Below are 137,746 nucleotides of genomic sequence, written 5' to 3'. Positions count from 1 at the left end.
TTAAGATGTATGCAACCGCACCTGTTTCCGGACAAACTGTTTCTACTACTCGAAACTGCAACTGTTTGATCGCGTTTCACAAGTCATTACGTTACGTTAAGGTGCTGCTCAAAACCTCACCACCTGATGAATAGTCTACATTATCGTCATCTACTGGCCATGTCACTGAAGTAAGCAGTTATCCCCTTCAACTTGCCATTTAAGAAGTTTTTCTCGACCTGAGATCAAATAATACCCCAACAGTCGGAGATAAGAGTACAATACTCCGTTTGGTGATACATAAAAGTTGATGCAATGTACTTTCAGAAAAGAGTTAACAATGTTCTAAACAGTAAGACTAGTGGCATTCTAGGTGGATGATTCCCTCAAGGCAGTGCTATCCTTTGGTGGGAAGTGGGGAGGACAAGAAACTTGAAGGCGTTATAGACTGAAAAGGGAAATGATAACACACCGTTTCTCCCCTCCTACACACCCCTATTTAATTATGTCCGTTATCTCCATTTGATTTGTTTAATCCAAAGGCCAGGAATAAAGAGGCACGTGTGAGAGGCTAAAATGAGTGCGAATATCAACTCCCCATTGAAAAAAACAAATAAAGAAAGTACCTCTAGTGACCATGGCTGAGACCCCGATAGAGCGATCTCTGCTAATTGGTTGATATCAACATTTCTTGGGAGAAACATGACAATCCTAGAAGCAACTTCCTTTGCAATGTTAAAGAGAAAATATCTGCACGAATAATCGACCTAGTTACATTGAGCCAGAGAGAATGAGATAAACTAATATGATTACCAACTCCAAAAGTTAAAAGAAAAAACATAGGAAAAGAAGAGGAAAACACACCCATCATGTGGCTTAAGCATTGTCTTCATGTCGTATGTCTCTACTTTTGCATAATCAGGTCCTCCCCACGGGGGTGACAAAAAGACCGTGTCTGCCTGAAGTAAAGGAAAATTTGAGAACTGAAGAAATTTGGAAAAGCATGGGAAATAAACCATAGGTCCAAAGCACAAGGTTTAGTAAAGCATAACTGAAAGCATTTTGCAGTCCCAAACCATACAAACTACGAAATTGAAAACTGTGAACACATAGGAAGTCAGTTTTAGTACCTTCAGCTTTGGTGCCAGGCGGAAAAAGTCCCCCTTTATGAAATCTATCCTGTCATCAACCCCATAGATGGCAGCATTATGCTGTGCATAATCAATCTTCCTTGGATCAATATCAATTGCAATTACATGTTTGCTTCTGCAACATCGCATGTATAAGAAAATGATGGAATTAGGATTTCATCCCTAGCTAGCCTATAACTTTGATTGAAACCTTATGAATCTGAAAATCTTGATTGAAGGACATTAAATGTTGTCCATATCACCATGCACTTAGAAATGAAATTACATGTCATATTTTCAGTTTTTTTTAATAGTTTCTGTTTTCCTATTTTATCTTTGTTGTTGTTTTAAAGGAAAAATAGTAAAAATTGTATGAGATATGACCCACATCTGTGCAAATTGGATGGAATTCCCACCAACTCCAGTAAAACAGTCAATGATGACGTCACTACCACATCTTTCTGCATGATGCCTAGCTAGAAGCTCTGGAGTGACAGAGAACCATCCTTCCTCATCCATTTTTATACCATCATCGTATCTGGAGAATAATAGGTACCGTTGACACCAATATTTTCCCATATCAGCAGAAAACTCTTTGAACAGCTCTTGAAATAGAAGCTCTGCTATATGAGGATTGGTCATCAGAAAGGATGTAACTATATAAAGAAATTATAAATGCACTAATAGCAGCAATAAAATTAAGTCTTTGACCTTCGTTCTCATTAGATAATTTTCTCTGAATTTTCTTTCTTCTCACTTTCTTCTTCCGTTTTTGTACAGCAGGGTCAAGCTGCATTTCCAACTGGTTTGTTGCCAAAACTTCATTTCCTGAATGCATATTACTATCCTCAGACACTTCATCAGTGTATTTATGGGACAAGCTGCGAACAAAAAATTAGTAGACAAAAGCTCATATCAGTTTTAGAAAAACAAAGCTGAAACAGACCAATCAAGACCGTTATTCTAAATTTTACCTGCTTGTATTTAATATTTGAAACGCATCAAAATCTTCACAATCTTTGAGAGTTTCCTGACAAAAATTAGGTTCATTACGCTCTTTATTGAGTTCAATAGTATTTTGTTCATCAGTCTGTTCAGCAAGAATTGGTTGCAAACCACTGTTGCAGACATCATCAGAAATCAACTGCTTGGTTTTGTTTCTGATACTGTGAGCACCATGCAATGAAAACAAAGTCTCAGGATCATCACAAAGTAATATCATACACACAAATTAGATTCGTAATCTCAACAGCAAAACAAAAAAAAAAAAAAATAGAAAGATGATAAATATACCTAGCGATATGATCCTGGACATCTGATGAGAAGCATGATGCATTCCCATCATTGCAGGTGTTATTGTTCTCGTCGATTTCATCTGAATGTACCGGACATCTGCTTACAGTGACAGTTGACAAAGTGGTTTCAGACATAGAAGTGTCAACAGTGAGTTCAATCCCCCCGGAGATCTCATGATATGGCTGACCCTGTGAAACATCTTGAGTAATTGATTCTTGGAATGAATCAGTTTTACTCACACCACATAAATCTGTTGCCTTTGAGTCAGTGCTAACATCAATCTCCATTACTTCAGAAATCACATCATTTGGCTTACATATGGCATCAATAGATGCTAAATATTCCATGCCTGGGGGTGGATACCATGTGGAAGTATGCGTTTTGATATTATAGAAGTAATTTCTCATGTAGTAAGAATCCCAATATACCATCCAGTCTCCGCAATCAACGTTGTCTTGGCAGTCAGTTCCATCAGGGTCAAGCACTTCTGAACACATGGAATATGAAATTGACTCAGAAACCTGTTGCGGTTCAGGGATATAGTCCTCGCATGTTTTGGTAAGTTCTGCTTCGTGGGAAGCCACTAATGAACACTCTAAGTGATCATGCTCCATTAATATTTCACCTGATTCTGTCTCATCATTGCCAACAGCAGCATCTGCTGAGCAGCTTTCAGGGCAACGTCCAGCATCTAAATCAGTTGAGCTCACCGCAATTCTCATTATGTCGTTGAGCACATGGCCCCTGTGTAAAGGGTCACAACCCTGGGCATCATTACAAACGACGGCCAATATTCCATCACGATCTTGTTCTTTGACAGCATCACCAGTAATCTCAGTTGAATTTTCTGGATTATCTCCTTCAACACAAGGGCACTGAAATTCAACAGCACCCGCTGCAACATCAGAGGAAGATGATTCACTTTGGCCCATCATTGGCAAACAACACAAAGAACTGCTTGTGTTACCATCGAATATCATAGGAGAAACAATCTCCCCCTCACTCACTTTGGAAGGCTCCATTGCTCCACCTACAACGTCCAGAGAACTGTCTGGTTGCTTCGGGCGCATTCCCTTTCTTCTACCCTCCGTCTTTCTGTTCCTCTTCTGCAAATTCGTACCAGCATCAAGTTATCAACACACCACAAAAAAAAAAAAAGCAACTATATGCTTCTAAATTGTGATGGTAAATGTGAACGTCAAAGAATGAAAGAAGCAGTATTCTATCTCCAACTGAAATGCCATCATTCTACATATACCGACACACACGGAAATGTATCAAAGACGGATGTTAACTCACCTCCTTATTAGTGTTGAATGAGACGGGAAGCCCCAGCGCATTCATCTGGTTAGTAAGCTCCATATCCTCCGCCAAAGTCCCACATTCTAAAACCCCGAAATTCGCCACTAAAATCGTTAATACCACCAAATACAAATAACTTAACTATAGCTATAAACACATAACAAAGAAATCATGAAATCGAATTACTAACCATCGCCGCCGTCGCCAGCTGGTTTCTGAAATTACACGGCGAAATCCAAAGCGTTCAGTATAAAGTCTCAAATTTTCGAAAGAAAAGTGTGATTGAGCTAAAAGAATCAAAAGACTTACAGGCCGGCTCATGGAAAAGGACCTGTCTTTCGTCTCCTTTGAGCCGTCGTCCCTGTCCAAGCACACACAGAGAGTAAAGTCAGTGCCCTAATATTTGATAGGAGAGAGAGAGAGAGGGAGAGACGAACCAGAGAAAGACTTCGGTGAGCTTGAAGAGAGAGCCTAGAGCTCTCATGGCGGGAACTTGCTCTTCCAGTTCGGCCATGGTGACCATGGCCGCCAACTGCTTCAAATTATTCGCCACCTCGTTTTGTAGCACCGCCCAAATACCGACGCGACGCCGTTTCCGTCAGGAGGGAAAAAGGTAAAAGCAATTAAGAAAATATGGGTTAATTACATACTTGCCTCCTAATCTTCTGAGATTGTTTCATTGTAGTCCAACAACTCTGTTCGTCACTTTTGGTCCTGGAACTTTTGAGATTGTGTTTAATGAGGAAACATTCGACTTAAAAATAAAAAATAAAAAATAAAAAAGAGAGATAGAAAGTTAGTTGGAGGAGCAACTTGGGATATTAGAGAAATTTAGGACCAGATAAAAATATTCAGTAAAGTTAAAGGGGCGCATTTGCAATAAACTCATAAATTAGTGATAAAGCAATCCTGTTTTTCCTAGGTTTTTCTTTTCCCTTTCAATAAACCATAACGAAGACAGTCACACAGGAAAATCAACTTGAGAGGAAACATGGAAGACGACGAGATAGAGGAGGGGATGCTGGTGGAGGAAGACGCCGCTCCGCCGCCGCCGAAGAAGCCGGGAAAATCCCCGTACGAAATGCTTCAGGAGAGCAAGTTCTCAGTGGAGGACATAGTGACGAAGATGCTCACCATCAAAAAAGAAGCGAAACCTAAATCGGAGCTCCGCGAGCTTGTCACTCAGATGTTCCTCAACTTCGTCACCCTCCGCCAGGTTCTCAAATCTTTCTAGGGTTTCACATTTTTCAAAAATTAGGGCTTTAGGGTTGTTGAATTTCGTGTTTTGTATGATTGAATATTGAATTTGCAGGCGAATCGTTCGATCTTGCTCGAGGAGGACCGCGTGAAAGCGGAGACGGAGAGTGCGAAGGCGCCGGTGGACTTGACGACGCTGCAGCTCCACAATCTGATGTACGAGAAGAGCCACTACGTGAAGGCCATTAAAGCTTGCAAGGACTTCAAGTCTAAGTACCCGGACATTGAGCTGGTCCCGGAAGAAGAGTTCTTTCGCGACGCCCCGGCCGATATCAAGGAGCCGACGCTGTCGAATGATGCAGGGCACGACATTATGCTCAAGAGGCTCAATTTCGAGCTCCACCAGCGCAAGGAGCTCTGCAAGCATCATGAGAAGCTTGAGATTCATAAGAAGGGTCTGTTGGAGACGATTGCCAATCGGAAGAAGTTCTTGTCCAGTCTTCCTTCGCACTTAAAGTCCCTAAAGAAGGCTTCTTTGCCGGTGCAGAACCAATTGGGGCTTCAGCATACCAAGAAGCTCAAGCAGCATCACGCTGCAGAGTTGCTTCCGCCGCCTCTGTATGTAGTTTACTCGCAGTTCATGGCGCAGAAGGAGGCATTTGATGAACAGATTGAGTTGGATATAGTGGGGAGTGTGAAGGACGCTCAAGCTTTTGCCCATAAGCAAGCAAATAAGGAGACTGGTAAGTACTGCTTGACTCTTACTGTGTAGAATCGTAGATACGGATATAAATTTGGATGCCTTATGGTGGTTTGCAGTTGCCCGGTTGAAAACTAATCGATTTTCGACGATTTGGTTTTCGTTTTGGATTTGGTTTTGGCCTGCTTAGCATTAATGTTGTGTAATGGAACAGGCATTTCTACCAATGTAGAGACTAGTAGGGAGGATGATGCACTGGATGAGGAAGATGATGGGCAGAGAAGGAGAAAGCGGCCAAAGAGGGCTCCAGTCAAGCAAAACCTTGAACAGTCTGGACTGTATCAAGTTCATCCGCTGAAAATCATCCTTCATATTTATGATGATGAGGTTTCTGATCCCAAGTCTGCAAAACTTATCACCCTCAAGTTTGAGTTTTTGTTGAAGTTGAATGTGGTATGTGTTGGAATTGAAGGATCCAATGATGCAGCGGAAAATAACACCTTATGCAACCTATTCCCAGATGACACTGGCCTTGAGCTTCCCCATCAGGTTATTTCTCCTCTGTTCGTTTTTTTTGGTGGTCTTCGGTTATCTTTATGCCTCTTCTATTGATGTCTATTATATTAAGTATTCATAATCCTCGGTAATTTTTTTTGTTTTTGTTGATACAGTCAGCCAAGCTCGTTGTGGGTGATACTCTTGCATTTGATGAAAAGAGAACTTCCCGTCCGTATAAGTGGGCCCAGCATTTATCGGGAATTGATTTCTTGCCTGAGGTGGCACCTTTGCTTGCTGCCCCTGAAACTCCAAGTGGTGATACAGCTAAAAGTGATGCTGTTATATCTGGTCTGTCACTTTACCGCCAGCAGAACCGAATACAGACAGTTGTGCGAAGAATTCGCTCTCGGAGAAAAGCTCAGATGGCTCTTGTGTGAGTCACCAGTATATTTAGAGTCTTGAATCGTCAAGAACATTCTGGAAACTCTATAGGATAAGAATAAATGTGGTCAAATCCTAATGCTAGCAATTGTGTTTTGTTTTACCTGGTTGCTACTGCTTTGGTATTTTTCCTGATATAAAGTAGTATGTGTTATGCTTGTTTCTTTGGTGCTTGCTCCTTTCTTTGGATCTTAGCTCCGCTCTATCTGTCTACAACTTGTATGCCTATTAGAGAAATTTTATTTCTTTTGCAAATCCCTTAGTGTTTTGTTTGCAAGTGTGGTTAGGTATGCCTATGTTGAGAAGTTTGGCATTCTTTGATTGGCTTACAGGGAACAGATTGAATCACTTATGAAGCTTAAATGGCCGTCTGTGTCTTGTGAAAGTGTTCCATGGGCTTTGCATACCCCTTTGTGCAAATTGCATGGTTTTTCACCTGTTGGGCCTCCACCTAATGTGGCATCATCTTTGTCTGTCCTAGATAAGGAGCAGGGTCAGGAGCCTATGGATGTCGATTTGGTTGGACGATCTGGTTCTTCGAAGGAAGAGCTGGAGAGTGTCAGAGAAGATGGGGAACTTCCATCTTTAGTTCCAGCTGCATCCATTGCCAATGTTAGTAAACTTGCTCACCATAAAGGAGCTAGTCTTGACCACTCCAGACGGCCGTCCTTACTTTCAAAAACACCTCCAATCAGCAAGGCCAAATCGCTAAGTTATAAGAAACTGGATGAAGATTTAGATCTTCTTCTGGATACAGAGAGTGATCAGGACGAACCTGCACGTGTGCTAGAGGAAGAAAATTTAGCGTCTGTTGAATGCTTTGAGATGGCTGGAACGTCATGGGTGGATTTTGGGGTCAGAGAATATTGTCTTGTTTTAACCAGGAGAGTTGACAGGGATAAGAGGAATATGAAGTTAGAAGCCAAGGTAGCTAGTAATTCATAGAGTCACACTTGGTCATGCTTTTGCTTCAAATATAACTTTTTCACATAGCTTATCATTTCTATTCTGGCAGATTAAGATCAGCATGGAGTATCCATTAAGGCCTCCCTATTTTGCACTCAGTCTTAGCACTATATCTGGAGAAAACTCTAAAGAGAGCGATGACTCTGAGTGCTTCAATGAACTTCGTGCAATGGAAGCAGAGGTAAGCAGCTGATAACATAGGAATTACTATCATGATTAAATCAGTAAGGGGCGGCTTTTGCTCTGCACTTTCACAAGCAAACCATCTAGACTGCATTTATTATCCGATTACCTTACCTTATTTTTTGTGGTGACTACATTGTTGTTCCTCTGCGGAACTGGAATTCACAATTTCCTTTTCGTTCTTCTAGGTCAATCTGCACATGGTGAAGATGTTACCTCAAAGTGAAGAAAATAATATCTTAGCTCATCAGGTTTGTTGTGTAGCAATGTTATTCGACTATTACATGGACGAAGCATCCCCATCTTCTGAAAAGAGACGGAGCACTTCTGTTGTTGATGTTGGCTTGTGCAAGCCCGTCAGTGGTCAGATTGTTGCCAGATCATTCAGAGGAAGGGATCGCAGGAAGATGATATCCTGGAAGGACATGGAATGCACTTCAGGCTATCCTTACTAGACCTGTAGTTTTGGAATCTGAAATGCGAGTCTGGAGTTGGTGAAGGGAGCATCAATGACCTTTGTCACCATTGGCACAGTATCTTAACGGAAACAGAGTGAGCAACATTCTGGTGGTATCGAGGTCAGCTGGTAACTTCTCGTTTGATGAGTCTTACATTCAGTTTGCAGTAGAAGATCAATCGAGAGGAAAAGAACAACCCTCCCTGTGAAACACTCAGTAGTTGACAGTAGGGTTTGTGTCGATCCCAAAGCTAAGGCATATTTGTTTAAACTTGTAAAACGCTCGTGATTACTGTACGAAAGAGATTTTATCGATTGAGGATTCATTCATTCATGGTTTCCTTATTGTTTTAATTATTTCACTTCTTTCGTGTACATAAAATTCTTGAAACATTAACATAGGAAAAAGGTAACAGAAACCAAAGATCCCACAAGTGGTCTGATGCTCAGATGACAAGAATATGAACTAGATACGTAAAGCTCAAATCTACAGCACACACTAAACTCTCAAAAAATCTACACCACTAGACATCATGTCCCCTTTGAATATTTACAGCACCCCTTCCAATCACATTCCTCTTCCCTCCCGGCACTTCACCACGGACCCGTCATCGTTCTTCTCAAGCATCGCTTCTTCCCGCGTTGAAGGTTTAAAATCTCCACGTTCTGCAAAGTGATCAAATTCCAAACGATTCATCAAACTATAAAACGTCGATGTATCCAGAGTCGTAAAAGATTGTTAAGCAGCAATTTTAATGCAGTTTTGAGCCCTTTTCGGTGCGATGGCCTGTATATAAACATTCTTCAACCCCAAGTAATAATATTAGGGCAACTGGTTACACCACATTGCAGAAATGTATTAAATTTATTCAGATTAGGAACGGTACAGCAACTGATATAGTCTTAATTTTGACAAAAAAATAAAATAAAATAGTTCATGTACTGATTTGAAAAAGAAGTAAGAACAATCGAAGTACCTGATTCTTCTGCACTTCCGCCATTTGAGCCTGTTTTTTCTGCAGCTCTTGGTTCTCCTCCTTCAGTTTTGCAACTTCTGCTTCCAATTCCATTGTGTAAGCCTGGCAGAAGCACAAAGACAATGTATTAGAAACACAGAGAAATTATGAGATGCTATAAAATGCAATTATATTAGTCTTCCTCTTTTCGTCCCATGCAGTTCAATCTTAAAGCAGAACTAATGAAGGCTAACCCTTACTAATCAATCTTTTAACGATTCGACTTTATACACACCGACTACTTAACGTTACTTTTCCTTAAAACAAGTGTTTCCATTACCTTGTAATAAACTGGATCCTTAAAACTTGTCATGACTGTAACTTCTCAAAATCTTTCATCTCTTTGACACGTTGAATCGCTATCACATTTACCATTCTCCCGCATGAATCTTTCATGAAGTTTTGGGATACAAAAAGTCATTAGATGATAAATGCAGAAAGGTAAATGTCTAGCAAAATTGATATAATTTGACAACAAGATGAAACTAGTTTAATCTTGATGTCATTGTATTTCTTTTTATTTTTTTAACCTTCTCCAGAACTACTTTTAAATACTAAACACACAGAAAAAACTTAACTGCATCTGCATCCACCATAAGTATTGCTATATAACTTAAACCTATTAAGATGTTCAACTAAAACCTGATCTTAGCCGAAAGGACGAGAGATGTATAACTGTGGTGTTAAGAATCAGCTATGACCTTCGATTTAAGTTCAGCATCTCCTAATCGTATCGAAGATAGCGGCTTAACGCAGATCTATAAGCTTAAACTTTTAAGATGGCATCCACAATCTCTTTAGTTCAAATACTAACTCATACAAACGTACCATCTTTCAAACACAATCAGTGAGCTAATAAAATTTCATACTTCCATTCAATGTTTCTTTATTTACTTTTTACATTTCGGAGCTTGAACTTCTGTATTCTGGTAATTAATATCTCAAATTTACTATAAACTGAAACTACAATATATGTAAGCATGACGAAGCAGCAAAGAATGGAAGACATATTCACCTGCTTGCGAGCTCTGGACCTGGCAGCTGATTCTCTGTTCTTAATCATTCTTCTCTGCCTTCTCTCAACAACCTTCTCCACAGGCCCGCCGCCTTTCCTCCCCCTAAAGCCGCCATTAAACACATAAGGCACCGGTGACACGGATGACGTATCAGTACCATTACTCTTCCCAACCCCATCAGATGACAACTGGTTCGCAGGTGAAGGCGTCGCCACACGAATAGCTCCTGCAACTCCTAATCCAACCATTCCCATCCCTGAACTCGGAGCCAAAGCGCCATTCATACCCTGATCACCGATTCCCATCATCCCACCCCTCATTCCAGGACTACCCAACTGAGTATTTGGCCCAATAGGCAGCTGAGAAGTGTTGTAAGTCACAGGTTGCTGCTTGGGAAATATTTGCTGCTGCTGCTGCGGCAACTGTTGCTGTTGCTGATGCTGATTTGATCTAACCCCATTAGCATTCAATGGCAAATTTGACCCCTGATTCGGAACCTGATGATTATTGTTCTCGGAAACTCGATTCCCCATCACGCCAACCCCGCGATTCAGTTGCTGAAACTCGAATCCCAAACTACCAGAATTACCAAAACGAGACAAATCACCATAAAAAGCAGCACCATTAGGCTTTGGAGCCATTTGTGCATCTTCTCTCACAACCCCAGCTCTTACCAAAAACTCCTCCAAAGTCATCTCCCCCAAAGTCTGCTGCCTCTGAGGCATATTAGACCCGCCGGCACCCGTTCCTTCTTTTGAAAGGTTCTTCCACACTTCATCCACAGTTTTCTGGCTTAGGGTCCGGGGCAGGGTCAGAGAGCCCTGCCTCTGCAGTGACCCACCACCGCCGTGGCCAAGCCCGTCTTGGCCACCAGCGGCTCCACCAGCCGGCGCCATAATCTGAGTCTCTTCAGCCGTCCATATGCTTTTCAGAAGCTCATCCATGTTCATAGACCCAAAATCCTTCCCTGGGCCTCCAATGGTGTTCTGCAACTCCTCAAACGTCAGCGAATAGATCGACGACTGCCTCGCTAACGGCGGCTCGTTCCCAAATCCCTTGAAGTTCATGTTGGTCCCCATTTTTCTGTGAAATCTGATCCAACAAACAGAGCCCCAAAAAAAAAAAAAAAATCAGATTTTTACTTGTCTTTTCCTATGACTCAGAGCTTCCCTTCAGCTCACGGAACTCAACATTGTCAACTTTCACCCATAAAAAACCAGAGTTTGAAAAACACAGACCAAAATCTCAGCTACCCCTCATCAATTCACACTCCAAAGCTCAGATTTTTTTTAATTAAATAACAAAAATCCTGAAAAACCCACCTAAAAAAACGTCACAAAATCCAAGTTCTGTAAAAAATAAAAAAATACCCAGATCAAAAAGCACAACACTTAACACATATCAGCAAGAACTAAGAAGTAAAGACTGAAACTTTGAAGAACCATACTGTCCAAAAACACTAAAAACTATTATAAATTAAGATGAACAACAAAAAGGAGAGAGAGAGAGAGAGAGAGAGAGAGAGAGAATCGGGGTTTTATTTATTTATTTATTTTTATAATTTACCTTTGTTACTACTTTGGGAATTTTTGGGAAAATGTTGGTGTTTCCTGGTGGCTGCGGCTCCTCCTGCTTCTTTAGGACTCTGGTGGAAGCGCCAAGTGTCTGCTGCCCCTTTGCCCCTTCGCCTTTGCCTTTTAAGACACCCGGCACTGCGGAAGGTGCAGGATTATCATTATTTAATTTCTTAAATTATTGAAGTAATGGGCGGCGTGGACCAATCGGATGAGACTGGGGAGGATATGATGCGACTGCTGGCCAATCAGGTTGCGCGATGTGGGCATATCTGGGCCGTCCACGTTTTCTTGAATGGAGGGTCGGATTTGGTGGTTTGAATTTTAATGGTGGTGGCGACGGGATAAGAATAAGAACTAGTGGATTGTAACACGCTCACAGAAAAAGCGTTTGGTCCACTGACGTTAGGTCCGGGGTATTTTCGTCCATCAAAAATGTTTATTTATTTATTTTTTGTTTGGTGCATGTGAAAGCAGTGAGCCGACAACGGTCGGCCCTGAGGACAAAGTTCCAGATATTTCATTTTTTGAACTAGGGTAAAATTAGGGGTTCCATTCGAGTGGGTTGAGCAGGTTATGGTCAATTCAATCCTAATCAGACATTTTTAATTTGAGTTTGTGTTGAGTTCATATTTATGCGAGGTTTTTAGATTTAGATTTGAATTGGGTTCAGATTTATTCGAGTTGGGTATGAGTTTGTCCAACTTTAATAAGTTCAATCTTGTTGCGTATCATTTTATACGATAAATCTCAAGTTTGTAGCCATATAACGTCAAAATCATTTAAAAATCAATTTTACACATCACCATTTGTAGAAAAAATAAAATAGTGTGGGACGCATTTCTAAAGTTTCAACCATGCAAGTTGAAATTATATTACAAGACAATACAAAAGAAACGTAAAAGCATCACTATCATTTATTGTTCAAATGAAATTCAAACAATAAATTTAAGTAAAGCGCATCCAAACTTGTACTTATAGCTTATATGAAATGAACTTGTACTTATAGCTTATATGAAATGAAGTGGACAGATAATGTGCATGAGCAATTCGGGCTAAAAATCAAATTGAGTTTCGGTTAACATGAGTGGCCAAATCATCAACCCAACTCAATTCAATAGATAAACAGATTGAGGTCAGGTTGAATTGGAGCAAGTTTTTACTTTATTTTAACTTGCCCGATTGGATTTAAAATCAAAATAGACATGGACCTATTCAAAATAACTCAATCCAAATTACACCCCTAAGTGAAACACCCCAAAAAAAGAACCAACAAACACTCAACCATTAAGACAAATCAAACGGGTCCTCGCAGCCCCTGCGATACCATCCATCACCAGCGACCCAATCCAAGCAGGCCGGTCCAAGATTTCAGATATTTTCTATCAGGTAAAACCTGTAATTTTAGTTTAACTGGTTGTACGATAATACCCTTGTAATTGTTCGTAATTTTCGTTAATGGACCATGGGCTTCGACCAAATGGAGGAGCGGGATGCGAACGGCTCGCGGCGGGCCTTGTGCTGTGGGGTAAACGCCGTCAGTCAAGCTAGTTGTGCACTATTATTTTTTGGTAAAAAAGAAATAAGTAGATCAAAAGAGAATAAATGAACATAAATAACCAAGTATTGAAAGAAAACTGAGGAACTAAGGACTCGTCTGAAAATATCTTTAAAATGTTAGAAAATACTTTTGATAAAATTAATTTTAAGTTCCAAAAATACTTTAAATATTTTTTTTAAAGAAAAATCAGATATGTACTTCCCGCATAAAACACTTAAAGTACTTTTTCGGAATTCACTTGGATTTTTACTAAGTATCGGTTTCAAAAATATTTTCACGAAAAACGTTTTCGGTTATTTTAAAATCACTTTCAAATGAGCACTAAAACAAAAATGAGGGGAATAAATTTTATAAACTCTTTTTTTTCCGCACATTAACATTTTTGTTAATTCTTCCAGTGTTAATAATTTTTTTAATTTGTTAAATGGCCAAAAAAAGAAGTCAATTGAAAGAAAATTAAGAAACTGAAATAAAAAGAGTACAAAAAGAGAAAATAAGCACGTCGAATCAGTAAAAATAAACGACTTGAAATATTTTTGGTCCAATAAATAGAAACTTGAACTGAAAGTTCATTTTGAACTAAGAAAAGTAGATTTAGATGTAGTTTAGTTTTTGGCTAGAGTATTGTGCTATTATTTGTACGCCAAATCAACATTCTAAAGTAATTTAGTTTATATTAGTATACTACGACAAGTATTTTGATCTCGAAGCATCCATTTTTATTTGTATCCATGGAGATTCTTAGATTTTATTTTACGTCATTAATCATACTTTAATCAAAACTTACATTTTATGAAATCGTGAATTAAGTACGAGAGTCTCGTAATTAGTAAGTGATGTTAATACGAGGATTGATACTGAAAGTCAACTAAAGTTTTTCATGTAATTATATTTTGTAATGTGATTAGAAAAATAAATTTTCATATAGTTTAATTGATCGTTACACTATAGCACACGCAATTATAGAAAGTTGTATGGCTGTAATTGGTAGCCGAATCTCTTTATCTATTTTAATTTGAGCAAATGAAGAAAGTTAGAAGGTCATGGAAGCTCTTGATTTTGACAATCTGGTCCCATTGTCTCACCCTGTAAAATAATCAATGGACGGTGCGGGTTCTTTAGACCTAGATTGTGTAATCATACCACCTTACTCACTTTTTTTTTTAATTTCAGAAAGTTTTGGTTGGTAAACTTAATGTTCTGGCAGTTATTTGATAAATTTCTAAATGCAAAAACTAAGCTGGATAAATCGAATAAGTTCAACAAATTTTGTCTTACAATTATAGTCCATAAGGGATGAGACTCTATAAGAATTGTTTTTACTCGATTCTAACTTTATGTTATCATACAACATCAATTTTTTTACCTAAGAAAGTGTTGGTTACCAAGGTTCAAAATAAAGTACTATTTCGAGTGTCTGGTGAACTTTTGAATGTATGCAACTAGTTTATTAAATTGAACAATAGTTTGACATAATATGTCAGTCACATGTAGAGATGCGAGACTTTATAAGATTGATTCCGACTCAATTCCGATCTTATCCAGTTCTGAACAGCTGACCAAAAGAAATCCATCGAGAGGTATGGTCTTTGTCATACGTAGTGGACTTTTCAAGTGAAGACGTGGATGTTGGAAGTGAAGTTTTTGCTTGTGGACTAAGGTCATTTATGTAAAGGACAATTAGTACTTTGCTATCTCCACATCCAAGGCATGCACTTTGATTCTTTTAGGGTAAGAAAGGGAGGCAGATGAATTGACGATAGAAAAGAGAGGCACATGGTGCTGGCACTATGCAAATTCACACAAAAATTCAATCGATAAACATCATAAGTTGCTGCTGGCAGTCTAAGATTGGAAGCAAAGAAAATGGACAAAAGTTGTCGAGCATGTGCCCCTCCTCCTAAAATATTGCCTTAATAGAACACTTTGTTGCAATGCTTTGTTTTTAAGTTTTCCTCGTTTGGGTTGTAGTCTTTATCCTTTGCGAAAGATTAGTTTTAAAACATGATGAACTAAGTGCATGTGAATTCTCGGAACACAGCTCAACAAGTTATGATTAAGATAAATGATTTCTGCCACGACGCAGAAATTACTTATGACGATAATGCAGAAATCACTTCTGATGATAATATATATCTTATTATAAAACAAATGTTACGGATGATATAATGATTCATTACTTCATTTTACATATAAGCTTTTCTTGTTAATATCGAAGATTAAACTCGTCTATCAAACAATTATAAACGCGTTTCCAAGCAGTATGACTATGAATTACATAGCAGAAAATACTAAAATGGAAAACTAAAGACTTGGAAACTCAGAAGTCATTCATCTGTCACATATGCGTCTATCGCAGTCAAAGACTCAAAAGGAATTCTCCAGGTGCTACTTATTTTAATTAACATCCTCTAATTGGTAGTAGTAGTTGTACTTTAAATTTACTTACTTTTTAGTAGTGGTCGGAGTCTTTGCCCAAAAAAGGTTCGGTTTTTAATAGCAAGTTATCTCTGTACATGGTATGGTGCCACGTTCCCTACAAAAAACCACCAATTCTGGAGGATAAAAAACAAATGAAACATTCTAGAGAAGTATTGCTAATGCTTTCGCAGATGTGAGTGCATAACTGCACAATGCGTACGTGTGTGTTCAATGGATGCCTGCGCGGCACTTGTAGTTCTTACTATAGTGACTGGTAAGAGCTCTTCAAAGTTGAAAACCTCATCCCATCCAATTATTTCTTGGCCGAAAATGGCATTGGATATAGTTGTGGGAACACAAAGCAGCAGTTGGTTTTTTTGGTGTGATAAGATTCAGAATTTGATTGATGCGCCACAACTCGAAAGGAATAGAGAGAAGATGACATTTGCATTTGGGAATGCTATGTAATGCTTATCTTACGATGTTATATAATGAATCAATGATCGCAAAGAAGAGGTTTCCAATTTACCCTCTAAGTATATCTAATATGTATGGATGTTAAGAGGAAAAATTATACAGTAGTGCGGTAGCACCGTTGGCGTTGAGTGGTGTTCCACTAGAATTTTGCCATTTATACAACTTAATACATGTCAACAATAACTTAAACTCTGACGTTAATTAATACCAAAAATGTTGCTAGATTCAATTTTGAGCCAAAGATATCAATTTGCCTAGACCATAAGGCTCTGATTAGATTATTGTTTAGTTATCTAAGATTATCAAATAAAAAGACATATTGTTGGATGATTAAACATAGTGAGTAAGAAAACATATTGTTGTAATCATCATGCAACATTACAAGATATGAATCGACTCCTTTAAGATAGAACAAAAAGGGTCAAATAAGTAGATTGTAAACATTCATGTTTGCTCGGAGAAAATCAATCTTGTAATCGTTTTCGTATTTTCTCATGTCGTAACAAGAGAGTTAGACCCAATCCAATCGGAAATAGCTGAAGTTGACACATTTAGCTACAACCGAGAGGTGATGTGATGGTTGTTATAGCACTCGTCGACGCGACGTCTCGTTTGCTTGGCACTTGGCAGATATCAGTTGGGGATCACCCCGGCAGTGACACGAAACTGAAAGTGTAGGTTAAAGATTGAATGGCTTTTGAGTGCTCTCTAATTAATCGCATAATGCTTGATATCCTTGTCGCTGAATTTGGAGCACTAGATAACGATAATGATACGGGACAGCTGTTGGTTATTGACGGCGATACGACCAATCTGTTTTCTTCTGCTACATAATCTCGTTAAAATGCCGTTATATATGCTTTTCATTCACATTTCTTTTCCTTTTTCTTGTAAAAATAATAATAATAATAATCTCAATGTTTCCAATTTTGAGCAAGATTAGTTTTGATACTGCCTCCCATTTATTGTCTTTTGTGTAAAAAGCAACAGCATTTCAGAGTACGGGTGGATACAATTCGGTTTGCTTTACCTTTAAAATTAAGAACCAAAATGAATAATATAATTGACTTAATTCGGTATTAGTTTGGTATGATCGGTTCTGTTCGGTTCGGAAAAGAGAGGAGGGGAAGAGAATGGGGAGAGAGAGAGAGAGGTGGGAACTGGGAAGGACGTGGTGAAAGCAAAGTGGGAAGAGAGTGAAGAGAGGGGAAAATGGACCAAGTGCAATGGAACTATGATTTGTGTGACAAAACCAGGGCCAAAACTGACTCCATTTTTACAGTTCGATTCAACCTAGTTCATCATGTGAGTCACTCCCATTGTAACTCCAAATCACTGTGGAAACTATGAAACATAGTTTGAAGTGACGAAATGTGTTAGGATAGTCGCGCATGTGCGTGAGTGATCATTGATGCAAGTGTTAGTCATGTTGCATCACAGCATCAGTGACTAGAAGCCACTCACGTGTGTAAACGACTTTCCTAGGCAACTCCTCTTTAAGTTACTAACCGGAGGAACAAAATCATAACCACAAGCTTTTTAAGATTTCTTGGTCCATTTTAACCAAGATTATTTCATAGCCTATGCACACCGTGGGAATTCGCACAGAAACAAGAGATTAGAAAGTGAGTTGGGACTGGATGATTTTATGAATAATTTTGTAAATTCAAATTATTGGAGTGAATAATAAGAATTTACCATATCTACTTATACTTTCCAACATCTTGCTCTTAATAATTTAAAATTGACATATAACAAGCAATATTTCCTTGACGTACAAGTTATACAAAGTCGGATGATTCGACAAATCTAGCTTCATAAACTGCGTCCGAGCTTTCGGAAATGTCTGAGAACGAATCTAACTTATGCTTAAGAAAGATAATTTCGAATTATTTCATAGCTGAATGGGAGTGCGTCTTCAGTGTGAATCCTCATTTGATTGGAATACATGAAAACAAATACAAACCAAGCGAACTTAACAGGAGATAACATTGAAACAAATACAAACAGAGATTTCTCATCAACACTGCATGAGCATGACATTAACTGGGAAAAAGCAACATTGCGAACTGGAAGCCGGTCTACTGCTGCTGCTTGTTGTATGACAGAATGGAATAAACTGTTTGTATCAATGTCAAAACTGTAACAACCCCGACAGTAATGTAAAGATTAATCAATTCCAGGGGATTTCTGAAATAAACTTCTAACTGAGCACGCCACTTGTTCCAGGGTGTCCCACAAAATTTATTCAGATCCTTGTAGAGTCTTGCGTAAGAAAAATTGTAAACGATGATACCATTGGAAAGATTATTCAAGAGCCAGGCCATGTCATCGCCCACAAAATTTTCTATAACTCCTCTCTTGATAAGAAGCTCTACATCTTCCTTGGACTTAATAAGGTGATCCAACAACACAGCATAAGAGGCATATTTACTCACACCGGTTATTGTTTCACACTGTTCATAAGCGACGAGATTTCTAAACAGCGATTCTCCGTTCTTATGAACCCTTATTGGTGGAATTCGCAACACTCCATCTTCGAAGGTTATGTTGAGCATGTCATCATTTTTTCGACCCCTAGCAAGCATGACTCCTGATCCTGCAAGCTCTGTCACAGAGGGAATCGGGGACCACCATAAGGGCTCATGCGCGTCATCTGATCCATACGATCCGATCAGAGAGTTTCTTATGAAGTCGAGTAAATGTTTGCTTCCCGATGGTCCATTGGCCCGTGGATGCTGTATATCCAACTGAAGAGTTTGAACTTGAGGTGGATGCTTGATAAGTCTGTCTTGGTCTAACAGATGCATCCCCAAGCTATGCTCCCGAAAATATTGTAGAGTAATCTCAGGAAGTGAACGAGAACGAGTATGGTTATCGTTACCTGTACTGGTTTCCCGCGTGAGATCAAATAAACGGTCAATAACTCTCCAAGGAAGCTGGTTTTCAAGAAGAAGCAAGTCATTTATAAGCGCCGTGCGCATCCATGACTTGTGGAACACAGGATCTTCGTCCTCGGTTTGCACCTCTCCTGAAGACTTCCTGAAGAGTTCGATAATGAAGCATCCATCAACCACCAGCATTTCCACAAAACCATCACTGCTCATATCAACTTTTTCTTCATAGCTTTTCCGGCAATCTTCTTCTATACCTCTAATAGCTTCGACAAAGTGCTTTAAACCAGTTTTTCGAGTCTGATCTCGCTGAAGCAGGCCATGCAAATACCACAATTTAATTCCTTCCATGGTTTGCAAATTCGATCCACGGTGCAATGGTCCAATTGAGATCAAACGTGGAACATAAACTCTTTCGTAATCATTACGCAGCACATTAGGGACTCTAAATATGGAATGATGACCGCGTAACGGGGACTGCGGCTTAAGTTTTCCTTGAATCGAGAATGCTAACTCTTCATTTTCATTTCTCAAACTATATGCTTCCATTTCATTCGCGTTCCAACTCCGTGTCGATTAATTGAAAATCTGCTTTAAACAGGGGGAAAATAGAATTATAACTCCTACTACTCCCTGCAGCTCTAATATACTTTATGTAAGACTTTTTCCCTCAAATTTACAGTGAATTTTCAAAGTGCTATAGCTTAACACATTTCTGATTTGCCAATATATATGTGTGTGTGTGTGTATATATATATATATATAATTATTATTGGCACTCCAAAAATGTCATTTTGCATTCCAAACTTTTTATAATTAGAAAGAAAAATATACAAGAGTGTAGAATGAACTTTTTGGAGTACTAATAAAAATTCTCTATATTTATATTATACAGGTAATTGACAGAATAAGAGATAAGAACATGTTTGACACATAATTATATAAGTTTTTGTGGAAGAAACTTACAAAGATGATCGGTTTTGATGTAATTAATTCTCGTCGGCCTGCAGGTTCTTGCTCGGATATATGTTCTGAAAATATCTCAGTATTTTATACAAAATGAGATTTTTATATATTTAGTATATAAAAAGATTTGGAATTAGGCAAGTAAAGGGGCACGTGATTCTTGACTTGGAAGTAGCCAAGTAATCGGGCAACGTGATTCTTGCAAAAACCCATTTGGTGATTCGTTTCTTCATTTGATTGGGTTCCTTCAAACTTTTAATGCCTTTTATGTCTCTCAAGCATCGGATATTAAAGTAATACTTCATATGTCATAATACAAGTGGAAGAAATTTTACCAATTGAACACGTTTGGAATCCCAAAGGACCCACTGCATCAATGGATGGAACCCAATATTGTATGTGGCGTGAATTGACTCCCAACCATTGGTGCAAGTGTTTGCCCCCTCTGCATCAAGCATCAATAGCGGGAAGCCACTCGCCCACAAGCACAATAATGTTTTGTACTTGAAGGATTCATGGTTCCTGAGATTGGCATAACTCTTCATTTTGGTTAAAATCAATAAAACTAGTCCTTAAATTTGTCTACCGTCAATCATTTTGGTACTTCTGTAAAATATCTATTAAATAAGAATAAAATAATAAAAATACTCTCAAAATTTGTCAACTCATTTTGGTTCAACCATTTATCGAATTGAGGGTATTTCTATCATTTTGGTCCTTATTTAAAAGAGATTCACAAAAGGAACAAAACGATTGACTGTGGAAAATTTAGGGACCACTTTTATTAGTTTCAAATCTCCGGATTACAGTGAGGAGTTATGCCAATGTCAGGAGCTATTTTAGCTAAAATGCCGAGAGAATAATAGCAAGCCAACACAATTTTATTCATCACAGCATTTACTCCCGCATTTTTACTAAAGTCGCATCATGTACCTTGAAAGAATCTACCATATCTATTACTACTACTTTCCAACATCTTACTCTGTAACAATTTAAAATTGACACATAGCAAGCAATGCGGAACGAACAAAAAATTTTCTTTGACATACAGTTATACGAAGTCAGACGATTCGACAAATCTAGCTTCATAAACCGCGTCTGCGCTTTCGGAAATGTCTGAGAATGAAGCTGTCTGCGTATAAAGGATAATTCTTCCTTATCAGCCCCTTTATGCATTTCCAATATGAAAAGTCGACTAGTGTTCCGTCCTTTTGAACAATGAACAAACATCTTGAGCTTTCAAAATCCGGGTGATAACCAACCTGTCAACCCAAAACGAGAAAAACGCATCACTTAAGAAGCAGATTTACTTTTAATACAAATATAGCATGCTTGAGAAAAACCCCAAATCACTCATCTTTGATAAAGCGTTGGATGCAGAAAAAGTTTTTCGTATTTGGTTTTAAATTTCAAAAACGACTATCTGAAGCCAAGTTCCATCATTTTGGAAGCATATATGCTTCTACATGCACTGCGATCCTTTCGGGATACTAGGGGTGGATTAGCATTTCTTTGGTCAGTTCATTATATTCCTTCTAAACACCATATATCAACAAGTAAGAATTGTTACTTATCGTTCTCAGGTAAAAGCCATATCTGAAACAATACAGATAACTAGATATCTAAGGGGAACTAGAGAGATTGAGCTCCAACCCCCTTCCACAATAAGTGGAGTGTAAAACACTCCCACATTGGAGTGCGGGTGTTTGGAGGGGAAGCGATACTAAAATATGACGAAGGAAGAAGATCACAATCGTGGCCGCCATACCCAAGTTCTCGTAGCTGAGTTTGGAGGATAAAAGATGGATGATGCTTTATGAGTCAGACTTGAATCAAAATTAAATTTAAAAAGTAGTCAAAACCCGAAAGCAATCAAGTCTGATCAATGCCAAAACAGAAATGACAATCAGCTAGCAGAAGCTATCCAGCAACAGGCATATCCAAAAAGATACTATTCATGTTTCTCTAGATGCTCAGTTGCCAAAATCCTCTCACTCAAAAGCACTTCTACAAACGAAAGTCATAGAGATCATACAAAAAATGGGCAATCGGGTAATCGATCCACGGAATTGTAAAGCAGCTTAATTCAAAAGCACCAAAACACTAAAACACTAAAATGGGCAATCAAGATTCAAGACCAACATCCAATAACCAAAATTGGCACCAAAACACTAAACCCCAGAATTGAAAACCAGCTTAATCCAAAAGCAGCTTAATCTGCGACAATTGAACAAAGAAACAGAATTTACCGTGATATAATCGATCCCAGAACCGATCTTCTTCTTAGCTTCAGGATGAAACGGAAGCAGCCTTTGGAGAACAGTCTTCTGATGCTCAGGACTCAATCTATCTCCACTCTCATACTTCCCCGAATGAAGAATCATCCTCACAAACCCTACCAGCGGAACCGTCTCCTCCAAAATCTTATCCTCCCAATCGACCCACTTCCCGTCTTCTCCCTCATCTTCCTCCGAATTCCCATCCATGTCCTTTCCAGACGACACCACCGGCTTCCGGAGCAGTTCCGGGTCGGGCCCCGGCGTCTCGGGCCTCCCAATTCTGCTTCCCCCGTCGGCTCCCGTCTTCAGGGAGCAGAGGCGGGGGTGGGGCGACTTCGCTTTGAGGAAAGGGAAGGATAGAGTTAGGGGGCAGAGCTGGAGGGTGAGGGAGTTTATGTGGTGGTGGAGGAGCGGCGGTGATCTGGAGAGAGATGCCATGGCTGCGCGCCCAGAGGTACTAGTTGCTAGTTGCTGTGACTAAAAGGTGCTTTTTTGGTAATCACTTTTTCTCATAGTTCTTCAAAGTTGAAGGCTTGCAGACCCATCATCAGTTACAGTCAGCCCCTGTAGAGCTTTAGCAGATAAACAAGGAAATGCTTGCGAGGTTCTCTACTCTCCACCTCGCTTCAGGTTTTGGGCCAAGAGCCCAAGCCCAATATAAAAACACTATTTGAGCTTGGATTGTGCTTCGGTCAAGGTGCATGTGTTGGCGCCTGTTGAGTTCTAACCGTTGATGTATTGTGCGCTCCCACAAATTGACGGTCATAGTCACCTAGCCATAACAATTCTCTTGGAAATATGTTACCACGCATATATATATCTACTTATCTTATATTTCTATTTCTCTTAAGGTAATCGCATTGACTAAAAAGAATGTGCTCTTTCTATGCGAGTTCAAATTAACCTATGCTCAATCTAGATTGGTTTAGATTAAAGATACTACTCGTATCGAGATTAAAAAGTAAAGTAGGAAGGCCTAGAGTTGAAATTTGGAGACCTCAACCATGTGTGGAGCTCTTTGCATTATATATATAAGTAGCATATTTGGCATTATCTATCAGTCTATGCAAAGCAACAATTTCAGCTGTCCAATACCACCGGCTTTCGATTCTGCTGCCACCGTCCAGCCCAGTCTTCAGCCCAAAAAGACGAGCACGGTTCGTAGTACAAGGAAGGAGAGCGAGGGAGGAGAGAGGCCATTGCACTGCCGTAGCTACTAAGCTACTGCTGTAATTAAAGTATGATTTTTAACTTCTCAGCTCTAGCACCATAGCTAGATTAAGTTAAATTTTAAGGACTTTTGCGTGGTCAGTTGTCAATTTCTTTGGTAGCATGGACCTTGGTGGTATGAATTTCTCAGAATCTGCAGATACACATATACATAATTACATATGCAGTATATATATATATATATGTATATATTATTCTGAGAGGTTAGCAAGTAGCAGTCCGGTACAAACGCAGCCAGAATTGGGTAGTTAAGGCAACTATACTCACGGATTTTTAGTTCAAGGACGAAAGCTCTAATCGGGACAAAGTCCAAGGACCCACGCTGTAGTTTCTTAGTTGGGGAACTCAGCTCGAGCAACAGCTGCAGGTAAATTTACGTTTGCAGTACTAATTTTGCAACCTTATATTTGCATCACAATATCAGCAATTCGTTTTTGTTTTGCAGCGATCAATCTCCTCATCAGCAAAGAAGTTGTGGCCATTGTCAGAAGACTGACCATGCAGGAAGCAGATCTTATCTCTGAGATTGATAATACCACCGAGAATATTTTTCCCATCATATCCCTTACTTCCACTGCAGCGAGCCCACGATCAGTGTCATTTCAAAGCCCAATTTTCATCCAAATAGCTAACAATATCGTCTTCCACACGCAATGCGTTGCAGCCTTAGTTGGTCATTTCCAATGGCGAAAGGTGACTGCAGTTTACGAGAACAACAATGAGTTTTTCTCCACTTCAGGGATCAAAACTCTCCTCTCTGATTCACTTAGATTGGTCAAGTCAACGATTAAACACCACCGAGACTTCCCATCCTTGTCTTCACTCTCTAACTCGGATGCCTTTGTTGAACAAGAGCTAAAGAAGTTGAGACGCAAGAGAAATAGGGTCTTCATAGTCATGAAATTCTCTTTGCAGTCAGCAGTCATTTTCTTCGAAAAAGTGAAGGAGATGGGCATGATGGACAAAGGCTATGCGTAGTCACAGATGAGATTGCAAGCCTTCTCGATTCTGTTAACACCTCTGTCAAGTATAATGTGCAAGGTGTTATTGGTGTTAAAGCCAATTTTGTCGAAACAACGAGTCATTCAGACAATTCAAAACCAGATTTCGCAGGATATACGGACTACAGTACCCTGACGAAGAAGAAACATCTAGTCCTAGTATCTTCACTCTCTGAGCTTATGATGCAGTTGCGGCCATTACTCGAGCAGTGACAATATTGCAAGAGTGAAATGCTACCTCAAAAGAATTGTCTCAAAATATTTTGTCTACTGCTTCACGAGGTCTCAGTAGCATGCTAGAATTCAAGAATGGTATGCTATCACAACCACTGACATTTAAAATCATTAACGTGGCTGGAAAAAACTACAGAGAGATGGCATTCTGGTCGCCAAGATACGGTTTCTCAAAGAACTTGATGAAAAAGGGGATGGCTACTGGTTTTTCTGAAGTTTTGGGGCCAATCTATTGGCCTGGTGGCTTACAAACAACCCCAAAATGCTGTGCTCCGGTTAATGTGGTTCGGCCCTTAAAAATAGGGGTTCCTGCCAGGGGTGCATTCAAGCAGTTTGTGAACGTAAGATATTACCCTGACAAGAATGAGACACGCATCTCAGGATTTTCAATCGATGTGTTTAAAGCAGCTGTCCAACATCTTCCTTATCAGTTGCCTTACGTGTCCATTCCCTTCAATGGCTCGTAGGATGAAATGGTGATACTGGTGTAAAAAAAGGTAGAGAATCTCTTTCTTCTGGTTTCTCGTATTAACACTACACTGATGACCATTTTAATCTATCTAAAGCAGAGCTTTGATGCAGCTGTGGGTGATTTCAAAGTCATATCTGATCGGTATCATTATGTTGAACATAAGCTCGGGGCTTGAGATGGTTGTTACCGTGAAGCCAGAGAAGCTCAAGGAAAAATCGATGTTCATGCATGCCTTCACCAAAGAAATGTGGTTCCTACTGTTTGTTACACACCTTTCTGTATGTTTGACCGTCTGGTAAATTGAAAATAATGGAGACAACCCCAAATTAAAGGGCACTGGGGCAATGCTTTGGTTCTCTGTCACCGTCCTCTTCTTTGCACACAGTAAGTACTGTCATAGAAAACGAAAACATTCATACTGCTTGTCGCAGTCCCTCGATCGCATACAGCCTAACATGTTTTAATACATATACAGGAGAGCGAGTTCATAACAATTGGGCTCGGTTGGTTCTGGCTCCATAGTTGGTTGTGATTCTAGTTGTAACGGCCACTTTCACACCTCCACGATGACACTCTCTCTCAAGTCCAACCATCTGTGCTTGATATTGAAACTCTTCAAAAAATGAATGCAACCGTTGGTTGTAATGGCAACTCTTTTATTGTTAGATATTTGACCGATGTTTTAGATTTTAGGCCCGAAAACATCAAGGGCATAGCCTTCTTAGGTGACTACCCAAATGCCTTTGAGAAGCAAGATATTGCAGTAGCTTTCTTTGTCGTGCCTCATGCTAAAGCCTTCCTCGCAAAATACTGCACGGGCTACACAAAAACCAGACGTGTTTACAAGCCTAGCGGTTTTGGATTTCTGTGTTTCTTTCTCCCCTCCCTTCCTTAAACATCATGTAGTCATTTTAATTTGTTTCTGTGTATCGTTACATGTACCATACGGATCATTGTCTACATATAATCCTTTTGAAAGGATGGTAATGCTGGAGGTAATCTCGTTGTCTGCTGCAGGTTTTTCCGAAGGGTTCTCATCTGGAGATTGACATCTCGGAGGCAATACTAGAGGTAACTGAGAATGGACAAGTTGAAAAATTGGAAGAAGAAATGCTGACCGGGCTGTCCTCTCCAAACTGTACAAACAAATTGAATGGTGGTCCAATGGGAATAGGTCCTGGTCCTTTCTCTGGCCTATTTCTAATTTCTAGTCTTGCTTGTTCATTGGCAATTTTGGTTGTAGTTGCACGTACCGCGGGTAAGCATCTGCGAGACTTGAGCTACACGCGACTATGAGCAATGTTAATCGACAAAAAAATGTGGAGACACTTAGCCTAGAGCTACCGATTTGTAGCTCAGTCAATGGCATGCTCTTAATCGACTAATCAAGTCTCTTGTAAATTTATATCATTATTCAGTTCAATGCATCGGCATACAAAAGTGTGTCTAAAAGTTGAGTGGCAAAAACATGAAATGCATTTACTTTAACTACATGCAACCTTTTCAAAACTTATCTTTTTATTATCCAAAAAAAAAAAAAAAACAATTGGGACCCTCCACATGCAGCACGATGCGGATTTTCTTTAGAAGAACCATCTGTATTAAGTGCAATCTAAGAAAATTAAGGAGACCAAAGCTTGTGTGTTCAATTTAGATTGGAAGACCTCAAACAGTCAAACATGTGCGGAGCTCTTTGGATTATGTGTAAGTGCCATATTGGGCAGTATCTATCAGTCTACGCATATTGGGCGGTTTTCGATTCTACTGCCACCGTCCGGCCCAGTCTGCAGCCCATAAAGACGGGCGCGGTTCGTAGTAAGGGGAAGGAGAGAGAGGGAGAGAGGCCATTGCAGTGCCGTAGCTACTAAGCTACTGCTGTAATTAAAGCATGATTTTTAACTTCTAAGCTCTACCACAATAGCTAAATTAAGTTAAATTTTAATAAATTTTGCCTGGTAAGTTGTCAATTTATTTTGAGCATAGACCTTGGTGGTATGAATTTCTCAGAATCTGCATATAGACATATACACGAATATATATATATATATATATATATATATATATATATATTTGTGAGACATTAACATTATGCAGGAAGCTGCCATGGCATTCCGAGATGATACAATTTATTTGGCTTCGATATCACACCGATTTTTACCTGAGAATTAATACTTCGTCTCCCATTTAACAATTCATCATGTCGCTATCATATACGACATCAAGTTTATCTTCAAATCTGTTTCCGAGAATCTACATATATTATTCTGAGTCAAATGCTATTCGTGTGATGTAAATGTAGGTAGTTAAGACACTTATTCTCACGGATTTTTAGTTCAAGGATCAAAGCTTCAATCGGGTCAAAGTCTAAAGAAAGTTGAGGTTATACCATAAAATCAAGGGGAAACTTGATATAAGTCCAATTTTTTGAGCCAATAGTATGAATAGTCCAATTTATTAAAATAAGTCCAATTTGTTATATTTAATTATCTAATTATCAATAGTTATTTGTTCAATGATAAGATTTATTATAAAAATCAAATTTCTTCCCAATTATCTCTTTGCTTATTTCTTTTTATTTATCTTTTTGTTATTTCTCGTTCTTCCTCCTACTTTAAACCCCATTTATAGATTTTATTTTTAATTTTAATAATCAACCTATATCACAGGTTAATTATATTTATCTACCTATATGACAGATTCTTTTTTTATAATCAACCTGTCACAGATTAATGTGTCTTGCTTGTAGGTATGTTATGTTTTTTTACCTTTTAATTAGGTTTCATATCTCACGTATAGGTATTATATACATTCATATATTTGTTACTTGAGTTAGGGTATAATGTTTTGCAGATAAATTTATGTTAGTATATTAGTTTTTTTGTTATAAGATATTAAATATATTCTTTTGGAGTTGGAAAATGCATAATATTAGAAGATTTTAATTGATTTTTAATATTTTTAGAAAACGTAAAATGAGTATAAAAGAAATAAAAACATATAATTAGATAACTAGACTCACTCCTAAAAACACTCTACATTTTTGGACCTGGATCTAAAAGCTCCTAAAATCAATTGGCAGTATAAGGAGTAGCCCAACTTCTTATAAGCCCTTATATGGTTTGGTCTCTCAGTGACGTGAGACTTTATCTTCGCATTCTCACAAAGTCCAAGACCTATGGTGTACTTTTTTAGTTGAGGACTTGAAACAAGTGGGGAATTCTTTGCATTGTATAATACATGTTATTCTCATTTGTCCGGTAATATTCTTTGTATCTTGCTATGACTTTAGGGTATGTGCCTCCTACTTGGGGAGGCTTATTAGTCCCATTGATCTGTTGAGTGTTGACTTTCATAAAATATTGCACCCCAGAAAACCATAAAAACAAGTTAGGAGAAAATCGTCGTTGAAATGTTATGTAAAACAAATACGATAAAATATAAATTTCAGAAAAATCCCCCAACTTTGAATTTTTCATGATTCCTGCTGTGCCTAAAGTCAAGTCATCAAGCTCTAAATACCATGAATGCTGTATATTTCGGAAGGACTAACAACGAAAAGCAAGAATGCTTCGTGGTCTTTCCTTCTTTCTGGTATTGCTATTGTTTGTGAGTTCAGCCAAGGCTAATGGAAGAGAGGAAAAATGTCAACTAACTCAACAGATAACTGCAAGAATCGGTTGTGTCATCGATCTCAGCTCTCGCGTGGGTAAGGAACAAAAAATCGCCATGGAAATGGCTGTCCAAGATCTTTTTAAGTCGACCTGCGCTAAAGTGGATTTGCACCTGAAAGATTCTCTAGGGAACTCAGCTCGAGCAACGGCTGCAGGTAAATTTATATTCGCAGTACCAATTTGTAACCTTATATTTGAATGCCGATATCAGCGGTTTGTTTTTGTTTTGCAGCAATCAATCTCCTCAGCAGCAAACAGGTTGTGGCCATTGTCGGAGGACTGACCGTGCAGGAAGCAGCTCTTATCTCTGAGATTGATAATATCACCGAGAGTATTGTTCCCATCATATCCCTTACTTCCACTGCAACGATGCCGCGATCAGCGTCACCTCAAAGGCCAATTTTCATCCAAATAGCTAACGATATCGTCTTTCACATGCAATGCGTTGCAGCCTTAGTTGGTCATTTCCAATGGCGAAAGGTGACTGCAGTTTACGAGCACAACAATGAATTTTCTTCCACTTCAGGGATCATAGCTCTCCTCTCTCATTCACTTAGCTCGGTCAACTCAGAGATTGAACACCACCGAGATTTCCCATCCTTGTCTTCTCTCTCTAACTCGGATGCCTTCGTTGAAGAAGAGCTAAAGAAGTTGAGAAGCAAGAACAATAGGGTCTTCATAGTCATGCAATTCTCTTTGCAGTCAGCTGTCTTTTTCTTCGAAAAAGTGAAGCAGATGGGCATGATGGACAAGGGCTATGCGTGGATTGTCACAGATGAGATTGCAAGCCTTCTCGATTCTGTTAACATTTCTGTCAAGTATAATATGCAAGGTATTATTGGTATTAAAACCAATTTTTTCGAAACAACCGCATCATTCAGACAGTTCAAAACCAGATTTCGCAGGATATACGGACTACAGTACCCTGACGAAGAAGAAACTTCTAGTCCTAGTATCTTCGCTCTCCGAGCTTATGATGCAATTGGGGCCATTACTCGAGCGGTGACAATATTGCAACATGGAAATGCTACCTCAGAAGAATTGTCTCAAAAAATTTTGTCTACTGCTTCCCTAGGTCTTAGTGGCATGCTAGAATTCAAGAACGGTATGCTATCACAACCACCGACGTTTCAAATCATTAATGTGGTTGGGAGAAGCTACAGAGAGATGGCATTCTGGTCGCCAAGATACGGTTTCTCAAAGAGCTTGATGGAAAAGGGGATGGATAATGGTTTTTCTGAAGTTTTGGGTTCAACCTATTGGCCTGGTGGCTTACAAACAACCCCAAATTGGTGGACTCCGGTCAATGTGGATCGACCCTTAAAGATAGGGGTTCCTGCAAGGGGTGCATTCAAGCAGTTTGTGGACGTAAGACATGGTCCTGGCACGAATGAAACACGCATCTCGGGATTTTCAATCGATGTGTTTAAAGCAGCTGTCGAATATCTCCCTTATCAGTTGCCTTACGAGCTAGTTCCCTTCAATGGCTCGTATGATGAAATGGTGAAACTGGTCTACAATAAGGTAGAGATTATTTTCTTCTGGTTTTTCGTATTAACGCTGTTTTCCTAGGGCTCTATTCTATAGACACTGATGACCATTTTAATCTATTTAAAGCAGAGCTTTGATGCAGCTGTTGGTGATTTCGAAGTCATATCTGATCGGTATCATTATGTTGAATTCACACAGCCATACATAAGCTCGGGGCTTGAGATGGTTGTTCCAGTGAAACCAGATAAGCTGAAGGAAAAATGGATGTTCATGCGTGCCTTCACCACAGAAATGTGGTTCATGTTGTTTGTTACACACCTTTCTGTATGTTTCGTTGTCTGGTTAATTGAAAATGAACATGGAGACAACCCCGAAATAAAGGGAATTGGGGCAATGCTTTGGTTCTCTGTCACCGTCCTCTTCTTTGCACACAGTAAGTACTCTCATAAAAAACGAAAACATTCATACTGCTTTGTCGGAGTCCCTCCATTGCGTACAGCCTAACATGCTTTCGTATATATGCAGGGGAACAAGTTCATAACAATTGGGCTCGGTTGGTTCTGGCTCCATGGTTGGTTGTGATTCTTGCTGTAACGGCCACTTTCACTGCAAGCCTCACCTCCATGATGACTCTCTCTCAAGTCCACCCGTCCATGCTTGATATTGGCACACTTCATAAAATGAATGCAACCGTTGGTTGTAATGGCAACTCTTTTATTGTTAGATATTTGACCGATGTTTTAGATTTTAGACCCGAAAACATCAAAAGTATTACCTCCATAGGTGACTACCCAAATGCCTTTGAGAAGCAAGATATTGCAGCGGCTTTCTTTGTTGTGCCTCATGCTAAAGTCTTCCTCGCAAAATACTGCAAGGGCTACGTGACAACAGGGCCTGTTTACAAGCCTAGCGGTTTTGGATTTGTGTGTTTCTCCTCTCCCTTCTTTAAACATTGTATAGTCGTGTTTAATTTGTTTCTGCATAGCTGACATGAACCATATTTACGGATCATGCTGTGCACATAAAATCCTTTTGAAGGGATAGTAATGCTAGAGGTAACTGAGTAAGTCATTTTTTTCTCGTTGTCTGCCGCAGGTTTTTCCAAAGGGTTCTCCTCTGGCTATTGACATCTCGGAGGCAATGCTAGAGGCAACTGAGAATGGACAAATCGAAAAATTGGAAAAGCAAATGCTGGCCGGGCTGTCATCTCCTAACTGTAATTCTTCAAACAACTTGAATGGTGGTCCAGTAGGAATAGGTCCTGGTCCTTTCTCTGGCCTATTTCAAATTTCTGGTCTTGCTTGTTCGTTGGCATATTTGGTTATAGTTGCACGTATAGTGCGTAAGCATCTGCAGGACTTGAGCTACACGCGACTACGAGCAATGTTAACCGACACAAAAATGTGGAGACACTTAGCCTAGAGCTACCGGAATTCTAAGCATCATTGTTCCAGAAACACGTACCTTACTTTAGCTGATTAAACAAAATTGTAAGCTCAGTCAGTGGCACACGACTTGTTGCCGGCGAATGTGAATTTACATGTTTCCGCATTCTTCCCTTTCAATGATTTTCATATCCGGCCAAAGTCAGTTCCGTTGTTTGGTTTCAGTTTATTTCAGGCAGGATTGTTTGTAAACCCTGTAACTGCTAGCTGCTAAATAAGAGCACCGGGCGATCTTAATGAATCCAGCCACTTGAATTTTGAGGTCTGCCAGCCTCCTCCCAAAAGCATGCTCGCGAAACTTGGTTACATCCTCGGTCTTTTTTGATATTTCGCTCGCACTTTGGACGCGGCTGTGTGTTTTCAGTAATCCAATCTATATTATCAACGCATTCTATATTTTCCAACTCATCTTTGTTCTTCAACATCATCCACTTTGCCACAATATCGCAGTTCACGGGACTCAGACCTTCCTCGTTATAATTTGAACAAAATCTGTAAGAGCAGAGGCATGAAACATCACAAGTTCCGTAGCCACCAATAAAGTCTACAGCACAGTTGCAACCGGGAGCAGGGCACCACTTTCTCTTCCCGTTACTATCTTCCACATAAGACCTCAGAAGGTACCGCGAATACTTAGCCTTATCGGCATCACCATTGCCTTTGGTTGCCAACACAGAGAGGACCAAATCTTCGCCAACAGCAGCGCCACAGCACAGATGAGGACATTTTAGAGACAAACATCCAACACCATCTTTGCCAATCGATTCACTTACATAAGCTGCCCAACATGCTCTACAAAAAAAAATGGCCACAGAAACCGGAGCTCATTCTATGATCTCCACCACCAGCACCATATGTGTCGAAGCAAATTTCGCAAGTAAACGAACCAACACTTCGATCAACAAGTGGAACGTTCCTAAGCAATCCCATATGTTTCCAAGTGCACTTGTCATGTTATGCCACTCAAATTTTAGTTAATTTTAACGTACAATAGTGGGCAAATGTAGGTTAAGTTTGTTGACCAATTAATAAGTATGGTGTCTTTGCGTTTAAATTTCTTTCAAAGTAGATTTGAATCATTTTTATCGCATTGTCATTGGTTTGTTTTGTCATTAACTATAAAGAAAATATACGATTGAGTGTAATTAGAGCAACTTACAAAATACAAGTTCACTGTTCACCGTAGCATCATGTGCTAGCAATACAACCTCATATGCAAAAAAACTCATCGTTGTATTACTAATGCAAAGCAAGTATGAAAGTTTTGTACCCGTACCAAGCAAGTCATTTTTACATAATTGGCGCACCACCGTCACATCATTCCAAGTACAAAATGGTTTTCCACTCCAAGTCCAGCCCAAAACCCGATCAAAACCAGTACAGTCCAGCTATTTTCAGATTCAGCCTTTGCTTTTCAACGTACAGATCTCCGCCGACACACCCAGTCGTCTGTACACTCACCTTTTCCTCTCTCTCTCTCTCTCTCTCCTCTTTCTCTCTCTCTCTAAAAAGTCAGAAACGAAATTTAATAAAATAAAAATTAAAAATCCTGCCGCTAAGATTCCAGTTCATGCGAGGAATACGGTGGAGTCGATTGCACTCCATTCCCTATTAAATCCATCGAAATAAAACAAAACCAGATTATTTATTAAGTAATTAATTAATTTATCCAGCCAAGCATGTATAAATAGTGAATATTATTTATAAATTTTGTACTCTCACCGTCTCACGCATGTGCCAGTGCAGACTCCCTAGTATCCCTTCTGAACTCTTACTCTGTCATTTTCGCAAGCACTTGGTGCGCTAGATCTCTCCTCGAATTCCTGCCACCGGAAGCTTCTCTTCTCCGCCGCTGAAATGTTGAGCTTTTGAACCGTTTTGATCGGGTTCGTCGGTGGAGATGGACGGCGGCGATGGGACGATGAGGCTCGGTGCTCTTAACTTGAAGCCGGATCGGGTCGGCGGCTTCGAGTCGGGTCCCGACGTGTCGGTTTCGTCGCCGGTCACGAGGCAGAAGGCTGTGGCGGCAAAGCAGTTCATTGAGAATCACTACAAGAACTACCTTCAAGGTCTGCAGGATCGCAAAGAGAGGTACTTTGCGCATTTTTTTATTTTTTAATTCGTCAAAAGTTTCAAAATTTGTATTGATTGTGATTCCAATTAGAAATCTCGAACTTCGTCTTCGATTCGTGCACACAGTTCTGCTAATACTGCATTTGTGTGTTTAAGCTCGATTTTTGAAATGCTTAATTTTTCCCTTTTGTTTCAATCAATCTTTTCCATATTAATGATAGTTTCAGTTTTTCTTTTGCTATTTATGTTATCTGTATGGCATTTTCGAAAACTCGAGCAACTGGAAGAACTAATTCTGATACGATTACTCGATTTAGCTGTGAACTTTAGTTTACTTGTTGTTCGCATTTATGGAGCGGTTTGAGTTAGTGCTGAACATGAAGGAATTGAAAATGTGTTGTTACTGAGATTAGACAATTTTTTTGTTATAGACGTCGAGCGCTTCAAAGGAAAGTACAAGAAGATCAGATACCGAGTGAGGAAGAAGAGGAGATGATGAGGAATTTGGAACGCCGAGAAACAGAATATATGAGGATGCAAAGACGTAAAATTGGCATTGATGATTTTGAGCAATTAACTGTGATTGGCAAAGGTGCATTTGGTGAGGTATGTGAATTATCATATTTCACAGAACTACTTCGGTTTTCCCTTATTGGCAAAGGAGAATCTCTCCAGTTCAAATAGCTCTTGTATAAGCTTTATGGGTACTTGCATAGCTTTGATAATTATGGGTATATGCTGAAGAAAAAATTATTGGTTACTTATATGTTTTGACCTACCTATATAGAATGAAATATACTGCCTGTCGTTAAAATATGGTACCATTCTTTTGTGTTTAATAATTGCAGGTAAGGTTATGTCGTGCTAAAGGTACAGGAGAGATTTATGCCATGAAGAAACTGAAGAAATCAGAGATGCTTAGTCGCGGACAGGTGACTGTTTAAAATTTTAAGAACTGTATCTCTAAAATCTTATTCCTTGCGGTATAGGAGAAGACTATCTTTGCTGCTGTACCCATTAGCTCCTTGTATACGAAGCAGTTCTATAAAGTATTGGTTCTAATTAGAAAACTGAGTACCCTAAGAATTGATCTATATTTATTTTAATACAATCATGTTACGCTAACATGATACTTGTCTTGATATTGTATGATATTACCATATCATTGTCCGTCATGATATATTGTCTTTCGATACAATATTACCATATCATTGTGCGTCATGATATATTGTCTTTTTGCATTTTAGGTTGAGCATGTGCGTTCTGAGAGGAACTTGCTTGCGGAGGTTGATAGTCGGTGCATTGTAAAACTTCATTATTCGTTTCAAGATTCTGATTTCTTGTACCTTATCATGGAGTACTTACCTGGTGGTGATATTATGACATTACTGATGAGAGAAGATACTCTTTCTGAAGATGTTGCTCGTTTCTACATGGCAGAGAGTATTCTGGCTATTCACTCAATCCATCAACACAACTACATTCATAGGTGTGACAGTTGTGTACCGTTTCAAATTTTAGTCAATAGCAACAAGTTTTTTCTCCTTTCCACTTGGTTTTTGGTTCGATAGTATTTTAGTTCAATATAAAGGTGATTTGGATGTGGACACATTTGGGTTCTCTAGCAGGTTCTTACCGTTAACGTACACAGACACAAAAGGAACACATAAAAACACACGAAACTCCATGTTATTTGAAAAAGTACTTGTTTCGGAGTCAAAACAGTTAAACTTACATCTACGTGACCTTGTTCTTCATATAGGGACATAAAACCAGATAACCTGATACTGGATAAAAATGGCCATTTGAAGCTTTCAGATTTTGGCTTGTGTAAACCTCTGGATGACAAGTATTCAACATTGTTGCTGGAAAATGATGATTTGACCTCCCAGGAATCTATATCTGAAACTGAAGGACAGTCTGGTTGTGATAAGGTTCCTTGGTTGATGCCAAAAGAACAGTTACAACAATGGAAACGAAATCGCCGTGCCTTGGTAATTTAATCCGATTTTCTTTTCAATTCTTCTTGAAATACTCATCCAAAATATTGAATTAAGTATGCTGACATATCAAGCAGTGATGCACTTTTTTATGCAGACTATTTGAAATTTGTAACTTCTTCACTTCGTAGTTATTGAGTGACTAATTGTAATTGTTCTGAGTTACTAAAAACATCCATCTTGTTTAGGCTTATTCAACCGTTGGAACTCTTGACTATATGGCACCTGAGGTGTTGCTCAAGAAAGGCTATGGAATAGAGTGTGATTGGTGGTCCTTAGGGGCAATTATGTATGAGATGCTTGTAGGCTATCCTCCCTTCTACTCTGATGACCCAAGGATCACATGCCGCAAGGTAATATCGTGATTGTATTTCTTAGATATTTGAAACAATCCTTTATAATTGCAGCAGAGTTAGACAACATTACTGTTTTCTGTAGATAATCAATTGGAGGACATACCTGAAATTCCCTGACGAACCCAAAATCTCGGAAGAAGCAAAGGATCTGATCTGTCACTTGTTATGTGATGTTGAGTCAAGGCTTGGGACTCATGGAGCAGAAGAAATTAAGGTAAGTTACCAGGTTTCAAAGAACTAATGATGTTCTGTATGAGTATCACATGAAATTTCAAGGAACTACTGTTTTTGAAATAACTGCTATAATGTAGAAATTAAACCTGAAAGTAATCACATGGTGGGGTGTGCTGAAATAGTTATTGTACTATACATAAGTAAACAAATGCAATGGATTGTTCTTAAATTATTTTACTCATGAATGTTAATGTTGTAATATATTCTTGTTTGATATTTGTTCACTTATAAAGCTAATGTTTCTCAGGCCCATCCATGGTTCAGATCTACTCAGTGGGACAGGCTGTATGAAGGCGAAGCTGCATATAAACCCAGAGTCATCGGAGACTTGGACACTCAGAATTTCGAGAAGTTTCCTGAAGTGAGTTCACTGATATTGATTTGGAATCTTATCCTTTAGTGGGACAAAATTTAAACTTTTTTAAGATGAACCGATGAAGATATAGATATGCCTGATATTCTTTGCACATTTGTATTTCCTTAGGAGGCCTGGCACTATCTTTTGGGTCCATGTCTTTAAGCATATTTTTGTTGAATCAGAACCAAATATTGTTGTTAACTTCCTTCCCTCTTTTTTGCCCCATTATATAGGTAGAGGGACCGCCATCTACAATGCCAACAGTGGGACCTTGGCGGAAGGTAAACTTCATATTCCCTATTCATATTCTCGTGTTGGGACCAAGATGCTGAAATCTCTGTTATGCTCTTTAAATTTTGTTTTCCCTTTAAGTAAAGCATTTTCTTCACATGTCCAATAGCGTCCCCCGTTACCCCTGCCAGCACGCTACAAAGCATTTTATGAGAGGGGATTGTTTTAGTTCTCTATTCTAATCAGTGCTGTATCAGTATGAAGCCTTACCTGATTTAGCTTGTTTGGCATTGCAGATGTTAACATCAAAAGATACCAATTTCATTGGATACACCTTTAAGAAATCCGATGTCCTTAAATCGCTTGAAAGTTCAGGTCTGCTTCTGACATGAGAAAATGAATCATATTTCATGGAGATGTCACATTATTCTTTGTGCCTCTTTCAAAATTTATGCCTAGCCTTATACTTGGGCCATACGTTGTAGGTACAGATATGAGATCAAATGGATCTTCAAAGTCCCCTTCTCTGATTTCCTTGTTAGGTACGGTTTTCTTGCAGTTACATCTTTTATCTCAACTCTCAGTGTATTGGCATAGAGTTATAGCATCATTATCTATAGGCAGTTTCATCTGTTATCCAATAATTCAAGACTCCGGCATCCGATAATTATAATTTTTTTAGTTCCTGGAACACAACAGCTGGCTAAATTTTACCTTACTCTTTCTGCTTCCTGCAATTGCAGGTAGAATTGACCTGCAAGACACTGTGATACCGGAGGGTGATCCGAAGCAGGAAATCTAAATTTTGTACTGCACCGCGTATTCTTATTTTCTTCATGCACGTGATCTGCAACGGAAGACGTCGTTACTATTCAAGATTAGATTCGGCAACACGTGCTTATTACACGAAGACATGAATAAAAAGGTCAGCTCAAAGTTGATATGATCTTGGGTGCTATTTCTTTTATGACACCACCCCAAATACGCCTTTGATGTATAACTATTGTAAAATCCATCATTCTTAAGCTAAACATTTATCCCCGCTCCCCCTATTTTTCGGAGATTTGTTGTTTTAACATATAGAGAGATCCCCCTTTGGTACAAACTTTCGTTGTACATTAACAGGTTAATTCAGTTTTGTCTATCAGAATGGATACATGTTTGAAATTTGTATCACATTAACTAGTTGTATGGATGCTGTGTCAAATTGAATTTGATACCAACGACACATTATTTTGACCGGTGCGATGTTCTAACCGAGGGGAGGAGGATTTGAACTTAGAATGTAAGGTGGGCAGGCACATTGTTCTGACCAATTGGCCTCGCTCACGTTACGCCTCCATTTGTTGTTGACAAACTGGATAAGAGGACAAAAAATGAAGTTATTTTGGGGTAACAAGGATTCCGGAGATTCTCAAATTATGCTTATTCATCGTACATCGTACGGTCAAAAATTATTTAAAATAAAATATAAATAGTATTTAACGAAAATTGATCGCATGATGTACAATAAACGGATACGATTTGAAGATCCGGAGGGGATTCTCATTCATTTTGGGGGGCTTCACTTGTCCATTTGTTCTAGCAGAGAAAATCACTTATCCATTTGTGCACTCATTATTTTTGTGACAAGTGGCACCGCCAAACTTTGATGAATGCATATCTGTTGGCTTGCAATTATCAATGCTATCAACTCATTTAATTAACTATGTGGTAACATAATTAACTATGTGGTAACATAATATTTAGCCAAAACAATGTTTATAACTTTATGTGGTTAAGAATAATTAGATGATCACATGATTTTCGATAGATCCATTTTTATAAAGATATTTTACAAGATATGATCAATTTTTATAAAGAATTTAAAAAGATAGATGGTTTAAAGTTACATTGCATTATGTGAAAAAATGAGAAAAAAATAAAAGAAATGCGTGCAAAGGTAATGTGGCTAGCTTTCTCAGCCAATACAAAGGATCTTGTAGTTCTGAGCTTTAACCAAGTTGATTATTGCAGTGTGCTACATTATTTGCATTCAAGTTTGAATCTCCTCTTTATAGATTAGATGAATTTAGTATAATAACCTTATCCTTTGTTAAAAAAAAAAATATTGAAGTGATGAGTTCAAATTTTCTACACTCAATTTGTGTATGTTGCTTCTCTGTTGTCTCTATCATTGATTAACACGGGTTATAAACTTAGCCCTCCTTACTTTTATTATTATAAACTTAACACATGTCAATTAATAATCAATGTCACAAATAAGCCGCATGCAAAATGCGTGCATAGATTTGATCTTTGAATGATTTTTTAGCCAAAATGGTCAATAAGATTTGCATAACTCCTCATTTTGATCATGAGATTTGAAATCAATAGAATTGGTTCATGAGTTTGTCCACCATCAATCATTTTGGTCATTCCTTGAAAAAAATTCATTAAATAAGAATAGAATAACTAAAATACCCTTAATTTTTGTCAAATTATTTTGACCCATTATTTATTAAGTTGATGGTATATTTGTTGTTTTGATCATTATTTAATATAATTTTGCACAGAATAACCAAAATGATTGATGGTGGACAATCTCAGAGACCACTTTTATTGATTTTAAATCTCAAATATCAAAATAACGTGTTATACAAATCTCAAAAATTATTTTGACTAAAAAGCCTCTCCGGTTTTACAACTACCCATTTTCCTGTTGATGAGATGAAGTTGCTTTTAGTTGTAATGATGCAATGCATGAATTCTCATCGAGTTAGTCCTAGAAAGAGCTATATTCAATGGACCTCATCCAAGTGATCCGATTCTGACTTGCCCAATTATACCCTTGGAATTTTCTATGATCCAGATACCACCTCATTTTTGGGGCCCTACTCACAGATATTTTCTGATCCCGGATCTACACTTTTTATTTTTGTCTATTTTGAACTCATATTTTAAATTGTAATATATAATACAATCAAATTATAATTGAAATAAATTTTTTTAGAATAAATCAATGTTTTAACCAATAAAAAAATTAATAAAAATTATTGGAAGATATTGTCAAGTTTGAACGAGGATCTTTTGAAGGATCTCGGGAATTCTCAAATTATGTCTGTTTATCATCTATCGTGTGACTACTTTTTATCAGGTATTATTCATGTTTAATTTTAAATAAAATAATTTAAAATAATTTCTGACCGCACGATGTATCATGAAAGAACACGATGATCTCGAAAAGATCCTCATTCGTCAAGTTTGACAACAATTCTATTGCTGCAAATTCATATCATGTCAAAAATTTACATTTGTATTAGAAACTGTTATTATTAGAGAAATTATATTCACATACCTCAAATTACTTCTCCCACATCCTTTTAATTTTAATATTTTTTACACACCACTCACACTTCATAGAAAAATATTAAAAAATTAAGAAGGTGTGGGAGAAATAATTTGGGATGTGTGAATATAATCTTCCTATTATTAATGTGGACTTTTTTATATTTCTTTTAAAAATACTCTAAAATATCCCTAAAGAAGGGTCTAGGAAAAAAGAATCAAATTGCAAACTTTGAATTATTTAGTGAGGCAGAACTTTCATAAAAGTGATGGCATTTCTTTATCCCAACACGTCGTTTTCTTCCATAATTTTAAATTTCAGTGATTCCATTGGACCTCACCAAATTCAGATATTTATGTTTAAGGAAACTAATCACCAATGTTACCCCAACATTCTTCTCACTGTTATTTTCAAACTTTCAACTTGGCTTTTAATCTGTTAATATTTTTTTTATAATGTATTAACTTACTATCAACCGTCAAACGAAATAAATTAATAAAGAGTTACTTTTGGATGTTCAAGTGAAGATAGCTAACAGATGTAAGGCCGTATTCAATGGAAAATGTCAAATTATTAGAATTAAATTAAAATTGATGGCTGATATGTTATCTAAATTCTTATGTTAAATTTTGTGTTTGTCTAACCAAATTGTTAAATGTTATTTTTCTATTAATTTTGAGCTTTAAATGGTTATATTTGGTGTGACATACGTTCTTATCAACATTGTGATTGTGTAAATCCTAAGTAGAGATAAAATAGGAATCATTTGGGATCTAGAAGATATATCCTAATAAACTTTGTATTACTTGGAGAATAAGTTTATTTCCACCTTATTACTATAAATAAAGGCACAAAGATTGATGAATAAACACACAATTCCTCAAGTCTATTCTCGAATATCCTTCTCTTCCTTTTGCCGCACCCCTTTGTAGAATACAGGCCACAACAATATTTGTTAAAAAAATTGTTGAAACAATATTGGTTGAAATGTTAGTGGAATAAGGAATCCACCATTGAGCTAATAAAAAATAAATTTGACATTGATGGCAAATTTGACTTCTAAATACACAAACTTTAAATCCAGTTAGCAAATAACAGTTCGGCTTGAAAGATTTTTTATGTCAAATTTGTACAATCATATCTCCACCTAGGATGTAAAATCTCCTTTATAGATGCTCTATTAATTCGAAAAGGGCCGAAAAAATGGCACTTTTTTACCCATTGAGAAGGCTCGTAACCAAACTAAATGATGACCAAAAAATGGAACATCAGTTAAGATGTAAAAAATTGGCACTTTTTTACCCATTATTAGACCGATCAAAATTAGATATTTTACGGTATTACATCAATCAGATATTAAAGATATAGAAATGAGATAAGGATAATACAGTGAAAACTAATTATTTCGAGATTTGAAAATAATCTTTTCCCTTGAAAAAAGTGGAGAGAAGTCTATGAGTTTGATTGGTCAATTAAACGATTGAATTAATGTTTGAGAAATACTAAAATATCTTTTGACATCAGAAGCTCAAACGAAGAAACCAAACAAATATCAAGAAGAAAACGATTGGACCACCGACCGGACCCAAAAGGGAAAGAGCGCGCGCGCAGAAGCGTTGCGGGTTGACGGTAAAAAGTGGGGATGCCACGTAATCCAGAAAGATCGAAAACCAAATCGGCAAAAGATATTTTGGAGGCCTCCAATAAATATCTGGGCTGCCTCAATCGAACCCTGGAGTGACGTGGCGACGCCATGGCCCAATGACACGTGTAAAAGGGCGACAACTGTTCGGTTTCGTTCCCATCACCGCCTCCAAAAGGACCAAAACCCCCCTTCACATTTCTTCACATTTTAATTCCTCCAACTCTTTCCCCTTTCGTCTCCTTCTGGAATCATCTGAAAATTTTCAGAACTCCAAAAAAAAAAAACAAAAAAAAAAATCTTAGATTCTGAGAGGTGGGTGTTTTTTTGGTAGTTATGGATAATTTCATGGGGGGAGAGTTGAAGGTTTCTATGCAGACCGGTGAGCGGCTGGGCGGGGATGTTGCGCCGGCGGAGGACCCTCCTTCCGACGGCTTGGTACAGCCCTTTTTTTATTTATTATTTGCTGAAAAATCATTACTTGGATCTTTTTCGGTGTTTCCCATTTCTTAGTTTTGAGAATTACAAATTTTTGCAGGAATAATAAAACCCAATTAAACTTAAATTTGTATTGGAAATTCTTCATCTTTGAGCTGGGATCTAATGGAAATTGCACCCAGATGGGGTTGACTTATTTTATAGATTTTTATAAATAATTAGAATATAAAATCATTCTTATATATATATTTTTCCCCAATCCTTCTTAGGTTCTTATATTAATTAGAAATATGGGTTTTTATTCTATGAATATAATGTGTGATATTTGTCATGCCTCTGCTCATCTGGGTAAATATTAATTGAATGTCAAATTTTCCTTATTGATATTTATGCAAGTAATATATTGTCAGTGTGTATGAAATTGTTTGTGTTAGTTTGAATGTTTTCTGAAGATTTTGTGATGATTTTGTGCAACTTGTATTAGGGTATAGCGGCTCCGACTGAAACTATGTCTACAGAATGGACGGATGAGAAACACAGCATGTACCTGAAATCCATGGAAGCATCATTTGTTAACCGGTTGTATAATTCCATGGATTCGCGTGGTCGGAACTCGCAGAAGGGGAATTCATCGCATCCGAAATTGTCAAGGCAAAAGCAACCCCAGTTTAATTCTCGTGCCCCTTCCGGCCGGGTCTGAACTCAGTCTATTACTTTAAATGGATTATGGATTTTCGTGTTGTATTGTATGATTATGGTTGATTCATTCGGAATTATTTGTTTGCTGCAGTTTAAGGTACTTCGAGGCGGTTGCTGGCAGAAAGTCAATTTTGTAATAGCTGAGGCTGAAGCAAGGGCAGATGAAGATCTTCTGGCGAATCCGTGGTTCCTGCACTTTAGATCTGCCGGCAAGCCCAAAGAATTTGAATCTCCCATTGTCCAAGAACTGGATGCATCACTATGTGAAGAAGTCGATTCAAGTAGGAAGAAGGAAATGACGGGTGCACCAGCTACATGCTCGACGCAGTTTCATGCATCTCACTCTCAGTTGCGCCATCAGGATATGGTTGGAAGCAACACAGGTGCTCTCAGCTACACTTTGGTGTGTTTGCTGGAAAATTGATTAGTGAAATATCGTGCCTCATTCATTCAGTCTTCAATTTTTATCTTTTAAGATTTGAACTCGGTTATAGTCATTGTGAAGTAGTTGCGATTTAGATGGCCCGAACGTAGAAATAGAACAATGGAAATATGGTTGGACATCTTTCATGCATTTTGCAGACACGATTCATTTTCAGCATCGCAAAGTAACGATAAATGTTAGTCCTTTAAGGCCGAATGGATCGTAATTCGTTCTCTCTCTCTACAATTGTCTGAAACAGGAGTTCTATCTATATGTTATACATCCCAAAAAGTTTTTGGCTCATATTTTGTTTATTCTTGCAGAGGTCTCGGATCAGAATTTTGTCGATGAAGATATCAAAGAAAAGGCAGTTGGTTCATGTGACGGTAAGAGGATGAAAACTCTTATACTTAGTACCTCAAGTAACGATCAGGTAATGTCTTCAATGCATTATGCTACTACCATACTATCGTATCATGTGGCGATGGAGTCCTAAAATTGTTGTTCTCTTTCTGCAACTTTAGGTTGTTCCACTCCGCAAGCCTGCCGGTACCTGACGATGTAACTAAGAATGGTATACTATTGCTACAGCTAGAGGAAAGGAGACCGTGTAAGAGAAAATGGATGCATTGGACGATTATTTTGTAACCTACGAAATTACGGATGGATATTGGAGACTGCAGATGGGCGCTAGACACCGAGTTAAAAGTGCTGTTGTCTACACGCATACTTTAGTGTGTATGTCAATGGGAGAGGTGGAGAGGTAGATAAAGTTCAATCAAGGCATTTGTTCATATGTTTTGAACACGAGTACAAGTGACATCGGAACAGCAGGAGTAGGAAATCGGGTGCCAGAATGTGCTGTTATTATGCCTGTATAGATTTGGTTTATCTCATTAGTCATTGTTGTTGGTACCATTGCCGATTACTAGTACTGTATTGATTGAACGTTGTATCTCATTTTTTTCGGGCGAGGTAGAAACCAGCAGTTCAGACAGCTTACTGTCTACTGCGGCCGGGCCTTGTGCGCTGCAATCACTGTAATGACTGTTGAACCAAGCCTGAAATAAAGTAAAATCAACCCTTCAGGAAGTATTTGTTAAATTTTCTATGGTTTAGTTTGTGTTCCTTGAAAGTCTGGGATTTCGATGAAAACAAGGTAGACGCCATCTTTTGAATTGTTTATTGCTAGTGATGCAGATTCTTTCTTATAGCTTGTGACATCACGTGATAACTATCTAATAGAGTGGTTCCATTGAGATAATATATGGGGTGCAAAAGAGTTTTTCTCCGCTAGCGGTCAACTGACTCTACCTCTTTGTAAGAGAGTTTTTCTCTGCTAGCGGTCAACCAACTCTACCTCCTTGTAAGCCGTCTGTCGATATCGATAAAGTTGATGATTACAACTACTTCGGGTTCCACAGGTGATAGTTAGGGTTTCTGGTTTCGAACATTTATATGGGTGGTGTAATTTAAATTGAGGTGAGACATTCAATTGTGAACTGAAAAATGCGAGAAGTAGGACTTAAAGTTTGAACGTGGTAAGAAATTGGTGATGTCTGTCGTACTTGTTTTTGAAAGACTTGGTGGAGGCTTGATGGAGGCTGCGTTTTTGGTAGGAATTAGGAAGTTCATACGTGTAAGCCGCCCATGTTTTGTATTGAGAGTGGAGTAGGAATGATTACCTACTTTTTGGAGTCACAAAATATGACAAACCATAAACATGCAAGTTCTTTAATCCCACTATTAATATCGTGTTTACATATTAATCGAATTCATTATTAAGTTCAAACATAAACGCTATTGTGAAAAGTAAAATACATTTTAAGTGATTTTTTTTAAAAGGAGTAGCTGATGATTTCACTATGATAGTCCATCCTTTAGAAATTCGAAAAAACTTAAGAAACATTTCAATTTCTGATTCACCACTATCAGAAACTAAACACAAAACGTGCCGTACTCGATAGTGCTGGGCAATGACATTATATCCGTCTACTTCGACCCCTGCCGTAATTAAAATAGATTAAAATATGGACACGTCAACCTAAAATCCGTAAACGCATCCGGATCGTTCTTATTTTTGGTCCACTGCCAAGTCTAATCCCTTGGCTTCTGAGACTTTCGTATACCTCTCACGTAAATTCCTCAGCTTTTACGTCCCAAACTTTGCAAACATTTTTTACCAAAAAAAGAAAACTTATTAAACATTTGGGGCTTTCAATCTCCCTGTCAATTCGATCGCGTTCCATCGCAATTAGGGGTTCCCGATCGCAGAACCTCACAATGCTGCCGTTCTGGTCGAGCACGACCTCGAAGGCGGTGGGGTCCTTGCTCTCCCGCAGAATCGGTCCCAGGCATCTGGTCCGGTCCAGCCGGAAATTCGACCCGATTCGGTGCTTTAGTAGCATTGTGGGCATAGAAACCCCGTCATCATCGGTCCACAAATGGACCGCCGATTCCCAGCTGGATTTCAATTACAGGTCACGGAGGCAATTTCTCGGCTGCGGCGACGGCGAAGAAGGCGGCGTGTTATCCAAAGTTTATGAGGAGAGGCGCGTATTGGGGTAATTTTTCTTCAATTTCATAATTTTCTGATTTTCTGACCATCCCCTATGGTAGCTGCTTTTAAACGATTTCACTTGTATTTAGAATTTCTGTTTAGTTCAAAGGCAATGGAGCTCTTGATATGTATTCTGGCATTATAATATTTGACATTGTATTAATTAATGACCCAATTGATTACCAGCCATGAAAGATTTCGTCTTGAATGCCGAATTTCATTTTTGTATCGTTTTGATGTATCCCTCATTTGATTGCCATGTGAGATAGACATGGGCTGATGCATTTTTGGAATCTAGGTATTCTCCGGAGCAGTTATACGATGTGGTTGCTGCGGTAGACTTGTATCATGGTTTCGTTCCCTGGTGTCAGCGGTCTGGCATAATTAAAAATTATCGGGATGGATCATTTGATGCTGAGCTCGAGATTGGGTTTAAATTTCTTGTTGAAAGTTACGTCTCCCATGTCGAATTAGAGAGACCAAAGCGTATAAAGGCAATCATTTTTCTTCAAGCTTGCCATGATTCCTTCTATATGTTTCTATTACCATCCATGTGTTAACATTTCTGCTCGCTGATAGTTGATCAATAGTATTGTAGTAGTTCACTGGTGATATACTCTGATTTTCTGAACTCTGTTAACAAAATACCTGAGACTTATATGTGAGCTACCAGAGAATATCTAAACACCATTTTGTTTTTAGCTGCCTTTGCGTCACAGACATTAGGTTTCACTGAGGTGTCCAGGGGTTTTCTTTGGATTATGTTGAAGGAGTTTCGCTTGCGTTTTAGAACATTGGGAGATGACGTTAGTTTATACTATAATTCATCCAAAAGTTAATTTGTAACTTGTTACTATATTCTCAAAAACAAAAAAAATATTTGTGTTATTTGAGCTTGGAGACATTGTGTGTTTTTGTAGTAGTGAGTGTGAGAGAAACTGACCAATGTACCTGCTGAAATCACACACTTGGAGTTTTGAAGTTGATGGTGTGCTTAGGATTGGCATGGCATGTACCAGATCTTGCATGCTTATTGGGATACAAAATTTTGATTGAATTCTTCCTAAAATTATGTTTGTGCGTTTGGCTTAAACATGACAAGTTAGAGCAACAATAGATTGTTGTTGATGGTTGAAAAGAAAAACCTCAGTACTGTCAGTCTGTCACTTTTGTAAGTCGTTGGATGGCTAATTTAGTTTGTCACTAATATCTTGGTATCGTTTATCGATGTGATTTTTCAAACTAGTATTTTAAGTGGTTCTTACTGAATATACCCTGAATTTGTTGCTTTGCTTTGTTAGTTTTGCTTTTGGTTTTATTTTTGAAAGTTCGGTTTTTAACAGTCTCTATTTCTGTTTTAATTCTAGTCAACTGTATCAAATAGTTCCCTTTTCGATCATCTCATAAACATCTGGGAATTCAATCCGGGGCCAGTTCCAGGATCTTGCAGCCTTTATTTCTTGGTGGATTTTAAATTCCAGTCACCACTTTACCGACAGGTAAGGTTCTTTATTCAGTATTAGACTTTCTTCCGTGGCAGTTATTCAGCAACCACATAAATTATCCTGAATTCTTCATTGTCTAAAGTTTGAAGATGAGAATTTAAATCATGATGAACTCGATTAATAATTGTGATGTGGCAATGATTCTTGTCCCAGGTGGCATCGGTATTCTTTAAGGAGGTGGTCTCTAAGCTTGTTGGTTCATTTAATGAGCAATGTCGTTTGATATATGGACCAGGAGTTCGAGTACTTGAAAACTCATATGGACAAAGGGCATGAGGTTTGACATTTTTCCCCATTAAACAAAGCGTTTATGAGCTTCTGTGTAATGCAGTCCGCAATATGATTGAATTCGGTATGATAGTCCCCCATGCCCAGAGGCTCATTATTTTTTTATCATAGTCAGTGCTTAAGCCACTGGGCGGCAGAGGGTTTCTTCTGTTATAATACAATTTATGCTTAATAGATTTTTGATGTCTTCCGTACATGTGCTCACTAGAATGAAGTTTAACACCACAGCAGCGTCTCTAGACCAGTTTTCAGTTCAGTAGGACTGCAATTGCAATCTTAAATCGGTTCCGATGTATCGACGTTATTGTTTCCTTTGTTAATGATAAAAACACGATCAAGTTTCTGTCATGTACCTCTCTGATGGTGGCTTCAATCTGTAGTTCGGTTTTGTTTGCAACCCTCTATGTATGAAGCTATTGCATTCCTGATCCCTGTGATTTTGGTTAGGCATTGCTGTATTTTTGAAATGCGTCCCTAATATTTGTTTGGGTAACTTACGTTTTGCACTCTTAAGTTTAGTTGGAATCGCAACCTCATACATCTTTAAAACATTTCATCTCATATACAAACTTGAGATTTGTTTGCAACCCTCTATGTATGAATCAGGAGCTATTGCATTCCTGATCCCTGTGATTTTGGTTAGGCATTGCTGTATTTTTGAAATGCGTCCCTAATATTTGTTTGGGTAACTTACGTTTTACACTCTTAAGTTTAGTTGGAATCGCAACCTCATACATCTTTAAAACATTTCATCTCATATACAAACTTGAGATTTGTTTGCAACCCTCTATGTATGAATCAGGAGCTATTGCATTCCTGATCCCTGTGATTTTGGTTAGGCATTGCTGTATTTTTGAAATGCGTCCCTAATATTTGTTTGGGTAACTTACGTTTTGCAATCTTAAGTTTAGTTGGAATCGCAACCTCATACATCTTTAAAACATTTCATCTCATATACAAACTTGAGATTGACGCGGCTGCCAACTTGTAGCACATGACTAAACAACTAATATTTTTTATAATCAAGTATATTTTATTAGTTGTTTCGTCATGTGGCATAAATCGGCAGTCACGTCAAGTTTCAACACAAATGTGGAACATATTATCATGTCATCACTTAACAGCTAACTTAACAGGATGTATGAAAGTACAACTAAAATATAAGTTTATGTATGAGATTGAAATGTTTTAAAGATTTTGTATAAATATTGCAATTGTTCTCAAATCTGAGAGTGCAAAACGTAACCCTATTAGTTATCCTTTTGACCGGAAAGTCGCCAGAAACTTTCTTTGTATTGATCCATGCTTGCTTGGCAAAATCCTGAGATTTTGTATTGAAATTGTGTGGCTAAAGACCCAACACGGATCCAAAAATTATTGAACCAAAATGCTGCTGAGGAGAGGATGGGAGTCCAAACAATAATGGAGCACGGCAGACCAAACAGATGAAGATAAACTGAGATAACAATCAAAAGGGGTTGTTGGCCGCAAAGGAGAAAATGAAAGGTAGAAAAGGGGATGGTCCGATGGTTGTTAAACGGGGAAATGGGTTCTATGTCATGAATGACATTCATGATAGCGAACTGTAAGCTTGATAAACATTGTTGACTCGTTTTTTTCTGCAAATTAAACTTTTGAGACTAGTAGTTGCACCTCACCAACATTAAGAATGGAAACGGTTCGGTTTAGATAGGTCACCTCCAAAACCATGCATAACCATCAAATTTCAAAGATAGGTTTGCGATTGAAAAGCAGGTGATTACATGTACTTAATAACAGGTCTGTTTGGTTTTTTAAGTGTCAAAACTGAGAACCAAACTGAATCAAACCATAATTGACTCTGTTAGGTTTTTAATATTGTGGTTGTTTTACCAACAAAGTCGATCATGATTTGAACCGGTTTGGTTCTTTGTTAGGGTTTTTTCACCGGTTCAAATGCCCCCAACCAACTTCATCAGCTGCAAAACTATTTATTGTACCATTGCACCGTATCTACCGAATTATCCATCATAGCAAACTGGTTTTATGTCAAAAAGTGGTATCAATCAGTAATGGTACGATTTCTGTACCGAACCATTTTTTTAACATATTTGTCGATTTGTTCTCTAAATTTTATGGAGCTATCAATTTGGTAGAGTATTCGTGTTCAAAACGAAAACCAATACTAAACGACATGCCATTTCTGTCCATACCAAACTCAGTCCAAAATAGCCGCACTTTTGTACATGCCTACTGCAGTCCGCACTCGTTCAATCAAATTACCAAAACAAATATTGAAATATAAGCTTAACTGCAAGCAAAATCATCTTCTTGATTTTTGAAATGAATTTAAAAAAAAAAAAAACCTAATGATACAATATATGAGGCAATTTTATTTTATTTTCAGTGGGACATAAAACCATCTCTAAAGAAGATGTCAGATTTTAAATGAAATGTCATGCAATCAAATTTGAAAGTATAAAAAAGTTCCAACCGATGTACTAATCCTAAGTGAATTGACATATGAATTTTTTACTGCCAAATTTGACATATGAAAAAAATGTTGTCGACTATTTTTTAATTATTTTATTAGAGACATTAGTTATAAATCTTGAAAATCAATTTTAATTGATTTCTTTTTTAAAATAGATTAATGGGTTAAGGAAGAAAAAATTGACATTATCACGTCGTCAGTTATCAAATTAACATTTGATATTTATCTTTTAGAATAATGCTAGTGAAGCTAAATTATATAAACAAAATTTGCATACCAATAATATGGTTGTAGATTATTAGATTATTAATTAAATATTAATTAATATGTTTATTTTTTATTATTAACATATTATTTAATTTATAAATTTTATTAAATAAAATTTAATCTACTTAACATTATTTTATTTTTTAACATCTCCCTTCGAAATCTAATCTGAATATTCTGACCGACATTGGGGTTTTGTCAGGTTATAGCACACTTTAGATATAGTGACCACTGTCCTGACCCACAGAGGGCTAAGAAAATCATGGAAGACATTTGGTGGTGTATGAGCCCGCTTTGACTGAGTAAACGTTACACAAATTGTGTAAACTTTTGATCCATCAACTTCTTATGAGAATAATTAGTAAAGAGTTGTCACCCTCTAGCAGCCCATTTGAGGGCACTGTAGATTCTTATATACCTCAAAAATTAACCAATAATTCATGCACTTTTGGAGATTCGCCAGCTGGAATTGTGACACAGCTGAGTAAAAACTTTGATTTCGATCCCACTAGGATCATCTTGTAATGCAACTATTTTTGTTCATCAACCAAAAGTGATGATGATGTTCATCGTCCTAAAGTGGTGGTGATGTTCATCATTCTAAAGTGATGATCATGTTTACCACCCTATTGATTACCGTTGCATGAGTTTGATTTACTCTATTTGTTATACAAATCTTTAAACTTAAAATAATCTAACAATAATTTTAGTGAGCATAACGAACAAAAATACACTCTCTTGTAATTTTGAAGGATGAGGGCCAAAGAAATTCATGGTCTACACAAAGCTCACCACGTATCTTATCCAAACAACTAATAAGATGTTATTGCATCATTATTTACTTTTCACTTAGGATTTCAATGGCAAGCTAGCATATCGATAACTATGTATTTGGAGTATCAAGGGTATTAATTATAGATGACAAGTTTGTAGTCAATAGTTTGTCGATTGAGTTTGCAAAATATGTTACGTAATTAGGCAGCCTAACTTAATATTCTTTAAATAATTAGAAATGGGAACCGAAAACATTGATCATATTGAAACCATGACTCGTGAAGAACATAGTTGGCCATATATAATATCTTGCTTCACTTGGCTTAACCACGTGTTTTGTCTGATCATCCAATCAGACATTAATAAATTTGTCATTTATTTTTTACGTACGTAAATTTTCATTATTAATAGTAATGACTTATAGATATTTGCTAACATTAAATAATCAACATGTTACGTAATCAAGTATCCTGATCCAAAGTCCTCTCAATGATTGGAGATTGGAACCACAAATATTTCATTAAAATGACCCCAAATTATTTGGATTACATGGAAGTAACACAGCTGGCTTACCTATATGGGAATATGTCTTTTATCTTCTCGACCGCCGACTGATTGATGGTGCTCAACAGATGATTATCCACCGTGTGTTTACAGAATTAAAGAATCCAATGGCCTAACTTTCTTTTTTATCGTTTTTTGTTTTTTCTTCAATTCCTTATCGATTTCAATAATTTTGCAATGAAGGAGGCATGCAGAAACTCCATTCTTGCCAGAAAGGTGTTATGGAGATGGGAAACATTTGGGTTTGGATATAATCATTGTTTCCTTCCTTCAATTAGTCTAATCACGTAATTTAAAGTTTAAACATCATTAGTACCTCAGTACCTCTGAAACATGTTAGCAGCTGGCACATCATTACAACGAGATTAGACATACTTACAGATAGAAGAGAAATGCTAACGAAACTCTTTTAAAAGTGAGACTTCTTATAGACTCTTCGTTACCTCATGTTTTTAGATAATGTTGACACGAGATTGACGTTAAACTACAAGGTGGCAAGAATCTATAAAGAGTTTTACTTGAAAAGAGTTTCGTTAACATTTCTCATAGATACAGTACTTCCTCCTTCCCAAGGGGAACAAAGTGCTCATACTTCGATAATATCTAAGATATTTACACTGATACAAACTTCATAATTGGAACTATGCAATATCTTTATCATCATAAAAAACTTCAACTCTACAAAAGTTTATTCAATTTGAATACTGTTTAGTTATTCGTATAAAAAAATATTTTCGTAATTATCGGTATATTCTATATATAAGTGACTAAATAATTTCCAAATCAAATGACACTTGTAGGGATTGAAGAATTTATTGCTCTAAATGACACTAAAGATAGACAGCTAAAAGTTATAAATGGTTCATGCAATTGTGTACAAGTAGAATGCAGGGCCAATCTTGAAGTTAGTCGGATAAGGCGACCGCCTAGAGAGCCCGATCTCGGCGGATCCCAAATTTTTTTTTTCTTTTCTATCTATGTTGTAATATAATAAAAATTAAGTGAGAGATCGCAGTACTACAATCTGGTGCCACTTAGTACTACGATTTAGTAATATTCTTTTTCACTAGTAAGTGAGAGGTCTACGGTTCGATTTTCGCTAAAGGTGAATTTGAATCATATTATTACTAGTCTATTGTAAGGCTAACCCATTTTCTTATCTCGTTAGTGTAGATAATATCATTTGTTAAAAATAAAAGTAAGCCAAAGTTAGCAAATGAGTTGCGAGTGTGGTGGAAATAGAGTGTGCAATGCTTCGTAGTGTTTTGTAGAGTGTGTTGCTTTCCTTTTTCTCTTGTTTTTTTTATTTTTATTTATTTATTTTAGTTTTGGCCTTTCCAGCTTCCAATAACCATTAGATGTTTCTCGATACAGCCCTAGTCGTTTTCTCTCTTCGTTTCACAAAAAATTATATATCTGGAGAAAATTTGTCCATGTTTCAAAATTTCCATCATTGCAAAAAAAAAAAAAAAAAAAAAAAAGGTAAAAAAGGTCGGTTTGATTCTTTATCGTTTGCTCCTGTGTTTGATATTATTATTTTTAATTATATTTGATATAAAAATAGACTTTTTCATGTATTTAGCGAATTTTTTTGTACATGTCAATATACAATGGGTCGAGGATTAGAGAATTCTAGGACCTGACTTCAAACGCTCACGTAGGGCCCCTAAATTTTCAAGGCCGGGCCTGGTTGAATGCCATCCTAAATCCAATATTTGTTTAATTGGGGACCAATTATGTATAAGAATGAACTTCATACCGTAATAAGTTACAATTGTTCTTGGTCTTATCTTAAGGAGAAACACCTCTACATAGTGATAAAAGTCTAAGATGAACTAAATAGTTATCTAAAGTTGTTTGGGACAATACTTTTAGTTTTTAGAGTTGATATCACGTCTTTGAGCTTGTGGATACATATGTGCAAGAAATAACATACTTAGCCCCGAAAGAATCCTATTTAGGAAATACAACATCCATTAAGGATAAATAAGTCAATAAATAATATTTTTAACAACACCTGTATTAAATAATAATCTCCCTAAACTTATTAAATTGGTTTGTTCCGAACTGTATGACTTCATGGAAGCTTACTGTATATAAAAAACATTTTCTGACTAGTTTAGCAACTGATTTCAATATGTTTTAAACAACATACTAAATTTATAACTTTGGGTCAAAAGATAATTTTGGTAAGTTCACATTTCTTGTAATAGAGTCATTGAATCCCATTGAAACTTAACATCATGTTGTAATATTGTTAAATATGAAGGTTTTGGACCCAAAAGTCAATAACGTAGTAGGTAATTTCACGATGCCCACTAATAATATCTTATGTCTATATGGTAAGAAGACATCCATGCCGTAACAATCAAAGTTAGTATGATATCATTATAATTTTTAAGGTTGTAGAGAAATAACTAAACCTTAATTAATTCAAAGGTATCTAATGAACAAGATAATTCACTAAATTTAATCAACGGTCTAAATTACTTTTTAAATTTTATTAAAACAAAGGCACTAATACCACATTTTTCTGTAAAGAGTAGTATAGATACGTTATATGAATATTATAACCTGCAGAACAATTGCACCTGTAAGAGTTATATCATCTGTCATAACTCAAAACCCTACTACACAATAGCGAGTATGGCCTTTTTTTCCCATAGCAGCTTTGCTGCCAACTTCATGAACTGGATGGGGTGCCTTGAAACAATTTTCATGCTCTTTGGTTCAATGTTTAATTTTGCAAAATATATAATGATAGGCATTTAGCTATTAACTCGTGCTTATTTTTTCGTGAGAAACAAAAGACTGATTAAACGTGTGACGAGAGTCTAATATTATATAATATACCTAGCCTCTATATATATAGCTAACTATGTAGGTCTAGGTGAGATATCATATGGCCTTAATTCGTATCTTTAGCCATTTATCTGTAAAGGAAGCTGCATTCTATGTGTGAATCTTTGTGGCGGCTATCAAACGACACAGTACACTCGTTCATCACTCTCTCTCCAGGCATGCATTGCATATATTACACCTTGCAAACCAAGAAGTGACCGGTTGACAGAGAAATATATATTATGATGACGATACGAGCGATCTCAAATCTTCATATCTTTATTTGATCCGTTTTCTGGTGCTTTGCATGCATTGCATGTAGAGCAAATCTATAGTCGATATCTATATAGCCCCAACCTTTTCTCATCACACATCATAATATATAATGCCTCTGATGAATTTCAGATCTAATATCTCCCAGTATAATTTTCTACTGGATTTACCTGGACTCGACTAGATCTCGCACAATCTATATCATGACCAGCTTCATGATTATGCTTCTGTGTCCAAGCCGGGATGTTACGCTCAATGTTTATGCATGAAACTTGAAATATCTACAATTCTTTTTATATACTAAGTTTTGTATTTAGTGTTGAGGGTATGAATACATTGCAAAAAGATAAGGAACATGAAGGTGAGCTACTTCTCATGTTGTCAACTAATTTTATAGTTGAACTTCAACTTTATTCATTTAGAATTTAAGGTTTACGCTAGGTAGTGCTGTACATTACCTACATGTGTTTTTGTGTGCATATAAATACCTAAGTTGGTGTGTTGTGTGTCCGGCCGGCCGTGTGTTGCATATGTGTGCAGACCCCTTCTTCTAGCACCATCTAAAACGTGGTAGTATAAGCTAGGTAGTGGACGAGTGTAACAAACACAATCTTCGTTCCCCACTAAAAACCAGTCTTATTAGCAGCCCTGAAGATAATTCTCCAAAATGTTGATTCCTAGCTGCACGTGTATGTGGTAATGGGGGCAGTAGTTACATGTATGTGGTAATGGGGGCACTAGTTACTAGCTAGTCTATCAACCTAACACGTGCTCAACATTTCTTTTTTATTGATAATATTCTTAACTTGTATGATATAGTATAAGATGTTTATATTGTCCGAATGCCTACATTTGATTCATTGATAAACTTGATTCTTTTTTTATTGAATTTTTTTGTCAGACCGTCTAACGATATAAAATGTTGATATCGTTATAATGGAATATGAGTCATTGATAGGTTTGATTATTTCTTTTTTCATTGGCTATATTCGTTTGTCAAATTGTCTGATAATATGAAACGCTTATATTATCATAATGTGAACATGAGTCACTCATAAACTCGAACTATTTTTCAAATATGTCTTATTCATTGTTTTAACAACATAAGAATTAAGAAGACAATGTAGCATTATCCAAACATTCCCTCTAATATAAATTTGGATTTTGAATTTTCAGCCAGAGAACTCACTAATACATCAAATCATGACTAACCTTACAAGTAGTTAAGGTGAAGCAAAGTGTACTTCCTATAGTGTTCCATACCAGATTAAAGCACCCATCCAAGTTGATTAGATTGCCACCACCACCATTTCACCACCAAACTTCTTAGAATAGTTACACTAAGTTTATTTTCTTTCTAATTTCTTCAATGATAAACATAAGTAGTACTGCAACCACAGTACCACTGCATGCCTAATTAAGCATTAATGCCCTTGAAGCTTTAAAACTTAATCGTACATTTGTGGTGTTATGCATGGTGGGATTCATCGTACATTGGGACATGCAAGCATATATATATGAACAGACACCTGTCCCAATAATACAGACCATTATATATACAATATAATATATATATATATAGACACACACGTATATATTTACTAGGATTTCTGGGTCCCAAACCACCAATCAGCATCAAACACCTCCCCAACTCTGAAAAAGGTAAGAGATATCGTGTGGAGGTTTCTGGTACACTTTGTGCCTTCCAGTACACATGACATTCGTACCATGCATGATTGCCACGTTGACGGGCTTGCCAAACATGCCCTAAAAAACCAAACAAGAGTTATTGTTGTGGGGGGAGGATTTGGAGCAAGCAAATGTTCGTAGCTTTGTGTTTCAATTGTTGAGCATGTGAAGTTTGAAAGCGATGGAGACCAACTGTGAGAGAGAGAGAGAGAGAGAGAGAGAGAGAGCATTACCAACACAACATATTGTATGTGTAGGCATACACCAGTCACTCATCATTCGTTTTGATTTGGACATTGTTTCCGTGCATTCAGGTGCGCATATTCGACTTCTGTCCGGAGAAGTCGACAGTACTAATAAATTGTACGTGTTCAGATAAATACATAATCAAGCTACACCTTCAGCCCTAAGAGCTGTAAAACACGTGGTCAGGGTTTGTACATACAAGAGGTGGTCACACATATAGTTGGAAAAACATGGGAAATACATTATGTATTAAGGCACTCCTCATATAGTCCTCATAGTTTTTACATGTCTAGTTAGAGCAATGTAAAATATATGGTAACAGATCCCGTCTTGTTTCTGGTTGAGTTCTGCTGTTCGTGTGTTGCCTCTTTCCATTGTATCGGAAAATAGATGGCTGTGTTTTGCAAATACCGCATAAACTATTTAAGGTTTATACAAATATCACTAAAGTTTTTAAGCAATTTACTGTGTGGATTGTACTTTTTAGCGTGAATGTACGATCACCTCTGTTAGTTTTCATAGCATTACGTGTCACGCACTTGGGCGCTTTGACTCCTAGATGATTTAGGGTGATTGTGCTCACTGGAGAAAGAGAATCCTTGGATTTTCCAATCACATCCATTTATCGTATATTTTGTAGTCAGTTTTTATCAGATATTGTTTATATTCAATTTTAAATAAAAAAATTTATAATAATTTTTGACCCCACGATGTACAATGAACGAATGTAATTGAAAGATCTTCAAGATCCTTATAAAGAGAATCCGTCGAGGATCCCCCAGCTCACTAAAGAACATAATTGTGTTGACTTGATTTGGCTCTTTTGTATGCTCACTAGCTTTAGTAAACTTATCCAAGTGTGCTAAAGGTCTTGAAATGAAATCCTAAAAAATATTGAGAGTGTGAATACCGCGTCAAGGAATTAAAAAAAAAAAAACACACATTTTGTGTGACGTCAACGTAAGGAAGAGAGCAGGCATGTTGCAGCCCTTGTGTCCTAATCAAATTTCTTATGGAATAATGTTAGGAAGATCAAAATTTTAAATCAGATTTATAAATTAAATGATGTATCACTAATATGAATAAGCACGTTAATAAAAACTTAAGTAATAATCCAATTATCAACAATCATTTCATTTACAAATTTAGTTTAAAATTTTGATCTCCCTATCATTACCCTTTCTTATAAAACCTGAAAAAGTGGTAGATTCACACTAAACGTCAGTCTTGGTGGAATTTCTTTGCGCAGTACGTATTTACGCACACCACTAATAAGAATTCAGGTTGTGTTCATGAAACTTTCCTAATTAATTAGAATATGAATTAAGGAATATTGCTTGCATCACTCACTCTCTATAAGAGGAATGCACATATTTTACAATTTACAAATAATGTATCTTCATTATATAAATTTCTTGATTGGGAACAACTCAATTTCTTAATCTTCATTTGAAGATTATTCCCACAAAAATCCATTCGAATTGGAAATCATTTATGCATCCAAATGTATAAAACCAATAGATGGTATGAGAATCAAGGAACATATTTATAATGAACCGTCAATTTATTTAATGCATTTGGATGACTAAATAATCTCCAATTTAGATGAATTTTTGTATAGATGATCTCAAATGAAGATTAAAAATTGAACTATTTCGGCTATAAAACTTACATGATAAGAATATGTTATTAGAAAATAATCAAATATGTGCATTCCCTCCGTGAGGGAATGCAAGTATTATTCTAATTGCTTAATGTTTTGTTAAGTGATTTGGAGGCATGCACACAACCCACAAAACACCCGATTATTGCGTAGTTTACCAGTACTATTATACCTAAGTAAACACCAGAATTAAAGTCTAATTTAACATTAGAGTTTAGTGGAAAAATTATATTAGAAAATGAAAATCTTTTCCATTTTATAATACTTGAACTACATTTTGTATTTAAAAGAACAAAGGTGATAGATGGCACCATGGTTTGGTTTTTTTCTTTTCTTTTCAGAAAGCTGTTCATTGTTTGATTTCACATGTTAACATATTAAGTTTCGACACTAGTCACATATATTACTGAAGGGAAATGAAGGTCGACCTTTCTTCGTTCCCATTGGGAGAGGGTATCTTTCGTGTATCCTTTAAAAATGATTGAAAACTTGCAGTCACATGTGCCCTACACATGTCCTGCCCTTTACCGTGCCAAATTTTAATAGGTCTAAAGACTATATTTCCATATTTTCTCGTACTTCGCAGTTGTACATTGCAGCATATATAATTATTATGTCGATGAGATTCACTGGGAAATCCACATTATTTCCTTCAGAATTGCACATGCACCCTTCCAAAGAAAATTTATGAATATTCTTTTCCCCAGGTTCTAATTATTATGTCGATGAGATTCACTGGGAAATCCACATTATTTCCTTCAGAATTGCACATGCACCCTTCCAAAGAAAATTTATGAATATTCTTTTCCTCAGGTTCTAAGTAAATTAATTTGGTATAGCAATGTTCTAAAAGATGCTAGGCGCTAGTCGGAGGTTTAGTCGCCTAGGCGGGGTCTAGGCGAACTAGACGGATTTAAGTAAATCTATTATATTTCGTGTAAATAAGTGTTTGTTTATACTTAAAATATATATAATTTCATTATAAACTACAAAATAGAATGACATATATATTATGAAATATTAGAACATAATGAAAACGTGAGGAACAAGCATATAATGTGTTCATTTAACTATTCAGCAAGTCTATTACAATTTATTGAAAAAATAAAATACAAAATGAAAGTTATCTATTTTCTGTCTAAGTGAGTCGCAACCTAAGTGGGTGCCTAGGCTGTCTGGCGGGCTAGGCGGGTGCCTCAACAGGTCTAGGCACCCTTTTTTAATTTTCAAACGCCTAGGCATTAATCGGAGCGGTGTCCAGCTGCCTAGCGCCTAGGTGGGGCCTAGGGGCGCTAGGCGGGGATTTTAGAACAGTGGGTATAAGTGAATGGGGTAACGATTGAATTCAAACTCACCAAATCCGTAGTAAGTAATGTTAGGAAAATCAAATAATGTAAATGTTGATGAATATATTATTACTTAAGTGTTGATTAACATGCTTATTTTCTATTGGTGACACATAATTTGGTTTGCAAATTTGGTTTCTCTAGCATTATCCATCTGTAAATTTAAAATTTCAATAACATGCATTTTGAAATGAAAAGGGTAATGATAGAGAGACTGAATTTGTAGAAAAAATTTGTAAACTAAATAACATAGAAGTTGATAATTGGATTATTATTTAAATATTAATTAACGTGCTTATTTCTTGTTGGTTTTCAAATTTAGTCTACCTAACATAAAACAAAATTACGTACGTACCCTAATATGATCTCCTTGTAATCTCCGAGCCGAGTAACTTTCCAGTGTGCATTCTGATTGTAATAGTCAGGACTCACATAATGTAACTAATTAGTCCGTCTATGATAGGAAAAGCAAATGCGTATAACCAATACTATATATCTTAAGTTGTATATAAATTTTTCGACCGTTCATATTATAACCCATAAATTAGTACGATATATGTGTTGAGAGATGTGAGGAACAAACCTTGTTAGTGGCTTATATGGTCTTGGACTACTCTCATATTACCAATTGATTTTATGGAGAAATCCTAATTTTATCATGGTATAAGAGCAAGTTGTTCCCGTGTGAAAGCTTAAGAGCCACACATGCTCACGCGTCATCCACTTGGCCACACGTGCAGGGGCTTGTTGAGAGTTCAAATGTGAGGAACAATTTGTCCGACATCAATGAGGGGGCTTGTTGAGAGTTCAAATGTGAGGAACAATTTGTCCGACATCAATGAGGGACAAACCTTGTTAATGACTTATACCAATTAGTTTTATGATGAAATCCTAATTTCATCAATATCAACGTGTCACCTACAAAATACAAACAAAATGCGTCTCCAGTGAGCCCCAGGAGAATCAACGAGGACCACGAGGACGATCTGATCTGGAAGGTGAGATATAATGAGAATTTTAGAAACGATGAACTGGATGCCACTATGGCCATTCATCTGCCCCATCAAGATTCTTGGATTATTCCCTCCCCATTTCCGACTCTCTAGGTTTAATTAACGTCCCACTCATTTCACCCAAAAAAAAAAGGTCCCACTCAAAAAAAAAAAAAAAAAAAAAGGTTCATCACTTTCTGTTTATACTTTGATGATTTGACCAATATATCTGTATACACACACATAAATGATAATGTTGGTGAATTAAGTTGTTACAAGGAGATCAAACTCATACTAAAATGTATAGACATAATTATTTGTTATCACTACAATAAAACATCATTTATGATCAAAATACATTATTGAAACATGGATAAAAAAATTCCCAGCTAGCTAGTTAATGTTGCATGTCATTTGGTTTTCAAATTCATGTTGTAACCTCAAGAAGAAAAATAAAATGAAAACACTTAACTGTAAATAATATAGCCGCCTAACCAACACATTAATAAATCATATACAAGTTCAATACCAAAAAATAAAAACCAATTGACACAAAGTCAAGAAACAAATCTTCTAGGCATATTCTAATTAACCCTGTAAGTTTGAAAATGATTATGAATCAGGTAATGTAACTAGGGACTGTTATATATTTCATACTCTACTAATACATTCCTCAATTCCTTATGTATAACACAATTTCTATTCAATATATGTACATTAAAGTTTAACAAATATACATAAATTATTAATTATAAACACAATTTTTTTATGCAAGTTTCTAAGGGTGATTTACCTGTAAAAAAATTTGAAACACGATCTGTCATCATGAAGCAATATTACTAGGGACTACTGTATTAACATTCCAGTCACTGTCGAAGTCCATGGAAAATGCTAGTGGTCTCCTACAGGGAGTAATTAAAGAGGACGGTGGAGTGGTTAGATTACCTTGTCTCCAAGCTAATTAAAATCATCCATATATTCTCGTACTCATGGACGGAGCCAATAGAGGCTCACTGGGGGCAGATACCCCCACTGAAGTAATTTGTTTGTTAAGTTGTAGACTAGAGTTATGTAATATACACACGTTATCTTCGAAGAAAATATATGTATCTAATATCCAACATACCTTCATTGTCACATCTCGGGCTCGACTCAACCGTAGCATGATATTATCCGCTTTGAGCCCCGACCACGCCCTCACGGTTTTGTTTCTGGGAACTCACACGAGAACTTCCCAGTGGGTCATCCATCCTAGGAAAGCTCTCACGCGAACTCGCTTAACTTCGGAGTTCTTACGGAACCCAAAGCCAGTGAGCCTTATATGTATATTTTCATCTCTACGTAGCACGATGCCTTTTGGCTCTTATTCTATCATTCAAACTGAAAAACTCATCTCCCGCCTATCATGTATTAATATTTTTCTCACCACTTTTCCACTTTCCACTGCTATACTGGAATTTTTGTAACATGAAATTGTGATACATCATCATTTGAAAGTATCCCTATTATCATATTAAGTATAAACCACACTATAATAAAGTTTTCTTAGTTAATTTTCGGGATGCCCCCACTAAAAAAAAATTGTAGCTTCGTCCGTGTCGTACTGTTAAGCACATAGCTAGAAGATTTTCGAATACCCTGTTGAAAATCGCAATCCAAAGACAACAAGATCAGTTTAATTTGTCTTGGATTGCCTCCTTTTCTAATAATGTCAAGAAACCTAAATAGTTAAGACCAAGTTAAGCATGCATGCATGTCACTTATATTTTAGACGGAGCACATTTCTTACCTTTCAAATTTTAATTAACTTTGATGGTAAATCAACAGTACTAATTAGCCAAGTATTTTTACCATATTTGTAACTTTATTACCTTTTTAATTTAGGATTAGGAGACAGCAATGCGGTTAATATAGACTGAGGTCGCATGCATCCCTTTGTATTTCAAGTAGATAAGGAATGCACTTAAGTGTCTAAATATGGTTAAAGTGCTTGATTATCATGTTAACAATGGTGTGTTGAAAGAAATGAAAAAAATGGAAGATCTTAATTGATGATTCATTAAACCTAATTTTTTAAAATTCAAAATATTACATTGAATAGATTTACTTATTTCAAATACATTGTATTTTGTAGTTCTATTATTTGCTAATCAATTAAGATTATTGTTGAAATTCTAAATATGAAAGGGGGAATGTAAAACTTTGTTGTTTTGAGTTGATATACATTTTCAATATCCTCACATGCCAAATGGTGCAATTTTCAGTATACTCACATGCCAAACGATACAAGTGAATTTGTCTGAATTATTAGAGGAATTCGAACTTGAGTGCAATAGAGCACGCTGTTTTGACTAACCTGACTATATATAAGACCAAGTTTGCAATTTAGTTGGTATTGCTTATTTTCCTCGATTTGAGAAATCTCTTGTACAATGTCATATACTCTAGCTTAGATTCAAGTTTATTGTCGGGTTAGAATGAAAGTTGTGCACTTGTTATACTCTTGTTCAACTTAGGTTTAACCCCAAAAATAAATCAAAATTTATATCGATTAGATTGGACTGAGCCTCCTAGATTTTTTGTAACAACATATTACAAGGCTAATTTTTAAATTCCAAAAGTAATTACAACGCTAGTGTTTTTACTTTCTGGATTAAGGGCTGGTTTGGTATTGCTGTACTTTGAAAAAAAGCTGCTTCTGCTGTGCTGTGAGAATAAGCAGCTGTGAAATAAAGCAGCAGAGTGTTTGGTAAACTTTTTTGTAAAAGTGCTTTTGAAAAAAAAAAAAAAAAGGCAGTATTAGAGTGTTTGGTAAACTTTTATGTAAAACAGATGTGAAAAAAAACTGGTTTTTCAAAGCTGGGTTTTGCAGCTTCTTGTTTTTGGCTTTTTTTCATCCAAAACTGTGAAAAAAAGCTGAAGTTGAGTGTTTACCAAACACAAAAACAGCTCCCAGCTTTTTTTGATAGCAGCTTTTTTCAGAATCACCTCAATACCAAACCAGGTCTAAGCATGTCCAAGAAAATCCAAGGGGATTCGTATGGGGCTAAAAAAAAATTAACGTAGAAAGGTGAAAAATGGTTTGAACAACGAAGCAATTAACCCTGCAAGGTGAAAATTGTGTATACAGGTAATGAATTTCTTGTTGCTATAGTTAGAAATTGGATCCCGAGTCTCTTCATTTAGAGAATGTATTTACTTACGTTTTAAAAAATCTAAACCATTTGAATGATCCAACAGGTCAAAGTAACCACGTTAGCCTAGAGGGTAAATTTGTAACATTCTCAAAATTGACGGTAATAGCTTTGTGAATTACAAATTGGAAAATTATATAACAAAACAAAAGCAAAGAGAATATTAACAAGCGAGCTTGACTATTTTTAGCTTTCATACTTCTTTCTCTCAAGATGTTGAGAGGCAAAATTCCACTAGATTTCTCGTCCTTTTTAGTGTATGCTTAATGTTGGAACGTGTATTGTATTAAAGAGAAATAACACAATCAGATGAAGAAAAAAAATTCAAAATCGTGTTACTCATGGAACACAAGATGAGGGACTAGATGATTGATCAAGACCTGTTAACAGAGTAGAAAACAGAAGGGGAGATGAAAGAAAATTAGCGGAATTGGCGTGGCTTACTTTAAGCCATCAGATTGTTTGGTTGGTTTAGATTTTTCGAAATGCAAGTAAATGCACAAGTTCAAGATGTAGAGACTCAGGATCCTCTGGAAATTTGTGTACCTTATTTACCATATACACCTGGCAACCAATTCTCCAATCGACACTTGTCCCCACATTTTGTCTGTCGCTACTCTCTTCTGCAACCTTTTACCTCTATATAAACTGCTTCTTCTTCCTCTCTACCAGTGGCTCAAAATTAGCAAAGCATACAACTCGTCTTTTTTACTACAAAACCTCACCAACTAAATTAGCATTCTCACTAAGAAAGAGATTGAGAGAAAGCCATCGGGTTTAGGGTTTAGCGTTTAGAGATCGATGGATGCAATTTTGACCTACGTTTTGATCTTGCTCTTCACCCTTCTGTCATTTGTAATTTTTATGAAAAGGGACAAGAGAGGAGGACAAGTACCCCAGAAAGGGGCTCAGCTCCCTCCAGGTTCATTAGGTTGGCCTTATATAGGAGAGACCCTCCAGCTCTATTCTCAAAACCCAAACACCTTCTTTTCTTCCAAACAGAAAAGGTACGTAGGTCAAATTGCCCCCCATTTCCTCGTCGATCAGGCTGTTTTTTTTTCCTGACCTCTGAACATTTCTATGCTCTATACTTTGTTCAGGTACGGAGAGATTTTCAAAACGCATATCCTGGGATGTCCAAGTGTCATGCTGGCAAGCCCCGAGGCCGCAAAGTTTGTATTGGTGACTCGAGCTCACTTGTTCAAGCCCACGTATCCCAAAAGCAAAGAGCGTTTGATTGGTCCGTCAGCGCTGTTTTTTCACCAAGGAGATTACCATATGCGGATGAGGAAATTAGTTCAAGGATCTCTCTCCCTTGACATTATTCGAAATTTGGTGCCTCATATTGAAGGCTTAGCTGTTTCTGCCACAGATTCCTGGGCCACTGGCCAAGTCATCGACACCTTCCATCATATGAAGAAGGTGAGATTTTCCTATCCTAAAATCCTTAATTTTGTTTTAAGCGATAGTATGAAAGAATTACGGAAGATTAGTTATTCGTCAATAGTCGCATGCGAAACCATGTAATCGTGATAAAATACAATTAAATAAAAAGATCTTTGACTATGCCCTTTTTGTTTAAACAAATGGGTTATCTAAAAAGTACTGTTCATATTTCATATGATAAAGTTTCTTGTCTTTGCTCGTATGGTTTTTATTTTGACTGACTTTTATTTTATTTTATTTATTGTGTCCTCGTAGTTATCTTTCGAGGTTGGTATACTTGCAATTCTTGGCAATTTGGAGGCACATTACAAAGAAGAGCTCAAAAAGAATTACACCATTGTGGACAAAGGCTACAATTCATTCCCCACAAACTTTCCGGGCACACCATACAAAAAGGCTTTATTGGTATTTTTTTAAATTCATGTAATTAATTATTTTTGTCAAATTTTCATGTAATTATTGATTAAATCTAAACATGTTTTTGATAAACTAATTGTATCGATTATTTGTAGGCAAGGAAGAGGCTAAGAGTGATTTTGGGTGACATTATATGTGATAGGAAGGAGAAGAGATTACTCGAACAAGATCTATTAGGTTGCATGTTGAACCCAAAAGATGAAAAGGTTGAAGTCATAACTGATGACCAAATTGCTGACAACATTTTGGGTGTGCTTTTTGCTGCTCAAGACACCACAGCTAGTGTAATGACCTGGATTGTCAAGTACCTCCACGATGACCCTAAGCTTCTAGAGGCTGTAAAGGTACTATAAAGACACTTCAACAAATGATATATTCAGTTGTTCATGCATGCGAGTAATTTCTCATTGTTTTTATCATTGTGAAGATCCACAACTACCCATGCGTATAAGCAATGTTTAATCCTTTAATTACTGTAAAACTCACACTTCATCAATAGTTAGAAATCAAGTATGATAAGCTTACAACTATGTATATGTATGGACACCAAAATACAGCTATAGCCATATCATCGTGGTTCTTTCTAGAACAACTCACTTTCACACCATTTGTTGTCTCTTTATCCGTAAAATGATATGACAATTTTGTTTATATTTAAGTATACTTGCCTAATTTGCAGGCTGAGCAGAAGATAATTCGTGAAGCAAATGAAGAAGGCCAGCACCCATTGAGCTGGGCACAGACTAGAAACATGCCAGTTAGTCACAAGGTATGAGATATATGCATGCACTGTCTCATACGATGCAATCATACAAGAAATGGAATTATATTTTTACTTAATTTGTTGCTAACTGTAGGGAATTACGTGTCTTCTTTCTTTCTCAGGTTATTTTAGAGAGTTTGAGAATGGCAACTATTATATCTTTTGCCTTTAGAGAGGCTGTCGTTGATGTGGAATACAAAGGTACTTACAAGACTATAAATTAATAAACAATTTTCTATAAGTTACACATATGAGGTGGCATTTAAATTTTTCTTATGATTTTCGCACTCTTTTCTTCTTATCAACTTATGCACATTTTTTGGTTTTTTTTTTCTTTCCATTGATTAACATTTAATTCATTATGTCTATTGATTCTATACTATGCGATAATCATGTCTCTAATTTTTTAATGACATTCACAAGAGACATTTTGTCATACATAATTGTATCATCTTGTCCCCAAATTTTTAATGAAATTGCTCCTATAAGATATATATCCAAGACGAAATAATTGGTCATGAACGAAAGTTAGTGAAGGATAGTACTATTTCACACATCTTTTTACCTCTTAAATACCCTTGTTAATCCATCGATATTTTTCAATTTATTCAATTCGACGGTCGAAAATTAAGAAGATTGTGTGATAGGTAAAATATGTATGTGTATAGCAACACCCTTAATAGAAAAGAAACAAAAACAAAAATTTAATTATTGATGACTACATACACATTTTCTACTTGTTTGGTCAAACATATTCTCTTGTTTCTAGCATATGTGCATTAATTTGTCTAACTAGAAAATGAGATGTAGTAGCCATAAGAACAAATAAACCTAGAGATGTATATATGATTGACGGTGGAATATGTCACAGGGTACTTGATTCCAAAAGGTTGGAAAGTGATGCCTTTGTTCAGGAACATTCATCACAATCCTGAATATTTTGCCGACCCTCTGAAATTCGATCTTTCTAGATTCGAGGTATGGGGACTACTGTTCCTTTTTTTCTGTTCTTGCTCATTCTACCCCTCTATATCTAAACTTATAAGATCACGAGAATTTTAGAATTTATGAGTATATTGTAAAATTTAACTGTGAGATGTGCGTTAATAAATTATATATAAAAAGTTTAACGGATGAATCTGAACCATTTAAAATACAAATATATATTATTGTACGTTGATGTAAAGTAGGATAAGATATAACGTACTATAATTATTAACAACCAATGTATTTTGATGTTTTAATTAAACTGTGTTTGATGCTTAATTAGGTGGCACCAAAGCCAAATACATTTATGCCATTTGGAAGTGGAGTGCATGCTTGCCCCGGAAACGAGCTTGCAAAGCTGGAAATGCTGGTTATGATGCACCATTTGGTCACCAAGTTGAAGTGGGAAGTAGTGGGATCCCAAAGTGAGATTCAATATAGCCCCTTCCCTGTGCCTCTGCATGGACTCCCAACCAAATTTTGGAAACAATCTGCCTGATGTAGTTGATTTCTCATAACCCTCCCCAATTTAACTCATCCTCATATTTCATGTTTTTTTGTAAGCATCTCAACCGATAAGTTAAATTGCTATGCAGACACAAAATTGCAAGAATTGAAGGAGAAAACCATTAAGTAGTCAAATCCTCATAGATTTGAGGCACTGAGGGCAATGTCAAAATTGGCATCCCATAAGATTTGTTTTCAAATATTATTTTAATATTTTTTAATGTTGGTCATGTGACTATCCGTCCCGAATTATTATATATTTTTCAACTCGATAGCGTGGAAATGACGATGTTTCCCTTGAAATGTTGTAATACGATTGTGTAATCGGGCCTAAGGAATTGACCAACCGTCTCCCATAAATTTGGACCCAATTAGAATTTGGGTTTGTTTTAGATTGATTTTCTTTTGCCCTAAACCTCATGGCCCAATCAGGGCCTTGATTCTTTTATTTTGACCTATCCCATGGCTCACACACACGTGCAACCATCTGCTTCTCCTTCTTTCTTGAACTCTCTCTCTCCGTACACTCAAACTTACAGCTCTCAAATCCTTCCAAAACCTCACAGATCGTCTTTAACTTAGTCACCATCATCTTCTTCTTGACTCCACGAGCCTGTCTATACCTGTAGTTGAGAGAGCAATTGACGGGATCACGGGATACCCGAACTCCGGTAAGGAGTGAAATTATCTCCGGCATGATCGAGGGTGTTTCACTTAGTTTCGAGGTTTAGTAAGGTAATTACTCAACTTATCTAACATGTTAGACTAATTTTGGTTAAGTTTGGACGTCAAAATAAGCTCGGTAGTGAGTTTGTAGGAGTAGCCGGCTTTTCAAGGATTTTTCTGGTCATTTTTCGTCGAATTTAGGACCCCAAATAGGTAAGAACGTGCTCTTCTTGTTCAGGGCTTCAATTTGATATAAAATTCATGAAATTTGGTGTTGAAATGATAGAGATATTGAGATTCAAAGTTTTTACAGAAACCGGCAAGTGCAGCAGCGGCCAACGACGGATTCTGGCGAACCATCGGAGAAGACAGAGCATATTCCGTCAAGTTTGACAGAATATTCTTAACGACGTCAGGTATATTTAACGGAATATTCTATTTTTTAACGGAATATTCCCTAACGGCGTGAGGGTTATTATCAGCGTGCCAGGTATGTGCCTGAGCATGGTCGGCACGTGAGGGCGTGTGGGACGTCGGAAAATTATTCCAAAAATATGGGGATGCTCGTGGTGTTGAGTAGGCCACGATGGTATATTCAAATACCCCAATTAAGCAACGTATGAGAAGTTATTTTATAGTGATGGTTATGTGCTTTAAAATAACATTAAAATAGTTGTTTCATATATAGGTGAGACATTTCCAGAGGACGAACGCAACCAGGCGAGACTTGGGGGTTACGATCAAGCTACATACCAGTGAGTGGGCTTTTTGGTTATATATATATACACATATATATGCCTTATGTTTCCCAGAAACTGTTTAAATGGTTTTTACGTTTTAAATACCATGTCGTATACATTACATATTAGTATATGCTCTAATATAGCTGTGCATATTTTTGCTCAACGTCATGGACGCTCGGGTAAGCTTCAGGTGAGTATATAGTGATGGTTGTGATGGTAGTGTGTATGATTATGATGAGTTGCTTTTAGTGATTTATATCCTGTACCCCGGTGTTAGTGCTTCACCCGAGGATAGGGGGTAGCCTTCACATGATCGTTCACCTACCGCACCACACGCTCACCTTGGATCCAAGGCAGGTGCCAGCTTGTCGTACACACCAAATTAGGTGGTTCCGACTCGCAGGTGACTTGCAATACTTCGCACAACCTTCACATGATTGTAGCACTTGAGCGTACTTATTTACACCTAGCCTGTCGTACAGACCACATTGGTGGTTCCGACTCGTGTGCATGATTTGATTTGATTGTTGAGTTATAGATTTAGCCGTACATGTAATATCCCGAAAATTTTAAGTAGTGATTAAGAGTGGATTGCTGGTGGCCATTGTTAGCAAAATTAATTTACCTTGTTTGAGGTTTGGATCAATTGGCCTTTGGCCCATTAAAAGTTCTCTTACTATTGAGACCAAGCCTTGGATTGAAAAGAAAAGAACTAAAAGAAGAGGAAAAAAAATGACGCTTATGTTAGTAAGGAGAAAAGGTTTGAGCACATTCTAGAAAAACCTTTTCTTTTGTTGATCTCCTCTCCAGCCAAGAGAGATGAAGAAATTCCTCTCCTTTAGCTCTTAAACTTTCAAAAAAAAAAAAAAAAAAATTAAGGAAGAGGAATTTAGTTTTCTTTTCCTCTATTTGTGAAGATTAGGACAAGTGAGGATCCTTCCTTTGTCTCTATTAGAGGTATCTATTTCTTACCTTGGAAATCTATTTGATATTTGGTTTGATAACCCATAAATTGATTTGGGTGGGAGTAGGAAACATGAAAGTATCATATTGCATGTTATAGTTTTTGAGATGAGCACCAAGTGTTTGTTTAAAGTCCCCAATTAACCTTGAATTAGGGTATGTTGTCTAGTATTTTGTATGAGGAGTGTGTGATGATTTTTCTTACTTATAGATAAGGAAGAGAAGGACAAGGTGACTACTAAACAAGTCGACGAACACCATGGGAGTTGAATATCAAGAAATTGTGTTGAGGAAATTTCAACCATAAAAATATTTAGATTTTCTATTCTTACTTGATAAAGAATTGTTGGCATTTGAGCACTATTTCAACGTTTTCCATTTTCGATTATGTGAAAGAAGTGAAGCAAATGTTTTTAATGGGTTGATTTCTAATGATTTTAATTTTCTTCCTACAACTTTGGGGAAGTTTAAAATGATTTCAAAGGCTGTCAAGATTTCGTTCTAACGTGCATGACTTTTATGTTACTCATTATGAGATTCTGAAGCATGTTGAGATGAATGTTTGATTTTGAAAGTAGATGGAAAGTAGTATAATACATGTGCTGTTGAGAATGTTGAGAAATGTATGAATGGGCACAATGACTAGTGAAATTGTTAGATTATGGGCACAATGACCCAATGTTCCGCGTGGAAAGCTCTATGTGTGGGCTGTAAGAATGGGTTATCAATGTGACAGATATGTGTGGTATATATGTTGGCCAGGTATATTATGATTCTATCCAATCTGCTAATCACTTGTTTGGGATAAAAGAGAAACTTTGTGATCAGTTGTGCTATTGTTTCTTTTAATGACAATGGCTCTATTATCTTTATGATGAAATAAGTGTTTTTGAACCGTGTGTTGTACCGTGTTGTTATCAAAGCTGTTTATGCTCTGAAACTTTGGTTTTCCTACCATCTATTACTTACAAGCATTTTAGAGTATAATTCCAGTGTTGGATTACGTAGTGGTGGATATAAACTGTTTTGAATCACTATTATCATTTTTCGGCATGCACTAGAAATTTTAAATGACTACGGACTTACTGAAAAACCCTACTGGGCATTTATGCTCACCCATTTTTCTAAAAATGTATTTTTCAAGTGGTGTAGGGTTGACTTGCTGGGTTTCGAGTTACAGCTCTATTCTGGACTAGTAGAAGGGAGTCCAGGCGTATCTTTTGGGTGAGTTGCCAAAGTATTTGTATAGTTAATCTTAGACTGTAAATGATCTTTTTGTTGCGTTGTAGACTAAGAAGGGGTAGGCCAAAATGGGTTAGTGTCTCTACTTACCTGGGCAATGAAAACCATGTGTATATATAATTACCTGTCTTTTGGCTTGTATAAATTATGCTCATGTACATTTTCATCAAATGACCTGAACACGTTTTTGTTGTATGAAACCTTGAAGGTCTTTTGTGAACTTATTATAGCCTATAAGGCTTAATGAATTGCCTTTGGAGAATCACTATGAACTGGGTTATGTTTAAAACTGTGGGTGATTATCTACTATCTAGGTGACATTTTGAAAATTTCAGATTTGTACCCTTTGGAACATATTCAGCTTTATTTCCAAAGTGACTTGGTGTTGCTGAAACTGTTTTTTTTTTTTTAGAAAAACAGCAGCATGCCTATTTTAGATTTAAATTTTCCTAGGCTTCCCGAACTCAAAAATCAATGAAATTTTAACACAACTTAGTTTTATGTGTCTACTTGGAATCTGGAAAAATTCACACTTTTTTTTTTGAACGAGTTATTTTTGGTGAATTTTACAGTTCAGGTTGTCTTTGCAGTTTGTATTTGTGATATCCCATCCCCAAAATTATTATTTTATTTTATTCTTGATGTATTTCGAAGATTTGATTGGAACTAGTTCTTTATTTCTCCAAATTTGAGAAAAATGAAGTGAGGGGTACTTTAGTTATTTCCAATTTTATCGATCTTTTCAGTCAACTCTTGAATTAGTTAGATAAAGTTCGATTCCATGGGCGCATAGGCGTAAACAGATCTTATTTCCGAGTCAGAACGGAGAAGTTAAAGTCGTTTGAAGTTGATGGCATTTTGGTAATTTTACTAAAATGCTATAAATGGGAGGGAAACCTCCAGAAAAGGGGGAGGTTTCTGAAAATGGAAGGGGGTAGCTGCACTAACCCGTTTTAGGGAGACTTGGACCCGTTAACCCACAAACTTGACCCGCTTGTATCTTCTTCATCATAGTTCTGTTTTGGGTGATTTTGGTGTCCATGGAAAGCTCTTGACGAACCCTACATCTTTGTAGTGTTAGATTTCCCAATTTCTTTTCCATCTTTGCAGTTCGAAGCCACAAAGCCCACGACTTTTCTAGCGGTTTTATCATTTTTCCGGTGGTTCTGGCAATCATTTCCTTCGAGTGAGGTATGAAACTTCATCTACTCTTCATAATCTTCAAGTTGGTATGCTTAGTTTGTGCTTTCGTATTCATTTTAGAGTTGGATGTTTAGAACCCTAGAAATCCGGTTTTCTCCGGTGAATTTGGATGGTTTCCGATTAGAAATTATCGTCGGCCTAGTTGTGAAAAATGTTTCCCTTGTTGAGCTCTAGCTACCACGTAAATTTGAGCTCATCTAGTTAATGTTGAAAATTTGGGGTTTCTAAACCCTTCATCTTGACTACCACCGCGTGTGGTGGTGCGTGGGATCATTCACGAGTATTGTCTAGGTTTTAAATACCTTTTAGTGACCCTGTGAACCTATGTCTAGCTCGGTTTCTAAAGATTCAATTGTTTGGTGTGGTGATCAATTTGGACCGCCACTTGTTTGTGTGATTGACGACAATCCGACTGTTGGATCATAAGGAAATTTTAGTATGTTATTTTAGATGCATAATGTGGACTTTGGGAAGTTATGGATCATAAATCTGATGTACGGATCTTCAAGATCGAATTACGTAGAGTGGTGGACCCTATTGTTGACCGAGAGTTGAATGGTGGTCAACATGTCTCAATATGTTTTAAATAATAAAATTAGTACTATGGGAGACTTAAGTGAAGTCTAGTGGGCCTACATTGGTTAGAGAGTGACTTGAACATATGTGATATGTTTATTACATTGCTTTCTTATATTGGTATCATCTGTGAATTTGACCTAGTTTTATAATGTGATTATATATATATATATTTAGTCATTGACCTATGTTTATTAAACATGATCTGGCTTGTGTATTGATGATGATCGTGATATGTGATTTGACATGCATATTTGAAAGGTGGTTGATTTACATAGATGGTATGATATGATGAAATGTGAGTGATTTTAATATATGTGAATATGAAATGGTTTTATTATGTTTCCTATAAATTGTTAATTTTTATATTTAGCCATCGAGGTAGTTTATGAAGTGGGATTTGATGTGCATATTGGAAATATGGTTTGTTTTGTATGATTGGCTTGATTTGATGAAAGGTGAGGGCTAGTAGTAGACTAGGACCCTGCTTGGTTAATCCGCATTGGGTGGTCACTAGTGGTCCTGCTTGGTTAATCCGCATTGGGGGACCATACTATATGCATGGATCGTGCTTGGTTAATCTGCGTTGGGCGATCCTTATGGCCATGTATGCTTAGGAATGATCATGCTTGGTTAATCCGCATTGGGTGATCACTTCCTAACAACTGTAGGAGTGACTCTGCTTGGTTAATCCGTATTGGGGGGTCACGACCTGCTGGGTTACTTTCTTGGGGGTGGCTTTGCTTGGTTAATCCGCTTTGGGGGGCCACTTCCTATTTGGTTACTTACGTAGGCTTCAGTTGAACTGCATCCCTCTAGTCGTACTTTTCATTGTGTTGTATGAGATTATGGTTGTGAGATATTGTGATTTGTTTCAGATGAACCGTTGGATGTCTAGGTGACTCCTTCAGAGTTTTCAAAAGTTTGGTATTGATTTCTTATGAATGATTTATATTCAAGGTTTATAAATTGTGATTGATGGCTGGTTTTATTATTGTATCAAATGCTTATTTTATTGTCACTCACCTGAGCCTCTCAGCTTATCTGAGTGCCTGATTTGCCAGTGCACAAATTCCATAATATTGGCATTGACTTTACATATGACAGGTCTGGGTAGATTATGAGAAACCGCTTGATATTTTGGTTCCGTTGAGTGGTCCGGAACCTGATGTTGTTGTATTCCGTTGAGTGGTCCGGAATCCTTGCTCTTGTTTATTCCGTAAGGTGATCTTAGAATCCTAAATTTGAGTATATGGGAATTACCACAATAGATATTGTGAATATAAATTAGAATTACCATGTTTATTACTCATAATCCAAGTGGGGAATTATATAGGGTTTCTTGGTTAATTCGTGAAATGTTATGTTATCGCACTGTTTGAATAACGTTATTAAATGCTAAGATCGTGCATCTTAGATTTATGAATTGATTAATTGACGGGATTGTGGAATGACGTTGGATATGAGTGTGGTTATTATGAGTATTTTAGTTGATTAATATTTCTAGAGAATAATATGTACTTTGTTGATTCTTAAATATGTTACACGCTATGAAATGCGATTTTATGTGGGAAACATGATGATTTATGTGATGGATGAAGTGGAAATGTTAATCGTCATGTGGGATTGTTATGTTGGATATCATTGTTATTGTTATGATTAGACTTGTTGATAAATGTGCCTAGAGAATGGTATTGTACATCGTTGGTTCTTTGAAATGATATATGTTGTGAATTGCGGTATCATGTTGCGACATAATGACCTATATATTGATGGAGGGGAAATCATGATTTTCAGGTGGGTTTGTTATGTAACCCTGAGTCTAGTAATTTCATGCTTGTCAAGTTCTATTGATTGATTGGGAAATGTTATGCTTTTCGACTTAATCGGATTGTGTTATATGTCAATTATTGTGCATGACGAACTACGAATGGCTTGATCCCTATTTAGGATACGTAGGTAGTCTAACGGAGAGGTTAGATGTAGCCATAAAGCATACGAAAAATTACTAATGCGATTCGATTATTGAGTTGTGCTTTGCCCATATCCCAGAGGTGGGCTATGATAGATACGGATTTTTGGTGACGTCACGTATCAATTCTGGACGTATGTCGGGATTGGAGTGTGACAGTATTACCACAAGAAGTCTTTTAACTCTATTTCTTTAAGTTAGCTTTGTAGTTTTGGATTAATGTATTTGTTGAGTTTAAATTTTCATTGACAAAATCTTAAGTTACACCCTTAAACAACCACTTTGTTTTATTTATTTCTCTTAATCTCACACCTAAAGTTTTGGGGTGTGACAGTACAGGTAATGTTAGGTGACTCCGGCTGATATGTCACTTTATATTAGTGCAATTCACATGGCTTACTTATTCATGGTTGAGATGATTGTCATGGCATACACATGGTTTGTTATTCTCAAGTTTAGTTTGCATAGATGTTTACAGTATTATTTTCTGAGAACCTTATACGGGTTTTACGTTGAGGGGTTATTATATTTGAAAAGACAAATGGCTTTGAAAAGTTTTGTTTTTACCCACTCACACTTTTTGTTTTATGCCCCTCCAGGTTCTAGATAGAAGTTCGTGTCGGTGGCTCACGAGGACTTCATGGCGGATTCTGACAGACATCCACCAGTGTAGGGTTTCATTTATGATATGTACAATTAGTAATTAGACTTCTGGACTGCATCCTGATACCCACGCTCTGGTTATATGTGTCATTTACTCTAAACATTTACACTCGTACTTATGCTAGTCTAGTGTAAATTAGTTAGTAGGTTTTTATTTACCCGTATTTTCATATCACGTTCACTTCCGCATAGCATACGTGGCTACGTCATCCTTTCGTGACGGCCAGCATGCTTCGATTAGAGTTGGGGTGTGTTAGGTCATATTTTTCTTTTAAAATTAATAAAATAATATATTATATTTAGAGTGCACTCACAATTTATAGAGTGTCAAATTGCTACGTAGACCAAACGCAAATTTATCATTTTAGATTTGATATCACTTTTGAGATGCTCTGAGGCACGTTTCAATTTTTTACTCCATTTTCTCTTTTTTATGGGAGTGATCAGAAACTAAAATGCTTCACTTTGTATTGAAAAAGCGCATTATTGGGCTGTTGTTGACATGAGTATGGATACCATTGACGAGTTCGTTCTTTAAGAAACGGGCTTCTTATTCATAGACCTGGGTTTTATATTATTATCAATCTTTGTCATTCAACAAGTGTACTAGTTAAATACTCTCGCATGTTCTAACTTTATCCAAATATAGCTTCATAGGTTCTTTGAGTTACAACACTACTAATTGACAAATGCTTAGTTGGAATAACAGAAACGCTGATCCCTAAAATCTCATCCAACAACAAAAATAAAGAGAGAGATGAATCGCATCCATTCTGCAATCATTTGTAATTTGCTAATCAAGAATGAATGTGACATAATTTGGTTGAGCTCAATATATCTAGGATATATATAAGGGTGTGATATCTGCACACCCATTTTTACTTCTCACACACCTTTTTAATTTTCAGCTTTCGGATTGAATGAATTAAAGGATATCAAAGGACATAAATTAACAGGGAGCGTGTGAGAAGTTAAAAATGATGTGTAGATAGCACACCCCTGTATATACACATCACATGCAACACGTACACTATAAGAGGAGGGATTGCTATTACACTATGGGTCGTTTTATTTAGAAAAAAGTCAAGGTAACCAACTTAAAGAAATGTTCGAGTTCCCTTGAAATCGCTCATTCTGTTGCTAACGACTCTATTTTACGGGAATGAAATGTCTCCTTTGGTGGTTAGTGTGCTTTTTCATTGCCTTCTCTTGGGATTGTTCTTTTCTTTTTTCTGGCTGTGTTGATGCACTTTGGTTCTTGGTTGCTGCAGTTTGCTGCTACTTATTTTGTAAAGTTGCTTCTCTTATCCAACAGAAAAAAAATAATAGTAATTAATAATGTTCTGATCATTCTAACCACAGCATACACCAAGGACGCAAAACTCATCCTCTTCTCATGTTGGTAACCACACATTTTTTGTTCCTTTCTACCTTTTCACCCTCTCCCTTTGGGTGAACTTTTATCACATCATTAATACAAAGCTTATTCAGTATTTGAATTGATCCAGCACTGTTCTTTTTTTCTTTAGATATCCGAGCGCTTCTCTTCACATCATCACCTTCTCTTCCTCTCTTCCACCATGGCCAGTATGATTGAAACAAAATCTGAAAGCAATGAAGATGATAGGGTGGACAATGACGTTTCACGCTTATTTGGTCTTCGTGGGTTTAGGGCGTAAGTGAAAATAGTCCTTTAGTGATAATTAAATTAATTATAAAAATTAAGAAATTGATGAAACTGCTCAAGAACAGATTGTTAGCATTGTTAGGGTTTGTTGTTGAAACATAGTTGTTAGCTATTTAACAGAGTCGTTAGTTGTTTAACAGTATGCTAAGTAATGAATTGCATAGTGAGTAGCCAATGTAATGAGTATATATATAGTTGTAATTACAGCTCATAATATGACTACTATCAATCTATTCACAAAATTATGTTTTCCATATCTTGCATCTTTGTACAACCTTTAGAAATAATTCAAACTCAAAGTGATGTCTGGGATACTGCTCCAATATAATTTGTTGAAGGGTTCAAGTCCTGCTCCAATATAATTTTTTGAAGGGTTCAAGTATTATGTCTATGAATATACAAGATTGACTTGAATCTTTCCAATGGACGGAGGTGGCGAGTTTGTAAACAATAAATTCAAACATTTCTTCCTAGAAAAAAGGTATAATACATTAAAAAAAAAAAAAAAATCATGTCCTCCCACCATGCAGAATGGACTTGCAAAATGCAAACATAGACATCCATTAGAAACTGTTATTAGCTTACAACAAACTGTCAAATTACCACCCAAATTTTGGTTTCATGCTTGTGATGGATCTGTTCCAAATGAAGTCAACATCTGTAGTTTGCAAATCAAGAAAATTGTGACATGATTGGAGCACTCAATATATCAGAACAAGTATATGTGGAGTGAATGCTTTTACATTATTTACAGATAAATGCCTTATTAATTAACTAGCTCGAGTATCTTGAGATGCTGGACTTGTGTATTTACTAATGGCTGCAGTGATCCTCTCTTTGTCTCTAGTTGGAAATGCTTCCAAGAGGATCCCGTCTTTATAGAAATGGAAGAGCGGCACCGTCTGCATCGTTTCATAAAAAAAATAAAGCTAAGAGGATAATAGATTGATAATAAGCCTTATATAAATTAAAATTTCGTGTATGCCGATCGTATAAGAGTGACAGTATCAATGGTTGTAAGAGTGACATTTGTCACCAGATTAAGGAGAGAGTTGTTAGATTGGTTAGTGAGTTGTTATGATGGTTAGTTTGAGATAAGTCAGTTAGATTTTTTGTTAAGGAGATTGTGTAGCAACTTTCGCATAAATATTGTAATGCTCATAGCAATTTATTCTCTCTCTACAATTCTTCATTCTCTCTCTAGTTTTTTTTCTTCTTCTCTGTTCTTTTGCAAATATATCAGTGAATCTATATATATTGATAGATCTGTTTAATTAGTGCCAATTCAGTTCAAATTTTTATTAAAAGTTTGTAAACATTTCTATTTTTGTATATTCCCTAGTAGTTAACTCGATGAGCATGTTGCAATTCAAGTGCCATGATTCAGCTTAACATAAATGCATATAATAAGTTTGTGAGCACTCAATCAAACTAACATATAAGACTAGTGTGCAATGTTTCCTTTGAAACCAATCAATCGAGAGAAAGTTACCTTAATTCTAAGTCGATCAGCAACCTCGGATTGTTCGTCGTACTCATCAATTACCTGCAGTAATTAGTAAAAATCCTTACCAGAATTATATATTGAGCTAATAAAGCAAATTAAGTTGAAATCACAATGGCGTTTGTACGGTGAAATGATCCTATAAGGAACGAGGAAGGTATTATCCTAACAATAAGGCTCACATTATGCTTCAAGAAGATAACAGCAGCTTCTCCATCACCAGCTCCCTTACACAGCTTCGAAAACCCTTGCTCTATGTACTTGCAGCTCCCACACGAAGTCCGATAAAAATCTACGACAACCAAAGCACCAGTTTCTTTGGCCGTTTCGAGAATTTTGCTGAACTCCGCGTCGGTACTAAACTCTCTAACACATTCAACGGGACACACATCATCGTCGTCTTCCTCGGTCAATTCTCCTAGGTTTCCAGACGCCACTCGGACCTCTACGTGACCGAATGCGTGGCGGTATCCCGAAACTTCCAATCCTTTGATGATGTTTGATGGAAAATTTGCTTTCACGAGACAAAATTTAACTTGGAAGGGACTTGTTGAACCATGTTTAGTGTTTGGATTTGTGACGAAGTTGAAAGAGGCTGTGGCCTTGCTGCCGTATAGAATGGTCTGCCTTTGCATTAGAACAAACGCCAAAATTGAAGAGTGGGGTTTTTGGGGAGATAAGTTCTTGGCGGTTGATATGCTCCCAATTGCCATATCTGAACTCTGAATTGTTCTACCCATTCAGAAGGTGCCACGACATCACCAACCATATCGGATTGGCCTTCCTAACGACAACTTTTTGGGCCGGTTATGTTTTTCATGAATTGGCTTTTGAGTAAAAGTAAAAAAATAGTCTGATTTGTTTAAAAAATTTATTTCTAACCAATATCTAGATTGTAATTCTATAGAGTTTATCAGACTATTATTTAGGTAAAGGGTATCAGGGTGGTGAAATGTAACCCCTTTAAGCCTTTTTTTGGGACTCAGGTCATCTCCAACCGAAGGGGTTACGTTTAACCCTCCGTCTAGATTATAGCCCTACAAGAAATTATTTTTTAGTAAACAGTGCTAGACCATATCTATATACAATTTTTAACCGAAGGGGGCTATTTTTTAGCCCCTCAATAATTTATTAATTTAAGTTTGTTCTTTAATTTTATCGGTTAATTAAATTAAACTATCATATTAAAATAAGATTTCCAGACATCTTTTCAGGATCACTTATCCCTAAATGTTGTTTTAAGTTGTATGTTATTAAATATTTAATTTTAAGTTGTATGTTATTAAATATTTAATTTTACTTGCATGTTAACAACTTAGACAGAAAAATGAGATAAGATAGTATGGAAATGTGAAAATGATGTGAAAAAATGGTGTAGAAATAGTTTAGGTATTTATAAGAAAAAATTAGAATTTTTTAATATTCCTTTTTAAATTCTGTCTTAAAAAAAAAAAGAAAAAATGAAGTGGTTACATAACGCCAGCTAGCAGCACAACTAGGCCCAACTTTTAGGGCTGACTGTGACATCCCACATCGCCCAGGGGAGTGATCCTTAAATGTATATTCTCATCCCTACCTAGCACGAGGCCTTTTGGGAGCTCACTGGCTTCGGATTCCGTAAGAACTCCGAAGTTTAGCGAGAAAGGGGCTAGAGCAATCCCATGATGGGTGACCCACTGAGAAGTTACTCGTGAGTTCCCAAAAACAAAACCGTGAGGGAATGGTAAGCCCAAAGTGGACAATATCGTGCTACGGTAGTGGAGTGGGCCCGGGAAGTGGTTCCGTCCCGGGCGGGGATGTGACACTGACTATGTTTGCCCATCCATATGGCCATTTGGCTATAGTTTGGTTAGGCGGGTCCCAAATTTTTTTTAGCCCAACCCTTCATTAGACCTACTCCAACCTTTGAGTAAAACTCAAATTTTATGTTCAAAACTTATCCTAACTTGCTCCAACCTTGGAGCAAATATGAGTTAAAACTCAAAACTCATTTATAGGCCAAATTTAGTCCAGGATTCCCCTTGGTTTAGTGGGGTTTGTCCATCATATATGTATATTTTTGTCATATTTATAATTATAAATTCATTGAATCCAACAGTAAAAAAAAAAAAAAATCTAACGGTACAAATTTAAATCCAATGGTTAAAGTAATAAATTTTTTTTTCTTGTATGTGTTTTATATTCTTTCATAGCGTTTCACGAGTTTCATGGTGTCGCTTAGTAATTTTTCAATATTTATCGGAATCTAAATATTTTTATGTGAAAATATTTATAAAATTAAATTAGGATAGTCTACATAATTTTTTTTCTTTTAAAAAAGTTACTTTAAGAAAAAATTAGCCTAAATTCATTATTTAATGATCTGGGGCTAAAATTTTAACCCATAAGGATTGGATCAAAAAAGCTATTTATGAGTTAAAACCTAAATTTTATAGGCTAAAAATTTTAGATTTTAACCTAAGGGTTAGAGATAGTCTTTGTGTCACAACAGGCTATGTTTTGGCCTATAACCCTTTAGCCGACTCAGTTGGAGATGACGTTAGCTCCTCAATTGCAATAATTAATTCACATGTTACGGGCCTCACGGCTAGATTTAAAAACATTAAACGGTAGTTTAATTAAATTAACTAATTTATAATATAAACCTAAAACCAATAATTTTTTTATAGAATTATATGTAATCCATTCGATTAGACCAACTCCAATGGTGGGTTAAAAGTCAAATTACCTCCAAAAATTTCCCCCCAAACCCAATCCAACCCAAGGGGAAAATTTGGACTAAATGTTAAATGCTAAACCAAGGCCAAATCCCCCCCCCCCCCAAAATTTAGCCCAGAAATCAGAGTGGACTCCACCCAATATTTATTGAAATTTAAATTTTTTTAGATTAAAATGTTCATAAAATTAATTTATGATAGTCTACATATTTATTTAAAAAAAAAATTTAATTTAACAAAAAAAATAACCTAAGTTCATTCTTTAATAATTCTGGACTAAAATTTTAGGCTAGAACGGTTGGAGCAGAAAAGCTGTTTTTAGGTTAAAAGCTAAATTTTTCAGGTTAAAATATTTAATTTTTAACCCAACAATTGGAGATGGTCTTAAAGATAACATAATACTGTTTATTTACAACTAATTTTTTTGTAGAGCTATTAATCTAAAACAGAGTTATTGATTTCGAAGTAAGGTCCCAGAAAAATTCAAATTTATGATGCCAGACCAACCGAACGATAAAAACTACCAGAAAATAAAGTTATGGGAATGCGTGCCTTGTCCGTCATCTGATCTCTTCAGGCGCGGTTAGTTCGCGCGTGATCTTATACGACAATTAAATTCTCCAACCAAATTAACTAGTCTCTTAGAAATCGAACGATAAAAACGACGTAGTTGCGAGGCCCTTTACATCTCGATACTTGCAGAGTTGAAGAGAGAGAGAGAAGCAATGGCGAGCGGTGCGGAGCTGAAGTCGGAGAGCTTGTTCGAGCTGATGAAAGAGCACCTGAAAACCGACGCCGGCAAAGAAATTACTAAGAAAATCGGACTCGTCTATCAGATCAACATCGCACCCAAGGTAGGCTCCACCACTCGCCGACCTTCCTCAAATTCTCTAAATCTGATAAATTCCCAATTTTCCCTTGACTTTCTGAGTTGAAATCGCAGAAAATTGGATTCAATGAGGTGATTTTTACAGTTGATCTTAAGAAAGGCGAGGTCAAGAAAGGTTAGGGTTTCTGATTTTGGTTTGCTCTTAATCCTAATTAATTAATCAATTTAGGGCCTGTTGAGATTGTTTGTGGTTAAAAGCGTTTTGTGATGGTCGAAAGTGTATTTTTTTTCACGTTTGGCAGAAAAATTTAAAAGCGATTTGGCATATATGTAAGTACTGTCCGAAGAAGCACCTAGAAGAAAATGCTTTTGATTGCCTTTGGCTGAAAAAATAAAGAAATCTATTTGGCTCATATGTAAGTGCTTTTTGAAGAAGCCCTTCTGGGAAGAAGCACCTAGAAAAGGCCCTTAATAATTATGTTTAATGTATGAAAGGTGAGAGCTTTTCCTGAAATCTGAGCTGAAATTACAGGGGCATATGAAGGAGGGAAGCCAGATGCAACTTTTTCGTTCAAGGATGATGATTTCATTAAGGTGGCGCTAGGGAAGATGAACCCACAAATCGCTTTCATGAGGGGGGCAATGAAGATCAAGGGCAGCCTGAGTGCGGCCACGAAATTCACACCTGACATTTTCCCCAAGCCTGCCAAGATGTGAGATTTCGGATTTTAGGCCTAATTATATTTTGATTGCTTCAAATGAATTTCTCAAATACTAGGAAACTTTGAACCGATGGGAATTTTAGCTTTCCACTAAAGAGAAACTAGAAGTCAATTAGATGAAAGCTTGTGCTCTTTGATATGTGAATCATTTCGTACTTAATGCAATAAGCTGCCGATTCGAATATGACTGAGGGTTTTTTTTCTTATAATATTTGTTATTTTTCTTGTGTTTTCCTGCAAATTTGCTATCTGTAGTCTTTGGATATTTGGGAGTTGGGTGGCTTCAGGGGTTTGATTTGGCTGCAAAACAGGGAAAATCAGCCAACTCAATGATAAACTGAAAGGGAAATGAACTCCGTGCACCCCTTTCACCTTGTATATATCCATGTTTTTTCTGTCATTTGGTGTTCCTTTTATGTATCCAATATAACGGGCAGAAATAAACTGGGGTGTGCCGAAATTGCCTCACAACTGAAACTCTGATAATGAAAAAGAAAGAGAGTAGCAGTTTTCCACCAAAAACAATAAGTGAAACAATTCATTGTTATGATGTTGGCTGGGGCAGAACCCAATGAGGCTAAATCTTGGGTGTAATCGGTCCTTGATCCCCTTCACTCTATCTCTCACATAGACCAGCATGCGTTTGTCCAAGAAGAAAAAAAGGTCTTAGTTAAAGGATGTTGAAAGTATATGATTGTGAATTGATTTCATGAATGTTGCCTAACCTTTTGAAAAACTGATCGCATTTGGACGAGTCAGCCCTTTTCTAGCTGAACACACACCGCATGATACTTTGGATTTGCTTCAGTATATCTTGTTGTTCAAACTGGCTGACTCTCTGGAGTTTCAATCTCCACTTGTCTTGGCTGTTTAATTATAAAATGCGTGACTTTTGGTAAAGTCAACTCCACGAGATAACTAAAGGCACCATGAACTTCCTCATTTCCTTCTGCTTTTGCCTGTGCATTTCTCTCTTGCCCTCCTTTGGAACCCCCGCTGTGTTGTATTAGGTAACTACGCTATATGCACTTCTCTTTTACAGATTACGTTTAGCCTGTTATGAATGCGCATTTTGAATTTTGATGTCTTTGAATATGATACAGGGGTTCAAGTAAAAAAGGAGGGTGGTACAACTCACTCAAGACCTCCATTCTTGAACTTGCTGACTCTGGCATCACCCCATGTCTGGCTTCCTCCGCCTCACGCTAATGGAACCGAGGGTATTTACTGGCTACTAGCCTATCACTATCTCTGTATAATTGCATTTTTTGTTTAATAATCCCAAGTAATCAATAATGTTCTCTCGCTAGACTGTGAATCTGGATTGCACATTCTGGCAAGATAATAATTCGTTACCATTATTCAAACATTTCAGGATGCTCTCCGGAAGGCTATACGATCTTGATGCATCGAGAATTGAAGTTCCTATTTACTGCCAGGCATGAGAAGGGAATCAAAGCCATAGACGTTGTGATAAACCACAGAGCAGCTGTCAAACAAGATGAGAACGGACTATGGAGCATATTTGAAGGTGGAAAGCCGGATGGACGTCTTGACTTCGATGCCTCCTTGATTTGCAGGGATGACAATGACCACCCTTTTGGCACTGGCAACCCAGACACAGGAGACAACTTCCCGTTCACAGCTGACATGGACCACAGAAACCCTAGGCTTCAAAGCGAGTTGTCTGATTGGATGATCTGGTTGAAAACCGAAATAGGGTTTGATGGATGGAGGTTTGGCTCTAGCTTAACCAAGCTCTACATGGACAGAACTTTGCCGGAATTCGCAGTTGCCGAGTACTGGCGTTGGATTCAGAACCAAGATGCACATAGGAAATTAGGAATGAAATAGTTAGTTGGATTCAGGCATTGGGGGTGTTGTCACGACGTTTGATATGACAACCAAGTATATTATGGATGTTTCTGTGGAGGGTGAGCCACGGAGGCTAAAGGATTCAAATGGGAAACCACCAGGGTTGATCGGCATCAAGCCAGAAGGTGCTGTGACATTTATCGACAATCATGAAACTTGGTCTCAAAACTGTTGCCTTTCCCATCTGATAAAAGTCCGGCTTGGATATGCTTACATTCTCACCCATCCTGGCACCCCAAGCATAGTAAGTACTAAACATCGATTTACTGGAAAATGTTCTTTTGTCATACTATCTAACCACACAATTAGTTTATGTTGCAGAATAGAATTCGGATCACCATTTATATTGACTTTTTCATAAATTTGTGATTCAGATTCACAATATGACAACATAATTATTCGTCTAGTAACGTAAAACATGCGTCGTCTTATTGAATTGGGAAATCTTCTTTTGTCATGCTGTCTAATAGCTAGCGCAAGTGGTTTATAATTATATTACCAAATAGTCAACTTGGATCAATATTAATCTTATTTTTTCTTGATTATGTGAGACAGATTCACAGTTTAATAACATTAATTATTTGCATAGTAATATAAATCTGGCAAGAGAACATTCATGTACATATTTCAACTTCTAAATTACCTTGTTTTCGGTGTGGCAGTTCTATGATCACTTCTTTGAGTGGGGGTGGCCGAAGGACCCTATACGCAATTTGACAGCAATAAGGGCAAGGAATGGGATCAATTCCAAGAGCAGTGTGACTATCTTAGCTGCCGAGGGTGACCTATATATGGCCAACATCGACGACAAGATAGTAATGAAGATTTGGCCAAGGTTGGACCTCGGAGACCTTGATCCCACAAACTCAAACTTCCATGTTGCCAGAAGTGGGGATGACTTTGCTGTGTGGGAGAGAAACGAACTCGAAAAAGCTTGTTAAAATGATGTGTAATGTAATAGAATTATTAAGGCCTATATAAACGTTCTTAGCCAATTGAGTTATAAACCCCAGCTCGTAGTTCAAACAATTATGTTGATAGATCGTCGGTTCTAGTTAGCTCGTCTAGAGATGGAACATTTGAACTTAAGACATTTAAACTAATTTATTCCTTCTAAACGACATTCTAATTAGTTATATTCATACTACTAGAATGGAGATTCGAATTCGGGTGAAGGAGAGCAGAGAGTTTTCAAACTATGGTATTAGTTTTTTACTAATGAACTAGATTCACTTGAAATGTTAAGCTTGTCTTTTTATCCTGATAACAAAATTGTCTCTGTTTTGGTAGCGCGATACTGTTAGTGGATTAAATATTTAGTTGTTAGGAGAGAGAAAAATCGGTGAAAATCAAATCGCACTAAGGTACATATACATGATTGTATTCACGATTGCGGTAAAACACCATCTGCTTGTCTTTTTATTACTCAATTATAAAGCAGCTGCACACTGTGGCTCTGCCCTCCTCCACCACAAAAACCCAAAAAACAGAAGCTGCACACTCTAAAAACTTTCGCGCCAAACTTGAGTATGAACTTGGCCTTTTCTTTCGGCCTCTCTGCGAAGCCCAACCTTCCCTATTTCCACTCTCTCCTAAAATCTCACAGCGAAAGCAAAAATCCTAAACAGGCACTGCTTCTTTTTCGCCAGTTGTTTGAGTACAATTTGAAGCCCAATGATCTCACTTTCTCTCTGCTCCTTAAATCCTGCACTTCTTCCTCCTCCTCGGGTTTTAATTCAGTGAGCTCAAAACTAGAAGCAAATCAGATTCATACCCACTTGCTGAAATCAGGTGTCAATCGATATGTATATGTGAGTACTGCTCTTCTTGATTTGTATATGAAATTGGGTTGTGTAAGGGCTGCCCAGAAGGTGTTTGATGATATGCCTGACAGAGATGTTGTCTCATGGAATGCGTTGATTTCTGGGTTTTCTCGAAATGGGTATGCTTTTGAAGCGTTGAATTGCTTTGTCCGAATGTGTAGAGAGGGGCTTTGTCCTTGTCGGACGACTTTGGTTAGTTTGGTTCCGTCGTGTGGTAGGCAAGAGTTAGTTTTTCTTGGGAAATGTGTTCATGGGTTTGGAATTAAGGCGGGCCTGGATTCGGATTCTAACGTGAAGAATGTGCTTACCTCGATGTATGCTAAATCTGCAGATTTGGAGGCGGCGGAGCTCTTGTTTGAAGAGATAGTTGACAAGAGTGTAGTTTCTTGGAATACTATGATTGGCGCTTATGGACAAAATGGTTTCTTTCATGAGGCAATGCTTGTCTTTAAACAAATGCAGGAGGAAAATGTTCCGGCCAATCTGGTGACCATGGTAAGCCTCCTGTCAGCAAATGCAAATCCTGAGTCTACCCATTGTCATGCCCTTAAAACTGGTCATGCAAATGATGCTTCTGTGATTACTTCGCTAATTTGTGAATATGCAACACGAGGGAACACAGAATCCGGAAAACTGCTTTACAGGTCATTGCCTCAGAAGAACTTGGTTTCCCTGACTGCAATTATTTCAAGCTATGCTGAGAAAGATAACATAGCTCAGGTACTGGAATGCTTTGCACACTTGCAGCGGTTAGACATGAAACTGGACGCAGTTTCTATGGTTTGCATCCTTCATGGGATAAAAGTCCCTGTTGATATTGGCCTTGGACTTGCTTTCCATGGTTATGGAATAAAGATTGGGCTGACGGCTGATTCTTTGGTTGCAAATTGTTTGATAAGCATGTACTCGAGGTTTGACAAGATAGAAGCCGCTTTTTCTTTATTCCTTGATATGCAAGCAAAATCGTTGCTTACTTGGAATTCTTTGATATCGGGATGTGTACAAGTGGGAAGGTCAAGTGATGCCCTGGACTTGTTTCTCCAAATGAAAATGTCCGGATATAGTCCAGATAGCATCACTGTTTCTAGCTTACTATCTGGGTGTGGCCAAATTGGGTACTTGCGATTTGGGGAGAAACTTCATAACTATGTCCTCCGAAACAATCTTGAAGTGGAAGATTTTGTTGGAACCGCTCTTATAGACATGTACACCAAGTGTGGAAGAATAGAACTTGCTGAAAGGGTGTTTAAGAGCATCCAAGAACCATGTTTGGCATCATGGAACTCAATCCTCTTGGGTTATAGCCACTACGGGTCAGAACATAGAGCTCTTGCTTGCTTCTTGAAAATGCAAGAGCAGGGGATAATGCCCGATAATATCACTTTTTTGGGAGTTTTCGTTGCTTGTGCTCATGGAGGTTTTGTTGAGGAGGGAAGAAAATATTTCCAAATAATGAGGGAAGAGTTCAATATAGTGCCACGCTTGCAACACTGCGCTTGCATGGTTGGTCTCTTTGGCCGCGCGGGCTTCTTCCAGGAGGCATTGGTTTTCATCAGAGATATGGAGATGGAGCCCGACTTCGCAGTGTGGGGAGCCTTGCTGAATGCTTGTTGCATCCACCAAGAGGTGAAGCTTGGGGAGTACATAGCCAAAAAGTTGTTTCTCTTGGACAGTAAAAGTGGCGGGTTCTTCGTGCTGATCTCAAATCTTTATGCGGTTAAAGGGATGTGGGACGATGTAGCTAGGGTGAGGGAGATGATGAGAGAGACCGGAGGGGACGGTTGTTCAGGAGTGAGTGTTATTGAGACGAATGTAAGTTTGTGCTTGAATAAACCTAGTTTGAATACACATTTTGGGCAGATTCTGTTTATATAATCATCTCTAGACCTGATTTTGGTATCACCATTACATCTCTCGAATGTTTTGCATAAATTTTGAAAAACATGATTCGTAAAAAATGACATGAGAATAAGTTTATGACGGATTATGTAGCACTACAATGTTTTAGCCAGAAAATTTTGATGTGCGTTTTGAAACGAATCAAGTTATCTATTATTATACCAATACATCACGTCATTTGTGTATCAAATAAACGTTATGATGGTTACTGTAGTTCTTTCCATAACTAAACAATTTTTGTAAAATGCCACGAGAATAAGTCATGACTTAACCCGGCTCCCACCAACCCGACCCGACCCCGGCCCAATCATACTTTTAGAAACCCTAACGGAAAAGTAAGACGATGCCAAAAAACCGCAAAAGCGCTCCCAAATTTGAAATTTGAACTTTTCATCCCAACACACCATCTCACTCTCAGACTCCCAAAGCTCTCATCTTTCACATACCATTTCCCAAATCTTCGTACAAAAATGGGCGGAGCTCACAGCCGCGAACACCTCGAGCTTTCCGACTCCGACGAGGAAGAGAGCGAAGAGCAGGAGAGCTACGAGGACGTGGAGGAAACTGAAGCCGACCAGCGCCAGAGATCCGCCGAGCGGGGAACCAAAACGCCGTCGTCGGCTGCATTAGACGACGTGGACGCCAAGCTCAAGGCTTTGAGTCTCAAGTACGGGTCTTCTTCCAGGAACACGAATCTGAAGAATCCGGTGAAGCTGTACCTCCACATTGGAGGGAACACCCCAAAAGCGAAATGGGTAACTTCCGAAAAACTCACTTCTTTCAATTTTATTAAGACATCTCGAATGGAGGTTGATAATGATGAGGAGGAAGAGGAAGAAGAGGAATTTGATGAGGAGGGTTTGTGGGTTTTGAGGGTGGGGGCCAAAGTTAAGGCTAAGGTATCGGCCGAGATGCAATTGCTCACTTTTGCCGATCAGCGGCGTGTCGATTTCTTTGCCAGAGGCGTGTGGGCAATGAAGTTTTTCAGTGATGAGGAGTATAGTGCTTTTGTGATTAAGTACAATGACTGTTTGTTTGAGAACACTTATGGGTATGAGGCCACTGAGGAGAACAGGGTGAAGGTTTATGGGAAAGATTTTGTTGGGTGGGCGAAGCCCGAAATGGCGGATGATTCGGTCTGGGAAGATGCGGAGGATAATTTTTTGAAGAGCCCTGGCTCAGCAACACCAGTGAGGGGAAATCAGAATTTGAGAGAGGAGTTTGAGGAGGCCCACAATGGCGGTATACAGAGCTTGGCATTAGGTGCATTGGACAATAGTTTCTTGGTGGGGAACTCTGGCATTCAGGTTGTTAAGAATTTTGCTCATGGAATACATGGTAAAGGTGTTTATGTGAATTTTGATGATGGGAGCTATGGAGGCGGTTCAAATTTGGCACGGTCTACACCTAGGAAGGCTCTGCTGATGAAGGCCGAGACTAACATGCTCCTTATGAGTCCGATGAATGAAGGGAAGCCTCATACAACCGGGCTCCATCAGCTTGATATCGAAACCGGGAAGGTTGTTACTGAGTGGAAGTTTGAGAAAGATGGAGCTGACATTACAATGAGGGATATCACAAATGATAGTAAGGGAGCACAGTTGGACCCCTCAGGATCGACATTCTTGGGTTTGGATGACAACAGGCTTTGCCGGTGGGATATGCGTGATAGGAAGGGAATGGTTCAGGACCTTGCAGCTTCTAGTGGTCCTGTTCTCAATTGGAACCAAGGGCATCAGTTCTCAAGAGGGACTAACTTTCAGTGCTTTGCTAGCACTGGTGATGGCTCAATTGCTGTTGGGTCGCTTGATGGGAAGATCAGGTTGTACTCGATCAATTCGATGAGGCAGGCGAAAACTGCTTTTCCAGGCCTTGGTTCACCTATTACTCATGTTGATGTTACTTTTGATGGGAAGTGGATTTTGGGCACAACGGACACCTATTTGATCCTCATCTGCACAATCTTTACTGATAAGGATGGCAAGACAAAGACTGGTTTTAGCGGGCGTATGGGAAATAGAATTTCAGCTCCAAGACTGCTGAAGCTGACTCCCCTGGATTCACATTTGGCGGGCACAAATAACAAGTTTCGTAATGCTCAGTTTTCGTGGGTAAGTATATGTATTTTCAGCCTGTTGGTTAGAAATATTTTTCTGTTATTTGGTGGGGCTATGCAACATTATGTTGCTTCTTCCTTTTGTTTGTGGTGATGAAAATATTAGTTTCCATCTGCTGTAATGTGCATGATTTAGTGGCCTCTCTTAAACCTGGTTTGCTAAGTCATGAATAGAACCTGAAATGTGAATCTACCATCCTACAGTATCAAAAATGGTTGGACTGTTTTCTATTATTTAGAATTCCCCCCTTTTGGCATTCCTTTTCCTAAATTATATGCACACGCACGTCCACTTCAGACCTGAAAGTTGGAATAATTTTCGGTTCAGTGTATGTTTTAGTGTTGAATTGCTGAAAGATGGAGAATAGATTGGTTTTACATCGAAGGTTCTAATGGTGGGGTTGTCATGTATAAAACTAATTTGTCTGGCTTTTCCCCTCTCTCTTCCAAGTAACTTCTAGATTTTGAATGCGGTTTTTGTTGATTTAACTAAATATCCATTAGGAGGTTTATATAACTTCTAAAAATTCCCAATTTCTTTTCGCTTTTAATGACTACTATTAGAACTCTGGTCTTACATATGAACTTTAGTTTGGAGTATTTCAGTACATTGATGGTAGTACCGATTTTGGTTGGTTGGAGCATTGTCTATGAATGGAAAATGTCTAGGCAATTAACATTCTGAACTCAGTTTATTTTTCTTGTAGCCATATGACTTTGTTTGGTAGAAGATTATGATAATCTTGTTTTACATTATTGTTCAGGTCACGGAGAACGGGAAGCAGGAGCGACATCTGGTTGCAACTGTGGGCAAATTTAGTGTGGTTTGGAACTTTCAACAGGTGAAAGATGGCTCACACGAGTGCTACCGCAACCAGCAGGGCTTGAAGAGCTGCTACTGCTACAAGATAGTCCCCAAGGATGACTCCATTGTCGACAGTTGCTTCATGCATGACAAGTTTGCAGTTACTGACTCACCTGAGGCCCCACTTGTGATTGCAACCCCTCTGAAAGTCAGCTCCTTCAGCATATCCAGTACCAATAGACAATTGTCTCTGCAGTGAACGTTCTAATTTTCTATTAAGAACTTACACTTGTATTTGTTTTTTTTTTCCCGTCAAGTATTTGTAGGGTATACTCTTTAAGCTAGGTCGTGCCGGTAATGAACTATGTTGAATTGTACTCATGTTCTGAAGGAATTTCAATGGTAATCTAATGATTTCCAGCAATAATAGTGCTTGAATTCTTGTTGAAGCATGGTTTGGTAAATTTTCTTTTCCATCTTCCAGCAATATTTGAACATTTTCCCACTTCTTTTTAGTGACCTGGATATTTTAACGTTATGTCCAAGTGGTCCTTATTTCTCATATATATATGTATAATCCATGCACACATAAAATTTGTGGACCTCTTGATAGAAAGATAGGAGAGAAATGGCTGCTGCAGTGGAGAGAGGTTTCGTTGTGCAGCCATGTCCTTTATCCTTTGTTTCTAATAAGAACACATCAAGGCCCTCATTTGCTATCGGGCATGGCAAACCAGCAAGGGCTCGAGGTTTTGCCCGCCATGTGGCTCAAGCCCAAGTGCGCCCTACATGGCTCCCAGGGCTTGACCCACCAGCCTACCTCGACGGAAGGTAAGTGCCTCAAGAAGCTGGTTCAATTTGATTTCATTTCTCTTGCTTTTTTCCCCTATTTAGGTTCACACTCCTTGTCCCTCTTCAACAGCTTGGCTGGGGATTTTGGGTTTGACCCGCTTGGACTCGGGGAGGACCCGGAAAGCTTGAGGTGGTATGTGCAGGCAGAGCTGGTTCATGCTCGCTTTGCAATGCTTGGAGTTGCAGGAATTCTACTTACAGATGTAAGACCAAAATGGCATTCTGTTTCTCGCTGTGGACTCATTTGGAAATTCCAAAATAAATTTCAATTATTTGATTTTAATACCTACCACATATTGTAGATAAGAAGTTTGAGGGCAGTGTAGCATTGTAATTTTACTTAACGACTGTGGATAAATGTAAAAAAATGAAACTAGTGATTTTTTTTTGCAGTTACTGAGGGTAACAGGGCTTCTTAGTGTACCAGTTTGGTACAATGCAGGTGCAGTTAAATTTGGCTTTGCTAATACAGAAACTCTGCTCATTGTCCAATGTATCTTGATGGGGTAAGTTCTGTTTTAATCTGCATTGGCTAGAGTGGATTTGGTTCCCTTATGCACCCGAGTTTGAATCGTTCTCTCCGCAGTTTGAACTTATTTAAAGTAAACTGTCGCTTGATCCGAAAGATATTTCTGTTTTGATTGTGATTCTGTGTTAATGTTCTCCTTTCCTGCTGTGCTTGTAGATTTGTTGAAACTAAAAGATACATGGATTTCAAAACTCCTGGATCTCAAGCCAAAGATGGATCATTCTTTGGATTGGAATCTGCACTTGAAGGTTTAGAACCTGGGTAATCTTATTTGATTCACAATCCCATCCTTACTCTATCAAGTGTTGTTGCTAATTCACTCACGTTACAACACGAGTATTCAATTTCAACACTACACGCAAGCTCAACGACATATGAACATTGATGTCTACCTATATTATGATATGAAGTTGATTAATAACACCGCGTGTATGTCAGATATCCCGGAGGTCCGTTGCTGAACCCTCTTGGTCTGGCAAAAGATATCAAGAATGCTCATGAGTGGAAGCTTAAAGAGATTAAGAACGGTATAAAATGCGTTGTTTCGTTGATTTTTCCAAATCAATATCTTCCATTTCAGTCTTATTTTCTAGTTGGATTGTTGCTTCAAATTGGTTGTGTGTTGTTGCAGGACGGCTTGCAATGGTGGCGATGCTGGGTTTCTTTGTGCAAGCATCTGTGACTCATGTGGGACCCATTGATAATCTTCTGGAGCACCTCTCCAACCCATGGCACAGAACCATAGTTCAGACCCTTGCAAACTCTTCTTAAATGTAAATCCAAGTCTATGGTCTTTGTATGTGCCAATGTAACAATGTTCAATGGTTGCAGTACCATCGTCTATCTTTGGACTTATGTTGGTTGTTTATGTCATTAAATAATGACACGATGAGGATTAAAGAGATAGATTCGTAAATATATGCAACTAGTTACACTTAGCATATTCTTCGGAAGAAGCTCAATTCCAAACTTTTATTTGCATCTTGGTGGTTAGGTTCACAAACTTCACATATCATTGTCGGTCATGTAGAGTTCCATAAAAATCGTAGAAATACCGTTGTGGTTAAGTTTGTTATTGAGTCTAAATAAAAAAATTTAGAATTTTCTTAATTTTTTTCCATTTGCAAGTCATGTACAAGTGTAAAAATATTAGAGAATAAAGTCTCAACTAGAAGATACAACAAAATAACATATAGCTTATGTGCGAGTTCCACTCTTAATATCATTGAAATATTCTTGTAATAAAACACATTACCTAGTAATAGGCAAGTATTTGACGAAAAAATGGTAATAAATGGGTAAATTGGAACAATATCAATAATATAAATCATGTGTATAAGAATAATATCGATAACATTGGTGGCATATGATGCCCCGACTTAAAAAGTTAATGCCTTAAAAAACGTTGAAGTATTACTCTTATGCTAGTTTTCACCATTAGACACGAGGCGGACTTCGCGTGGCGTTGGTTTGACGCACATAACCGACCTTTCCTAGCGGGAGTAGAAAAGTAGACGTTCAAATCTCAGCCGTGGGATAAAATGAACGGTTCAGATGTAATAAAGTGAAACGGTAAGATGTGTTGGAATTTATAAGGAGAGAGAGAGAGGAGGCAAAGGTTCTCACTTTTGCCTAATAAGGAGCCCCCTGCTGTGATTTTGCTTCCAATTTTCAAAAAACCCAGATTGTGTTGGAATTTTCAGTCCGCGAAGCGACAAAAGCCTTTTCGGGTATGAATTTTCTGTTCAGTGTGCTATAATTTTTCAGAAACTTTGAATTTTTACGGTTTTGATTTGGGTTTTTAGGGTTTTATAGGGGATTTGATTTGGGTTTTGATTTTTCCTAGGGTTTTTTTTTACGTGTCAATGAATTCAGGGACGATTGGTTTTATGATTTCGTATTAGATTAGATATTAGTTGAAATTTGAATCTGCTGCTTGAAACGATGAACTGCTATTGGGGTTTCTTTTATAATTTTGATTTTGGATTAGATGTACGATTTATAGATTTGAAGTTTAAATCTTTGATTCATACAAATTTAAAATTATTTGTCGAAGTTGCGGAAGAACTTTATGTGTATAAATTGGATTGTGTGCCAAACGGTACAAACCCTAACCCTAGGTCGGTAGCCCTGATTTTCGATTTGTATTTGTCTTTTTTTTTTTTTTTTTGGCAGAATACAATGGCGAGAGGAGCTAAGAGGAAGGCCAGCCAGAGAGAAGAAAACAAGGAAAATTCAACCAAGGCAGACAACCACAAAGAACAATCCAGCAAGGCCGCCACTCGGTCAAAGCGGGTCAAGGCATCGCACCCCCAATCCGAGCCCGAGTACTTTGAGGAGCCTCGTCAGTTGGAAGATCTCTGGAAGGCTGCCTTTCCTGTTGGAACAGAGTGGGATCACTTGGACAAGGTGTACCAATTCAAGTGGGATTTCTCAAACCTTGAAAAAGCATTTGAAGAGGGGGGCAAGCTGCACGATCTTGGGAACAACAAAGTGTATCTCTTTGGTGGTACAGAGCCTCAACAAGTCCCCTATAAGGGTGATTTGAAAATTATTTACATACCTATTGTGGTGGCTGTTGTATCGCCTTGCCCACCTTCTGACAAAATTGGGATTAAGTCGGTTCAGAGAGAGACTGAAGAAATTGTTCCAATGAAACAGATGAAAATGGATTGGATTCCATATATTCCTTATGACAAGAGAGACAGCCAAGTTGTTGAATATAGTCGAAATTCTCCTCAAATATTTGTGCTGGGATGCACTCAGAGACGGGCTTCCTTGAAACACATGAAGATTGATCGTCTAAAGAAATTTGACTACTGCTTGCCGTATCTAATGCCGATCAAGGAAGAGGAGCTTGAGCTGAGCACCGAGGTCGACATACTTTTTCCACAGGAACCAAATCCACCGGTTTACTGTGTGTTTGATTGGCAGTTTGATGAAGTTGAGGAGTTCACTGACGAGCGGATAAAAGAGGAGGAACTATCTGCAGATCAAAAGGATGCCTTCATGGAGTTTGTCAAGGAGAAAGTGCGTCAACAAAAGAAAGAAAACCGAGAGAAAAAGGAGGCCCGCAAACAAGAATTTGAAAAAATGAGTACGGAAACTAAAGCAGCATTTGAAAATTTGAGGTATTACAAGTTCTACCCCGTGCAAACACCCGATACTCCTGACATATCAGGTGTCAAGGCTGCATACATCAACAGGTACTACAACAAGGCTCATGAGGTTCTGTGATTAGTTTCACTTTCACCGATATCCTTGTTGGCCTGCGCGTAATGCCTACGGTAATTGAAACTTTTGTGTTTAATGCGTCCCAAAGTGTTGGGAAAAGAGAAAATTTTCGCATACTCCTGTTGTTCTTGTTGTTTGATCTCATTTGAAATCATATAAAGACAAGGTCTCATTAAATTTTGTAGCGACTCTGGTCATTTATTTACCTTCTGTTCGAATAATGCTTCAAATATAAAACTTGAGGTATTGTTTTGGATGAGTTAAACTTGTCTTGTTTTCTTGTACGGCCGATTAGAAGGGTGATTTTCACTTCAATGAAATATTTTTGTTTGATGGCTTGTTGTCCTCGCTGAATCAGAAAGAGTTGAGATGTCTCGTTTTGTTTCGTTTCGGCTTTAACTTGTATGCTTCTTAAAAAAGACTTTTGTGTAGAGTTTAGAAGCTGTACCCCTCTATCTTTCAACACTTTCTTAGTTTCATTCACATTCTTGTTCTGCTTGGTTCTGAAGCAAAATCAATTGCTTAAACTTAATTGCATTGTGCCGGCGAGGAGCAATTTTCGTCGGTGTAAACTTCCGATCATTTCTAACTCCAATCAGGAGCGAAGTTACAAATTATCTCTTAGCCTATGTTATAGATAGGAAGGGAGATTGACGATGGTCAAGTTATGCGACTCTCGCTCAGAAAACTGACCGAACACAGATGGAGAGAGCAGCTCCCGTAGTCATGTGATTAGTACCGTTGTTTTCGGATCAATAAAACTTCATCGAAACTATGAATGAATAAAAAAAAAAAGTGTGAATTTCAACTAGAAGTAGCTCACGGAAATCTCAAACCCAAATTCTTTCATTACAGCAAACACGAACCGACTTTTACAGAGTTTTCGAGGCCTACAGATTATACAGAAGTTCTGTTATTCTCCCTTCTCAATATTCAGGCACCAACAATATTAACCTCTGCTCCAAAACCATCCTTACAGCGACCAAAACTATCATCCAAGTAACTTATCATACAACAAACAATTTACCAGTATCGTCATGTACACTCGAGTAAACATCTGTCAGATCAATCCACCATTTACGGTCACTCTGAGAGAAACCACCCTGTAAAAAAAGGAGGTAAAAAATCACAACAACAAAGACGTGTACTGGTTTCAATCAAGAGTTATTTAACTTGTTTTGATGCGCCCTTCTTCTGGCCAAGAACATAAATATCCGTGGGAAGAACGACTTCTTTTTCTTCTTTCCCTGCTTTACTTCTGGGGGTGATGGACCAGCTTCGATGGGGCTTCCAAGTCCATACTTGGGGCTTGATGAATATTGCTCAGATGCGGCAGAATCAGGTGCGCAGTCAAAGTCCTTGGATTCTTTCCTTGCCTCAAAACTGGCCTTCGGGCTTTTAGTGGCAGTTGCTGCTGCCTGAGCAGATTCACCAAGCTTTCGCCGTTGCTCATGTTCGGCCCTCCACTTTCTCAACTCCTGCTCAACCCCCAACTTGCCTGCCTTGGCTTTCTCAGCCTTCTCCATTGCAATCTTGAGTGCTTCTTTTCTCGCAGCCATTTCCCGATTAACTTCTTCCAACTTTTCCAAGCTTTTGAGCTCAGACTCCTTGGCCACATCGATTTGGGAACTTGCAGCTGCAACTCTCGCGTTCGCCTGTTCTTCTGCATCATGGGCCCGTTTGCTGAGCTCATAATACTCTGCTACAGAAAGAGTTACCCCAGTGGGTGAATCAGTATCATTGGTGCTTCTGGCTTGTTCACTCTCTTGCAAAGCTTTAATTGCTGCTAATGCCAACTTCTCGGAGGCTCTAGCAGCCTCTATTTCCTTTTGCGCCGCAAGTAATCTACTTTCCACAGTACTTGCTCCAGCCTTTGCTTGCTCTGCTCCTTCCCTTGCCTTGCGCAGCTCTTCACCAGCCATTTCAGAAAGTACCTTTGCCTGGTCAGCCTCCTGTGCTGCTTGCTGTAATTCTTTGGGTAGCTCAATCATCTTCTCTCTGGCTTCTTTCTCCTTCATCTGAACTAGAGCTATTTCCGACCTAGTCTTCTCCAGGTCAGCTTCAAGAGATGCAACAGCCACTGATGCCATTCCCTCTCTCTGCCTAATGGTGGCAAGAGCTGACTTCTCACTTTCAAGTTCCGATTTTAATGATGTGGCAGCCACCTTCAAGATATTTACTTCAGCAACTGCTTTCTCTATGTTGAGCTTCACTTCCTCCAGCTCCTTCTTTGCAGAAGCAACTGCTGCTTGTATATCGGTATGAGTTTTCTTCTCTGGTTCCTGTAGCCCATCTTTCAAGACTCCTCCATTTTCCACCTTTAATCTTGATTCCATATATGCAGCTAATTCAGATTTCAAATCAAGTAGTAAGGCCAAGGCTGTGTCTAGTTTTGACTTGAGATCCTCAGCCGACAATATTTGGTGGTTAAGTTTCTGAAGCTCCTCTTCTGCCTGCTTTAACTCCTTCTCCCAATGAAGCGAATCTTGTTCCTTGGCCATGACTGCTCCAATCCTTTGTTCCTCTGCTTCCAAATGAGCGGCATGCGCAGCCTCTAATGACTCCTTTGTGGCAATTAGCTCAATCGTCAGTTCTTCCACTGTTTTCTCCACTTCCTTGGATGCAGAAATGGCCTCTTCAGCTTTTTTAATGGCTGTATCTTTCTCGGTGACTAAAGAAGCATATTCCTTGTACAGCGTTTCCAGCTCCTCTTTAACAGATTTCAGCTCTGTCACCGCAGCTGTATGCCTCGCCTTAGCAACCTCAAGCTGTGCCTTGGCTGCAACACTAGCCTCGTCAGCTATACCTTGCTCCATCTCTTCCACCCTTAGTTTGGCAAGTTCGGAGTCTTGTTTTGCCTGTTGTTCTTCTGTTTGTGCTCTCTCCAGGTTGAGCTTCAATTCTTCTACGAGTCTCTTAGTGCTATCCAGCTCCTTCAATACTTGAACCTTTGCATTTTCGGCACCCTCTGATTGTTTCCTATACTCAGGAATCTCCTCCTGTGCTTTCTCAAGTTCTTGCTCCACAATCTTGCGTCTCTGCACAGCCAAAGAAGAGATTACGATTTGTTTTAGAAAACGTAGGTATTTTCCGGATTTCAACATAATCCTTAGACGAGAGTTTCATTTAAAAAGGAAAAAACCAAACAACCACTCGATTATGGATTCAAAAGAAAGGGGATTGTGAACTTTAACACCAACAGAAAACAATAAATAGCTAATAAAACAGAAAAAATAAAGAAAATGTACCTCCACAGTTTGGATTCTATGGGCTTTCCAATCAACAATTCCTCCAAATTTGGAAACAGCTTCTTTAACTGATTCAAAAGGTGCAGTTGTATCAATAAGGCCTCTGTTCTTAGCACTCTTAGGGGAATCAGTGACGACTGATTTTCTTGCAGAGAAGCTAGCAAACTTTGCATTGGGTGATGAGACTACATTGTTCACATATGCCAGCTTAGCACTCTTAGGAGAATAAATGGCTTCAGCTTTGTTAACAGCAATTCTGGAAACTTTTATATTGGGTAGAGAACGTGTCGTGGGTTGCACTACCTTGTCAGCATTTTTAGGATCAGAATCTTCCGCCATGGTACCCTGAACATCTGTCTCTGTTTTATTGACCGTACTTACTGAGGCTGAGGCTGGAGTATCTGTTGGATGAAGTTGATTTTGTTCCTGAGATGCACTATTTGAAACACTATCGACACTTTTGGGACCCAGATCTTCCACCGGACTATCCTTAGTATCTTTCTCTGTGACTGTAGCGATTGAGGGTGGGGTATCTGTTGGAAGAAGTTGACTTTGTTCTGGAGATGTGCTATTTGAAGCATGTTCTGCAGCTGGTAATTTACCATTTTCCATTGCTGATGAGCTAGAAGCCGGATTATCTGTTGGAAGTGGTTGATTTTGTTCCAGAGAGGGTCCTCCGTCAGAAGAACTTAGTGTAATTTCTAATTTAGGGTTGTCCATCGTTGGCAAATGACTGTTACTTTCAACACTGTCATGCTTTTCCGAATTTGCAGGAGCATCCCCGGCGGATTGTTGATTATGGTTGGAGGACGAAGAAGATTCTGGAGGAGGCATTACTTCTGCAGTTTTCACAACCTCCATTCCTAGTAAGTGTGAGCAAAATCTACAATCCAAGTAAAAGAAATCGGATCAACAAAACAGAAACAAAACAGTAAATCACTGCATAAAAGCCAAGAAAATTAGAGCTTCTAACATGTAGGACCTTTATAACCAAATATTTTTTGCATTATTTCATCAGAATTTGCATTCTTTTAGACTCAAAATATCACGTTCTATGAAATTGTAGTAAAAATATTAGATTTTCGATTCTCCGGTCTAAAACCAACCAATCCAAAATTACTATCCTTAGTTTGCTGGGGTTGTATCGACTTTCAATTATCGAAATTCTCAGAAAAATAAATAAATTTCCAAAAAAAAAAAAACATCCATCCAAACAGCTGCCACGCATACAAGGAATAATAAGAACAATTAAATAGCAAGCTGCATGTAAAAATACCAATCCAAGAACTTCGAATACTCACTTAGATCATCAATTCCACATAATTAAAAAAAAAAAAATCCAAATCCAATCCAAAACAGTGAATTGAAACAGCTAATTTGCAAGAACAAGTGTAATCAGAGCAAAAACATAAATAAAAATTCAAACTTTAAACCAAAAATTAATTGAGAGAGAGAGAGAGAGAGGAACGTACCGGAATAACGAGAAGCGATTGAAAGGAAAGTGGGAATGGAGTTTCGGATATCAAAGGAGGCTGAAAATTAAGGCAAAAAAAAAAGCACAAAAAGGGATAAAAATTAGCAAAAAATAGCAGCCAAGAAATCGGAGTTAAAAATAGAGCGAAGAGAAAAATAGCGGGGGAAGGAAGAGAGCAGAGAGATGAGTGGAGCCTACCTCCTCCTCGTCTCGTCACACACGGACTGCATCCATCTGTACGCTCCTTCTTCCAATCTCTCATCTTTCAGTTTTTCACTCTCTCTTTTTTTCAATTTTTTTTATTGGGGATTTGACCAACGGAAAGGCGGGGAGGTTTTGTCCGTTGGATTGCGTGGTGCAGCTCAGCTCAGCTGCCCTCCTTCTGTCCAGCTCACCACCCCCCTCAAAGAAGAAGAAAAGCATTTTAATGCGCAATATGAGACCACCTTTTTTTTTTTTTTTTTTTGATTTTTTACTTCTAGTTTCTTACTAAAATAAATAATTAGATATTCGTTGAAAGCGAACAAAGATTTGAAATTCTGAACTGAGTTCGAACGTTGATGCATTTATTGAGCCTCTGTTTTGATGTACCATTTAATTAGAAAATAAAAATACATCACATCTACTGAAGTTGAATTGAATGAAAAATTAGTATGTCGTTTATGTAACGGAATAATTACTATTTTGAAAAATAAATAAATTTTAAAATATGATCGTATTATACTATTTCGTAAAAAATACTCAAGTGGATCTTGATGCACTAGGATTAGTATGGAACCGCTTTTTAGATTCTTGAAGAAAAAAAATTTGGACTCAAACTATTATGGCAAGGGATTTGATTTTTAACACATTTTTTCTTTTCGCATGCGTATTTCAAGTTTATTTTCAATCGTTAGATCGAATAAAGTAAAGAAAATAAGATTGCAAATGAAAAAGGAAAGATAGAATGATTGCAACAGATTGTTATTAACAACCTAAATAAGTTTTTTTTTTTAATTTGTTGATGAAATTTTGCAATTAATTATTCTTGACAAAGTTTGGAATATAATATTCAAATATTTTGTCATAAAATATTTATATATTATTGTGTTTGTTTTGTTTGTGTACGTGCTAGTTGTGGATGGGCACTAAGAGACATGTATTAGTTAGAAAGGGCATCCATATGTGATTGCTTTCCTTAATTTTTTCATAAGATTAAAAATATAAGACAGTACATCAATTAAGTTAAGATATTTTGATTTAATTAATAAATACTGTTTGATTAAGACTTGGAACACACACTGTTTACAACTAAAGATAATTATTACATAAAGTAAATAAAGGCACCGCCCACCGTGGATAATGTGTTTACTGAAGATACTCTGGCTCAAAATGACTCTATTGCCCATGCCACGTTTTCCCTTTGAGAAGTAATTATTTAATCACACTCTTTTTAGTCTGTTACATTTAATTTTTTAGTCATAACAGTTGATTTCGTTTTATTTATTTCGTTGATCATATGTAAAAATTAATGCGCAAGAAGATAAAAATAAATGTGTAAAAATCACTTTCTTCTTTTCATGATTGTATTAATTTTAAATCAATAGAAATCAAATCACAATGTAACACGTATGAGAATGTAGCTTAATGGACATAAAACTCTACGCGTAAGCAGCCCCCAACGGTCCAAAAGCTCCCCGATCTGGCCAAAACTGCCGGGACCATTGATTCTAGTGTGGGTTTCAGAATTTGAGTAACTGTTGGAGTATGGCGTTTTGCGAGTGAGTGGGTGAGAGATGTTCCATTTCTGTCAAATTTTGGGATTTGTGGCTCCAGCCACGTTCGGTGGTTTTTGTGGTACATACGCACTTCAAAACTGAAATGTGAGGTCTTTGCCCTTAAACCTTATGCAGCAACAAACAAGATTCCCAAATCCCCAAAAGGTCAACAGCTACTACTTTTTTGTTTTCTTCCTAAGAAATATCGAGATTGATTATGATTTTTACGTAGACGCGAGTTAAGTCAATTAGATATAATATATCTTAGGATACACTCTTGTTTGTACATCTTGTATAACACAATTTGCAATTAAAAAAAAAGGAAAAACATCATCATCCCATTTGTGTGTATGATGCATATATGTATGACATATTTCAACAAAAACAAAGATAAAATCGGAATTTACAAGAATCGAAAAGAGGAAATTAAAAATAATAATGTTAGGAAGATTAAATTTCTAAACCAATTTTTGTAAACCAAATTATTAGGATGTTGATAATTGGATTATGTTTAATAGCTAGTGAGACGAAATTTCTAAACCAATTTTTGGAAAGATTTTTTAGTGTGACCAAAACACAAGGTGATACATCATGTGTCACTATACAAATGATGGGATATGTGTGTTAGAAAGTTAATAACTTAAAAAACAAAATTTCCCACCACTTGCATAAAAACATGTGATGTACCCCCGTGTTCCTATCACAATGAAAAATTTCTCCAATTTTTATAAACCAAATGATTAGGATGTTGATGACATACTACATCGTCCAGAAGAGTGGATCTTGTAAGCTTTATATGTATATTCCCATCTCTACCTAGCACGAGGCCTTTTGGGAGCTCACTGGCTTCGAGTTCTGTAGGAACTCCGAAGTTAAGCGAGTAGCGCGCGAGAGTCATCATATGATAGGTGATCTACTGGGAAGTTCTCGTGTGAGTTCCCAGAAACAAAACCGTGAGGGCGTGGTCGGGGCCCAAAGCGGACAATATCATGCTATGGTGGAGTCGGGAAGATACATATAAGGCTTACAGGATCCACACCCCTGGACGATGTGGGATGTTACAATCGAACTTCCCAGTGGGTCACCCATCATAAGATTGCTTTCACACGCTACTCGCTTAACTTCGGAGTTCCTACAAAACTCGAAGCCAGTGAACTCCCAAAAGGCCTCGTGCTAGGTAGAGATGGGAATATACACACAAGGCTTACAGGATTCACTCCCCTGGGCGATGTGGGATGTTACAGTTGATGATTGGATTATGGTTAATGATGGAGAGACTAAATTTGTAGACAAAACTTGCAAACTAAATAATATGTCACCAATAAAAATGAGCACGTTTATCAACGCCTAAGTAATAATTCAACCTTCAACTTCCATGTCATTTAGTTTAGCCTATTTTGTTTACAAATTTAGTCTGCCTAGCATTACCATATTTCAACCAAATTTTGTAAACCAAATATGTGGTTTTTTATGATTGAATTATTACTTAAGTATTGATTAACGTGCTTATTTTCTATTGGTGACACATCATTTGGTTTGCAAATTTGGTTTCAAAAGTTGGTCTACTTGGCATTAACCTTGAATTATTACTTAAGTGTTGATGAACGTGCTCATTTTCTATCGTGACACATCATTTTGTTTGCAAATTTAGTTTAAAAACTTAATTTCCCTAGCATTATCCAATTAAAAAACATATATATATTCTTTTATGCCACCAAACAGTGGCGAAGCTATGTGAGGGCGAGGAGTGGCGGCCGCCCCTCCCTTTGCCGGAAAACACGCCTAGGAGCTCTGGTTCAGCCCCTCCGCTCTCGTCGGAATTCATGGCACCTGTAAAAATGGGTTTCATGAAGGAGGAATTGGGGATCGGTTTGATGAAAGACAAAGGTTTCAGTGAAGGAGAGGGTTCAACGGAGAAAAGAGGTTTGTAGAACTATTCAAGTTAGAATCGACGAAAAGGTTGGACTAAGGGGTGGGTGGGTGTTCGACGGAGGAGAAAGGGACTAAAGGGTGAGATTTGTAGTGATGGTAAGATGGTAGGAAGAGGAGAGGTTGTGTTTGGTCACGGGTTGAATGGGAAACTTAGTGTTTGGTTACAAATGTAGCGAGAAAGTATAGATGACAGGTGTTTCAAGATTATTGGACCACATAAGAAGTAAGTAAAATTTGGGTACTCCCTTGTCAGTACCCAAGTCTTATCTGTTTGTGTGTGAGTTTTAAAGACATGTGTTGGATAATTATTGGGCCACCTAATAAGTCAGTAAAAATTGGGTACTAACACCTTACCCAAGTATTTACCCACCACTTCTCTTATGGTCCTTATCTTTCTGCCTCACTTGTTTGTTTACCCATTTCCCCCCTTTTTTTCTCTTCTAACCCCACATTTTTTTTGTGGTTTATTAACCCATTTCTCTCCTTTTTTTTTTTCTTTTTCTTTTTATTTATTTATTCTTGTATGCATTTTTATCTTATCTTTTAAGACTCCTACCGTATTTATCTTAAACTCTCATATTATTTATAAATATTGTTTAATGCTTATTTTACGATAATTTAAATCCATCTAGGTTCCTGCCTATATCTCGCCTAGGCACCTAGCTGCTAGGTCCCAGTCCGCTGTTTGACTAGCACCTAACATTTTTAAGGATCTAATCCTAACCAATTTAAGCTTCTTACATTGGCTTTGATGTTATTGCTTACAATCATTTTGGTGGAGAGACTATCTTCTGTTATGAATATTGACTCAAAACTTTGCACTCTCCAATGTGAAAGCAACCACTTTGATTGAACCTTGCATTTTTTTGAATTTCGCCCCGCCCCTCGACAAATCCTGACTTCGCCACTGCCACCAAATGTTCTCGTCTAGGATCCGTGATATTTATCTTCCAATGTTCATCTGGAAACCCTAATTCTCTCGCCTTACTTAGTGCCCACTCCAAATTACCTTTCCTCTCCTTCGTCAACCCACAAAACCTCTGCAACCGCTCGTCCACCGTGTCGTAAACCTTCCACCACCGCTCGTGCACTACGTCAGTCGCGTAGACACGAAATCCCTCCACGTTCCAATTACAATCATAATCCCTATAACAAAGCCATGGTTTCCACCCCACGTAATGTATCGTAAAAACCTTTGGAGGGTCCGCCCTATACAGTTCATCCATAAACGTCGTCCCGTTAGGAAGTAAATCATCCCATTTTAAGTTATCCGAAACATGGTTAAAATGGATTTGTATGGTCTTTCCAAGCTTATCCCACTCACTCAAATCTTTCCTTCCATATTTACCAGACCAATTTTCATCGTCCCCTTTCCCATTGTTCGATTCAAAAAGCTTGGCACCTCTATCTTGCTCATACCGCCTTCAGACATCGTTATATTGCCTTCGGTCTCCTCCTATACTGGCTTCATGATCTTAACTCCATTATCCACCTGCTTACACAAAAACAGATGAGTGGCCGCATAGCCAACAAATTAATATTAACAGTTGACAGAAGGGCACAAATTATGTTAACCGAAAGACAATTAGACTAGTATCTTGAAAGAGGTTTAGTTTATTCAACTTCGGTATATGACTGAATATTGATTGTGGTTCTTTAGTTTTATCTCCAAATGTTATATCATTGCCAATGCACTCAAATAAGAGTCAAATATAACTTTTGCAATCAAATGCATAAGCATATATGATTTTTGGAGTCGAATGCAGAATCAAATATGACTTTGCACTTAACTCCGGAGTCATGTATGACTCCAAATTTTATAATGCATTGGACATAAATTGAGTTAAAAATAGATATTTGACTCCAACTTTTAATGTGCATTGCTTTAATATGACATGACCTTGGGTTTGGCTATAAATTTGGGTTGAAAAACTGAACAGGTGATTAAGCATAGTAACATTCTTAGAAATATGTAATTAGAATCTAATAAATTATCATTTACCCCCTCAATTCTGAATAACCCTAACCAAATGAATGACTAATAACGAAAACAAAAGGGCACCTTACCTTGTGATGCCACTCTCGCAATGAGCACCTAATAAGAGAGGCTGCGCTCTCGTCATAGATGGAGGAAGATGGCTGGAGAAGAAGGGCAACATAAACAATGAAAAAGAAGGTAATAAAAACCAAGTTGATTCGGATCACAAAAGCAGCTTTCATCATGTTTTGAAGACCACGTCCAGCTTCAATTACCTATTGGCAACTCTCTCTCTCTCTCTCTCTCTCTCTCTCTCTCTCTCTCTCTCTCTCTCTCTCTCTCTCTCTCTCTCTCTCTCTCTCTACACGATTAGATTTAATAAACACTAGTTAATCATGGGGATTAGAAAAAAATAACATATATATTGTGAGTGGAATTTAGCAGCTGTAGTTGGAGAAGCCGGTTTTCCATATTTTGGACTTCCTTCCCCTTGCATACAACAACAAACAAGGTCGGAGAACAGAAGGTTTTGCTTCTTCCGTTCAGTTGTTCCATGATAGTAATAGTTATAGCTATGGAAAATTTAATTATTTTGGATTTCGAAAAATACCCTTGGTTTGTCTCCACTATTAATTAAGTGTAGCTTTCTTTAGATTAACTTTAGAATAATACTTGCATCTCCATGTGGGGTTGCACATATCCCCATTTGCTAATAACGTACATTAACGGACTAAACCAATGATCGGAACCATTCAATTTATTAATCTTCATTTGAATATCACTTCTACAAAAAATCATTTGAATTAGAGATCGTTTTATCATCCAAATGTATTGAATAAATGGACGGTTCATCATGAATATATTAATTGATACCTATAATGTCTATTTTTTTTTTTTTAATTTGAATGACTAATGATCTTCGATTGAAATGATTTTTTTTTGTAGAAGTGATCTTCAAATGAAGATAAAGAATTAAACAATTCCGATCATTAATTTTATTTGAAGATACGTTATCTGCAAACGAGAAAATACATGGGAGGAATACAAGTATTATCTTTGTTATATTGATCTAATCAATAGGATCCTAACTCAAAATCCAACATTATGACATGACAAGTGACAACAGTACATGTACCATATTATTTCAGTATGTTACAAGCAAAATTAAAAAAAAAAAGAAAAAAAAAGGTGAATACAAAGGTGTCCAAGCAAGAGGTCTTCTGCTCAAATTACGTTAGGACCAGAAATTTCTTATAATTTTACATATTTCATTTGTGATGGTACTTTAGTTGGTACACCCAAGTAGTTTTGTTCAACTAATCTTACATGCTCGTATCATTTCCCTACCACATCTGACTGATCATTGTATCATATAATCTGCATAAATGAGGAAACAAGAGAATGTAGGAAAGAGAACAAAGAGAACGCAGAGAGAGAGAGAGAGAGAGAGAGAGAGAGAGAGAGAGAAACGAGCACAGTTTACAGTTGTAGATTTACCTGTGCCATGGAAGAGAGATCTAGACCTTCTTCAGTCGTTGATTTACTTATGCTCATATTGTTGCTCTGAATCGGTGACCCTGCTTGATTGTGGTCACGGGTGGGATGAAATTCCCCATAACATTTTCGGGTCCGGAAATGGTATATAACCGTGACTTGCCACCAGTTGTTCCCATTTTTTAAAAGGAAAAAAATAACTAGCTTAACTTGTTTTTAAGCCATCTTTTATTGAAAGATTCTTCAAATAATTAGCCTATTTGTGAGACATCTTATTCAGTCAATTTAACATTCTATTTTAAGGATCTTAATTGTCTGTTTTTTAAGTCATTATTCATAATATCATTGAAAAAAAAAATGAGCTTATTACACAATATCTAAAGATGAGGTTTCATTATAAAATTAATTGATAATATGTGAAACTAATTGGCAATATGAGGAGTAATTCAACTTACTGATAAGCTCGTGCAAGGTCTCATTTTCCCATCAATGTAGAACTCATTCTCAACACACCCCCTTATATGTGCCAATCCAATTTATCGTAGTTCATTAGTTAACATGTTGGTTAGCCAAACACGCAGACACCATAAACATGGTAATGTGAAGAAAGCTGAGATTCTACCATAAAAACAATTGGCAAAATAGAGAGTAGCACAAGTTAATTATTAGTCCATATAAAGTCTCTCCTCCTATCAATGTGGATGCATCTTAACACGCTCTTTAACGTGTGATAAATTTTCAAGCCAAATACATAGACAATATAAACGGGTTGACATAGAGCACATATAATTGTTAGATTGTATATGTAAAAAAACATTTTCTAATACTAAAAAAAAGTAGATTCGACATATATAATTGTTAGACTATATGTAAAACAATCTGTTCTAATACTAAAAAAAAGTAGGTTCAACAAGCTAAAAAGGTGTGACACAAACATCTCCCGTTCTGGTTTCTATATATATTTCTTTAGCCCATCAAGTTGTGTGAAAAGTTTATACGTAAATCTTACTGATTCAGTTGACCAAAAAAGATATTATACACCCCCTTGCTAAATTTATAATGCAATTTCTACCCTGTGTTCAGTTTTGAAAGCATTTAGTTTCTTTGGGCCAATAAATTTCGTTACACGTTCGTATGTGGTGATCCTTAATTTAGTTGGTATACCAAATTATTTTAATTAGCTCAACCAATCTTTCATCTCCGTATCCTTTCCCTATCAAACCTGATCAACCATCGATCCTCGCATTACATTACACGCAATCAGATTAATGAGTTTTGTCTCTTAATGTTTGCTCTTAAGTCTTAGTAACAGATAGTGGCCAGCTTAATTACGAGAAAAAAATTGTCACTTCAGCTGGTTTACATAATCACTGGCACATAATAAAATATGCTTAATTTGACAAATCATAAATAATTAAAACATCTATTTGTGATAAAATAAATAATGAACACGATTTTTCTGAAAACAACATGACTACAGTTTAACTAAACAATTGAATATTTTACCAACATGATCTTTTAAGAATTTACCCAAAAAATTAACGTTTGAATCACTAACTCCATAACAAGCACGTCCCTCAGTTAAGCTCACCCACTTTTCTATATCAATTAGCTAATATAATGCATACCATATTGTTACCCGTATCTCTCTAAGCTCAAAGCTACAAATAATTGTATCTGTCATTTATGTGAAAATTGTCACGCTTCCATCTCGATCTTGTGCATCTCTATTAAGTATTAACACATACTTACAAGTTAAAGGAAAACACATTATCCCAGGATATGAGTACATGCATAATGTATATATAGTCTGGTTATGGAAGGGACATCTCCTATATTTCTGTGAACAAAAAATGACAAGAAAAATTAATATGAATGAACAAAAAAAACATATAAATTCTGCTATGCCACCACATTTTTCCGTCTAGGGTCTTTGATTTTGATCTTCCAATGCCCATTTGGAAACCCTAACTTTCTCGCCCTTCTTCGTTCCCAGTCCAAATCATTCTTCCTTATCTTCGTCAGCCCACAAAACTTCTGCAACCCCTCGTCCATGCCGTCATGGAACCTCCACCACCGCTCGTGCGCCACATCACTCGCGTAGACAAGTTGTTCCGCCACGTCCCAGTTACAATCATAATCCCTATAACAAACCCATGGCTTCCATCCCAAGTAGTGTATCGTATAAAGCTTCGGTGGGTCCGCCCCAAACAGCTCATCCTTAACCGTCCTCTCGCTTGTCGTGTTCGCCCAAAAATTCTTCAAAAAGTTCATCCTCCGCGGTAGCCGGTGCCACCACACGAAGACCTCGTTGAGGTAGCCTTGGTCGCCACCGTTGTACGATACGATGTCACTTCGGTGGTCCATCAAAAACTGGAACGTGCAGTTGGAGGGCTCGATGACCATGATGCCGGAGTTGAAGATGTAAACGTCGTTGCCGGTGGCTGACATTTGCGGGAAGTGGAAGAGAAGGTCGAGGTTTCGAAGGACAATAATGTCGGCGTCGATAAAGATGATTTTGTCATATTCAGTGAGCTGCCATAGTCGGAACTTGCTGTAGTTGTACTCGTTGTAGGTACCATTTTCGGCTCTAGGGTTTCTGATTCGTTCGATGACGTGGAGCTTCCAGCCGGCGGCTGAGAGAGCTTCTCGCTTGAGGGCGGAGATGGAGTTGTCTAGGAGGAGGACAAGGTCGCGTCTGGTGCCGGTTTGGAGTAGACTCCTGGCTAAGGTTATGGCGCCACAAACGTACATATCGGAGGAGTGGAGGACTGTGACGTAGGCTTCTCGTTTGGGTTTGTTTGTTGTGCTTCGAATTTTAGTCAGATCATACACTTGATCAATTCCTGTAACAATATTAAGTTCTCATCAATTACAGATTTTTCATCATCAATTATGTGATTTGGATCACATTTATTGTCACAATGTTGATCATATTTTTGCCATATATGTTTTTCGCTATGTTTGTTCTTTTAATCAAGTTAACAAATTTGTGACTATATTTCAAAATCTCGTAACAACTCTTTGTAACTTTTTACTGAATTGTTAGTGGTGTACAATTATGTAGTTATCTCTCTAATCAGTATTAAATTACTTAAGAAAAAAAAGAAATAGATATATAATTATATACAATAATATATTTCAAAAATGATGTCAGAATTTGGAGGCATACCTTGTTGTCCCCATAAAGGCAAAGCCAAATTGCAAGTACCAATAGGCAATGATACCTTTTGCCGTAACCTAGCCATATCTGGCTCAAACAACCACCAATCCCCTTCCCGTTTGACTAAATCATTGCACCTAAATATCTCCAGCATTGGCCTACACTTGCTCCAAAACACCACTTTAGTTGTCTTCCTGTTCCAATCCTTCCTTCCTTTCCTCGCAGCCAAATTAGCCGCTATAAGATGAACTTGGAGCCTAAACACCTCCCTCCTCCACCCTTCTTCCGGATAATTGCATGGCAACTTAGCAACCACCATGTGCATCTTCTCGTAAATTTGAAGATCTGGCATTGGTATCTCCGGGCATGTTGGGACGTCACTCTCTTCCTCTTCGTCAATCCACTCGGGAAATAAATCATCCCATTTGAAATTATCCGAAACCCGATCAAAACGGATCGGAATTGTCTTTCCATGCTTATCCCACTCACTCAAATCATTCTCATCCATATTTACCATGCCAATTTTCATCCCTTTTCTCATTGTTTCATTCAAAAAGCTTGGCACCTCTATCTTGCTCATATTGGCTTTAGGCCTTGATATGTTGTCTTTGGTCTCCTCCAATACTGGCTTAACGATCTTCTCCATTGTCCACCTGCTTACACAAAAACGGGCTTTAATATATAGAACTCCGTCTATAAATACGTTATGAGAAATTAAATTTGTTTGGCTGGAGAGTATGGTCGTAAGGCTGAAAACTTGAAAGAATTGACGGAAGGTACCGCACCTGGAGCATGCTGCTTAATAAGTAATTTGTTTAGCCAAAATGAATGATTAATTAAAGAGAAATGGCTCACCTTACCTTGTGATTGCACTCTCGCAATGAGCACCTAATAAGAGAAGCTGCATTCTCGTAGTAGACGGAGGAGGATGGGTGGAGCAGAAGGGCAGCATAGACAACGAAAAACAAAGCAATTAAAACCAAGTTGATTTTGATCACCATAGCAGATTTGAAAGAAGTAGCCTTCATCATCTTTTGAAGACGAGCATGTCCTTCCATCATCTTTTGGGAACTCTCTGTATATAGATAGACACACACACACATATATATATATCGACTCTCTCTCTCTCTCTCTCTCTCTCTCTCTCTCTCTCTCCAATTAGGAAATATATGTTTTGGGAGATAAATTTAGCTGCAGTGGTTAGAGAGCTAAAGACAGCGAAATTAGAGTAAATCTCAAAGAAAAGAAAACCATTTAAAAAGCTCGAGCGTCGTTGCCTTGTTTTGGACTTCCCCTCCCCTCGCAGACAACAACAAAAGGTCGGCGCGTAGCTTCTTCTTGTTCCATGATAGTAAATTAGTAATAGTACTTGTGGTTAATGGCAATTTTAATATTTTCCAAATTCCAAAAATACTCTTGGTAGTCATCACTGTCAATTTAATTGATTATGAATGAAATTATGTTCGAATGTAGGATTGTAACTTAAACTTTAACAATAATATAACAAGATAATACACGTATTATTTCAATTCAATTTGTTAAAAGGGGTGCTAAAAAGAATTACCGTAACTTGAAAAACAAAACTAACAAAGTTGAAAAACAAAAATAACAATCATGTCATAAGCACTTGAAGTTATATATCCTTAATAACTCGTTTTGTTTTTAAATTTGTCTTATCCTCCCGTTAAATAAAAGCAATAGATAGGAGGGCAGGGGTGACAACTGACAAATGGCAATATCGGTACTTTAAAGTAAATACAAAGGTATCCAATCCAGGCCCCCAACTTCAACAACTTAATGGTTGTCCTGTCATCTTCCTTCATGCAATGCAATGTCGCTTTTACCCCTTATGAAATTGTGTGGTTGCACCTATATATCCACATTTTCTCATTATTTTCTCCTCCTCCATAAAATGCAATTGATTTATAACTTATCAATAGGCTTTAGGTTAGACATCAGCACATCATGGTTTTTGGATTAAATGTTAACATCTTGATTTGTGACCAACTGAAGATGGGGCCTTGAGTAAACTTTATCAATGTCCTCTAGATCCAAGAGTGTGTTACATATGTCACATATTAGTCCATGATTTTGGTAATGTAATACTCAAGAGTTCGTTTGGTGTTTGGAATTTATCCCTAGGACTGTATGTCCTAACACAAGGTTAGAATTCTAGCACTTTCGAAGTGATTTTTTGCTGATGGCTCAAGCCCTACCAAAAAGAATTGAATGAGATTAGATAAATTTATGTAACTGAAGGTATGTAAGATAATGAGGAGATGAATTTTCGTTTCAAGGAGTTCGGAGGAAAAAGTTTCCTTCATCAGTAATCTATTGTCTACCTTTGAGTTGGACAAAATTTCTTAATCTTATCGACTATTGTTGAACATACTCTGAACACAGTGAATTATTCAATCATATCTAATCCAATCTAGGCACTAAACCCAAAAAAAAAAAAATCCTTAATAACAATTGTGTAGATGGGGAAAATATTTAATAGTATTATATTGTTTAACACACATCATCATATGAATTCCGATTGAGAAAAAAAGTACAGATTCATGATGATTTTTCACAAGAATCCAACAACCACCCATCACCAAATCCACATACACAAACAAAACCCCAACACCAAATCCACATATTCTTGCTGTGGAGTGTTTTTCAATAGCAGGTTAATCAAGCTTACATTAGGGGTTTCGTGGTTGACATTCTTTTCGGCAAACTATTTCTCAACGTGCATTATTACCCTTTTATCCTTAAAGTACCACCCGAAACAACGTCGTCTTACAAGATAATACACAACATAGCATTCCTGTCGTAGAACTTCCATACAATATATAGTGTGGTCTAGCATTAAGCCTTTCAACATGTGTTACACGGGGATTGGAGAGCGACATGGTGTATAAATAGTTGAATACTCTTAACCCGTCTACGATACCAGGAACATTGATACACTCTCTAGAGAACAATGACATCAAATTTACCGAATAATTTCCACTAGAGTGCACAGTTGGCAATTCACTCACCTCCAGCAAAGAAAAATTTGGGTTGTTCCATTCTGCCATGTTCTCTTCCAAGCTCTGCTTCCCTTTGCATATCATCGACCAGCTCCGGGGGAAAACAAAGAATGAGCGAGCATGATGGCGGACCTGCCTTATTTATGAGAACCTTTTGAAACATGCAAGGGGCTCACTGCTAATTGAAATCCTCGCACGGTTAGTTGAAGATGGGCTCTGTACGTTTCAGGCTTTAACCACATCTTGAATGTGTTGGGAGTAGCTTTTTCCCGGTGGAATGAAAATCAGGTCTTCCCAGCCTGAATTCTTTTCGCTTGACTGCATTAACATTGAACTTCTTTCAACAAAAATACTAGAGAGTAGGAGCAAAAGAACAAATAAAATAAAAAAATTGCAGTAACCAGACCAAATACCTCCATTTTTCTCAAAACGTCTTCCAAACTGCCAACCTGTTAAAACATTTTATTGAAATGATGAGAATGCAATAAAGCAACGGGAAGCCTTAGCAACAGATATGATAACACATTTTCTTCCTATTTTCCGACTGTAATGAAATTTTTTGCACATCAATTATCTAGAAATGTTTTCCATTTTAAAGAGTAAAAAGCATTGACAACAGCTTATACAACACCATAATATGTTGAGAAACCCCAGGTCCTCTAGATGCTCTTGAGACCTTTGACAATTCTTTTTCTATATCTTCCTGCACCATGGAAAATAAATTTAATTATGTCTAAACCAATCTCATAAAAGCAAGTTACTTGACAAAACAATACATAAATATGAGCTCGAGGCTTCAATTCTAAGTACCCTGGTGAAATATATTGGGCAGTAACGCTTGTTTTTCTTCTTCATAACCAGAAGGTCCGACTGTAAACACAAATTTACTCATAAGATAATCGCCATATTCACACAAGCAATTCCAGAAGGTCCGACTCTAAACAAAAATTTAGTCGTAAGATAATCGCCATATTCACCCAAGCAATTCCACTGCCTAAGGATCACTCCCAGATAATGCCCACCAATTCACTAGATCTGAGAACACCAATATGACAACTCTACTGCCTGGGCACTTATAGAAGCCCATAAGGTCAGGCAATTCCCAAAACATAAACTTGTTTTTTTTTTTTTTTTTTCAATATACAATGAAAATGCACTACTCATGTGTGAATTACTAATGTCATCCATATCATGCACTACAAAGTTGGAGGTGTTCATCCCCTGGATCGTCCTACCTAGCATGTTTCAAATACTCCTGCAATCTATTAATTACAATCAACAAGTAGACTAGCCTACCTGAAAAACAGGAACTCCATCAAATGCACTCCTGTCAGAGGATTTGAGCTACAAAACAGAAAATGATTGTGAGCCAATCTTAATTGTTTCAGAAAAGAAATTACAGATTCATGTAATGCATACCCAGTTTGAATTGTCTTAAAAGATACAGTCAACATGTAAGGACAGGCAGTAGACTTTCTGTACGAACACAGTTTAACGTGTTGCATCTAATATATCCATTTCATCGAAGCTCCTTGTTCTCACTATGCACTAGATGTCTTAAAAATTGATATTCGAGAGTGTCGATATGAAGGCCCATATGACAGTCATTCCAAGAGTTTCTTCCAAGACAATTACTAATGAAGACAGAAGTCCAGTATAATGCATGTCATACAGGGTTCATTGGGCGAAGCAAGTGTCCAAGGGCCACTAGGGGCATAAGGAATGAAAGTGCTTGTGGATTATGTATCAAAACATAGACATACCATAGTGAAGCCGTAAGACCATAAAAAAATATAAAAAATATAAAAAAAAAAAAAAAAAAAAGAGGGTCAATTGTAACTGAAATATAAAGCAAATACATAATGAAAAACAGAAACCTCGAGTGCATTCCTTATTTGAACCGGGTCAGGCAGAAACCGGAATGCAATTCCTTCAACCTTCAGCATGTACACCTATAAGATACAGAGTAATGCTAAATCGTATGGATCTACCACTGTACATAATATCTAAGTTTAGGGCAACAAGTAATGTGGAAATTAGTAGCATAACACTAACACTAGTTCTCGTTACACTTTAAAAGGGGGGCATGTCATACGACCCCCATAACTTTGATAATCTGAGACCATATGCTGCCCACTAGATGGAACCTTTCCTCAAATTCTCGCCACTCACAGATATGTTTTATCCTTACTTGTTCAACTATTGAAATTACTTGACACCAAATTCTAGCCTACAAATGATTAATTCGCAAGTTCACAGGCAATGTAATAATATGGAATTCTGGTTACTGTGTGCTAATTGCTTTCCATTTTATACCAAGTCACCTGGTCAAGAGTAATCGGGACAACTTTAGCCGCACTTCGTAATTCTCTCCTCGATCGAACCTGAATCACCCAAATACAAAACCAGCTGAAAATTCAAGCAAAAAATAACATCCACATTTCAAATCACTGACTTCTCAACAATCCCAATTTATCTAAATGCATCTCTTTCAGCCAAAAAATCAAGCAAAACATTAAATTTCCACTCAATGAACCTAAATGCAACTAATTCCTCCATCCAATTAACCTCTAAATGCAACTAATTACTCATCCTACTAATCTTTCCCTCCAAAAAAAATTAAAAATGCTAACTTGAGCGAGGAATGCTTCGGCGTCTTCCTGCCGAAAGCAAAGCAATCCAATGGACTTGCTCTCATTGGGATCAGAGATGAGCACGAACTCATTGTTCGAATTGCTAACCGTATACACCGCCGTGCCGGCCAGGCTCTTCGCCACGTGGTCCGAGCTGAGGGTAGCGGCCAGGGCGTGATTGCTCTGAGCCAGCCACGCGAAGGGCGGAGCAACCGGAGCCGAACACATGCGCCTGCTCGCCAGCGGCGCGCAGTTTCCAGCTAGGATTCCCGCGAGCCGCTTGGTGTCTTCGAAACGGGTGGAGAGCTCGGCGCCGAGGCGGAGGCAGTGCTGGTGTATGAAGGTGGAGAGCGAGAGCAGAGGGTTTGAGCGCGGGTAGGTCTTCGCGGACTCCATCGTCTCTGTGCGTGAGCCGAGTAAAGCTGAATGGTTTTTTTGATAAAGTTAAATAATTAAATAAAACTTATTGGGCTAAATATTGCAACCCACTTTAACTTATAATTAATGGCCCAATACAATCCAGCCTATGCAGTTCGGTGGCCCACTCCGTAATGCCACAGTTTTTTGAAGCGTGGCCGTTGCCTCTTAAACACCTTCTAAAGGTGCTTATTGATTGTTAGGTCATCTCCAACCGAAAGAGGGTCAGAGGGTTCCCTTTAGTCCTATAGTTCTCCAAGAAATTATATTTTAATAAACAGTGTCAAGCCATATTTCATACCATCTTCAACCGAGGGGGCCAAAGGGCTATAAGTCAAACATAGCCCTGTAACAAAAAATCATCTCCAACCGAGGGAGCCAAAGGGTCATAGGCCAAACATAATTTATTATTTTAATTGAATTAATATGGTTACTTAAATAATTTTTCAATATGTAATCTCAGTAACTTTTCAAATAGGTTTTCGAGTTACACGTGTCGCTAAAATGAGTAACTCTCCAGATTTCTTGTTGACTCAATAATTTTTCGGAACGGATTTTGACTGGCACATGTCGCTAAAGTGAGTAATTCTCCAAATTTCTTGTTGATATGTAATCTCAATAAATTTTCGGAACAGATTTCAAATGACACGTGTTGTTAAAGTGAGTAACTCTCTAGATTTATTGTCAATATGTAATCTCCCTCAATAATAGTTTTATGTTGTTAAATGTTTTTTTTAATGTTATTTAAGTTTCATGTTGTTTAAGTTTGAATAACTCCACCAATCTAGTGTGGAGATTGTGTTGTTTAATGTAGCTTCACGTAGCTTAATGGTGTAGGCCCGATGCAGGAGGAGTTGCCTTCCACTGCATCTAGAGGGTAGCAAGGTCCGTTCTTGACAACATGGCTATAAAGAGCTTCTGCATGAAGTTTCAAATGACAACAAATTGCACCGTCTCAAATCTGAGGAAAATGATGAATCAAGTATGATGGAAATTTAGCCGATAGAGGATAAGAGAATCAGGAGAATCCACAAGGTACTAGGTTCTGATGACGTTGTACTTGTTGGATTTCTTCTCAAGGAATCTGATATTACGTTAGATGATGCTTATGCTTTATACTATTCTGTTGCATACCGTGATCGTTCTCGGTCTAGGCAAGGCCATGAATTGTGAAAGTTGTATCCTAAGGTTGTTAAAGAGGCTCTCCACTATGTTGCTGCTTGCTGTTGCATACTGCATCATTCTTAAAGCCATCAAGACAATTACACTTGGTGAGTTTTTGAACTCAACTCATTCACATCCAGATCATGAATGTTTGGAATCTATACCATAGAGGCCAACGATAGACAATAACTCCCTCCCTCCCCACCCCCCCCCCCCAGCGGGGAACACAGCTTATAACTTTCATCATACTGTGCTCTCCAAACAGCAACTCTTCTCAAAGGTAATTACCACTTGATTAGATTATTATTAATATTTCTTTGATAAAATTACTGAATAAATCCCCTATTAGGATGATAGGATTGTACATTATTCCGTGCCATATCCACACACTCTTTATCCATTTGGCATCTAAAGGGGTAATGGTTGTCTACTTGTCTGCATAATATCCATAATGTTAAACACATCTCACATTTGAATCTTTGACTCATTGAAAAAAAAATGCATATGGTGAGAAAATTATCGATGCCATGGTGTGCTGTCGAATGTAGATCAAGGAATCAATTTTTTATGCTAAATAATTTATGAGTAAAACTTGTCCTCACAAACCAACTTGTAAGTGAAGGATACCTAAAAGTTCATGCAGACCAGTCCTATAGTTTTATTCGATGTGAGATATTTTGAGGCAATGCTATATATGTTTCCCTTTATTCTTATAAGGACACCCCTCTTGTTTGTATGTTTTGAGAATTTCAACTAGGAGTACACATAGTGCTCCTATTGAGACCTCAAAACTATTTCCTTTTAGTCCAAAGAAATACATTGACCTAGGGGTTTAACGTCCTTAGTTTTAGTAAGTAGTGAATTGCCTTAGCTGGTAGAGCTTAGGACCGTTTCTGAGATTTTGAGAGCCCTGTGCAAAATTTGTAAAAGGGGCCCTTCTTAAGATAGTTTTAAGTTTTGAAAAAGTATGACAATGTATTGATACTAGAAAATAAAGTCACTTAGTATTACAGTCTAGTGGTATTCCTCTTCACTTGTATGTGAGAGGTCTTATGTTCAATTCTCGCTAAAGACGAATTTGAACAATATTATTGTTAGCCCATTGTGAAGTTTAACCCACTCTCCCACCCTCTTAGCGTAGATAATATCGTTTGTTCAAAAAAAAAAAAAATTCAAAACAAACTTTAGCACTTACTGATTGTATGTTTACAAATATCCTTAATGATAAGTAAAAATAGCTACAAACATAACCTTCACTAAATAATCAAAAGCAGTGTTATTTCTTAAACAGCCAAACATGAAAAATAAAAAAAATAAAAAAAAAATAAAACCTCTAACTTTATAGTTCACTTGAATATATATAACGTTGTTATATTATAAAATTAAGAAACTGTCGCTTTTCAGGGTGTTATTATTGACACTCAAAAAATCTCATTGTACTTCAAGTTTTTATATTTAGAAAGGAAAAAAAAAATACTCTTATAAGGAGTGCACAATGCGGTTTAAAGTGCTAACAAAAGCAATTTTTTAAATATAGAACATTATTACATGATGCTAGATGGCAAAAATTTAGGGGATCCTTCAAATTTGAGGCCACGTGCGACTACACCTTTTGCTCCTCCTCAATGCCCCCTCTAATAGAGCTCTATTATTTAACGCACTGTTTCTTGGGTTCAGACTCTCCCCCTCATTATAATATGTTTGAGAGTAGTAATACATTGCTTGTACTAATGGTAAAAAAATTCTTTAACCTACCAAAAAATAATACAAGCTTATTGTAAAACCTCTATATACGTGTTGAGAGTCCTTCCATCCAAATGGTCTAAGAGTTTCTCGATTTGAATACAAAAGTAAGGATGAAACTTGCATTATTTTTGATAAAGACGAAAGTCATCATTTTCTTATAAAGATGAAATGCGACATTGTTTTATCGTACAAAAGTAATATTCAAGATAAAGATTTTTTCTCCAGAGAATGAGAAAAGTATGGTCCATAAATTAATGCATGCAACTTTGGGGATACGAATAAAAACGTTCCTTTAAAGCATATCAAGAGGCTTCACCCTAAAGTTGATAATTATTCCCTTCAATCACTCTTTGCGAATAATTCCATATTGCCAAGCATATTTCTACTGTAGTAAACTTTTATCACTTGTAGTAATAAACATGAGTATCTTTGAGGTAGGAAAGTTAGGTTTGCTATAACACATAGGAAAAATGCATCTTGAATAGAGTTAACAATATACAATCAGTTGCTAATTCTTCAAATTAACAAGTTGGATCCCGCACAAGTTTTATTTAAAAGTATTGTTGGGTAAAGAGTTTGAAAATAAAATTTGGACTCCATATGACAAGATAAAGTCAATATATTAATATTTTAAAATGTGAGATAAAATGTAAAGAGTGTTGAAAAATGGGTTTGAGTGACAAATTTTTAAAGTAGCATATAAATGCCAAATGAGTTAATAAATGACATTTTTAAAGATAAGAGTAATCTTAATCAGTAACATCTTTCACTAGTTGTTTAACTGAAGAACTTTATTAGACAATATATACCATCTTATCAACTTGTATTTGCAGAGGGGCAATGTCACATCCTGGTCCAAACTCCCACCACATCCCAGACTCGACTCCACCATAGCATGATATTGTCTGCTTTGGGTCCCTATCACACCCTCACGGTTTTGTTTATGGGAACTCACACGAGAACTTCCCAGTGGGTCACCCATCCTGAGATTGCTCTCGTGCAAACTCACTTAACTTCGAAGTTCCTACGGAATCCGAAGCCAATGAGCTCCCAAAAGGCAGTGCTAGGTAGAGATGGGAATATACATATAAGGCTTACAAGATCCACTCCTCTGGGCAATGTGGAATGTTACAATCCATCCCCTTAGGGGCCCGACGTCCTCATCGGCACACTTCCGGCTAGGTATTGGCTTTGATACCAAATTGTCACATCCTGGCCCAGGCCCCCACCACATCTTGGGCTCGATTCCACCGTAGCACGATATTGTCCGCTTTGGGCCCCTACCACACCCTCACGGTTTTGTTTCTGGGAACTCACACGAGAACTTCCCAGTGGGTCATCCATCATAGGATTGCTCTTGTGCGAACTCGCTTAACTTCGGAGTTCCTACAGAACTCGAAACCAGTGAGCTCTCAAAAGGCCTCATGCTAGGTAGAGATGATAATATACATATAAAGCTTATAGGATCCATTTCCTTAAACAATATGAGATGTTACAGGCAACTATTGCCGTGGTTGATGATAAGTGCTTTATCAAGTGTAGCGGATTCCATTCAGCAAATTATTTTAGGAGTTGTCAATATCACTCTAAAAGCGTCATCATGTGCTTTCCACAATGAAAAAGATAGGGTATATTATCAATTTCTCCCCTAAACTTGTGACCATTGGCCAATTTCCCCCTGAACTTTAATTTTGGCCAATTTCCCCCCTCAACTCTCATAATTAGTCAATTCCCCCCCTGAACTTTAATTTGGCCAATTTCCCCCCTCAACTCTCAAAATTAGTCAATTTGCACCCTACTGTTAATTTTTTTTTTTTTTATTTTAATTTTCCATCTATTCTTTTCTTAATTTTCAATCTCTCTAATAGCTTCCAACAAAGTACTAAAATTAACATAAACTCACCTGCATAATATAGGGTAAAATGTACAAAAACATAATACAATTAGTATGTGACATGGGTTGATTATAAGAAAAAGTTATGAATCGGGTTTAAAGCATGTAGAAGAAGAAATAATAACAAAAAGAAATAATAATCCTAAACTCATGGATCAAACCTATTTCAATAAAATGGGTTATTCTTAATAAGGAGTCGAAAATTATGAATAGACTAGCCGTTTTTTACTAAAGCTTGATTCTCCGCAATTTACTTGAACTTAGCTTTCACTTTTATAAAGAAAATTGTATTCACATACAAAAATTTACACATCAATCCTTTTTGTTATCAATTTTGTATAGTCAAAAATCAAATAAAATTACTCCATACTGATTTATTATGACTAATAATACTATCTATGATAAATTGTAAAATTCTAAATTTTAATCTATTTCTAATAGGATAAAGATATAGGAACATGATTAACATACATCTTATTTAGTTTCTTACACACACTTGTTTAATTATGATCAAATTAAAAATTTAACAGTAGGGTGCAAATTGACTAAGTATAAGAGTTGAGGGGGGAAATTGGCTAAATTAAAGTTGAGGGGGGAAATTGACTAATCATGAGAGTTCAGGGGGGAAATTGGCCAAAATTAAAGTTGAGGGGGGAAATTGGCTAATGGTCACAAGTTCAGGGGGGAAATTGATAATATACCCAAAAAGATAAGACAAAACATAGAGGAATAATTATATCTACAAAATCGGATTACCTTAAAGTTAAGTTCGTCTTCCTTCTTTTTCGACAATCTGAAGCCAACCTATGTACGAATCTGTAAGACTGTAACCAAGAAATTGAATCAAACAATGAAGGAAGTGATTAGTAAAGAAATACTGATGAAAAAGAGTGTTAAAATTAAAATACAGAATCCTATACGAAAAAGGGCGTTAAAGCCATCCCACATAGGAACCAAGAGATCCAATAAAACCATTGATCTTGTTGTTCCTCATCGTCTGGCGTCGACCTCGAGTCCCACCACCACCATCGACTAGTTCGGTTAACTTGTTTAAAAGCTGAATGTCAATAAAGGCCCCCCCATCTAGAATTTGCCCTTACAAAACTATAAAACTACGAAACTACGTAGAAGTTGAATGTCAATAAATACAGCATGTAGAGGAAATACCTGAAACCTATGATGTCCTTTTCTTTTACCTGATGTGAGATATTTTGTAACTGTACCATCCTTAAGCTTTATACTTACAAAGACAACACATGTGCATTAGTTTTACTCTTGTTTATCCAAGTCAAATTAGTTTGATTTTATCTTCTAAATTATATGGGTTAGATCAGGGGACGCACATTTTTTTGTGCGGAGAACTTTGACGGAATAAGGGAATTTTATTGATATGGAAAAGGAAAAAAATTACACCTAGTTGCAGAGTTGGGAGAGGAGGAGGGAAATAAACCTTACGGTTTTTATTCTGCAACTTTTTATCAAGGATATGACTCTATATTTCAATTGATAATTCATAAATCATCTTTGCAAGATTTTAAACAAATCCAAAATCATTCAGACATCCATTTGGAATGAAAAAAATAAACAAATATATATAGTTCTCCAAAGAAACAATAAAATGATCACCATTTAATTCGACGGTCATGTATGATTTCGAATTTAAGTACTATATTTTGGGTAAAGATGATATTTCAAAGAAGATCCAAAATATAAATAATTGGATCATTAAAATATAACATAAAGTGAACCCTAAAAAATTGGGTAAAAAAATGTCTCCCGATCCATACCTATTTTCCAAGAGGTTTCACGAATCTAATTATCAACCAAACAAAAAGAAAAATCGTAAGGCCTCATAAAGATAAACCCAAAAGTTGAACAAACTATTCCCTTCCATCACTGTCCATAACAAGCATTGGCAGATGAAGAATTTTACTGTTACAAGCTTTACCGCTGCAAAAGTTTCATGCTTTATGTGCACGCAAAAATCTAGTCCACGTATATACAAATACAAGAAAATTAAAACTAATCCGCTAGAAATTGAACTACAACATGCAGCATCTAGAAGTTAGTTGGAACAAGATAAAAATGACTCAACAAAAGAAGATAGGGAACCTTTTAATTTCTTCCTGGGAATCAATTATTATTTAGAGAGAGAGAGAGAGAGAGAGAGAGAGTGATTGGCTGGTAGCATGGTATAATATAAAAAACTATAAAACTTTGTACGTTGCCAACATTACTAAATGAGTGCTGTTATTCAGTTCACATACTCATCCATTCTCTTATATATGTGAATCGCATTCTATATAAGTGAGATTCATGAGAGAGGTAGGTAGTCAAAAACTGTAGCCAAACAACATTATTCTTTCTTAATGTCCCAAATGTATATCAACTTAGAATCAACCAAATGCTGACCAAAATACTTTAGATTGGTAGTTATATAAAATGAAAAAATTGACTACTTACATATTTCTACACGTGGACCCTTGAGGTCCAAGAATTAAAATAATTCCTATTGTACAGAGTGTGCCCATGCATGAGGGGATCGGGCTCTTGACCGGGCATAGCCCTATATATATGTGTATATCTGCCCTTTAATTTCATAGTGCAAGCAAGTGACCTCAGCCTTAATTTCTTGTAGTATTTGCAAATTAAGATCACGCTAGCAGATCAACTTAAAGAGTATAATGCCCAATATAATCCCCCAAAACGAGCGTGAGACTAAGTATAAGCGGTTCAAAATACCCTACACAAAGGAGCAGATATTGAAGATTTTCAAAAGATACGACAAGGACGGAGACGGCCAACTTTCCAAGGCCGAGCTCAAGGAAGCTTTCGCTGAACTCGGCGCGATATGCCCTGGCCTTAGAGCTTGGGATGGTCGTAGGCATGCTGATGACGACGGCGATGGCTTCATTTCTATAGACAAGGAGTTGGACAAGCTTGGCGACTATACCGTGGGCGTTGGGTATATCGTAAATTAGTATAATGAGTTTAATATCACTCACGTGCCATGTATATTAAAGATCTTACTCATATTTTTATATATTTTGCTATATGTGTGTGTAAGTGTATAGTATAACGAATAAAAGAGGCGACCTTTCGTAGCCCCTTATTGGACAAGGTAATATATTTGGGATCTCGAGTCTCTACATTTATCATTTGTGCATCTCGAGTATTATCTAGGAGTTTGTATCAATCTACGCCAGAATTACTGTATTACACCGTTTGCACCGTATCCCATCTCTCCTTCATTTATGTTCTCCTCCGTGACTATTCAGTCTGTTCTGCTTTTGTTCTCCATATCATCATATTCGTAAACCTGAAATCTCATAAACCCATGAAATAACCATGACCTTCATTAGATGCAAATCATGTCCACGTTTTGAAATCCAAATAGAAATGAATAATCTCATAATTTTGTCATTTTGGATTATTTGGAACTCTTTCTTCCCCAATTCCACCTCTTCAGATCGTCTTCTTCCTTTTCCTATTTTTTCAGTTCACCTTATATATTCCTAAACCAATAAACCCAAAAAAGCTTTTCACCTCCATTTTTTTTCTTAATTTTATGGGCTACATTTATTTCCTTCAAATTTTCTGCTGATTTGAGGAAAAAAAAAAAGAGAGAGAGGCATTTTTGGCCTATGAAGTTGAGATTGGGAATTGTGATATGGAAAATGAAAGTTACAGAGAGATGGGATACAGTGCAAATGATATAATACATTAAACTGACCTGGATAGATTGAAATTCATTAGATTAAGATAATGGTTAATATTTAATTAAATGTGTGTAAATACATGAATACTAAATACTGAGACTCATGATCCATGTAATTGATCCCTGATTATATATCATGTAATATATCCAATTAAGCAAAACAGCTACAAAATAAAGAAATAAATTTTGCTTTACTAGTTAGTGATATTTATGTATATTTCTGTAATATATTCATGCATGTAGGCCGCATGATAAAATTTTATCATATAAAAATTGTTCGAAAATCTTTTAATTATTCTCCTTAATATATCCGTTTTAAAAATAATTATCGGACTCAAGTTCGCAGAAGGAAAAAAAATCTCGTGCTTAAACTTGCTTCTTTATTTGTTCATGAGAAATGTGTTAAGGAGAATCATCACATATAGGATCACTACAAATTCATGAAAATATATATTAGAGGTATTTTATATTTAATAAACCAATAATGCTGATATTTAGTACTACGGTCTAGTGATATTTTTTTTACTTGTAAGTGAGAGGTCTTAGGTTCGATTCTCACCAAAAGCAAATGTGAACCATATTATTGCTAGCCGATTGTGAAGCTTAACCCAATCCTCCATCCTCTTAGTGTAGATAATATCGTTTGTTAAAAAAAAAAAAAAAAAAAAAACCCGTTAATGCTATTTTATTTATTTATTTAGACACATTACAAATGCACTTTCTAATATAGGTAAGTTTGTTAGTGCATGTAGAACTCACATGTATTAGAGTGTGTTCTTCTATTTTAAGGTAATACTAGGGAGACTAAATTTGTAGACTAATTTAATAAACTAATTAATGACATGGAAGTTGATTGGATTATTACTTAAGTGTTCATTAACACGCTTATTTCTTATTGGTGACACATCATTTAGTTTACAAATTTAGTCTACAAGTTTATTCTACCTAGCATTACTCTTTGTTTTAAAGGGACCAGGGCAGTCTATCATTTCGGGGGTTGAAAAGATTCATAGAGGCATTTCAGCTATGCCAATAATGTTAGTTTTGTGAAACCATATAGTAGCACTCGTAAGAAAATCAACAAATTAATATAAGTCTTTTCTTTTTGGAAGTGATTTCCGCATTTCATTATTCTCTCTTCCACTCCTTCCTTTTTTGGTGTGGAACGAATTACTGAAAAGAGAATTAGATGCATGAAAAAACAGAAAATGAGTGCATAAAAATGAATACTCTTTAAAGGAAAAAAAAAATAACGTTTACATGAAATAATAGTCTCAAGTTTCATAACCCAACATATGAGGGTTTATGAAATACAAAGATTTGATCTAACTCAATACACCTTGCACAAACAAAGAGCATATACAAGATATGGACAGTACTCCATGGAAGCCAGATGAAAACAGGAATCTGATAGGGATTATAATGAAAGGCTAGGATGTTGCCACTTGTATGGAGATTAGAAAGTTCGTTAAGTTGTTAGTTTGTTAAGAAGGCTGAGATGTATAAATACAGAAAGATGTACTAGCTTGGAGGTTAAGAAAATATACTGAAGATTACAGTTTCTATACTTCTCTCTCTCTAAATTCTCTCGACTTTCTCTCTCTATATTTCTGTCTATATTAGTTTACATGGTATCAATCGCCATGAAAGCTCACGCTTGATCTTCGATCCAAGTCTTCCGCAGCTCTGATTCTTCGTCTTCATCTCTCTTTCTGCTTCTTGCTGGTAATTTCTGGTTGAATTCTTTGTGTTTACTCTGCAATCTAGGGTTTATCTTCATCCCTAGGGTTCTGCAACTGTACTACTGGTTGCGATTCGTCTTCTTCAATTCGTGCACTCCAAGTGTTTGGTGTTTGGTCTCAGCAACATTTCTGCCAAATTCAGCAGTCTTCGACCTGCACGAGTGTAAAAATGGTAACTGCCTCTCAATTACAGCTTCTTCAATCTCCGATAACTGCATTGGTGTCATCGATTTCCACATCTGTGAGTGTTAAACTGGATGATTCGAATTATCTGAATTGGCACTTTCAAATGAAATTACTACTTGAAAGTAATGGAATCCTAGGGTTTGTTGATGGATCTCATCCCTGTCCTGCTCGATTTAGCGCAATATCTGGCGATTCTGTTGATAATTTGTTGTCTTCCACTGATAGTGATGAGTATTTGGTTTGGATGATGCATGATAAAGCCTTGATGCAATTACTTACTGCATCCTTGAGTCCTGTAGCCATGTCTTGTGCGATTGGGAGTACCAGTTCTCAAGAGCTTTGGATTCGATTACAAGAGCAGTTTTCCACTGTCTCGAAGACTTGCATTTTTCAGATGAAATCGAATCTACAAACAATTAAGAAGGGTTCTAATTCCATTACTCAGTATTTGCAGAAGATAAAGGAAGCCAGAGATTATCTTTCTGCTGCTGGGGTTAATTTTCTGGATGAGGACATTGCTATACTTGCACTCAATGGTTTACCCGCAGAGTACAATACTTTTCGGACTGTGATAAGGGGACGTGAGAGTGTCATTTCTCTGAAGAAGCTATTCTCGAGTCCACTATCAATGCACCATTTATGACAGCCATGGTTGCCAATACTCCACCTCCGAGAGGATCCTCTCACCCAAGCTATGTACCTGGTGGTTTCAAGCCGTTCACTGTTAATAAGAACAAGGGCAAGGGCAGGTTCAATCACTACACCAGGACTTTTTCACCTCGACAATATATGCCTACTCAGACACATGTCATTCAAACTCCAAGTCCTGGTATTCTTGGTCAATTTCCCAATACACAACAGCCTATTCTTTCTGCTCCACCTGAGAAGTCAAGGTGTCAAATTTGTGGCCGATTCAATCACACTACATGGTTCTGTTTTTATAATGAGAAGGGTCCCAACTATATTGGTGCTGCTGCTCATCCTGCCTATTCCCCGATGGCGTCCTCTTCACAGCAAGGGTATCAGTACTCTCCAGTTGCTGCCTATTCGTCACAAATGACTCACTCACAGGCTCCCCTGCATGCTTATCATACTATGGTCTCACAATCCACTCCTTCACCTACTTCTACCTCTAATTCCCAAATGTGGATCACTGATTCTGGCGCCACGAATCATATGACTGCTGATCTCTCCAACTTATCACTGGCATCTCCTTATCCTACTAATGAAGTCATCCAAACTGCAAATGGTGAAGGTTTGCATGTCTCTCACATTGGTAGCACTGTTCTTAAACCTTCTGCTTATCCTATCCACTTGAAATCTGTGTTATATGTTCCCAAATTAACACAGAATCTTCTTTCGGTCCATAGGATATGTTTGGACAATAACTGTTGGCTTATTTTCGATGCCTTCTGTTTTTGGATTCAGGACAAGGCCACAGGGAGGATTCTATACAAAGGGCTGTGCAGTAATGGACTCTATCCCATTTCTTCCCCTGCCACTGTCTGTCCTGCAACTTCTCACAGTTCTGTCCCATCTAAAGCTTTCATTGGTCAGCTTGTTAACTCTAATGTCTGGCACAATCGATTAGGACATCCATCCAATTCTGTTGTATCTCTCATGTTGCATAAGTCTAATATTGTTTTTCCCAAAGCCTCTAGTCATGTCATGTGTCAAAGTTGTTTAGAGGGAAAATTTTGCAAACTACCTTTTTCTTCCAGTGTCAATAAATCTGTAATTCCATTTGAAGTGGTGCATAATGATCTTTGGGGTCCTCCACCTTGTAAATCTGTGGATGGGTATAGGTATTATGTTGTATTCATTGATGAATGTACCAGATATTCCTGGATTTTCCCATTGGTTAATAAATCTGATCTTTGTGCCATTTTTGTTGGGTTTCATGCTTATGTTCTCACCCAATTTTCTGCAAGTATCAAAGTTTTGCAAAGTGATGGGGGTGGTGAATACATTAGCAAATCTCTTCAATCCTTTCTTTTACAAAAAGGCATTTCCCATCAGAAATCATGCCCTTACACCCCTGAACAAAATGGCATGGCTGAACGCAAGCATAGACATCTCATTGAAACCACAGTCACACTGTTACAAACAGCCAAAATACCCTCCCAGTTTTGGTCTTTTGCATGTCAAACAGCTCTCTATCTTATTAATAGGATGCCTACTCCCATATTGTCTAACAAGTCTCCCTTTGAAGTCCTATATGGTGCTGTCCCAGTCATTACTCACTTGAGAATTTTTGGGTGTGCTTGTTATCCTTTATTACGCCCATATAACTCCACTAAACTTCAAGCCAAGACTACCAAGTGTGTCTTCTTGGGTTATGCTTCCAAATACAAAGGGTACATTTGTTATCTTGTGTCTCAACATAAATTCTTTGTGTCTAGACATGTGATGTTTAATGAGTATGAATTTCCTTATACAACTCTTTTGGCACAAACACAAACCAAATCCTCTGCCTCATTTGATGGTCTTTTTTCATCTCATGTGGTCACATCTCATAATATAGTCACATCTCCTTCTCCACTTATTAATTCCAGCCCGTCAAGTCTCTCTGAACCATCCCCCAGTCCATCATCTGTTGTGTCTTCCTCCATACCTCAATCCATTACTGGTGCAGTTTCAGCCACATCTCCCATCCCTGTGGCTCCTGATCATAGTCCAGATATTGTACACGTGGTTTCCTCTATCCCGCAGTTCAACTTACATCCGATGCAAACTCGAAGTAAGAGTGGTATTATAAAGAAGAAGGTGTTCCTTTCCACTCTTGAGACCTCTAATGATATTGATCTGTCCCTAAGTGAACCAGCCTCATATAAATCTGCTCTTAAGAGTTCAGTGTGGTCTGAAGCAATAAAGGATGAGATCAGTGCTCTACATAAGCAAGGGACATGGAGTTTAGTCTCTTTACCCGCCAATAAAAACTTAGTGGGCTGTAAATGGATCTTCAAAATCAAAAGACATTCAGATGGGTCCATAGCAAGGCATAAAGCTCGATTAGTTGCCAAAGGTTTTAGTCAAGAACCGGGTCTTGATTACAGTGAAACGTTTAGCCCAGTTGTCAAACCCACCACAGTGAGGATTGTTTTAGCTCTTGCTGCACATTTCAATTGGTCACTCCATCAACTCGATGTCAAGAATGCCTTTCTTCATGGCATTCTGCAAGAAGAAGTATACATGGCACAGCCACCTGGATTTGAGGATACTCAGAATCTGTCTTTGGTCTGCAAGTTACATAAATCCCTTTATGGCTTGAAGCAGGCACCCAGGGCATGGAATGAAAGGTTCACTTCTTTCTTGCCTCGGTTGGGATTTCATAACACTTACTCTGATTCCTCCTTATTTGTGAAGACTGTTGGTGCCCATACTGTGATATTGTTGCTCTATGTTGATGACATTATCCTCACAGGCAGTGATCTTCCTGAGATCCAACAAGTGATTCGGGATTTAACTTCTGAATTTGATATCAAGGACTTAGGTCCCCTTCACTTCTTTCTGGGCATTCAGATTTCTAAAACCCCAAACGGTCTGTTTCTGTCACAACAGAAATATGTGCAGGATTTACTTGCTAAAACAGAAATGCTTAAGTCCAAGCCGTGTGATACACCCTGTCTTCCATACACCAGATTACTCACGGATGATGGGGGTACCATATGCTAATCCTACCATGTATAGAAGTGTAGTGGGCGCACTTCAATACCTTACATTTACCAGGCTGGATATTGCCTTTTCTGTGCACCAAGTTTGCCAGTTCATGCAGAATCCGATGGTATCTCATTTCACTGCTGTCAAAAGGATTTTGCGCTATTTGAAAGGCACAATGGAGTTTGGTATCAACTACTCTAAGGGTGATTTGACTTTACATGCGTTTAGCGATGCTGATTGGGCGGGGGATCCCAATGATCGCCGGTCAACAACTGGTCTGGTTGTGTTCTTAGGCAATAACCCTATCTCCTGGTCATCCAAGAAGCAACAAACAGTTTCACGATCCTCAACTGAGGCGGAATATCGTGCTTTATCTACCACGGCAGCTGAACTGGACTGGATTCAACAGATTCTTACTTTCCTGCATATTCCCATCTCTGCGACACCTGTGCTGTTTTGTGACAACCTTTCTGCTATTGCCTTGTCTTTCAACCCAGTTCAACATCAACGGACCAAACACATTGAAATTGATGTGCACTTTGTGCGGGAGAGGGTTGCCAAACACAAGCTACTGGTGCAGTTTGTATCCTCCAAAGAACAGTTTGCTGATGTTTTAACCAAAGGCCTCAGTGCCCCTTTGTTTCGCTTTCATTGTACCAATCTCATGTTAGTATCCTCCAAACATGCGCTTGTGGGGGGATGATAGGGATTATAATGAAAGGCTAGGATGTTGCCACTTGTATGGAGATTAGAAAGTTCGTTAAGTTGTTAGTTTGTTAAGAAGGCTGAGATGTATAAATACAGAAAGATGTACTAGCTTGGAGGTTAAGAAAATATACTGAAGATTACAGTTTCTATACTTCTCTCTCTCTAAATTCTCTCGACTTTCTCTCTCTATATTTCTGTCTATATTAGTTTACAGAATCTTCGAGAGACTTGTACACCCGTGCCTAAGAAGAACCATATAGCAGCACATGAGCCATAGCACCAGGGACCAACAGCACCACCACAAGGAAGGCTCAACATCCTTGCGGAGTGGGAAGTCAGAATACCATTGTTCTAAAAATCGGCCTAGGCGGAGCTTAGGTGGTGGGCGGTGGCCAGCCGTTCTGATTAAGGTCAAATTATTTGATAAGTCGGAAAACCCATTTGGCGGTGCGTAAGCGAGGGTCTAGGCGGGCTAGGCGGAGCAGGCAGGGCTGGGCGGCTGAGAGATCTGCTTGGGCGATTGAGTTTGTCTGAAAAAGAATTGCATCCAGAACGAAAAGCGTGAAGTTTAGTGGCCACCGACAAGAAGATGCATTAACGAGAGCAGCGGGTGAGAAGATGAAGACGATGAATAGTTTAAATGACCTATATTATAGGTCGTCGTTTGCTATTAAGTGGATCCGCTACTTTTCGTTTACCAAAGCTAAATGAGTTTAAAATTTAATGGCCTTCTTGACCCAACCAAAAACGTCCAAAACAACAATATAACAAAAGAAAGTTAATGGGCTTTTTCATTTCTAGTGTTTTATTAGACTTAGTGGACCTACATTAAGTTTTTAATATTTGAAAATTTCAAGTATAATGTAATTATTCATATGTTTTATAGTAACTTTAATAAAAATAAAGAAATATTATATGCAATGTCATCCAATACTAGTATAGGTTTTTTTCTAAGTAAAAATAGACACTATTAATATGAGATATAATAATTTACTCAAATCCGCATAGCCCGTCTAATTCCCTCCTAGCCGCTTAGGCGCTAGGTTCTAGCTCGCCGTCTAACTAGCGCCTAGCATGTTTTAGAAGAATTCCACTAATCCACCATAATTTTTAGTCCACGTCTTATATATACATTCGACTATGCACGTATTTCATATGCCATGTTTATTTATTTACTCTAATTACGTTAAAAAATTTAATTTCTTTAAAAGTTTCCTTTCGATCGATAATTGAAAAAAAGGAAAAGTGGTTGGTGTATGCAATAATGAGATACTTTGTTTTTTTTTTTTTTTTTTTTTTTTTTTGTAGGATGTTAAACTCGTATTTGGCCCCTAAATTTTGTTATAGTTTTCTACTTTCGTCCTTCAACTTTTTCATCTATAATTGGTCCCTAAATTTTTGAAAGTGTGTTAAATAATGCGATGAAAGAAAGTAACAAGTAATTTTTGTTACAAAGGTGACAAATACGACACCATTTTTATTAAGGCGTTTCAATAATCTATTACAATGACCAAAATGCCCTTGATTGATTAGAACGTGGAATATGTTTATCTAGAAAAATGGACAAAACCAACAAAAATGAATAAGCTTGATCTAATTGTGACAGCCCGTTCCGGATTTTCGAATCATAGGGGTGAAATGACGATTTTACCCCTAGTATGGTTGTTTCGTTGTGTGGTTGTTTTTGGGTGTTGCTTGGCTAGTTTTGGACCACACACACACCACACTCACTCACTCTCTCTCTCTCTTGCCCTGTCCCGAGCCCTCTCTCTTTCCCATTTCTATTCTTCTTGTACGGACGACAACCAAAACCATCCAAACCTTCACAGATAGAGGAAACAAATTATATATTCATGCTCGTGAGGTCCGTAGGAGTTCAACCATACCCATTTCAGGTAAGGATACCTTCGTTTTCACGTCGAACTCGGGATACCCTGATTTGGTCACTGTTCATGCACACGTTAATTCTTGTGTTTTTGGGAATTTCAAGCTTGTAGGAAGCTTGGTGAGGTCCTTAGGAGGCTCGGGGTGGTTCGTTTGAAGGTTTTGGACGTCGGGATCGTGAGTTACAAGGTTGGCCGGAGTTGGTGGTGTTTTTCCGACGAGATTCCGTGGATTGTAGTGCTTGAAAGTGGTATGGATTTGTTCCTCTTGTTGTAAGCTTCATTTTGGTACCAATTTTGTGAAATTTGGTTGAAAAACGAGTGAGATACAAGGTTTTAAAGTTTTCCTGATTTTCTGGTACCGAAGCTTCGCCGGAGAAGATGATGGAATATTCCGTCAGTTTGGACGGAATATTCCTAACGGCGTTAACGGAATCCGTTAGAGTTAACGGAATATTCCTGATGGCGTTAACTGACGCCGTCAGTGTGCCAGGCACGTGCCTGCGCGTGGGCGGCGCGTGTGGCCGTGCCTTGGCCGGCGCGTTGGGGAGCGTGCGGCGGTGGAAAATTTTTCTAAAAATATGAGGATGTTCCTGAGGTTGAGTAGATCACGTTGGTGTATTCATACACCCCATTTGAGCATTGTATGAGAAGTTATTTCGTAAGGTTGGTTATGTGCTTTAAAATTAACGTTTTTATAGTTGTTTCGCATATAGGTGAGACCTATCCCGAGGACAAGCGCGGTCACTCGAGGCAAGGGGGTTACGACCCTTCTACATACCAGTGAGTGGGCTTTTGGTTTTCCGTATATACCTACATACTTATGTTTTTTCCCAGAAAATGAATTGAAACGTTTATACGTTTTTATGCCATGCATTATGTTTGCCGTTTGTTTATGCATTATTAGTAGCCTATATATATATATATATATGTATGTTGGTGCTGCGGGCGCACAGGTAAGTGCCAGGTGAGTATGGTTTATGCTTATTTTCAGTAGTGGTTTGAGATGCATAGAGAGCTCATAACCTGCACCCCCGGTCTTAGTGCTCCCGCCCAGAGTTGGGCACAGTCCTTCACGTGATGTTCACCTCCCGCACCACATGCTCATCTTGGATCCAAGTTAGGTGCACAGTCCTGTCGTACAGACCACTTTAGGTGGTTCCGACTCGTAGGTGACCCGCGATTCGTCGCCCAGCCTTCATGTGATCGTAGCACTCGAGCGTACTTATTATACACCTAGTCCTGTCGTACAGACCACTTTAGGTGGTTCCGACTCGTGTGTAGGTACAGTTAGCGAGATGGAGATTTGAGCTCTAGATTCAGCCGTACAGGTCACGTTAGGTGACTTCGGCTGACAGATTCATGGCATTGATTTTGACATTTTCCTGAGCACTTGCATTTATTCGAGGCATTTGGCATGGCATATTTCTGAACATGACTTATATATATATATATATATATATATATATATATATATTATACTTTTCTGGGAAGTATACAGGTTTTACGGCGAGGGGTTAGAACTTGTTTATGAAATGGTTTTTGAAAAGCTTTGTTTTTGCCCACTCACACTTTTCGTTTTGCGCCCCTCCAGGTTCTAGTTGGCTAGCACTTGTGGTGGCTTCCCAGAGGATTTCCCCGACATATCTGACAGATTATCACCAGTGTAGGACCACCTTTGAGTGTGTTTTTGTAGTGTCGTTCCTCCCGGACTGCATTAGGTCTTCGTGCTCTGAACTTTGTTTTCACACTTACGCTTGCACATGTATGTTCTTACTTGGTGTAAAGCTGATTTTTTTTATTATTCGTACTTTTAATATTATTTTATTAGCTTCCGCACTGTGCACATGGTTACGTCACTTCCACGTGACGACCAGCATGCCTTGATCTCGGTCGGGATGTGTCACTAATTCAAATATATATATTTTTTTAAATATGACAGTAATGGATCCAATGGAAGAAGCTAGTTTTACCTTAGCAACATGATTATAACCGACTTGAACAAATGATGTGATTTAATAATTTTTTCTTGCACGTGCAACAATTTAATTAATCATTTCAGTGTTACATGGCTTTGTCAATCTTTCATCTCTCTTTGAAATCTACAGGAGTTACGAAGATTTGATGTCGGGTTGAAATTTACAATATGATACGTTCCAAGCAACCACGTATTAAATTGAGTCCACTAGTAATTCTATGATCTATCAACCTTTGTAGTTGATTCACTGATGTACTTATTTTACACATTTTCAAAGTTTAAGGACCAACTTGAGACCAAAAACAGTTAGAAGAGTTAAAATGGAAAACTCCAAAAGTTTAGGGGCCAAATGTTAATTATCCCTTTGTGTTTTTCCTAGGAAATTCTTCTTGCACAAACATTTTCACTGATATGCTAGTTTACCAAACCCCCTATGGTATAATATTGTGGATTCTGATATGCTAGTTTACCAATGGTGTATTCTGATTCTTTCCAATCCAAGATATTTAGGTCGACGTTTGATGAATGCAATAAAATACTAATAATTTGATTTAACTCATTTATATCATGCGTTGTGCAATTATCTATATGCCTAACTAATTTAAATAATTGTCTCTTTGTATCCAAAAAAAATAAAAAGAAAACAGAGGCTTCCCAAACATAAAAAAGTTGAATTATCGACAGATATGAAGAATTTTACTGTGATCCATTGTAGCGTTCGGCACTTCATCACTCACTTCTAGAGATCAATATAAAACTGCTGGGGAAATCAAAGCTAGCTCATCGCAAACCCATATGACCTAGTCAACAAGAATAACCTATATTTATCCATCACTTTGCAAAGTTCCATACTTCA

General features: G+C 37.5%; 19 protein-coding genes, 1 long non-coding RNA gene and 2 pseudogenes across 34 annotated transcripts in view; 14 read left to right on the top strand and 8 right to left on the bottom strand.

Moving 5' to 3' along the window:
- LOC137742709 (uncharacterized) overlaps window positions 1–4,621 on the bottom strand; it is a 4,903-nt gene extending 282 nt beyond the window's left edge. Inside the window, exons 1-13 of one of the 4 annotated variants that reach the window (XM_088685857.1) lie at window positions 4,145–4,355; window positions 4,017–4,068; window positions 3,898–3,922; window positions 3,705–3,790; window positions 3,413–3,511; window positions 2,403–3,280; window positions 2,084–2,275; window positions 1,821–1,990; window positions 1,498–1,729; window positions 1,110–1,245; window positions 844–938; window positions 606–729; window positions 1–218 (exon numbers count right to left, since the gene is read on the bottom strand). The exon at window positions 1–218 is cut by the window's left edge and continues 282 nt beyond it. In XM_088685857.1, coding sequence (XP_088541983.1) covers window positions 147–218; window positions 606–729; window positions 844–938; window positions 1,110–1,245; window positions 1,498–1,729; window positions 1,821–1,990; window positions 2,084–2,275; window positions 2,403–3,280; window positions 3,413–3,511; window positions 3,705–3,790; window positions 3,898–3,922; window positions 4,017–4,068; window positions 4,145–4,230 — 2,247 coding nt within the window. In that variant the 5' untranslated portion in view covers window positions 4,231–4,355 and the 3' untranslated portion in view covers window positions 1–146. Of the gene's footprint in view, window positions 219–605; window positions 747–843; window positions 939–1,109; window positions 1,246–1,497; window positions 1,730–1,820; window positions 1,991–2,083; window positions 2,276–2,402; window positions 3,512–3,704; window positions 3,791–3,897; window positions 3,923–4,016; window positions 4,069–4,144 lie in introns of all 4 variants that reach the window. The other 3 variants (XM_068482651.2, XM_088685856.1, XM_088685858.1) reach the window with 3 other exon arrangements.
- A 77-nt stretch (window positions 4,622–4,698) lies between these two features.
- LOC137730780 (THO complex subunit 5B) lies at window positions 4,699–8,479 on the top strand. The gene is made up of 7 exons (XM_068469743.2): window positions 4,699–4,923; window positions 5,020–5,647; window positions 5,819–6,153; window positions 6,276–6,535; window positions 6,876–7,470; window positions 7,559–7,690; window positions 7,881–8,479. The coding sequence occupies exons 1-7, from the start codon at window positions 4,699–4,701 to the stop codon at window positions 8,145–8,147; spliced, it is 2,442 nt and encodes an 813-aa protein (XP_068325844.1). The 3' UTR covers window positions 8,148–8,479.
- Window positions 8,480–8,512: 33 nt separating this feature from the next.
- LOC137730790 (ABSCISIC ACID-INSENSITIVE 5-like protein 5) lies at window positions 8,513–11,897 on the bottom strand. 3 transcript variants are annotated; one of them, XM_068469753.2, is made up of 4 exons: window positions 11,748–11,897; window positions 10,181–11,273; window positions 9,127–9,228; window positions 8,513–8,815 (listed from the first exon to the last, which is right to left on the bottom strand). In XM_068469753.2, the coding sequence occupies exons 2-4, from the start codon at window positions 11,258–11,260 to the stop codon at window positions 8,744–8,746; spliced, it is 1,254 nt and encodes a 417-aa protein (XP_068325854.1). In that variant the 5' UTR covers window positions 11,261–11,273; window positions 11,748–11,897; the 3' UTR covers window positions 8,513–8,743. The 3 variants fall into 3 exon arrangements, 2 of the variants coding, with proteins under 2 accessions (XP_068325854.1, XP_068325862.1); XR_011068220.2 differs by lacking the exon at window positions 8,513–8,815 and adding an exon at window positions 9,446–9,554 and having other exon boundaries at window positions 9,032–9,228; window positions 11,748–11,888; XM_068469761.2 differs by lacking the exon at window positions 11,748–11,897 and having other exon boundaries at window positions 10,181–11,654.
- A 6,180-nt stretch (window positions 11,898–18,077) lies between these two features.
- On the bottom strand, window positions 18,078–20,226 carry LOC137743763 (UPF0481 protein At3g47200-like). Its single transcript, XM_068483995.2, has 2 exons — window positions 20,075–20,226; window positions 18,078–19,696 (listed from the first exon to the last, which is right to left on the bottom strand). Exon 2 carries the CDS (start codon window positions 19,655–19,657, stop codon window positions 18,296–18,298), a length of 1,362 nt encoding a protein of 453 aa, XP_068340096.1. The 5' UTR covers window positions 19,658–19,696; window positions 20,075–20,226; the 3' UTR covers window positions 18,078–18,295.
- Window positions 20,227–20,827: 601 nt separating this feature from the next.
- LOC137708395 (protein DCL, chloroplastic) lies at window positions 20,828–22,925 on the bottom strand. The gene is made up of 2 exons (XM_068447460.2): window positions 22,324–22,925; window positions 20,828–21,336 (listed from the first exon to the last, which is right to left on the bottom strand). The coding sequence occupies exons 1-2, from the start codon at window positions 22,789–22,791 to the stop codon at window positions 21,160–21,162; spliced, it is 645 nt and encodes a 214-aa protein (XP_068303561.1). The 5' UTR covers window positions 22,792–22,925; the 3' UTR covers window positions 20,828–21,159.
- A 492-nt stretch (window positions 22,926–23,417) lies between these two features.
- Window positions 23,418–26,667, top strand: LOC137714911 (glutamate receptor 2.1-like; annotated as a pseudogene).
- A 2,083-nt stretch (window positions 26,668–28,750) lies between these two features.
- Window positions 28,751–32,181, top strand: LOC137733575 (glutamate receptor 2.9-like). The gene is made up of 5 exons (XM_068472711.2): window positions 28,751–29,116; window positions 29,194–30,485; window positions 30,582–30,885; window positions 30,978–31,375; window positions 31,548–32,181. The coding sequence occupies exons 1-5, from the start codon at window positions 28,855–28,857 to the stop codon at window positions 31,872–31,874; spliced, it is 2,583 nt and encodes an 860-aa protein (XP_068328812.1). The 5' UTR covers window positions 28,751–28,854; the 3' UTR covers window positions 31,875–32,181.
- A 991-nt stretch (window positions 32,182–33,172) lies between these two features.
- Window positions 33,173–38,316, top strand: LOC137737754 (uncharacterized). Its single transcript, XM_068477310.2, has 12 exons — window positions 33,173–33,988; window positions 34,402–34,576; window positions 34,819–34,902; window positions 35,218–35,459; window positions 35,733–35,964; window positions 36,159–36,323; window positions 36,409–36,540; window positions 36,808–36,921; window positions 37,152–37,199; window positions 37,446–37,524; window positions 37,635–37,691; window positions 37,893–38,316. The coding sequence occupies exons 1-12, from the start codon at window positions 33,798–33,800 to the stop codon at window positions 37,949–37,951; spliced, it is 1,578 nt and encodes a 525-aa protein (XP_068333411.1). The 5' UTR covers window positions 33,173–33,797; the 3' UTR covers window positions 37,952–38,316.
- Window positions 38,317–42,327: 4,011 nt separating this feature from the next.
- LOC137710878 (cold-regulated protein 27) lies at window positions 42,328–44,772 on the top strand. Of its 4 annotated transcripts, none has more exons than XM_088684882.1 (5): window positions 42,328–42,557; window positions 43,042–43,251; window positions 43,348–43,659; window positions 44,004–44,066; window positions 44,205–44,772. In XM_088684882.1, the coding sequence occupies exons 1-5, from the start codon at window positions 42,456–42,458 to the stop codon at window positions 44,235–44,237; spliced, it is 720 nt and encodes a 239-aa protein (XP_088541008.1). In that variant the 5' UTR covers window positions 42,328–42,455; the 3' UTR covers window positions 44,238–44,772. The 4 variants fall into 4 exon arrangements, with proteins under 4 accessions (XP_088541008.1, XP_088541009.1, XP_068306144.1 ...); XM_088684883.1 differs by having other exon boundaries at window positions 42,329–42,557; window positions 43,348–43,639; XM_068450043.2 differs by having other exon boundaries at window positions 42,329–42,557; window positions 44,004–44,113.
- Window positions 44,773–45,782: 1,010 nt separating this feature from the next.
- On the top strand, window positions 45,783–48,381 carry LOC137707686 (uncharacterized). The gene is made up of 4 exons (XM_068446593.2): window positions 45,783–46,244; window positions 46,539–46,734; window positions 47,608–47,739; window positions 47,899–48,381. The coding sequence occupies exons 1-4, from the start codon at window positions 45,964–45,966 to the stop codon at window positions 48,019–48,021; spliced, it is 732 nt and encodes a 243-aa protein (XP_068302694.1). The 5' UTR covers window positions 45,783–45,963; the 3' UTR covers window positions 48,022–48,381.
- Window positions 48,382–64,980: 16,599 nt separating this feature from the next.
- Window positions 64,981–68,740, top strand: LOC137748646 (abscisic acid 8'-hydroxylase CYP707A1). The gene is made up of 8 exons (XM_068488817.2): window positions 64,981–65,362; window positions 65,456–65,777; window positions 66,057–66,206; window positions 66,314–66,562; window positions 66,898–66,987; window positions 67,104–67,182; window positions 67,853–67,959; window positions 68,252–68,740. Exons 1-8 carry the CDS (start codon window positions 65,157–65,159, stop codon window positions 68,465–68,467), a joined length of 1,419 nt encoding a protein of 472 aa, XP_068344918.1. The 5' UTR covers window positions 64,981–65,156; the 3' UTR covers window positions 68,468–68,740.
- A 4,201-nt stretch (window positions 68,741–72,941) lies between these two features.
- Window positions 72,942–76,812, top strand: LOC148690986 (uncharacterized). The gene is made up of 2 exons (XR_015957246.1): window positions 72,942–73,280; window positions 76,440–76,812. It is a non-coding gene; the product is annotated as an uncharacterized LOC148690986 (long non-coding RNA).
- Window positions 76,813–78,735: 1,923 nt separating this feature from the next.
- On the bottom strand, window positions 78,736–80,434 carry LOC137715802 (thioredoxin-like 4, chloroplastic). The gene is made up of 3 exons (XM_068455154.2): window positions 79,877–80,434; window positions 79,683–79,736; window positions 78,736–79,092 (listed from the first exon to the last, which is right to left on the bottom strand). Exons 1-3 carry the CDS (start codon window positions 80,432–80,434, stop codon window positions 78,961–78,963), a joined length of 744 nt encoding a protein of 247 aa, XP_068311255.2. The 3' UTR covers window positions 78,736–78,960.
- Window positions 80,435–83,006: 2,572 nt separating this feature from the next.
- LOC137712553 (sterol carrier protein 2) lies at window positions 83,007–84,146 on the top strand. Its single transcript, XM_068451637.2, has 3 exons — window positions 83,007–83,265; window positions 83,355–83,415; window positions 83,773–84,146. Exons 1-3 carry the CDS (start codon window positions 83,137–83,139, stop codon window positions 83,955–83,957), a joined length of 375 nt encoding a protein of 124 aa, XP_068307738.1. The 5' UTR covers window positions 83,007–83,136; the 3' UTR covers window positions 83,958–84,146.
- Window positions 84,147–84,904: 758 nt separating this feature from the next.
- On the top strand, window positions 84,905–86,866 carry LOC137712544 (alpha-amylase-like; annotated as a pseudogene). Its single transcript, XR_015956916.1, has 4 exons — window positions 84,905–84,972; window positions 85,066–85,182; window positions 85,338–86,081; window positions 86,500–86,866. The product of XR_015956916.1 is annotated as an alpha-amylase-like (transcript).
- Window positions 86,867–87,237: 371 nt separating this feature from the next.
- On the top strand, window positions 87,238–89,562 carry LOC137712538 (Tetratricopeptide repeat (TPR)-like superfamily protein). The gene has a single exon (XM_068451619.2). The coding sequence runs from the start codon at window positions 87,367–87,369 to the stop codon at window positions 89,533–89,535; it is 2,169 nt and encodes a 722-aa protein (XP_068307720.1). The 5' UTR covers window positions 87,238–87,366; the 3' UTR covers window positions 89,536–89,562.
- On the top strand, window positions 89,562–92,944 carry LOC137715649 (protein CYPRO4). The gene is made up of 2 exons (XM_068454991.2): window positions 89,562–91,670; window positions 92,440–92,944. The coding sequence occupies exons 1-2, from the start codon at window positions 90,030–90,032 to the stop codon at window positions 92,737–92,739; spliced, it is 1,941 nt and encodes a 646-aa protein (XP_068311092.1). The 5' UTR covers window positions 89,562–90,029; the 3' UTR covers window positions 92,740–92,944.
- A 132-nt stretch (window positions 92,945–93,076) lies between these two features.
- LHCA5 (photosystem I light harvesting complex protein 5) lies at window positions 93,077–94,802 on the top strand. The gene is made up of 6 exons (XM_068487006.2): window positions 93,077–93,311; window positions 93,403–93,535; window positions 93,726–93,838; window positions 94,018–94,122; window positions 94,300–94,388; window positions 94,493–94,802. Exons 1-6 carry the CDS (start codon window positions 93,109–93,111, stop codon window positions 94,630–94,632), a joined length of 783 nt encoding a protein of 260 aa, XP_068343107.1. The 5' UTR covers window positions 93,077–93,108; the 3' UTR covers window positions 94,633–94,802.
- A 666-nt stretch (window positions 94,803–95,468) lies between these two features.
- LOC137733876 (protein HEAT INTOLERANT 4) lies at window positions 95,469–97,428 on the top strand. The gene is made up of 2 exons (XM_068473082.2): window positions 95,469–95,591; window positions 96,037–97,428. Exon 2 carries the CDS (start codon window positions 96,043–96,045, stop codon window positions 97,096–97,098), a length of 1,056 nt encoding a protein of 351 aa, XP_068329183.1. The 5' UTR covers window positions 95,469–95,591; window positions 96,037–96,042; the 3' UTR covers window positions 97,099–97,428.
- A 495-nt stretch (window positions 97,429–97,923) lies between these two features.
- LOC137733869 (protein WEAK CHLOROPLAST MOVEMENT UNDER BLUE LIGHT 1) lies at window positions 97,924–102,355 on the bottom strand. Its single transcript, XM_068473070.2, has 4 exons — window positions 102,016–102,355; window positions 101,816–101,875; window positions 100,344–101,226; window positions 97,924–100,133 (listed from the first exon to the last, which is right to left on the bottom strand). Exons 3-4 carry the CDS (start codon window positions 101,202–101,204, stop codon window positions 98,253–98,255), a joined length of 2,742 nt encoding a protein of 913 aa, XP_068329171.1. The 5' UTR covers window positions 101,205–101,226; window positions 101,816–101,875; window positions 102,016–102,355; the 3' UTR covers window positions 97,924–98,252.
- An 8,285-nt stretch (window positions 102,356–110,640) lies between these two features.
- LOC137728451 (UDP-glucuronate:xylan alpha-glucuronosyltransferase 2-like) lies at window positions 110,641–113,470 on the bottom strand. Of its 2 annotated transcripts, none has more exons than XM_068467237.2 (3): window positions 112,997–113,470; window positions 112,151–112,794; window positions 110,641–111,824 (listed from the first exon to the last, which is right to left on the bottom strand). In XM_068467237.2, exons 1-3 carry the CDS (start codon window positions 113,242–113,244, stop codon window positions 110,881–110,883), a joined length of 1,836 nt encoding a protein of 611 aa, XP_068323338.2. In that variant the 5' UTR covers window positions 113,245–113,470; the 3' UTR covers window positions 110,641–110,880. The 2 variants fall into 2 exon arrangements, with proteins under 2 accessions (XP_068323338.2, XP_088541341.1); XM_088685215.1 differs by having other exon boundaries at window positions 113,002–113,449.
- A 1,458-nt stretch (window positions 113,471–114,928) lies between these two features.
- LOC137742254 (protein TIC 22, chloroplastic) lies at window positions 114,929–118,223 on the bottom strand. Of its 5 annotated transcripts, none has more exons than XM_068482073.2 (8): window positions 117,795–118,223; window positions 117,486–117,545; window positions 117,039–117,113; window positions 116,458–116,505; window positions 115,972–116,031; window positions 115,793–115,864; window positions 115,575–115,610; window positions 114,929–115,479 (listed from the first exon to the last, which is right to left on the bottom strand). In XM_068482073.2, exons 1-8 carry the CDS (start codon window positions 118,188–118,190, stop codon window positions 115,387–115,389), a joined length of 840 nt encoding a protein of 279 aa, XP_068338174.1. In that variant the 5' UTR covers window positions 118,191–118,223; the 3' UTR covers window positions 114,929–115,386. The 5 variants fall into 5 exon arrangements, with proteins under 5 accessions (XP_068338174.1, XP_068338181.1, XP_088542843.1 ...); XM_088686717.1 differs by having other exon boundaries at window positions 115,242–115,479; window positions 115,563–115,610; XM_088686719.1 differs by having other exon boundaries at window positions 115,242–115,479; window positions 115,563–115,610; window positions 117,903–118,223.
- Window positions 118,224–137,746: the final 19,523 nt, after the last annotated feature.

The sequence above is a fragment of the Pyrus communis genome, chromosome 15, assembly GCF_041283825.1.
Source record: "Pyrus communis isolate YQ-2024b chromosome 15, ASM4128382v1, whole genome shotgun sequence".
Classification (NCBI taxonomy): Eukaryota; Viridiplantae; Streptophyta; class Magnoliopsida; order Rosales; family Rosaceae; genus Pyrus; species Pyrus communis.
This window is presented reverse-complemented; position numbering and strand designations above follow the sequence as displayed.

Coding starts and splice junctions, on each gene's coding strand:
- LOC137733869 (XM_068473070.2), bottom strand. CDS start 101,204: ATGGAGGTTGTGAAAACTGCAGAAGTAATGCCTCCTCCAGAATCTTCT. Junction 100,134..100,343: donor ATAGAATCCAAACTGTGGAG/GTACATTTTCTT, acceptor TTGGCTGTGCAG/AGACGCAAGATTGTGGAGCA.
- LOC137730790 (XM_068469753.2), bottom strand. CDS start 11,260: ATGGGGACCAACATGAACTTCAAGGGATTTGGGAACGAGCCGCCGTTA. Junction 9,229..10,180: donor GGTCCAGAGCTCGCAAGCAG/GTGAATATGTCT, acceptor TGCTTCTGCCAG/GCTTACACAATGGAATTGGA. Junction 8,816..9,126: donor CGGAAGTGCAGAAGAATCAG/GTACTTCGATTG, acceptor ATCACTTTGCAG/AACGTGGAGATTTTAAACCT.
- LOC137708395 (XM_068447460.2), bottom strand. CDS start 22,791: ATGGCATCTCTCTCCAGATCACCGCCGCTCCTCCACCACCACATAAAC. Junction 21,337..22,323: donor CTGGGATCGATTATATCACG/GTAAATTCTGTT, acceptor TTGGGTTGACAG/GTTGGTTATCACCCGGATTT.
- LOC137728451 (XM_068467237.2), bottom strand. CDS start 113,244: ATGTGTGTGTGTGTCTATCTATATACAGAGAGTTCCCAAAAGATGATG. Junction 112,795..112,996: donor GAGTGCAATCACAAGGTAAG/GTGAGCCATTTC, acceptor TTGTGTAAGCAG/GTGGACAATGGAGAAGATCG. Junction 111,825..112,150: donor GCCTTTATGGGGACAACAAG/GTATGCCTCCAA, acceptor ATATTGTTACAG/GAATTGATCAAGTGTATGAT.
- LOC137733876 (XM_068473082.2), top strand. CDS start 96,043: ATGGCGAGAGGAGCTAAGAGGAAGGCCAGCCAGAGAGAAGAAAACAAG.
- LOC137733575 (XM_068472711.2), top strand. CDS start 28,855: ATGCTTCGTGGTCTTTCCTTCTTTCTGGTATTGCTATTGTTTGTGAGT. Junction 29,117..29,193: donor AGCTCGAGCAACGGCTGCAG/GTAAATTTATAT, acceptor TTTGTTTTGCAG/CAATCAATCTCCTCAGCAGC. Junction 30,886..30,977: donor CGTCCTCTTCTTTGCACACA/GTAAGTACTCTC, acceptor GTATATATGCAG/GGGAACAAGTTCATAACAAT.
- LOC137715649 (XM_068454991.2), top strand. CDS start 90,030: ATGGGCGGAGCTCACAGCCGCGAACACCTCGAGCTTTCCGACTCCGAC. Junction 91,671..92,439: donor GTAATGCTCAGTTTTCGTGG/GTAAGTATATGT, acceptor ATTATTGTTCAG/GTCACGGAGAACGGGAAGCA.
- LOC137737754 (XM_068477310.2), top strand. CDS start 33,798: ATGGACGGCGGCGATGGGACGATGAGGCTCGGTGCTCTTAACTTGAAG. Junction 33,989..34,401: donor CTGCAGGATCGCAAAGAGAG/GTACTTTGCGCA, acceptor TTTTTGTTATAG/ACGTCGAGCGCTTCAAAGGA. Junction 35,460..35,732: donor CAACACAACTACATTCATAG/GTGTGACAGTTG, acceptor TTCTTCATATAG/GGACATAAAACCAGATAACC.
- LHCA5 (XM_068487006.2), top strand. CDS start 93,109: ATGGCTGCTGCAGTGGAGAGAGGTTTCGTTGTGCAGCCATGTCCTTTA. Junction 93,536..93,725: donor CAGGAATTCTACTTACAGAT/GTAAGACCAAAA, acceptor TTTTTTTTGCAG/TTACTGAGGGTAACAGGGCT. Junction 94,123..94,299: donor CTTGAAGGTTTAGAACCTGG/GTAATCTTATTT, acceptor CGTGTATGTCAG/ATATCCCGGAGGTCCGTTGC.
- LOC137742254 (XM_088686717.1), bottom strand. CDS start 118,190: ATGGAGTCCGCGAAGACCTACCCGCGCTCAAACCCTCTGCTCTCGCTC. Junction 117,546..117,794: donor CCGAAGCATTCCTCGCTCAA/GTTAGCATTTTT, acceptor TGGGTGATTCAG/GTTCGATCGAGGAGAGAATT. Junction 115,865..115,971: donor GCCCAATATATTTCACCAGG/GTACTTAGAATT, acceptor TCCATGGTGCAG/GAAGATATAGAAAAAGAATT.
- LOC137715802 (XM_068455154.2), bottom strand. CDS start 80,434: ATGGGTAGAACAATTCAGAGTTCAGATATGGCAATTGGGAGCATATCA. Junction 79,737..79,876: donor TTATCTTCTTGAAGCATAAT/GTGAGCCTTATT, acceptor TAATTACTGCAG/GTAATTGATGAGTACGACGA. Junction 79,093..79,682: donor CTGATCGACTTAGAATTAAG/GTAACTTTCTCT, acceptor GAAACGATGCAG/ACGGTGCCGCTCTTCCATTT.
- LOC137707686 (XM_068446593.2), top strand. CDS start 45,964: ATGCTGCCGTTCTGGTCGAGCACGACCTCGAAGGCGGTGGGGTCCTTG. Junction 46,245..46,538: donor GAGGAGAGGCGCGTATTGGG/GTAATTTTTCTT, acceptor TTTGGAATCTAG/GTATTCTCCGGAGCAGTTAT. Junction 47,740..47,898: donor AGTCACCACTTTACCGACAG/GTAAGGTTCTTT, acceptor TTCTTGTCCCAG/GTGGCATCGGTATTCTTTAA.
- LOC137710878 (XM_068450036.2), top strand. CDS start 42,456: ATGGATAATTTCATGGGGGGAGAGTTGAAGGTTTCTATGCAGACCGGT. Junction 43,252..43,347: donor CTCGTGCCCCTTCCGGCCGG/GTCTGAACTCAG, acceptor TGTTTGCTGCAG/TTTAAGGTACTTCGAGGCGG. Junction 43,640..44,003: donor TATGGTTGGAAGCAACACAG/GTGCTCTCAGCT, acceptor TTATTCTTGCAG/AGGTCTCGGATCAGAATTTT.
- LOC137748646 (XM_068488817.2), top strand. CDS start 65,157: ATGGATGCAATTTTGACCTACGTTTTGATCTTGCTCTTCACCCTTCTG. Junction 65,778..66,056: donor CCTTCCATCATATGAAGAAG/GTGAGATTTTCC, acceptor GTGTCCTCGTAG/TTATCTTTCGAGGTTGGTAT. Junction 67,183..67,852: donor CGTTGATGTGGAATACAAAG/GTACTTACAAGA, acceptor AATATGTCACAG/GGTACTTGATTCCAAAAGGT.
- LOC137712538 (XM_068451619.2), top strand. CDS start 87,367: ATGAACTTGGCCTTTTCTTTCGGCCTCTCTGCGAAGCCCAACCTTCCC.
- LOC137743763 (XM_068483995.2), bottom strand. CDS start 19,657: ATGGAAGCATATAGTTTGAGAAATGAAAATGAAGAGTTAGCATTCTCG.
- LOC137712553 (XM_068451637.2), top strand. CDS start 83,137: ATGGCGAGCGGTGCGGAGCTGAAGTCGGAGAGCTTGTTCGAGCTGATG. Junction 83,266..83,354: donor AGATCAACATCGCACCCAAG/GTAGGCTCCACC, acceptor TTGAAATCGCAG/AAAATTGGATTCAATGAGGT. Junction 83,416..83,772: donor GAAAGGCGAGGTCAAGAAAG/GTTAGGGTTTCT, acceptor CTGAAATTACAG/GGGCATATGAAGGAGGGAAG.
- LOC137730780 (XM_068469743.2), top strand. CDS start 4,699: ATGGAAGACGACGAGATAGAGGAGGGGATGCTGGTGGAGGAAGACGCC. Junction 5,648..5,818: donor GCAAGCAAATAAGGAGACTG/GTAAGTACTGCT, acceptor GTAATGGAACAG/GCATTTCTACCAATGTAGAG. Junction 7,471..7,558: donor ATATGAAGTTAGAAGCCAAG/GTAGCTAGTAAT, acceptor CTATTCTGGCAG/ATTAAGATCAGCATGGAGTA.